Below are 141,318 nucleotides of genomic sequence, written 5' to 3' on the forward strand. Positions count from 1 at the left end.
AAGGCAGTTCGATTTTCAGTTTTTTGAGGAATCTCCATACTGTTTTCCACAGTGGCTGCACCAGTCTGCATTCCCACCAGCAGTGCAGGAGGGTTCCCTTTTCTCCACATCCTCGCCAGCACTTATTCTGTGTTGTTTTGTTGATAAGCGCCATTCTGACTGGTGTGAGGTGATATCTCATTGTGGTTTTAATTTGCATTTCTCTAATGATTAGTGATGTTGAGCATTTTTTCATATGCCTATTGGCCATCTGTATGTCCTCTTTGGAGAAGTGTCTATTCATCTCTTTTGCCCATTTTTGGATTGGGTTGTTTGTCTTCCTGGTGTTGAGTTTTACAAGTTCTTTATAAATTTTGGTTATTAACCCCTTATCAGACGTATTGTCAAATATGTTCTCCCATTGTGTAGTTTGTCTTTTTATTCTGTTCTTGTTGTCTTTAGCTGTGCAAAAGCTTTTTAGTTTGATATAGTCCCATTTGTTTATCCTGTCTTTTATTTCACTTCCCCGTGGAGATAAATCAGCAAATATATTGCTCCGAGAGATGTCGGAGAGCTTACTGCCTATGTTTTCTTCTAAGATGCTTATGGTTTCACGGCCTACATTCAAGTCTTTTATCCATTTTGAGTTTATTTTTGTGAGTGGTGTAAGCTTGTGATCTAGTTTCATTTTTTTGCAGGTAGCTGTCCAATTTTCCCAACACCATTTGTTAAAGAGGCTGTCTTTACTCCATTGTATTTCCTTACCTCCTTTGTCAAATATCAGTTGTCCATAGAACTGTGGGTTTATTTCTGGGTTCTCTGTTCTGTTCCATTGATCTATATGCCTGTTCTTATGCCAGTACCAGGCTGTTTTGAGTACAATGGCCTTGTAGTATAACTTGGTATCAGGAAGTGTGATACCTCCCACTTTATTCTTCTTTTTTAAGATTGCTGAGGCTATTCGTGTCCTCTTTTGGTTCCATATAAATTTTTGGAATATGTGTTCTATATCTTTGAAGTATGTCATTGGTATTTTAATTGGTATTGCATTGAATTTATAGATTGCTTTGGGTAATATAGACATTTTAATGATGTTTATTCTTCCTAACCATGAGCACGGTATATGCTTCCATTTGTTTGTATCTTCCTTGATTTCTTTTATCAATGTTTTGTAATTTTCCGAGTACAAGTCTTTAGTCTCCTTGGTTAAGTTTACTCCTAGGTACTTTATTTTTTTGGTTGTAATAGTGAAGGGGATTGTTTCCTTAATTTCTCTTTCTGACTGTTCATTGTTGGTGTATAAAAATGCTTCTGATTTCTGAGTATTGACTTTATATCCTGCCACTTTGCTGAACTTATTTATCAGGTCCAGTAGTTTTTTGACTGAGACTTTAGGGTTTTCTATATACAATATCATATCATCTGCAAATAATGATAGTTTTACTTCTTCTTTTCCAACTTGAACCAAGACTATTTTTTTATAACAAAGCTCTCCTTATTATATCACAGGATTCATGAGCCTTTCAAATATATTTTAATTTTTTGAGACTTGATGTCTTTCCCTAAAATGAGGTATTTAAGTTGTCACGCCTGCCCCTTTGTCTGGTCTTTTTGATATATTGGCATGGTCAGTTAGTGTGATGAGAAATGTAGTTCAATCTCTTATTACTTAAGTATAATCAGTAGGACTCCCTAGAAGCAGGAGTCTAGAAGATGAGGATTTAAGTCTGTGTAGCTCACTCTCCCCTTTAAAATGGTCACGGCAAACTTTAAACTTTATTTCAGGTAATTTTATATAGCTAAAATGGCCTATTGGTCCTTCCTGTTCTTAGTATATTTCTTTGTTTGAGGAGTGGGAGGATCAAGTCTCTTTGTGTATGCTTTCCTGATTGCACAGAGAAGTACACATTCACACCTATAAACGGACATGTCATTGTAGAAGGAACAGAATAACCATACGATTGTTAACACTGCCTTACCTATTAAAGCAATAGCAATAAATTAAATGTATCCCTTTTGTGTTACAACTAGCATTTGGTGACTTTTATATTTTTCTCCTTTTTAAATGTTGAACTGATAGCCTTTCATAGACTAAGCTAGTACCATTAAGTAATTTTGTTTTCTTCTTTGACGTCCAAATTGTCCCTGATCAAGGGATCAAGCTGATCAAGTTCATTCCTCCGTTCTTCGATCACTACCCTAGATATTCTTGAAAGCATTCTTGCTTTCTGGCAACAACACCATCCTCTACTTATTTCTTGTGCATAGATTCAACTGTCTTTTGTAGACTTCAGGTTCCTTTAAGTGGACTAGTTCATTCCCTTATTGTTTCAACATACATTGGGTGCTTACTATGTGCCGCACACTGTTTTGGTACCTGGGGATACAGTGGGGAATAAAGCAAACCAAATCTCTGCCAAATCTTACGCAGTTCATATTCTAGTCAGGGGAGACATACCAAAAGCATGTAAATGATGTAGTGTGTTACACGTTGACAGTGCTACAGAGAACAGCAAGGAATACAAATAAGCAAAATTACTATTGCAGTTTTAAATAGAATGCTTAATTGGATGTGGGGTGTGAGAGAAGGAGGAGTCCAGGTTTCTGGCTGAACAACTGGAAGGATGGAGTTGCTGTTATCTGCGATGGAGAAGATGGGGAAGGAGCGTATTTGGAGGCAAATATCAGGAGTTCAGTTTAGGATCTGTTGAGTGTGAGATGCTTGTTAAACAGTGAAGTTGAGTTTTTGATGTAGTTAAAACTCCCAAGGCTGGAGTTCAGGAGAGAGGTCTGAACTGAAAATATAAATTTGGGAGATATTGGTATATAAATAGGTTTGCACTCTTTCTTTCTAATTTATCATCCTATGTTGTTGTCTTCTCCTTTCTTACAGTATTTAGTTTCCCTAAAACTGACTCCTACATTTACAGAGAGCTTACCACAATAAAATCCACAATCCTTATCACAATATCAATATCCTGCATGACCTAGCCCCTTCCTACTTCTTGGACCTTATACCAATTTTCTTCCATCTTAACTTTCACTTAACTTTCTTTCTTTTTTTTTTTTTTTGTATTTTTCTGAAGCTGGAAACGGGGAGAGACAGTCAGACAGACTCCCGCATGCGCCCGATCGGGATCCACCCGGCACGCCCACCAGGGGCGATGCTCTGCCCACCAGGGGGCGATGCTCTGCCCCTCCGGGGCGTCGCTCTGCCGCGACCAGAGCCACTCTAGCGCCTGGGGCAGAGGCCAAGGAGCCATCCCCAGCACCTGGGCCATCTTTGCTCCAATGGAGCCTTGGCTGCGGGAGGGGAAGAGAGAGACAGAGAGGAAGGGGGGGGGGTGGAGAAGCAAATGGGCGCTTCTCCTATGTGCCCTGTCCGGGAATCGAACCCGGGTCCCCCATACGCCAGGCCGACACTCTACCGCTGAGCCAACCAGCCAGGGCCCACTTAACTTTCTAATACTCTGGCCTGACTGCTCCTCAGAAAGCTCTTTCCTATCTCTTGGCCTTTTTGTGGAAAAGACCTTCCTACTGTTTAACTCTTACTCGTTCATCATTCTTCAGAAAAGCCTCCCTTGACCCTTTATTTCAATAAAGGATTCTTTTGGGTGAGACTGATCCCAGTTGGCTTATATAAGGAATCTACTGGTTTATATAACTCAACATTCCAGGGCCAGAGTGGCTTCAGGCAATTCCAGCTTCCTAGTTGCTTATGCCTTTCTGAGTCCTCTCTTACCAGCCCTTTGGTAAGTCCTGTTGACTCGACCTTCAGAATATATCCCAAATCCAATGATTTCTCATCACCTCAGCTGCTGCTGCTGTGGTCTAAGTCTCTGTCTCTCACCTGTTCTACTGTAGTAGCTTCCTTACTGGACTTACTGCTTCTATACCAACTCTCCTTATCCCCTATCAATTCCCCAACAGCAGCCAGATGGATCCTCTAAAACCCTAGTCCAGAGGCCGGTAAACTCATTAGTCAACAGAGCCAAATATCAACAGTACAACAATTGAAGTTTCTTTTGAGAGCCAAATTTTTTTAAACTGAAACTATATAGGTAGTTACATTCCTTATCGAGGTAGCACCCACATGTGGTATTTTGTGGAAGAGCCACACTCAAGGGGCCAAAGAGCCACATGTGGCTTGTGAGCCGTGGTTTGCTGACCAGGGTCCTAGTCAGTTCACATCCCTGCTGTGACCACAACCTGGTTCTTGTCCCACTTACAGTAAAAGCCAGTGTTCTTACCTTGACCTTGACCTTGTAGGTTTTACATGATCTGTCTCCACTGCTTACCTCTCTGACCGCACCTTCTACAATCTACCTTTGCTTATTCTTCTCCAGCCACACTGGCCTCTCTGCTGTGCCTCAGACATGCCAGGTACATCCCCACTTCAATGCCTTTGCATTTGCTGCCCCTGGTGTCTGAAACACTGATCTTCCATATATCCAGATGATTCACTTCTTCATTTTAAGTCTTTACTCAAATGCTTCTGAGTGAAGTTATCACTAAACACTCTACTTAAAATTGCAGTCCCCACTCCTGTACTCCTTATCCTCTTATCATCTAAATTTTTTCACCATACTTAGAGCCCTCTGACATACTCCATATATTTTATTTCATCATTTGTTGCTCTCAGTGAGAATTTGAGCTTCACGAGGCTGCAGTTTTTGTTTGTCTTTCTGCTGTCTCCCCAGTACCTAAAACCACCTGGTATAGAGTAGGGATTCAGTAAACGTCTTTGAATTAGTGCAGTCCAGATGGTGGCCAGGCATCTCTGCACAGGAGCAGGTCAGATAGTGGGATGTCCTACCACCTGTCGTGTGGAAATCATCCAGGACATAGATAGTTCTTGAAGTGATGAGGAAGCCTTGCCCTCATTGTCATGGGGCCCACTTCACCTTTTCTTGTTTATTTTCTCCAGGCTCAGCGACAGCCTCACCAAGGACTCCATGAATATCAAGGCCCATATCCACATGTTGCTAGAGGTGAGAGCTGCTCACCGCACTCCCAGACTCTGTCTCCAAATGCATTTGGGGTGGTGACCTGTGGAAGGGAGAGAGCCAGAGACTGGAAGGCCCATCTGTCTCTCTAAATTGGAGCCAAGCTGGAGCCGGGTGGCTCTGAGGGAGGGAAGGGCAGAGCAAGCCTGGGGCAGGGCCTGGACCTAGTCTCTGTTCAGTCTCTTCTATCTTCTTTTTCAGGGGCTTAGAGAACTACAAGGCCTCCAGAATATCCCAGAGGAGTCTCACCATTGACTTCTTCCCCCCTCTCCAGACATTAAAAAGCTTGAATGCCTTTTTGAGTCATGTGGCCTTCTTTTCACCCTCAACCCCTATTGCTTGCTAATGTGCCATTTCTTTTTTTCTTTTTTTTTTTCTGAAGTTGGAAATGGGGAGGCAGTTAGACAGACTCCCACATGGGCCCGACCAGGATCTACCTGGCATGCCCACCAGGTGGGATGCTCTGCCCATTTTGGAGCGTCGCTCTGCCGCAATCAGAGCCGTTCTAGCGCCTGAGGCAGAGGCCACAGTGCCATCCTCAGCGCCCGGGCAAACTTTGCTCCATGGAGCCTTGACTGCGGGAGAGGAAGGAGAGGGGGAGGGGTGGAGAAGCAGATGGGTGCTTCTCCTGTGTGCCCTGGCCGGGAATCGAACCCGGGACTCCCGCACGCCAGACCGACGCTCTACCACTGAGCCAGCTAGCCAGGGCTTAATGTGTCATTTTTAAAGCACAAGGTTACAAGGAGGCCCAGAGATCCATTCTGTGTGTAACCTTTAAAGCGCCCCCTAAGTCCAGCCTGGCAGCATTAGCGACTCAACTTCCTGCTCTGCCTGCTCTTCTGTTGCCTTGGCAACTTGGGCTCCCACCTGACCCTTCCATTTTTTTTTCTTGGACACCTCTCTTAATTTTACCATAAAGAATGGGCCAATTCAGGGTGGAGGTTTGTTCCCATGGCAATCAGCCTTTTACTTCTGGCCCTAAGGTTTATCTCTCTCCCATACCTCAATCACTCCTCAGGTACCTTAAATTACACTCGTGTGGGGCTCAGCCCAAATTGGCCTTGCTACTGCGTCTAAATAGTTCCAGCTTCCACCAATGGGCACAGAACCAGATCCTGCCCTCCCTGGTCCGGTCCCTATTCTAGGCTTAGTCCAGCTTCCAATAAATGTAGAGCCAAATTCAACCCTTTATAACTCTGGCTGCAGCTTGACCCTGCCCTCCCGGGCATTTAATTTCCGCCACTCTGCTCTTGTCTGGCAGCTGTCCTACCCTTGCTCCGTTCTAAATTTGTCTTTTCTAGCCAATCACTATAGAGTTACACTACCCGCCTACGCAGAGGCCTGGCCCGACCCCTTTCCTGCCGGCTGTTAACGCCCATTTCTATATAAGCCCTGCTTCCGCTAAGCCACACCGCGGCCAGCTCCGCCCCGTTCGTGTTTTGGCAACTGCCTAGGAGTCCCTTGTTCCCCAATCAGCAGAAAGCAGAGCCAACCCACCCCAATCCTCCAAGGCTGTCTTCCGTTATGGGCCAATCAGTGCGAGGCAGGCACCTCCAGAACCTGGTCAATTGCCCAAGGTCTATCAATCTTCCTTTGGCCAATCAGCGCAAAGCTCCGGCGGGACCAAGAACGCCCCCTTGGAACCCGCCATCTGCGTTCCATCAGTTTCTCTTGGGCCAATTGCCGCATAGCTCTGTGGGACAAGGCCCGCCTTCCCAATTCTGGACGTCGCGGTCAATCTATGGCGCTTGGCCAGTTAGCGAGCCGCGGAACGCTCGGCTCCTCCTTCCTGGGCCCACGTGAGCGGTGGGGAAACGCAGGGGCGGCTTCTAGGTGTTGCCGCTGCCGCCACTGCCGCTGCCGCCAGCACCACCGTCACCGCCGCCGCCGCTGCCGCCGCCTCAGAACCCGGGCCTGGGGGGCGGTGGGGCCGCGCATGGAGCCCCCGCCCCCCGGAGCTGCCAACACCGCCGCTGCCCTACGCACAGGTGAGCCGCGGCCTGGAGGGTGGAGGGCTTGGGCCGTGACCCCACGTATCCTTCCCGCCCCCGCGCGAGGGATGTGGCTTGGCCCGTGGCCTGCTGGTGTGTGCCTCTCCACCACCACCACCACGGCTGGTGGACCTGCCTGTGGCGTTGTCCTCTCCCTTCGCCCCCTGTAATGGATATGACTGTGGCCTAACCCTCCTTGTTTAATAGTGGATCGGTCTGCGTGCTTATATTTCTCCCCACCTCACTTTACAGTGGACTCGTCCATGGTCTTGCCCCCACCCCCACTTACAGGGCATTGTCCAACTTTTTGACAGTAGGTTCGTTTATTTCTCCTCTCTTCAACTTGCAGGGGCCCCGTCTGTGGCCTTGTTTGTTCCACCCCTGCTGTTCCTTGGAGTGAATCAATCCGTGGCGTTGTACCCCCTCCATTCCTCTTTTAACAGTAAATTAATCTGTGAATTTGTATCCCTGCCTCCTCCAATTCTCCAGTACATCAGTCCATGGCTTGATCACACACATGGGCACACACACCATTTTACAGTGGATCAGCCCACAAGCTTGTATTCACATGCCTCTACTTATCACCCTATCCTCCCTCTTCTGTATACTGTCACTCCTCCAATCCTTGGGCTTCTCCCTTCTTTTTAATAGTGGGTCAGTTTGGTGCTTCGTGTCTTTCCATAGTCAGTAGCCCAGTCCATTTCCTTGACCCCTCTCCTTTTAATCAGTATCTGTGTGATTTTTCCCCCCTCCACTATTGTGCAGCAGTCGATGTGCTTTTCTTCATCCCTTGTCCAGTCAATAGGATAAGCCTTTACACGAACTCCACCCCTCCTTTCCTTTGCAGTGGATCTGTTCATTAGCCTTTCTGCTACCCATGTGCTTGCAATCATAAACCTTCCCCTCTCCTGAGTCCAGTGCTTTGTAATCCCTCCTCCAGAAGGGTCAGCCTGTATGCTTTTTTCTCCCTTGCTTTTCTTGTGGTGGGTCAGCTGTGGCCTTCCCTGACGTCCTCCCTCTTTCTTAATAGTGGATCAGTTTTTGTGCTTGTTGAACCCAGCTCTTTTTTACTCCAGAACACACCGTCTTATGCACACTGTTAACCATCAAGACGTTCTTTCTCACTATATAGTAAATGAATATATTAGTGATCATGCTAATAGGAGTTAACATTTATTGAACACCAACTAACATTTGAGTACCAGGCAAAGTGCTTTATATTAATGAGCTCATTTAATCCTCATCATAACCCTGCTAGATAGGTATTGAGGAAACTTTGGCATAGGGAGGTTAACTATCTTACTCAGTGGTGACCCAGTAAGTATCGGGGTGCCCCTCATAATACAGGATAATTTTTGAGGCTCCCCTCTCTCACCTCATCCCATCCTATAGGAGGCCCCACTCCTTAAAAACCAAATTAGTTCCATCTCCAAGCTTTTGTTTTTGCTCCTCCCTCTGTCTGCAGATCTGTCTCCACTGCACACCTTGTCTCAGCAACCGTCCACCCCCATCCCAGAATCTGTGTGACCATGGTGATTTAACCACTTTCTCTCTCAACCTGTTTCCTCATTTGTAAAATGCAGGGGAGGGGGTTAGAATGACAGTTCCCTCCAGTGTAAAGAAAGAATAGCTGTGAGGTAATGACTATACAGGTAACCCTCTGGCCTTACCTCCTTTACTCCTAACTCTGTCCCGGCCACACTGACCTCCTCACTTGTCCTCAAACACACTAGTGGACCAGCCTCAGAGCCATTTTTTCTGCGCATAACATTTCACCCCCAATCTCTGCATGGTTCCTTTTGGGGCTCTGTTCAAATGTCACCTCATCCCTGACCATCGGAATGTGCATGCCTAGCAGAACTAAAGCCCCTTCTCTGCTTTATTCCTCCCTCTGCCCTTTATTACTATCAATCACACTGTGTAGTTTACCAATTTATTGTGTTCTCTCCTCATCAGGAGTCCCATGAGTGCTTATGGGTTTTTTGTTTTGTTTTGTTTTTTACATTTTTTTCTTTTTATTCATTTTAGAGAGGAGAGAGAGAGAAGGGGGGAGCAGGAAGCATCAACTCCCATATGTGCCTTGACTAGATAAGTGCAGGGTTTTGAACCTGCGACCTCAGCATTCTAGGTCAAAGCTTTATCCACTGCACCACCACAGGTCAGGCGAGTGCTTACAGTTTTTGTTTGCTTAATCACTGCTGGGTCTCTAATGCCTAAAAACATACCTAGTATATACAGTAGGTACTTAATAGAAATTTATCGCATGAATGAATGGGAAAAATATAATTTCAGATAAGTCAGGGTGGGGGGACAGGTGGGGGTGAAGAGGGCATATAAGAGCTAATTAAGAGGTTAGTTTTTTGGGACTTCATTCAACAAACATTCACTGAGCACCTACTAAGTACCAGGCACTCTTCTAGGTGCTGGGGATGTAGGAGGGAACAGAACAGGCAGTCATTTCTGCCCTTGAGCATACATTTGTTAAAAGTGGAGGAGATAGACTATATAAATAAAACAAGTAAAATTATATAGTTAGGCAAGTGCTAAGGAAGAAAAATGAAGTAGGGAAGATTGAAATAGAATATTAGGGTGGTTGAAATCTTAGGCACAGGGCAGGCCTCACTTAGAAGGTGACTCTTGAATTAAGGCCTGAAGGAGGTCAGGGAGGGAGCCATAGTGTCTAGTGCAGCGGTTCTCAACCTGTGGGTCGCGACCCTAGCCGTGGTCGCGACCCACAGGTTGAGAACCGCTGGTCTAGTGGAAGAGTGCATTGGGCAGAAGGAACAGCTGATGCAAAGTCCCTGAGGTGGGATTGTGCCTGGCATGTTCAATGCACACAGAGGCCAGTATAGCTGGAACAGAGTGAAGGGAGGGCTAGGAGGCGAGATCTGAGAGGTAGTGGGAGACAGGTGATACAGGTTGGAGGGGAAGGGTTGGAAAGGGAGAAGGGTGACACACTAGCAAATAGCTAACATTTCTTCTGGGTCTACCATGTGCCACAGGTACTTTTCTAAGTCCTTTATGTATGCTGACATTTAATCCATACAAAAGCCTTTGAAAGCAGGTGTATTTTGAGGATAATTTACTTTGAGAATGAAATATCCCCATTTTACAGATGCAGATTCAAGAGAGGTTGAGTGACTTGCTCAAGGTCACATAGCTAGAACAGGGCAGAAGAGTAGGAGGCTGAAGACTCAGAAAGAAGAATAGCTTTGCAAGGGCAGACAAGTCATTCAGAGCATTGGATCACAAGAGGAAGAATAAATTCTGCCTTGAAGGTAATGGAACTTGATGATTGTGTGATCAAGGGTTCATCGGATGCAGGAAGGGGGGAGGGGCACTCCTGGCAGGGAGAACAGTACATATATATATTCTCAGAGATGGAAGCTAGATGAATTCACAGGGTGCCCATGATGCAGTATGCCAAATCTGTGCCCACCTCAGAGCCTTTGTACATGCTGTTGCCTCTGCCCGAAGCATGCTTCCCACAGATGTCAGCATCGCTTGCTACCTCGCCTCCTTCAAGTCTCTGCTCAAATGTCATTCCTCAGAAAAGCCTTCCCTGCTTACCCTGTGTAAAAGAGCATTCTTGTTACCCTCTAGCATCTTACCCCTCTGTTGTTCTTCGTGGAGAGCTGGTGTTATAAGGTGGCCAGGATTCACCTGACTGGGTTTGAACCCTGGCTCTGCCAGCTTCCAGCTGTGTGCCCTTGGGCAAGTTACTTAACTTCTCTGTGCTTCCATTTTCTCATCAAAATGGAAGGGTATAGTAAAGCCCACCTGATAGTGTTGGTTTGAGGATTAAATGAGTAAAATGGTGTGCATCTGTAAGGGCTATATGACTGGTTCCAATTTTTAAAATTAGTATTATTCACAGTGTGCAGATAGGTGACTGCAAGGCCTCTGAGACTGGCCATCTCCAAAACTGACCTTTTCATCTCCCCTCAAAACCTTTCTCCTACAGTGCTTCCATCTTAGTTGATCCCAGTTCCATCCTTCCTGGTGATCAGGCCACAAACAGAATCACCCGATTTCCTCTCTCATCCCCATCTTATAAGTCAGCAAATCCCGCTGCTACCACCACCGTCTCTCACTCGAACTATTGCAGTAGCCTCTGCAGCCACTTACCGGTTCTCTTCATAGAAGCCAGAGGGAACTTGTTAACATCCAAGTCACAGCCTGTCACCACCTTGTTCACAACCCTCTCATGGCTCCTGTCTCACTCAGAGTCAATCCTTACGGGGCCCGAATAAAGCTCTCGCAGTCTGGCCCCTGTTGCCCCTCTGTTGTCATCTACTACTGTCCCCTAGCTCCCTCCTGTCTGGCCATGCCAGGCTCCTTTCTCTTCCTGCAGCCTGCCAGGCGCACTCCAGCCTCAGGACCTTTCACCCTGGCTATTTCCTCTGCCTGGATCCTCCTCCCTGGGTCGTCACAAACCTACTTCTTCACCTCTTTTAGGTCTTCACTCAAATATCACCTCCTCCGTGACGACCCCTCCCCTGGCTGTCCTTTAAAAATAACTCCTTCCCTTTTTCACTTTTTCCCGTAGCTCTATCATCATCTGACTTATCATTGTTTACTTGTTTATCTTGTCTGTCTGCCTCACTAAAATGTCACTTGCACTGGAGCACCTGGCCCACAGTTGGTACTCAATAAATGCTTGCTAAATAAATGAGATGAAGAAAGGTAAAGACATTAGAATAAGACAGATCACTAGAACTCTTATTAGGGGTCAAGTGGGATACGTTGATAAACAAAATATAAAACCTGTGTGCTATTGAGGCTTGAAGCAAACTGTCATATTTCACCTAAATTGATAGGTTCTGTTGCCACAGACAGAGGAACTGCTAAAATTGCCTGTCTTTGCCACCAGGAGTCACACTGAACTCTTTGTGCCTCTGAAACAAGCAGGCCTTCGAAATAAACTCAGGGCTCCTGTGCCAGGACTCTTTTCATGGCTTTGTATAGTTACCTAAAATTGTGTCTGCTGAATGAACATTAAAACAGCTCAGACATTAAGAAGATCATATTGTATATTTAATTACAGATTAAGGAATCTAGCTATAAATAAATAATAGAGGGAGGTTCTTTGAAAACCGATTTGGAAGGTCTTATTCTTAACTCAGCAATCCCAGCCAGTGAACAGTTGATTGACGGAAGATCATTCTTTAAGGAATGGGAAGCTCCTGTTTATTTCCCATTTGTGCTCAAAAAAGAGTAGTTATGGGAGGACAGGGAAGGTCTTGTTCTCTGCAGGATATGCCAAGGGAGTAGTCAGTGTGAACGGCGATTTAGCCCAATGGTTTGAGAGCTTAGACAACTGGAATCTGACTGCCTAGGTCCAAATCCTGGCTCTCCACCTAGAGCCATGTGGCCTGTAGATGTCACTAAGACGTTCTGTGCTTCATTACAGTACCTACTCCCCAGAGTTGTGACGAGGGAGAAATGAGTCAATACCTATAAAAATAACAGTACAGGTCTGTATGCCCTTATCTAAAACCTTTGGGTTTCAGTATTTCTAATTTTTCAGATTTTAGAAAGGTAACAAGGTGCACATATAAGACGTTACATAACACCCTTAGTGGGCTCCATAATTGGCCACATTCAGATTTCTGCAGCAAAATGTATGAACAGTCACACTAAGTAAGGATCAATAAAGACCACAAAGGGCCCTGTTTTGTTTCAAATCAGGTTTTGCTTCCAAAAGGGTCACAAAGAAGCCTTCTGTTCTTAGAGCTTTTTGGAATACTGGATAAGGGATTATGTACAAATCAGAAACTAGTATTTGTTTGGAGCTTATGCTACTCCAGCATATTATATTTATTCTATACAATAACCCTATGAACTAGGTGGTATTGTTGTTATCCCTACTTTACAGATGGGGAAATAGAGGCACAAAGAGGTTAAAGAACATGCCCAGGGATCACACTGCCAACAAGTTGCAGAACCAGGCAGGATTCCAACCTGGCAGTCTGGTTGCAAGGCCCAGGCTATTCCAGTAGGCCATATTGCCTGATTATATTAATGCCTAGCATGTAGTAAGCACTCAATAAATGGTAATTACGGCGGTCATGAAGAAGAACATACAGGGACAGTAACAGGTCTGAGGAGTGTGGGTAGAGAGACAGAAGAAAGCAGGCATTCAGTTCTAGAAAGGCTTCATAAAGGCAAGGCCCCTGGGGCTGAGACTTGAATGATGAAGATTTCTAGGCAGAAGCAGCAAGGGAGCCCCGCATGATGTGATCTGCCTTTGCGAGAAGCTGGCAGAAGGAACCTCCTGGAAAACTTGATTTTTTTTTTTTGTATTTTTCTGAAGCTGGAAACGGGGAGAGACAGTCAGACAGACTCCCGCATGTGCCCGACCGGGATCCACCTGGCACGCCCACCAGGGGCAACGCTCTGCCCACCAGGGGGCGATGCTCTGCCCCTCCGGGGGGTCGCTCTGTTGTGACCAGAGCCACTCCAGCGCCTGGGGCAGAGGCCAAGGAGCCATTCCTAGCGCCCGGGCCATCTTTGCTCCAATGGAGCCTTGGCTGCGGGAGGGGAAGAGAGAGACAGAGAGGAAGGAGGGGAGGGGGGTGGAGAAGCAAATGGGCGCTTCTCCTATGTGCCCTGGGCGGGAATCGAGCCCAGGTCCCCCGCACGCCAGGCCGACGCTCTACCGCTGAGCCAATCGGCCAGGGCCGAAAACTTGATTTTTTAAAACGTTTATTTTATTGATTGATTTTATTTATTGATTTAGAGAGAGAGGAAAAGGAGTGAGAGATATGGAGACAGGAACATAGATCTATTCTTGTATGTGCCCTGATCAGGAATCAACCAGCAACCTCTGCGCTTCAGGAGGAAGCTCTAAGCAACCAAGCTATCTGGCCAGGGCCTTTTTTTTTTCTTTTTTTTTTTTGGTTGTTTTACTTGATGTTTAATGTGGTAGAAAATGCAAATAAAAATTTTCATATGAGGGGCATTATACTGCTTTAACAAATTATCATGAATTTAGCTGCTTAAAACATGAACTTACTATGTTACAGTTCTGTGAGTGAGAAGTCCTGCACGGGTCTCACCAGGCTAAATCCAAGTGTCTGGAGGGCTGCACTACTCTCTGGAGGCCCCATTTTCTGCTCTTTCAGGTTGTTGACAGAATTTAATTCCCTGAGGTTATAGGATCTAGGTCCCTATTTCCTAACTGGTTGTCATCTGAGGGCCATTTCCAGCTTTTAAGAGGCCACCACATTCCATGGTCAAAGCCACCAATGGCAGGTTAAGTCCCTGTCATGTTTGAATCTCTCCTGCCTCATCTTGCTGAGCTGGCTTTTTCTCTATTCTGCTTTTATTAAGAGTGTATGTGACTACTCCTGGTCGGATGGCTTGGTGCTTTAGAGCCTCGTCCTGAAGTGCAGAGGTTGCCAGTTCGATCCCCAGTCAGGGGGTACATAGTAACACATCTCTGTTCTCCCCTCTCTCTCTCACTCTCTCTCTCTCTCTCCCCCCCCCCTTTCTTCTTCTTACTCTAAATTCAGTCAATAAAAAAATTTTATAAAAGAGTTTATGTGATTAGATTGAGCTCATCCAAATAATCCAGAATAATCTCCCTATTTTAAGATCTGTAACCTTAAATTCATCTGCAAAGTTCCTTTTGATATGTAACATAATGCAGTGTGTCCGTAAAGTCATGGTGCACTTTTGACCGGTCACAGAAAAGCAACGAAAGATGATAGAAATGTGAAATCTGCACCAAATAAAAGGAAAACCCTCCCAGTTTCCGTAGGATGATGTGCAGCATGTGCGCATGCGCAGATGATGATGTAACACCGTGTATACAGCGGAGCAGCCCACGGCCATGCCAGTCGAGATGTGGACGGTACAAAAGAAAGTTCAGTGTATTCTGTGGCTCGCTAAATTCGAATCTGTGACCAAACTGCAACGTGAATATCGGCGCGTTTATAACGAAGCGCCACCACATAGGAATAACATTACTCAGTGGGATAAGCAGTTGAAGGAAACCGGCAGTTTGGTGGAGAAACCCCGTTCTGGTAGGCCATCGGTCAGTGACGAGTCTGTAGAGGCTATACGGGATAGCTGCCTAAGGAGCCCTAAAAAATCTGTGTGTGAGCCCGTGAATAGGTATGAAACTGGGAGAGTTTTCCTTTTATTTGGTGCAGATTTCACATTTCTATCGTCTTTTGTTGCTTTCCTGTGACCGGTCAAAAGTGCACCATGACTTTACGGACACACTGTATATTCATAGGTTCCAGAGATTAGGACATGGACATCTTTGGGGGGGGGTGTTACTCTGTCTACCACAGTCTTCCCTCTGGCCCCCAAAGATTCACATTTGTCCCACATGCAAAATTTCTTCATACTCTTCTAATGTTTCCAAAAGTCTCATCCCATTACAGGAGAGGTTGAACAGCTAAGAATTTAGTCTAAGGGTGTTTATGGAATGATGGTGGGCTTTGGAGACAAAGGTGGAAGCAAGATGGCAAGAAAAGAATTTTTCTTCTGCTGACCTCTGCCCCGTCCTGTGTCCACAGTTTCTTGGCTCTGAGCCACCTGCCCTCCAGGTACCCCTGGGATGGCGTGAGCATTCCCCCAGCGATGGACCCCTCTGTGACGCTGTGGCAGTTTCTGCTGCAGCTGCTGAGAGAACAAGGCAATGGCCACATCATCTCCTGGACCTCTCGGGATGGTGGTGAGTTCAAGCTGGTGGATGCCGAGGAGGTGGCCCGGCTATGGGGACTGCGCAAGAACAAGACCAACATGAACTATGACAAGCTCAGCCGGGCCTTGCGGTACTACTATGATAAGGTAAGGCCTCGGAGAGTAGGGCTGGGAACCCAGTAATTTATATCAGTTACTTTATTTTCTTACTTGCTATAGCTATAACTTTGAAACCAATATTAAACTTGACCATTTCTTACCCTATCCTCTGGTACTCTCAGACCAATGTTGGGTTCCCCCAACCATTTTATCTCAGTTATTTTCTTGTCTTACTGCTTTGGCTAAAACCTTCAAAGTCATGCTGTCCTACCACACCCCACACAACATTTCATGTTCTTACCCTATTCCTATAGCCAAAACTCTGAAAATACTATTAATAATAACTTTTTCTCATCCTGTGCTTTGGGACCTCTGGACCAGTCCTAGACTCCCCCTGTTATTTCATAATCTACTGTTACTCCAGAATAAGAATTCCAGAAGATTCTTGTTCTAGAAACAAAGCCTCTATGACAGTATCATGCTAACCATTATCATCCTCTGAGACTCTTTTAACATTTTCATCAATTACTTTCTTTAGGTAAAACCTCCCAAAGAACATATATAATGAAAGCTCTGTACCCCATTCTCTTGTGTTCCCATAGCAACACTGGTCCACCCCAGTATTTATATCAGTTATTTTATTTTATCATCTTATTCCTATAGCTAAAATTTTCCTCATCCTCTCAGACTTCTAGCCCAGCACTGGATTTGCCCTCTCCCCTAATATTTATGCCAGCTTTTTAATCTTATGTCTTTACCTGAAACTTCCAAAACAGTATTAATGAATATCCTTTCGATCTTTTTCTGAGTAACACAAACCCACCCTGTGACATACCTGACCAGAATTAAGATGTCCCGAGGGTACCTGGTGCCCCCTGGATGCCTCTTGTCCCCCAGAACAGCCCTGGACCCTATACTGCACACCCAGTCATTTATAGCTTTTATTCCATTTTCATATTTTATTCCTTTAGCTCAAACCTCGAAAACAATATTAATAATGAGGCTACCTCACTGTGTTCTGAGACCACCAGAACATCCCTGAGACCCTCTAGACCTATTCTGAAGTATCCCAAACGTGCTCTGTGACCCACCCAAGTCAACGTGGAGACTCGGCCTCGAATTTATATCAGGATTCTAATATTCTTGTCTAGTTGTTATCAGTTACTTCATTTTCTAATTGCCTTAGCTTAAACCTCCACAAAAGTTTTCAGAATGTAGCTCGTCACCTGTCGTCCCTAGTGACCTTGCCCTGTTCCACATCTGTCTCAATAGCTTTAAATAAGCCTCTGTATTAGTAATTCATCACTACATCTTCCACATTAGTCTCTTCCAACACTTATATCAGTTATTACATTTTCCTGTCTTTTTTTTTTTTCCAGAGACAGAGTCAGAGAGAGAGAGATAGACAGGGACAGACAGGAACGGAGAGATGAGAAGCATCAATCATTAGTTTTTCGTTGCGCGTTGCGACACCTTAATTGTTCATTGATTGCTTTCTCATATATGCCTTGACTGCAGGCCTTAAGCAGACCGAGTAACCTCTTGCTCGAGCCAGCAACCTTGGGCTCAAGCTGGTGAGCTTTTGCTTAAACCAGATGAGCCCGCGCTCAAGCTGGCAGCCTCGGGGTCTTGAACCTGGGTCTTCCGCATCCCAGTCCGACGCTCTATCCACTGCGCCACCACCCGGTCAGGCGTCATTTTCCTGTCTTACTACATTCACTAGACTCCAAAACAGTGTCCTGGCAGCCACCCTTAAGGCCTGACCCTGTTAACCTAAGATACCCCTGGTTCCTGGAGCCAGGAGGAAAGCCTGCTTCTATGCCCGCTCCTCTATGTGGGCCCCGTCTAGAGAGGAGCCACTAGGTGTGGGGGTGTGTCTGAGATGGGGGGAGGGGAATTGGACTGATGGAAATGAAAAGTGACAGAGGGAGATTTGGAGGGGGCATGGGTGGAGGAGATTTGGGGGGGGGGGAAGGGGAGAAGGGCAGCAGACTAAAAGGAGAATTATGGAGGGGAGAATAGAGAAGGGGGAGAAACTGGGGAAAAATAGAGAGAGGGGAATTGGGATGGAGAAGAAAGTGAGGGAGAAACTAAAGCAGGAGAAGGGAGGAGTCCAAAAATTGAGAGATGGATGGTATAAAATAGGCTGGGAGGGGGCCAAATGGGGAGGCAGACGGAGTGGATGGTGTATGTGTAAAAAGACAGGAGAGGAGGGGGCAACAGGGAAGAAAGACACTAGGAGACACACCCCTACACCCCCCCCCCCAATACACAGCCTGCTTCCACCCTGGCCCTTTTTGTCTAAGGCCCCCTATCCTGTCTCCTCCCTTCCCAGAACATCATCCGCAAAGTGAGTGGCCAGAAGTTCGTCTACAAGTTTGTGTCCTATCCCGAGGTCGCAGGGTGCTCCACTGAGGACTGTCCGCCCCAGCCCGAGGTGTCTATCACCTCCACTGTGGCCAATGTGGCCCCTGCTCCTGTACATGCTGTCCCCGGGGACACTGCCTCTGGGAAGCCAGGCACGCCCAAGGGTGCAGGAATGGCAGGCCCAGGTGGCTTGGCGCGAAGTAGCCGGAACGAGTACATGCGCTCAGGCCTCTATTCCACCTTCACCATCCAGTCCCTACAGCCACAGCTACAGCTGCCGCTGCACCCAAGGTCCATCTCAGTGCTTTCCAATGCTGCAGCAGCAGGAGCAGCAGTGCCCCCCTCAGGGAGCAGGAGCACCAGTCCAAGCCCCTTGGAGGCCTGCCTCGAGTCTGAGGAGGCTGGCCTGCCTCTGCAGGTAAGGGCTGAGATACGGAAATGCAGGAAGAGGAGGGATGTACAATTTCCAAATGAGGAGGGGTAAGAAAAGGGACATAAATGTTCTATTACAGGAGGTATGGTGGAAGGGGGGACACACATCCCCTTGGTGGAGGAAGGGTTGGGGAGGTGAGCTATGCTAGTACTGAAAAGAAAGGAGATTAAGTGCACTACGATTGTATTAGGTGCCCTGAACATGCGTTTTGCTTAATATACTGGTTCTTTCACTTCAGCATTCCCAGAATCAACTGGAGGGCTTTTAAACCCACAAGTAGCTGGGGCATACCCCCAGAGTATCTGATTATATGGGTCTGGGGATGGGCCCCAAAATTTGTATTTTTAACCAGGCAGATGCTGATGGTCCTTAAAGAAATTTTTTGAGATCTGCTTTCAGGACTTGGGGCAGTATCCCTGGGAGTACCACCTCGCCCTGCTCCTGCTGGAGGATCTGCCCCGATGCGCAGTTTTGCCCCCAGTACCAAGTAACTCTTTCCAAGGGAAGACATTGCTTCACTACCCCAGCAACCCATACCTACGCCCTCCTCTCCCAGGTCATCCTGACCCCGCCCGAGGCCCCGAACCTTAAATCAGAAGAGCTGAAGGTGGAGCCCGGGTTGGGCCGGCCACTGCCCCCAGAAGTGAAAGTGGAAGAGCCCAAGGAAGAATTCCACGCGGCAGCTAGTGGGGAGGCGGGGTTTGTGCCGGAAGCCCCTAGGGCGGGGCGGGAAGTCCCTCCGCCAGAGGGAATGTCTTCCCGTCTTCCTGCGGTTGTTATGGAGACTGCAGCGCCGCTGGGCGGCCATGGGGTTTCCACAGCTTCCACCCCAGAGATCGCCCAGCCTCAGAAGGGCCGGAAGCCCCGTGACCTGGAGCTGCCACTAAGCCCTAGCCTGCTAGGTGGGCCAGGACCTGAACGGACTCCAGGATCGGGAACTGGCTCCAGTCTGCAGGCACCCGGCCCAGCGCTAACACCATCCCTGCTACCTACGCACACATTGGTGAGTGCCTAGGGAAGGGTGGGGTTGGCTCCCAGGGCCAATGGGATTGATGCGGGGCGAGGTGCTTAAGAGGCATTAGGCTGACCCCGAGGGCCAATGTGGTTATCTAAGTGAGTGGAGGGTGCAGGCTTCAAGTGTGATTGGCTGTCTGGGGTTCGAGGGACAGGGCTTGATTAAAGAAGGGCAGGAGCAAGCCTCCAAGGCTGAGGGATGAGGTTAGAATGAAAGGCAGGTCTGGGGAGCTTTGTGGGCGGGGACTGAAGGACTGAAAGGCCTTGTGTGGGAACTGTTTCTGAGCTGGGGCATGGAGTGAAGAACCTGAGCGGGGCTTTTTGGTTTGGAATTTCCTTAGTGGGCCTCTTGTGAGCTGTAAAGGCAGAACTAAGAGTTGGAGGTTGAGCCTGAGCTATATTGGAATGATAGCTTCTAGGATTTGAAACCATATGGACAGGGTATTTGTAGGTGGTCCTGCCTGAGGCTGGGGTGGGCTCTCAGGAGTTAGGAGGGGTTGCCAATGTAAAGTTGGAATGATGTCACGGGCATGGCCTTAATAGTTATGGTCCAGGCCTGTGCACTTTTGTGGAGTGACCTCAGAAGTCTGAGTGGGATATCTGGTGGGGCTGGAACCAAGATCCTTCCTTTTCCCCACACCTGCTCTCTACTCACTTGAGCCCTGACCGCCTGTTCCCCACAGACCCCGGTGCTGCTGACCCCCAGCTCGCTGCCCCCCAGCATTCACTTCTGGAGCACCCTGAGTCCCATTGCACCCCGTAGCCCAGCCAAGCTCTCCTTCCAGGTGGGTTCTCCTTCCCCCATCTCGGACTGGGTGGGATGACCTAGCATGACCCTCATCCATGACTTTTCCCTGTTTCTGTCCCCAGTTTCCGTCCAGTGGCAGCGCCCAGGTGCACATCCCTTCCATCAGCGTGGATGGCCTCTCAACCCCCGTGGTGCTCTCCCCAGGGCCCCAGAAGCCATGACTACCACCACCACCACCGGCCCTTTCTGGGGTTACTTATGCCCTGAACTTCTCCCCAGCCAGCCGTCTCAAGGAGAAGCATAGTTCTGTTGACAGACTCGTGTTGTGGTCATGGTGAGGTGCGGATTCTTAAGAAGAAGGATCTCTCAATAACTTTTTCACAGAAAACATACTATTCCTCTCTTCTGGTCAGTCCCCCAGTGGCCGCCCTTACACGCCCCTGCCGCAGTGGTGGGGGCGGTTTATTTATTTATTTTTTGAAGGCCACTGGGAGGAGCCTGGCCCAGCCCTTTTGGAGGGAGTGGGAGGACATCTTCCCCAGCTCCACATTTTTCCCCCAAGATGAGACAATCGGGGTCTGGCTTGAGAAGAACCTTTCTTTATTTATTTCTCAGCCTGCCCTTCGGAAGCTGAGGGAGCCCTGTCTCCATTTTGGGGTGTGAGTAGAAGAGCTAGCTTGTTGTTTTTTTGTATTCCTGGCTATCCCCAAGGGTCCGGCAAGACGGGAAGAATTTGTGCCATTAAATGGTTCGGGAGTCTTGACCAAGTCAGACTCATACCCTTGGAGTAGAAATTCCCACTGCCTCCCAGCCTTTTTCTCAGACAGCCTGTCCTTTGTCAGCCACCTTTTTGGCTAGGGACAAATGCCCCTTTTGTTCTTCCACCCCTGAGAAGCCATTCCTGTGTCTGCCAAACTCCTGGGGTCCTGCCTCTTACCTCCCAATGGAGGGTTTTTTTGTGGGAGTGGTCCCCGTCTGGGGGGCCCTCCAGCCAGTACTCCAGGTCTCCCTGTTCCCCGTCCTCTGCCATTTTGATAGTATAATCTATTTTTAAACAGGGCTTTTCAATAAGGGAGAGGGGGCACCTCTTCCTATATCTGAGATGGGGTGGGTGGGAAGGAAGGGATTTTGGGGGGGGTCTTCCTGCCACCCCCAAGTGTTTATTTTTGATACCAAATGTGTATTTTCAGCTCCCTCCCTCCCAGCCTCCCAATTTCCTGCGGGCGGGTACAAAGGACCCTTTAAGTGTCCCTGGAGTTGGGAGGGAGGAATAGGGGGCATAAAGCCTGTCCTATCTGAATTCCAGGCTGGAGAGGGTGCGTTCAAAGGATTCCTGGGCTCACCAGCTGACAGCACCAGCCCAGGCCTAGGGACCTGGGGGTTGGTGATTTGGGGGACGGTGCTACACCTGTCTCCACTGTTCGTTTTTCTTCCCCCAAAATGGATCTTTTTTTTCTAAGAGTCCCAGAGAATGGGGGAATTACTCCTGTAAATATATATTTTTAAAGGTGATGTTTGAGGCTGCTAGCATTTTTTTTACCCCTGAAGCCATGGGGGCTGAGTGTGACAAGCATTACTGTGTATAAAAGGCCGTAAGGATGTGAGATTGATTGTGGGAGAGTATGATATTGTGTGTCAGAAACAGTAGTCAAGACTGCAGATGGTAACCAGGTGTGAAAAGAAATTATAGAAACTGTGTGTGTGTGTGTGTGTGTGTGTGTGAGTGTGTGAGTGTGTGAGAGAGAAATCGTGTGAGTGGAAGTTGTAACCAGAAACTTGACATGTGTCTTTGTGAGTAATTGAGTCTGTGTTTCAGGAAATCACGGTACAGATGAATGAGTGATTAAGGTGCTATACAGAAAACTGGTGGTGTGTGTAAGGTGAATGTTTATGAGCAGGTAGTGGGGACTACAGTTAGTCGGACAGGCTGATGGTGAATATGACAAACGGAGTGATCAAAACAAAATGTGAGAGCCTGTGGGCGTGAAAGAGTCACTGTATGTAAGCAGGTGACTGTTGGGAGGTTCATTGCATGTGAAACTGTTCGTGCAAGGCTGTGGTATTAGCTAAAGTCGTGGGAGAAGTTGGTTATATGAGAGAAAATGGCTGTGAAGCCAGATGGGTGCCTGAGACACGAAATATACAAGAATGCGTGATTATGTGTATGAATACTGTTCATGTGAGACTAGCAAAGACTGAGAAGCAAAAAAATAGCTGTGAGTAGGAAGGTATGAGAGGCTGTAACTGTGTGTGCATGCATGTGTATGCATACCTAAAACTAGTGGCAATTAATTGGAAGTTACTACAGTACTCTAGCCCACAGATTCAGGGACTGTGAAAGTGAGAGAAAACGATGATGAGACTCCCTGGCCAGGTAGCTCAGTTGGTTGGAGCATCGTCCTGATACACCAGGGTTGTGGGTTCAGTCTGCCATCAGGGCACATACAAGAATCAACCAGTTGGTGTATGGATGAGTGGAACAACAAGTAGATATTTCTCTCTCTCTCTCTCTCTCTCTTTCCCTCTCCCTCTCTCTCCCTCTCTCTCTCTCTCTCTCTCTCTCTCTCCCCTAAGTCAAATAAAGTTTTTTTAAAAAATGATGATGAGACTGTGTCTAAAATGGTGCAAGAGGCTGCATAACTGTAAAGGATGATAAGTAACAACAAAGCCAGAGCTATGTGAAAGAAAATTGAGCCCTTGGTGTAAGAGTACGGGTATAAGAAACTGTGTATAAGGCTTATGGAGAGCCTAGTATCAATTGTGAATTAGTGGCCACAGAGACGTCTGAAACTGACTGAAGGAAAGTGATCATGACACTGAATGGGTACCTGAGACACTGTCAGAAACTGATTGTGTGGGTGTGTGTAAAACTTTGCAAGGGACTTTATTACAGACTGTAAATCAGTCTGTAGTCTCCTCTGGTGGAGCTGCTTGAGCAAAAATGTGAGGTGACTAAGACGATGTCTGAGATAGTGTGATTATGTATGCATATGAAACTCTTAGCTATAATCAGAGACTGCGTGCGTGGAATGGGGCCTTGAGTGTGAAGAGGTAGGAGAGATGGTGGTTTTGTGTGTGTGCAAGAAATTTCATGAGAAGCTAGTGGTGGCTGTAAATCAGTGACTATTTGTGTATGACAGCCTAAGCAGTTGAAACACCTCATCAAAAGACGTGACTGTGCATGTGGAAAACTGACTGGTACAAGTAAATATTGGTCACATTGGCCAAATGAGACGCTATAACACGGTTGTGTGTGTGAATTGTTAGTAGGAAACAGTCGTAAGAGTGGGAATCAGTGACGGAAAATGACTCTGAGTGACTGAGAGAATGTTTGAGAAGCTGTGTGATCTTGTCTGTACGTGAGCCTGTTCATAAGAGACTACAGTGGAGGCCATAAATCCAGAGCTGTGTAACCATTTAAAAATAGTGAGAGAAAATGATTGAGACCCAATGAGGCTGCATGCCTAAGAGAAAGCCCTCTTCTGTTTGTCCTCATCCTCCGCGGCCCCTCTTCACCCCTGTGCTCCATTTCCCCGCAGTTCTGCAAAACTTGAAATGCTGGACTTCCCCAGGGCTTTTCCTAGCTTCCCTTCCCTCTTCTCAGGAGTGCTGGTCAAGTCCAAGAACTTGAGACAAGTTTATCCCCCCACCCCAGTGATGCTCACATTTTTATCTCTAACTCAGGCTCTTCCTCATAAGCACTTCACAGAATTTCTAAAGTTTTGTTTATTTCATTTATTTCTGCATTCAGCAAATGTTTATTAAGCCCTGCAGACACAGCAGTTAAAACATCAGACAAAAGTCTTGACCCTTGTGGAGCTGGTAACAGTGAGGGTGACAGACAAGACGTAGATGAATGCATCATACGAGGTGGCAGTCCAAATAATTACATGAGATAAGACTCTTTGTTTAAGTAAGAAATCTGCAGAGTCATTTTATTGTTCAAATGTGGGAGAAGATGAAAGCACCGACAATCCTCTTCCACAGGGAATCCTATGAGTATTTATACAGTTTGGGAATAAAGGAAATACCAGTTATAACATTATTACCAGGGCAACGGGTGATTAGATAAAGCAGCCAACCAGAAATACAGGTTTCTTGAATATCTTTTCACAGAATAACAGCCCTGGTGTCTGAAATCTTGGAACGTTAACAAGACTTCTTTGTTCAAAGCAAACTTTCTGAGACAGGCTTATATTATCAGGAAACAGAGTACATCTCAATGTCAACACACCTTATCACCCATAAAACAAGATAATATTCTTGAGAAAGTTCTGTTTTAACGTTAAACCTGACAAAATCAAATCCTTTTACTTTATTTTAATTTGGGTCAAGTCATTTCTCCCTCTAAATGCAGGGGTCATTGCCTTCCTGCCTTTCTTAGACACCTTCCTGTTATTTTTAAAAGATTCTTGTTTTCAAAATGGCTCTGGAGTTTCACTCATTAGGGATTATAAAAAGATATTAGTTCCATGGAACTCAGTTTTATCTGAATGGAAAAATGGGTTGAAGAGAAATCAATTATTAACAGTAAAATAAGGAGCACGTAGAATAGGTTTTCAAGATGAGAACTACAAGGGGAAAGAGTGGTCAGGGACTAGAGTAATGGTTCTTACACTGTGGTCCCCAGACCAGTAATGTAATTGTCACCTGGGAACCTCTTAAAAATGCACATTCTTGACCCAAGACCTACAGAATCAGAAACGGGATGACTCAGCCATCTGATTTGACCGGCCTTTCAGGTGATTTCTGATGCACACTAAGGTTTGAGAGCCACTGGGCTACAGAGTGACAGGTGTGCCATACAAAAAGGGTATCTGGGGGAAGCCTCTGTGAGGGAGGTGACACTTATTATTTGTGTCTTCTTTTAGAATGTAAGCCCCTTGCCTGACCTGTGGTGGCGCAGTGGATAAAGCGTTGACCTGGAAATGCTGAGGTCGCCGGTTCGAAACCCTGGGCTTGCCTGGTCAAGGCATATATGGGAGTTGATGCTTCCAGCTCCTCCCCCCTTCTCTCTCTCCTCTCTCTCTCTCTCTCTCTCTCTCTCTCTCTCTCTCTCTCTCTCCCCCCCTCTCCCTCTCCCTCTCCCTCTCTCCTCTCTCCTCTCTCCTCTCTCCTCTCTAAAATGAATAAATAAAATAGAATGTAAGCCCTGTGAGGAACCAGATTTGGGGCTGTCCTATTCTCGGTTCCATTCAATGCTGAGAACATCTAGTACACTAGGTGCTCAATAAAGGTTGGATAAATGTATTTAACAAACAGAGTATCTACTATATGCCAGGCACTGCTAAGGACTTTAAAAATCTTAGCTCCCATTCTTCACAACAAACCCTATGATGCAGGCTCAGGGAGTTGGATGTCACCTACCCAAGTTACTCTGATGGAACATGACCAGGTCAGTTTCCTCCCAACCACCCCCTCCACAGGCCCTGAAGGTGACCCCAGCTGGGCCTCTGGGACAGTGGATATCCCCAGTTCACTCCTTGAGAATCCTTTCCACATTCTTGTCACTTCTCTTTCTCACTTCCCTTGTGCTAACTTTCCTTCCCCATGCTGACCACAGGGAGCCTCCCTTTCAGGAAAGAGGAGGTTGGGTCAGGATGAGGAATGAAGAAATTACCCCGATGCCCACTCCACCATGCTGAGCATGCCATACTTGTTTCACCTTTGGTCATCCCCATGAGGTTGGTCCTGTCATGTAGAGTGTGATTTTACCGGTGAAGAAACAGGGTCAGAGAGGTTCAAGTGACTCGCCCAAGGTTCTACAGCTAGGAAGTCCATCTTGCTGCAAATTCCTATGCTCCATTTCCCTCCAGTAAGAATTTGTTCAGAGAGCATTGATTGAGTGCTGAAAGGTTACTGGGCGGGGCGTGGGGTGCTGGGATTACAGTGACAAAACATAACCAAGAGTGAGACAGGAAATAGGGATGTGGGGAGAGGAGGTGGCTCAGGGACAACGGTGACAAGGGAAAGGTGGGAGCTGAAAGGACCTGCCCTCCCCCCAGTTGCTGCCCTTTGCCCTCCCAGTTCCTCCTGTCCCTGGTTCCTCTTTCCTACTGAGTCCCAGAGCAGGTCAGCTCACATAAAACCAGGCGGAGCTGCAGGAGTGCAGCGCCCAAGATGCCCACCCCAGCACAGGCTGCTTGGTTGCTGCTGCTGCTGCTGCCGCCACTGCTTCTGCTACTCACCCTGCCAGCCACAGGTGAGTGCCTGAGCCCAGCTGGCCCTCATGGGTGCCCAGGCACACCACACCCCTGACCAGACCCCTTTGTCGTCCCCCCCCAACCCCGGTACAGGCTCAGACTCCGTACACTGCTTCACCGAGTATGAGGAATCCTCAGGCAAGTGCAAGGGCCTCCTAGGGGGAGGCGTTCGTGTGGAAGACTGCTGTCTCAACCCTGCCTATGCCTTCCAGGAGCCTGGCAGCAAGTTCTGTCAGGCATGCAGGTTAGGGGAAACCTGGGCTTGGGGGAAGGCAACCCAGAACTGGGCTCTCCTCTGGGATTTGCAAGGGTGGTACCAGGTCCTGATCCTGACCATAGCTCCGGGCTTCTCAGCCTCGGTTCCACTGACATTTGCGGCCAGAAAAATTATTATTGGTTGGGAGGGGGCCAACCTGTGCATTGCAAAGTGTTTTGTAGCATCCCTGGCCTCTAATTAGATGCCTGTAGCAACTTTCTGCACCAGTTGCAACAAACAAAATGTTTCCACACATTACTAAATGTTCCCTGGGGTACAAAATCACCCCTGGTTGAGAACCACTGCTATAGTTTACATATATTGAGTACTTTCTGCATACTGGAAGCTTTATGGATGGATTGCAGCTCAGATATTTCTGAAGGTTGCTGAAGTCCCCTAATTGTGATGACAGCTCATATTGAGCGCTTACTGTATAAGATGCATTGTGGAGGCAGGAAAGAGTGGGGAATTCTGAAGACAGCTCCAGGCCCCTAATTATGATGACACTTCACATTCATTGAGCACTTCCTGCATACCAAGTGCATTGTAAAGGTCAAGGGCAGCTGGAAGATTTCTGAGGGTAGCTCAAGTCTCCTAATCATGATGCCAGCTTACATGTATTGAGCATTTACTGTATCCCAGACATATTGCCTAATTGCTTACTGTATATCCCACATAACTGTGGGGAAGGAGAGCTTGGGGATTTTTTTGAGGGCAGCTCTGGGTCCCTAGTCACCTCGGCAATTCACATCTCTTTAACATTATGCTGTGCAGGTGTTTGAGGATAGAACTGGGATATTTCTCTTGGGTTCTCTGAGCTTACTGGGATGATGGCTCCTATTTAAGCACTTCCTGTTTGTACAGTGGTGGCCTAGTGGGTTTCTGACAGCAGTTCTGGGCCCCTAGTCCTTACATTTGCTTACTGCATACCTGGCACTGACCTTGGGGAACTTCAAAGGGTAGCTCCATATCCCTGATCGTGAAGGTAAATGGTATTTATTAAGTACTTACTGTGTGCCCGTCCCTTCCCGTTCAGTCCCCTAACATCCTTAAGAAGTAGGTACTCTCATTTCACACATATTTACCCCACATCCCCATCTATAGCGGCCCACACTCTTCAGTCCTCTACACTATCATTGCCAGCTTGCACCAGGATGGGACATATGTGCTTCTCTCTGCAGGCCCCCACGATGGTCACCATGGTCCCAGTGGTCCCCCTGCTCAGTGAGCTGCACTGAGGGCTCCCAGCTGCGGCACCGGCGCTGCATAGGCCAGGGCGGACAGTGCCCTGAGAAGGCGCAGCCTGGGGCCCTTGAGTGGCAGCTGCAGGCCTGTGAGGACCAGCCGTGCTGTCCTGGTGAGGAGGATTAGCAAGGCAGACATGCACTGCCTGTTACCCAGCGCTGGGAACAATTGGGACAGAGGTCCTGAGGGTGGGACTGTGCCTGATGTTTGTGAGACCCTAAGGAGAAGTCAAGTGTGGCTGGAGGAGAGTGGTAGGAGGTGAGGTGAGAGGGAGCCTGAACTCTGTGGGCCATTGTGAGGACGTTGGTTTTTATTTTGAGTGACATGGGGGCTCTGGGCAGAGGAGAAACATGCTCTGACTTGGGCGAACCAGAGGAATCAGTGTGCCGGTGACTGCAGTAGTCCAGATGAGCAGTGATGGTGGACCGAGTGTGACAGAGGATGCAGGGACAGGATTAGCTGATGTAGGGTACATGAAGAAGTGAGGACCCCTGAATGACACCCCACCTCCATCCCATCCCCCTCTCTTCTCTCCCACAGAGATGGGTGGCTGGTCCAACTGGGGGCCCTGGGCTGCTTGCTCTGTCACCTGCTCCAAAGGGATCCGGACCCGTCATCGAACATGTGATCAGCCCAGCCCCAAGTGTGGGGGCCACTGCCCAGGAAAGGCACAAGAGTCAGAGCCCTGTGACACGAAGCAGGTCTGCCCCAGTGAGTGAGGGCAACCACAGGGCACTGGAGCAGGCACCCAGGATGGGTCTGAGGGTTAGAGGAGGGAACTGCCAGGGTGGGAAGACTTCAGCATGCATGACCACACTTGGCCTCCCCTACCCCACCTCACCACAGCACACGGGGCCTGGGCTGCTTGGAGTCCCTGGGGGCCTTGCTCAGGCTCCTGCCATGGTGGACGCGTCGCACCTGTGGAAAGACGAAGCCGCACATGTTCTGCACCTGAGCCCTCCCTGCAGCCTCCTGGAAAGCCATGCCCAGGGCCAGCCTATGAGGAGCGGGTCTGCAGTGGCCTGCCGCCCTGTCCAGGTACATAGGCATAAGGCCTCTGACACATGACACACTGCTCTTGATTTGGGCACAGATGCTCTGTCATTTCGTGGCGTAGATCTTAGACCATTTGACCACTGAGCTCTTTGTTTAGGGACGGTCTGCCTCTAGGGCCTAGGGGCTGAAGGGGGGAGACTGAGGTGGCCTTTCCTCACTCCTGTTCCCCCCCTCAACAGTGACTGGAGGCTGGGGACCATGGGGTCCAGTGAGCCCCTGTCCCGTGACCTGTGGCCTAGGCCAGACCTTGGAACGACGGACATGTGATCAACCTGTGCCCCAGCACGGGGGCCCCTTTTGTGCCGGTGACGCCATCCGGACCCACATCTGCAACACAGCTGTGCCCTGCCCTGGTCAGCACCTTAAGATGCACTATTTCCATGCCTGAGCCTCCCACCCTTCTCTGCTGCCCAGTTCCTGCTGCTAAGGCCTTGTTCCTGCCTCAAATTCCTCCATTCCTGCCCCCAATGCCTTGGCTGTACCTCTGATCCCCCATTCCCACATATGATCACTCCCGCTCCCTCCCCCAGCACTCATTTCTTCCCTTCAACCCCCTTGCTGGCTCCCTTCTTTGGTGTGAGCCCCTGCTGCCTCTGTCTCTGCAGTGGATGGAGAGTGGGGGCCGTGGGAGGAGTGGAGCACCTGTGTTCGCCCGAAGATGAAACACATCAGCTGTGAGGAGATCCCTGGCCAGCAGACACGCTCAAGGAGCTGCAAGGGCCGCAAGTTTAATGGACATAGATGTGTTGGGGAACAACAGGATATCCGGCACTGCTATAACATCCAGCGCTGTAACTGTGAGTGCTCCTCAGACGATGCTATGAGAGTGGGCAGCCCATGAAGTGACAGGGGTTTCTGACTCTGTGCCATGGACCCCATGTCCCTGTAGCCTCTCTCTCACCCCCTAAGTCCAACAATTCTGACTCATAACTCTTTTCTCTCATTGCAGGGCAAGGCTCGTGGTCAGAGTGGGGTACCTGGGGGCTGTGCACGCCCCCGTGCGGACCCAACCCCATCCGTACCCGCCAGCGCCACTGCAAGGCCCATCTCCCCAAGTTCTCGTGAGTGAGGAGGCAGAGTGTGCCTAAGAAGGGGTGATGAGATTGCTATGTCAGCGTTCAGGGCGGGAGAGTTAGCTACCCCCTGCCAGGGCTTCTACCACTGGGCCTAAGGTGACTGCCTTACTGAGTGCCATTTCCCAGATGCAGGAAGTAGTGGAAACAAAAAAAGCAGCTGAGAAAGAAGATATTGAAGGAAGAGTTTATAGCCTCTGTGTCCTTAAGTCATACTCATTCAGTCACTCAGCCGTTCTCCCACTCACTCAGTCCTTCACGTGTCCATTTGCTTTGCTCTCTGTTACCCATGCTTTGATTGGCTTGTTCAGCCACTCAGTCTCTCATTCCTTTTCACTTATTCATTCCTCCAGTCACTCATGCCTCCACGAGTTACTTGCTGTCTCACTCAACGTCTCACTGCTCCCAGGCACTCTAAGTAAGGCCTTCTTGGCAATAGTTGCAGACACACACAACCTGGACCCCAAGAGATCCGGGTAGGCAGGGCCCTGACAGAAGGCATATGAGCAGTGGTTGGTAGGTGGAAAAGGGACTGTCACCTCAACCTGGGTCTGGGAAACTGATCAGGCCTCTAATAGGAAGGGGTCAAGACTGTGTGAGTCGAGTCCTGGACACAGGTGGTCAGCCACTCAAAGAGCTTCCTGGTAGCCAGGGTGGCCCAGGTGTGGGAGAGGGTTAAAACACTCACTTATCCCTTATTTCCATATAACGTACATCAAGCTACTAGATTAAGTGGCTTGCTCCCTTCTCATGGAAGGCCTACAATCTGGAAAGTCACGTCCAGCGGTGGGTTTTAGAGTGGGTCCTGAAGATGAGTTAGGGGTGTTGAGTGGAGGCAGGAAGGACTTGACAGAGTGAAAGAATGAATGGAGAAAGGGCTGATTGAGAAAGTCAGGATGTGAGTGAATGGAGGGCTTGCCTAGTGAGAGAAATAACCCAGGCAAAGACCATTCTGGACATGGGACTGAGCCGGGGTAGGGTAGAAGAGAGAGGTTGCCTTGGGCAGAGATTTGGGCACAACAGCAAGGCCTTGAATGTGGGGGCAATCATTTGTTTTTTCCAGTGGGAATTGGGAAGAGCAATGTAAAAGGGTTTGGGCTGTAAGAGAAGGTAGCTCATGTCAAGTAGTAACAACCACTGCCATTTACTGAGCACTTAAATGTGTATACCACTCTGAGTAGTTTACCTGAATTAACTCATTTATCCTCACTCAGCTCAGTGAGGTGGATATTATTATTATTATTATTTCCATTATTCTCTTTTTTTTTCTGAAGTTGGAAACAGGGAGGCGGTCAGACAGACTCCCGCATGTGCCCGACCAGGATCCACCCAGCATGCCCACCAGGGGGCGATGCTCTGCCCATCTGGGGCATTGCTCTGTTACAACCAGAGCCACTCTAGCGCCTGAGGCAGAGGCCATGGAGCCATCCTCAGCGCCCGGGCCAACTTTGCTCCAATGGAGCCTTGGCTGCAGGAGGGGAAGAGAGAGATAGAGAGGAAGGAGAAGGCGTGGGGTGGAGAAGCAGATGGGCGCTTCTCCTATGTGCCCTGGCCGGGAATCGAACCCGGAACTCCTGCACGCCAGGCCAACGCTCTACCACTGAGCCAACCGGCCAGGGCCCCATTCCCATTTTTCAGATGAGGGAAAGTAAGGCACAGGGAAGATAAATAAATTGTCCAATAAATCAGTTAAAAAATAGTGTTGAGCACATAGTATGCACTCAGTAAGAATTTGCTGAATGCATTCTTGCCTTCCCTGAGCTTCTCCTCTCCATTTCTCCCCTCCTGTCTCAGGCCTACTGTTACCATCGTTGAAGGTCAAGGTAAGAAGAACGTGAGCTTCTGGGGGAAACCATGGCCACTGTGCGAGATGCTACAGGGGCAGAAGGTGGTGGTGGAGGAGAAACGGCCATGTACACACGTGCCTGTCTGCAAAGACCCTGAAGATGAGACGTTTTAATACCTTTCTTCCACTCTGATGCCCTGACCTCCCAGACCTCAATAAACCAGCTTTTTCCCCACAAGTGGGGCAATAGCATCTTCTAGTCCAAAGGATACAGCACAGGCAAAGTTGCAGTGGCCTGTTGTGAAACACTGTATTTTCCACTGCCACAGTTTGCAGGAATGAAGGCGAGTATCCATCCCCACTGCCGGAGCCCCAGTGTCTGCCTCCCACCCCCACCCCTCAGTGCCTGGGTGCACCCAGCAGTCCCTCTGCAGAGCTATGTGTTATGGGTTTCCTGTTTTGGCTACTTGGCCTGCCAAGTACTTTCTGATTGGCTGACAGGCTTGTTAACCGTCTGGTTCCTAAAGCTCCCTGGGTTCCCACCCATGGGAGCCTCTGGCCTGGCAGATTTCACATCAGCCCTGGGTGAACAGCAGCAGACAACAGAGGCGTGTCGAGTGGGCACCCTGCTGCACCAGCACCTGCACCCATACCCACACACTCCCAACAGCTCAGCTCCAATGCTGCAATTAGCGGTGACAAATAGCTCCAGGGCGGGAGAGTGAGGGGCAAAGAAGTGCCTATGAAGTGCTCTAAGCTGGGGGAGGGGCAAAGAGAAACTAGAGTCAGCATCTGCCAGGAAGAGCCCAAACCCAGATACAGATTCTTTTTTTATTATTATTCATATTTTTTAGAGAGGAGAGGGAGAGAGAGAGAGAGAGAAGGGGGGAGGAGCAGGAAGCATCAACTCCCATATGTGCCTTGACCAGGCAAGCCCAGGGTTTTGAACCGGCGACCTCAGTGTTCCAGGTCGACGCTTTATCCACTGTGCCACCACAGGTCAGGCGATACAGATTCTTCTTAGCATATTTTCATTCAACACTTATTAGCGTAGGCATCTGGGGTGAAGAAGGGCTAGTAGAAGGAGAGGGCATCTGAACAAGGGAACAGACTCAGAGTAGGTGATCTTTTCCTTTGAACACTTACTCAACACATCAATGCCTGCTGTATACTAACAATAGTCCTGAACATTGTGGGAGATAGGGAAGAAGAGGAGTCAGAGTGGTACATGTCTCCACAGTGAAGAAAATCAACCCAGACATCCTTAGCATTTGCTCATTCATCTTCTACATGAATACTGGTGAGACAAAGCATAAGCATCATCATAATTATGATACTAGAGAGTACTTGCTGTGTGCCTGGTAGTGTTTTAAGCCTCCATAGTATGAGTTCATTTAGTCTGCAATGAACCTATGAGTATCAGTATTATTATCCACATTTACCAAGAAGAAAACAGACCCAAAAGGTAGTGGGCTGGACATTTCTGAAACTCCATGTCAGGAGTGGAGTTTAGGACTTAGTGCTGTGAGGGGGGTGGGGCACCTCTGTGTGGGAGGGTTCATATGGAAGATTTATGATACCCGGAATCTGTCAGGATATTCAGTTCTCTGGGTTGATTTCCTCTTGTGTGAAATGGTTCAGTTGATGGGTTGAAATGAAGACAAAGTTGATAAATATTTGGTCATCCTGGGAGGAATAATCCAAAATGAGGAATCTGGTTGCTAATACAGAATATAAGAAAGGTATGTGTTTTTACAAGAAAATGGAAGTTTGTGTACATGTAGTGTGAGACATAGCTTTGTGTATGTGTGATGTACAGAACTATGGTTGTGTGCAAATATTAAGGATGTACTGAGTGTATGTGCATGAGTGTGAAGTTACAATCATGTGTTCACCATAACAGTGTGAGTTATAGGGGGGTATGCATGCACACATGCGCATTACAGCAACATAGATATGTGTGTGAGTTATAAACAGGTACACACAACAAAGAAAAACATTCTTGGAGGCCCTTTTATTTTTTTTTTATTTTTTTTTATTTATTCATTTTAGAGAGGAGAGGGAGAGACAGAGAGAGATAGAGAGGAGACAGAGAGAGAGAAGTGGGGGAGGAGCTGGAAGCATCAACTCCCATATGTGCCTTGACCAGGCAAGCCCAGGGTTTCGAACCGGCGACCTCAGCATTTCCAGGTCGACGCTTTATCCACTGTGCCACCATAGATCAGTAATATTTTATTTATTGATTTTTAGAGAGAGGGGGGAGAGAGAAGGGGGGGAGCAGGAAGCATCAACTCCCATACGTGCCCCGACCAGGCAAGCCCAAGGCTTCGAACCGGCAACCTCAGTGTTCCAGGCAATTTTTTTAAATTTTCTTTTATTAATTTTTTAGAGAGGAGAGAGAGTGAGAGAGAGAGAGAAGGAGGAGGGAGGAGCAGGAAGCATCAACTCCCATGTGTGCCTTGACCAGGCAAGCCCAGGGTTTTGAACCGGTGACCTCAGCGTTCCAGATGGACGCTTTATCCACTGCGCCACCACAGGTCAGGCAAGGCCCTTCTTTTAAATTCCTGCTGGAGAAGATGGAGGCAGTGCAGAGGAGCCTTACCTCTGCCTCAAGGAGTTGAGACACTTCTGGGAGGAATCCTCATTCTGCTACAAAACAATCTGCAAAAATATTAATTCCTGGAAATTGAGCCACTTGGAGAAAAGAAATGATGCTGAGGTCCTCGGTACTAGGAACCTGGAAATGAGGCCCCTGGGAAGAGGCAGGCTGGGGACAAATTCCTGAGGAGCCAGAGGTCTGTAGACCTGCAGCTGCTCCTGTTCCCCAGAGAGGGTGCCATAGGTCTCTAGTACAATTTGTTTGCTTCAGTTAACTGAGCAAAAAACTGGGGAGCACATACTTAAAAATGCTGGGAAATACCCGATTCTTGAGAAGAGTTGGAAATGAAATGCCAGAGAGGGCATCCAGGAGAGCGAGGGCATGAATGGCCAAAGCAAAGGCCTGGGGGTGTGACTAAAGCTGGCTGGGATGGAAGTAGAGGAAGTAGAGGACAGTTTGGAAGTATTTGACCTGAGGACTGTGGGAGGCTGGGAGAAGAGAAGATGGAACCCAAGTCCTGAGGGAGGACATTTCCTTGGTCCAAGATGAACCTTGAGGCATTGGGAGGGGAGGACATTCTTGGCAGAAGTGACAGCACATACAAAAATGGAGGTTGTCTCTCCCCACCCCCCACCCCATAAGAGGTGAGTCAAGTGATCATTTTTAGTTTGAAGGCTGGCACTCTGACTCCAGACCCTACACCATTGTTTAAATGGGCCAATTTCTAACGTACGAAGAATGGACACATGATTAAATGGATGATTCACCTGAAAATCCTGCAGGATGAGACTCCAAATTTGCCTACTTAACATATCTTCTACGTCACTGCCATCATCAGTCACTATGGCCCACAAGGCCCTGCCCTGCCTGTTACTGCTGACCTCTCTGGCCCCATCTCCTGCCACATTCCCCTTGATCATTTTGTTCCAGGCACAGTGGTACCTCTTTCTGGCACATTCTAAAAAAAATAAATGTATGGATCACATAGTGAAAATGACTCCTTAGGAATGAGTTGGAATTCTCAAGTCCCTTCATCTGTAAAATGGAAATGATATTAACTACCTCATAAGATTGTTGGGAGGGTTGGATAAAATACATGTAAACAGCTCAGTTAAGCATTGGGTCCAATCAGCCAACACAGGATTATTTTAAAATAGATTAGTTCTTTCATCATCATGAGGATCTTAATAGGAGCTGACAATTGTTTTCACAGCCCACCTCTGTCCAGACTATAAAGGCTATTTGCTCATGTGGCAAACATTTGGCACTCACTGTGTGCATACCTTAAGATAAGTCTGCCTCTGTGGAAAGTTTTGTGGTGCAGAGGGAGACAGCCATGGGCACTAATGATACCAGGTGGTTATCATGGGTTTTGGCTGTGTCCAGGGCAAACGATTAAGGGTGTAAGGACCCAGTGTGTGTGTAAAGGGAAATATATGGACAACACCAGGGCTAGAGTTCAAGGAATGTGTGTGTGTAGCTGATCTAGTTTTGTCCATCATTGTCTGTATGTATTTTGTCTGGGTGTGCATACTTGTGTGAGTTTCCCTGGTTCTCTGTATGTTGGTGTGGTGCCTGTGTACATTTGTAAGTGTATATATATGCATGCACGTATGCCTGCCTGCCTATGTGTGTTACCCTGGGCTGTGTGTGTGAACCTAGATTGGTGTATGTTCTCTGTACATGCCCCCATGTGTTTCCTTATTTGTGTGTGTCTGTGTGTGTCTACATGAATTTCCACGTATGTATCATTCCATGGGGGCCGCTAGCCCCCTAGGGCAAGGGTGTGTACCCCTCCCAAATGTCCACCTCCACCTATATATAATGCCATCTACATCTTCTCCGCACCTCTCTGCCTAGCTGAACCTGTGTGTACGCCGGAAACTGATCTCCCTGCGGGAGGTACTGCTTGTGACCCCACCCCTCGCCGTGAGGGTGTTATTTCTCTACTTTCGTGTTTCCAGGTGTGCCTCCATTCCCAACCCCACATGCCTTCTGTGGTGAATAACATCACTGAAACCCGAGGAACTATGGAGGGTCCTGTGTATGAATCCGACTAGGTGTGAAGACCAGAATGAGGCGGGGTGGGGGGCTGGCCTGACCGCTCACTCCGACACTCCCGACAAACAGCCACCCTGCCCCCACACCCCAAATTGCGCATCCCCAATCAGAGGGGGGAAGGGAACAGGATGCGGCGTGGCGCGTGCGCACTGTTCCGTTCAGCACCGCGGACAGCGCCTTCGCCCCCGCCTGCTGGCGCACGCCACCGCCGCCCCAGCACTGAAGGCGCACTGACGTCACTCGCCATTCCTCCTCAAACTCCCCTTCCCGGTAGCCTTGGTCGCGTCCGCGCTGCCGCCGGCCCAGTCGGACTGTACCACACGAGGCGCGAGATAGGGAGGCACGGGCGCGACCATCCGCGCTGCGGCGGTGGCGACTCAGCGCTGCCTCAGTCTGCAGCGAGCAGGGGAAGAGTCGCGTCGTGCCTGAGAGCGCAGCTGTGCTCCTGGGCCCCGCGCGGTCCGCCCTCGCGGCTCCTGACCAGACTGCTCCTAGGACCCCCTGCCCCTCGCCGCAGCCATGAACTACCTGCGGCGCCGCCTGTCCGACAGCAACTTCATGGCCAATCTGCCAAATGGGTACATGACAGACCTGCAGCGCCCGCAGCCGCCCCCGCCGCCACCTGCTGCCCCCAGCCCTGGAGCCACGCCCGGTCCTGCGACCGCCACTACAGAGAGGGCCTCCTCGGCTGCCCCCATGGCCTCTCCGGCCGCCCCTAGTCCTGGGTCCTCTGGAGGCGGTGGCTTCTTCTCGTCGCTGTCCAACGCGGTCAAGCAGACCACTGCTGCTGCAGCCGCCACCTTCAGCGAGCAGGTGGGCGGCGGCTCTGGGGGCGCAGGCCGTGGGGGCGCCGCCGCCCGGGTGCTGCTGGTCATCGACGAGCCCCACACCGACTGGTAAGCCACTGCCGCAGAGATCTCCCCGTGGGCCTGGGTCCCCAGATGGTTCCATGATGAGCAATTATCGAGCACCACTTGTGTGTCCAGCACCTGACCCTCTCACCTAAACCCTTTTCCTTTAAATTATTATGCTTGGTGCTTCTTGTGGGCCCCGCCCTTACCAGCCCTCCCCCCACCCCCAAAGACTTCTCGACCCATACAGGGAGCAGTCATCGGGCACCTGCTGTGTTCCTCCTTCCCAAAAGCCTTGGCTTCCATGTATCCTGTGAACATTTGAGAGCTCATGTGCCTCCCAACCCTCTCACCACAGGCCTTGTCCTCTAATGGATCTTGTGAGCATTTATCAAATACCTGCAGTGTGCCTCAACAGGAGCCTTTCTCCAAGGCCTTTGGCTTCCATGAATTTTGTGAACATTCACTGAAAGCTTGACATGTGTCCTGTCCCCCTCAACCCTTGCCCTAAGGCCTTCTCTCTAATAGATCTTGTATTTATCCAGACTAAGTTAAGTGCTCTACCCCAGCCTTCTCCTTAAAGACCATTTAAACTATTCAGTGGACAGTGATTGAGTGCCTGCTGTGTAGCCCATCAAAGCTTCTCACCAAAGGTATTGCCTTTAATGGATCCTATAAACCTTTATGGAATGCCCTCTGTGTGCCCCAACCTCAGGCCCCCTTTCCAAGGACTTATTTCTTTAAATAATCTAGAAAGCTTGACGTATGCTCCATTCCCAATCCCCTTTCTTAAACATATCATTTTCGTCAAATGAGTTCCATGAGCATTTTTGAACCTTCTGTGTGTGACTCATCTTGAGACTCCCTCCCCAAAATCCTTCTCCTACAATAGATCTAGAAGGCATTTATTGAGTGCTTCTTTTATTCTCCATTCTCAAACTACTTCTTCAAAGACTTTTCCTTCAGTATAACCACCTAGCACCTATCAAATGCTTACTGTGTGAGCCTTCTCTAAAGAGTCTTTCTTCCTGTGTATTCAGCATGCATTTATTGGGTGCCTGCTGTTTACCACATCCCCAAACCCTTTCCCCAATGCCTTTCCTCCAGTGGCTTTATTCTGCATGTATTGAGCACCTTCTGCATGATGCAAAGTTAGACCCTCTCCCTAAAGGCCTTTGGCTCCAATTAATACAGTAATCAGGTATACAGCACTGTGTGCACTATTTCAATCTCCCTTTCCAAAGACCTTACTTTTTAATCACTTCTTGGAGCATTTGTGGAGCACCTGCTATATGCCTGAACTACCTGTGCCTTCTCCACAAAAGTCTTTCCTCCCCATAGATGGAAAATCAAGCTTGCATAGATCGAGTTTCTGCATCTTCACTCCCCTTCCCCAAAAGATTTTCCTCCAATTGATCTAGTGATTGTACACCCATCCTTAGCCCTCCCTCAAATACCTTTTCTCTGAATGAATTCAGTGTGTGTTTACTCCCTGTCTGCCAGGTGCTCAATTCTAATCACCTTCCCTCAAAAGCGCGTTCCCCCAGTGGTTCCTATGAGCATGTATGGAGTGACTTCTGTGTTCTCCTCTCTTCCCCAAAGACCTTTTCTTCCAGTGGATCCAGTGAGTGTGTATGCAGTGCCAGTTGTGTGTAGGGAGTACACTCCCATTCATTACCCCTAGGAGAACCTGCACTTATCATAAAACCTCTATTCAGGGTCCTTCCTTTGGTAAGTCCAGAGCCCAATTTATAAAGGTTACCCCTTCTCCACTCCTTTCAGTGTCCCTAAGATTCCCTCTCCTACTCTTAAGTCTGGACCCTAAAAGGTCTTCCTTCTATTTATGCCACTAAACATTTATTGATCACCTACTATATATATAAAAAAGTCATTCCAAGCCTGTAAGTTCTGCCCCTGTCTCAAGTGCTTCTTCCCCAGGGGTCTGCTTCATCCTAAATATATTGAGTACAAGTTCTTTACTGGTTAGATAACCACACACCCCAGGAACCCTTACCCAGCAGCCTTTCTATTTGGAGCCATTTATTCATCCTACAGATATCAACTGCATACTTTCTATGTTTCAGAGTGTGGGATGCATTTATTAAGCATTACTGTATACTAGAACAACCCCTCCTTCAGTTCTTCCTTCTAATTCTAACCACAGGCTGGATTTGCTCTATCTTTTCCTCCATTTACTGCCACAATTCTCCGATGAACACTTATTATATGCTACTAAGAACCCCTTATTCAATGCCTCTTCTCATCCCCTCCTTGTAGCCCCAATTCCCCCTTCAACAATCTTCATTCTGCCAATCCTGAAGCTCTTAACATGCACCTACTATATTCTGGCCAGGTTCCCCCCCACACACTTAGTAGCCATCTTCCCAAATGCCCCTTTCCCCAATTAATCTAAAAAGCATTTATTAATTTCTTACTGTATTCTGTTCAAACAATCACATTCCAATCCCTGCTGCAGGCTCTTCCAGTCTTTTCTCCAACAAGCCATAGAGCATTTTTGAACACATGCTAAACTTCCTTCACCAACACCCACTCACACAGATGTCATCTTCCTGGCTGAATTTGCTCCACTGACGTCAGCAAACCTTCGTGAGGCCCCTTCTGAACACTGGTAACCACCCTCCTTTAGACTTCTCTTCTTCACTCACCCTCCAGGCAGGTGCTTTGCTGCTTTGTCTTTCATTCCAGCAAGAACTTATTATTTACCTACTGAATGTTGACAAGACCCTTTCCCGTTCATAATCACTACTCCAGTGTTTATGACAACCTGCTGAATTCAATGAAAGGTCCTTCTCTTCCCCTTCTGCATCCCAGAACCACCCCACCTTAATCCTAGCAGCTGCTCCAGTCTTTTCTTCCAGTCAATCTAACAAATATCTATCTAGTATCTACTATAGGTGGAGTCGAATGGATAAAGGGAGAGAGCCTGCATACACCAGGCTCGGTGTGGGGATCAAGAGACTTCTGCATCACCTACTTGCTAACAATCAAAACTATGCAAGTTTTAGGGACCTCAGCCTTGAATAAAGGAGAAGTTGTACAAACTCTAATGGATTATACACCTAAGTACAGTCTGACACCTTTCCCACAAAACCTAAACACTCTCATTCTTTTTCTGGTCCCAAGTCCTCCTGATTTAAACTTGTAAACTGAGTTGAGACTCATCTACCCTTTTTGGAGAAAATTAAGTCCAGTGTTTTCTAAACTGTGGGCCACCTATTGGCTTGTGACCAGTGTTTCATTTGCTTCATGAAGTAGGGTAAACAAAAATAGAAAATGACAGAGTATATCATACATAGTAAGTGGAATTATTATTTAGCAAATAAGAAATATAATCAATAATATATGTCATATATTATATATGACATATGCTGTATAATGCATTTATTATATAATGGGTTTATAGTATATAATACCTATATGTGTGTGTTTTTCTTCATGAAGTGGAATAAGATAGAACAAGAAATTTTAAATTTTATTGCACATAGTATTGTTTACTGACACTTTCATTCTAATTATATATGTATATTTAAACATTCTACTATATATTCTAGATACATTTGCACATAATATGTAATATATCATATATTGTATGTTATATAAGACAGCTTATCTTATATTTGCTGTATAACATATTACATGTGTCTTATATAATATATATTATATATATATATGGGGTAGATTATTATGTAAATATGTATATATGGGTTATATAAACTATGTTTCTTATTGTGGCTTCCTTTCTGAGACTTCCCTGGAAGCAGACCTTGAGAATCTGGTATTTGCATGCAGATTGCTTGGGGAGAGCTCTGGGTAGCAACACCTGTTGTGGAGTAGGGGTAGGGGAAGTAGTGGTTAGCAGTGGGAAAGGTTGAGCTATGACACAGCCACGACAGAGGCCTCAGCCAATCCTCTGGGGAGTTGTGGAGCTGGGAGAACCCCCTAGAGCAGAGGTCCCCAAACTGTGGCCCCCTCAGGCCATTTATCCGGCCCCCACCGCACTTCCGGAAGGGGCACCTCTTTCATTGGTGGTCAGTGAGAGGAGCACATTGACCATCTCATTAGCCAAAAGCAGGCCCATAGTTCCCATTGAAATACTGGTCAGTTTGTTGATTTAAATTTACTTGTTCTTTATTTTAAATATTGTATTTGTTTCCGTTTTGTTTTTTTACTTTAAAATAAGATGTGCAATGTGCATAGGGATTTGTTCATAGTTTTTTTATAGTTCGGCGCTCCAACGGTCTGAGGGACAGTGAACTGGCCCCCTGTGTAAAAAGTTTGGGGACCCCTGCCCTAGAGTTATCCCAATGGAGTTAGAGTATCCATGCTTTTGAATCCCTGCATCAGTCAGTCTTTGACGGCAGGCTGCCCTCTGGGAGGAAGAACAATCTTGGGGAAGGCAAATTTGTGCTGCAGAGGGAAATTCCCAGGGTGGGACAGCTGTTCCCAGAACCTGGGGGGTAGATGTGAAAGCCTGAGGGGAGGGGAAAGGTGAGGATCTGGGTGGAGCACGCAGTCCACCTCTTGTACTGCTCAGGTTCATTTGCTTCTTAGAGTAAGTTCACCCCATCTGGGAACAGCATTTCCTGGACTGTAATTGGCTTTTGTTTTCTGAGGAAAACTTGAAAGAACATGATTAGTAGGATGAATTACAGCCTCCACTGCCACAGTTGACAATGTGGCATAAATAAATTATATGTGTTTGTCTTCTTCTTCTATACATTCTAGATTCCCCTCAGCTTCAGTTAACACCTCTCTTGGTCTCAGTGGCTTGCCTGGTGCATGACACATTCTCTCACCCTTGAGAGATCCCTGAACCCTTGGTGCCCATGCTCTCCTCAGGCTGTGGCTGCTGTACTTGTCCATTTGCCATCAAACTTGAGCAAGGAGTACCAACAGATGCCAAAGCAGATCACCCGGTGCCTCCGTGCCCCCACTGTGTAACAGCAGCCCTGCCTCCTCCTGATGATCAGGGTCGCGCACCCCTGCCCAGACAGTGACTCTTATTCATGTCTGTTGGCATGCAAACCCTGAAGTGTCCAGGTAGCACTCAAAGCTTAGAATGTAATGGGATTCTTGCTGTGTCCCCTGGTAGCAGTGTCCCCCCTTGGAGAACCAGGACCTCTAACCTTGCAGAGCCCTGAGGAAACAGGAAGCACACATTCCAAAAGTGGATCACTGGGATTGATGGTAAGCTGGGCCACGCCTACTTTCACCTCTGGGTTCCCAGACCCATGTATTTTCCTGATTAGAAACAGCACAAACAGTGATCATTGATTTAGGGTGTATACTGAGTTTTGGAGGATGGTGTCCCCTTCTTGCATAGTATAACCTATAAGCTATGATCTTAGCTGTGGTTACAAGAAGTTGTTCCAAAACTCTATCAGGTTAGCAACTTCTGGGTGCTGTGGTGTATATGATCATCTGTTCATTCCATGGTCATGAGCCCACTTTTGCACCTCCTTTGCTGTTTGATGCAATGTTACGTGGGATCCCATACCGATGGATCAAACACTGTGTATGTTGTTGGTCAGTGATGCTGGCCAATGTCCTGCAGTCAGGAAAGGCAAACCAATACATAGAATATTCCAGTCAAAATTAATCATTAGTCTTTCCATGGTGGAAGAGGCCACAAAGTAGCTCGTTGGTCTTCTTGAGGGATGGTGCAGTGTCAGGGACTCAACATTGGTCTCTGTTGCTGGCAGGTTGAACATTCTGTAAAAATTCTGTAAAACCCCACATATAGTCTCTGTCTTTCTCACTCTTGCCGCTTCATACGTGTGCCCATCTGCCAGCACTGAGGCGACTGATTCAAGAGGCTGGCTGACGTAATCTGGCTGACTCATTCTGTCCACTTGGTTGCTTAGTGCTACTTCCATGATGGATGCTGTCTGCTGGGTGTTAACAAACAACAAAGATCTCTGCTCCTCATTCCACTTCATCTCCACTCCCACATGTCTAGCCACATTTTTGTGACCCAGACCTCCTTGTTTTCATTTTCCAATAGCTTTTTTTTCAAAGCCTCTGACAAATTAGCTAAGCCATTAATCACTGCCCATCAGTGAATATATATTCTAATCTTAGGCCGCTTCTCTTTCCCCACAAAATAAGTGGCCAGGTGTCTAGCTCGAAGCTTTGCCCATTGGGAACTCTGCCACTCTTTTCAAGGCCACTCTGAATGGAGCTAGAGTGCAGCCACTGTTTATTTTTGGCTCCCACCCACATACCAAGGCAACCCATTTGTGAAGCAAGCTTAGACTTTTTCTTCCTTTATCTGCTGGGTTTAAGGTGTCCCCTTAGTGAGCTGAGGGAGGCACTAGCACAGCAGTGTGCATGACAAGCATCAGAGGCGGATTTAACGGCAGGCACAGCGGGCACTCGCCCTGGACCCCGGCTTCTGAAGGACCCCGCAAAACCGCAATTTTACATTTTTTTCTAATGACACCAAGTTTGGTTTCATATGTGCAATTTTAACATTAATCGTACATAATACTTTTTATTTATTTAAAAATATGGTTAACATGTATTTTTATTTTCTCTGTCTCTCTCTCTTTTTAAAGGGGTCCAATATTTTCTTCTGCACCCAGTGCCTCAACCGACCTTAGTCTGCCTGTGACAGGCATTTAGGTCACCTGCTCAGGCAGCTTGGTTGGTTCTGCTTGGGCTCAGTCATGGCTGCTGGGCCTGTCTGACTTTATTATTTGGCAGGCCTCGGTGCACAGTTACTTGGTACCCCATGGTCAAGAATTCTGTCTCTATCAGGACCCAGTACGACACCAGGATTTGTTTCTCAAAAGGCACGTACTTCTCTGCTGCAGATGGCATGGCCTTGCTTCAGAACCCCGGGGGCCTCCCATTCGAGCTTCTCTTAAACTCTATACTGCATCTTTTCTCACTATTGACACTTCTACTATCACAGGATCTGCTGGATCATGTTGCCTGAGTGGCAGGACTGCTTACCATCACAGCCTGACCTGCTGCAGAGCACTTTGAGTCAATGCAGTATGTCAGGGGCTGTCTGTGCTCCACCCCCAACAAATGGTTCCTTGTTGCCTGCTGGCTTCTGGGTGACTCAGCTCCTCAATGGCATTAGAGTCTCTTTGTAGTTTGACTTCTCTGTCCCACTGTTTTAGGTTAACTTCTATGGAAACAGGTTTGGAAGCAGAAATTTACAAGTAGGAAACTTATTAGAGAGTACCCTTGGGATCAACACCTATAAGGAGGGCAGGGTTGGGCAGAGGGAGAAGCTGTTCCACGATGTGGTTGCATCAGAGCCTTAACCTGATCGCAGAGGGAGCTCTGGGGCTGAGATGGTCCTTCATTCTTTTTTTTTTTTTTTTTTTTTTTTTTTTTTTTGTATTTTTCTGAAGCTGGAAACGGGGAGAGACAGTCAGACAGACTCCCGCATGTGCCCAACCGGGATCCACCTGGCACGCCCACCAGGGGCGATGCTCTGCCCACCAGGGGGCGATGCTCTGCCCCTCCTGGGCGTCGCTCTGCCGCGACCAGAGCCACTCTAGCGCCTGGGGCAGAGGCCAAGGAGCCATCCCCAGCGCCCGGGCCATCTTTGCTCCAATAGAGCCTTGGCTGCGGGAGGGGAAGAGAGAGACAGAGAGGAAGGAGGTTGGGGTGGAGAAGCAAATGGGCGCTTCTCCTATGTGCCCTGGCTGGGAATCAAACCCAGGTCCCCCGCACGCCAGGCCGACGCTCTACCGCTGAGCCAACTGGCCAGGGCCGAGATTGTCCTTCAGATTCAGTCTGTATGGAGGCAAAGAGGCTGACCTTTATACTCCCTCAGACCAGATATAAGCTATGAGCTGCCTGGAGTAGGTATAACCTTGGCTATACCTGTGACATAAGACAGTTTCCACTGGGACACAACCATGAGCTGTTAATAGCTGATGTTCAGGATGCATTAGCTCTGAAGAGAAGATCTGAGTAGAGTACCCACTACACTTATGGTCAAAAAGGTTTGAAAAACAGTGATATAGTCTGCACTATATCACTTTATTTATTTATTTTTTTCATTTTTCCAAAGCTGGAAACAGGGAGGCAGTCAGACAGACTCCCACATGCGCCCGACCGGGATCCACCCAGCATGCCCACCAGGGGGCGATGTTCTGCCCCTCTGGGGCGTCGCTCTGTTGCATCCAGAGCCATTCTAGCGCCTGAGGCAGAGGCCACAGAGCCATCCCCAGCGCCCGGGCCATCTTTGCTCCAATGGAGCCTCGGCTGTGGGAGGGGAAGAGAGAGACAGAGAGGAAGGAGAGGGGGAGGGGTGGAGAAGCAGATGGGCGCTTCTCCTGTGTGCCCTGGCAGGGAATCGAACCCGGGACTCCTGCACGCCAGGCCGACGCTCTACCGCTGAGCCAACCAGCCAGGGCCATCACTTTATTTTTAAAGTCTGCACTTATCATTTTATTTTAAGTCTGCACTTATATTTTTATTTATTGCTTTCTTATGTTTAGAGAGAGACAAAGAAACATCAATTTGTTGTTCCACTTGCTTATACATTCATTGGTTGATTCTTTTTTTTTTTAATTTTATTTATTAATTTTTAGAGAGGAGAGAGAGAGGGAGAGAGAGAAAGGGGGAGGAGCTGGAAGCATCAACCCCCACATGTGCCTTGACCAGGCAAGCCCGGGGTTTCGAACCGGCGACCTCAGCATTTCCAGGTCGATGCTTTATCCACTGCGCCACCACAGGTCAGGCACTTGGTTGATTCTTGTATGTGCCCTGACCCGGGATGGAACCTGCAACCTTGATGTATTGGGAAGACACTCTAACCAACCGAGCTACCTGGCCTGGGTCTCCTTTTATAAGTAAAAAAATACACTGATCTAAAAATTATTCTCTTCCAACACTTGTGAAGGGTCAGTGTCAGTAATAGAGTGTGTGGGGGGGGGGATGGGGGGGAGAGAAGGAAATAACTGTGTGTGAGTTCTTTGGGATATGTCAGTCAAGTCACAAGGACCTGTTTATGCTGTGCATATATGTCAGAGACCCTGATTGTGTGCATGTAGGTGAACCCAGGAGTGGCTTCTCCCTTCCTCCTCCTCCTATAAGAAAATTGAGGACAAGCTTCTGCCTGTGGAGAAGCTTGTCAGATAGGAAATCCTGGGTCTTGGGAAGAGGCCATAGGAAATCTACCCCAGCTGGAGATGGATGTAGGTGAGAAGAGTGACATAGCAGTTCATGATATGTCTACTGCTGCTTCTACCCCTCTTCCCTCCTATGATTTCCACTCATCCGCAGGTGCACTCTTTTCCACCCCCATCATTGCAGTCTCCAGCTTCTGTAGAGCCACTGCCAGCCTGCACCCCTCAATCTGCCCCTCCTTTTCTGATACCTGTGCCCACCCATGTCTGTTCTGTCCCTTCGCACACAATCAGACATGGTGAACGCCCTCCTCCTTGGGAAAGGGCCAGAGAACAAAGAGATGCTTCAGGCTGTACAAGCAGATACAGACACTGAGATCTACCCAGGCACGCTTCATACATTTGTATTCTCTAAGGTTTCTTTGCTGTTTACAAATCTTCATGCAATTTTAAAGTATGTTACAGTTTACAAATCACCCTCATTTTCCAAAGCTTTCCAAAAACATTTATAATAGCAGTGTGACAGGCAGACCTGCTCTCTGGGGGTTAAGGACTTATTTTAAAATTTGCAATGTCCTTTGGCATTACACACCTTAACGAGGATTACTTTATTGTTCACAAAGCACTGTTTGAGTTTTCAAAGTATTTCAACAATCATAAAATCACTTTATGGTTCTCTAGAGGCACTGCAGGGGCAAAGGGGCAAAAGACTGGCCTGGGTTTTGTCTTCCTGAGATGTGAGCATTGATGGATGTGCTCTTCTTTTTCTCTACAGGGCAAAATACTTCAAAGGGAAAAAGATCCACGGAGAAATTGACATTAAAGTAGAACAGGTTAGTGAAGACAGGTGGATCTGGGGATCAGCTGTCCAGGTTGCAAACTGCGTGGTTATTTATGTGTGATGCGAATGAATCACTGATTTTTTCCCCTTTCCAGGCTGAATTCTCTGACCTCAATCTTGTGGCTCATGCCAATGGTGGATTCTCTGTGGACATGGAAGTTCTTCGGAATGGAGTGAAGGTTGTGCGGTGAGTATAAAAAGAATACCTTGGTGTTTTGGGAGAGACGTAAGGACTCAGATATGAGGGAGGATCTCCACCTCCGTACCCATCCTTCTGTAAGCAAGAACTTAGGCACATTACAGTAGCCAAGCTATGGAAACAGCTTAAGTGTCCATTGATGGACAAATGGATAAAGAAGATCACACACACACACACACACACACACACACACACGAATATTATTCAGCCATGAGAGAAAAGAAAATCTTGCCATTTGTGACAACATAGATGGACCTTGAGGACATAATGCTAAGTGAGATAAATCAGAGGAAGACAAGTGCTGCATGATATCACTTATATGTAGAATCTTAAAAGGCGAAAAATTTATACAATCTAAAGAGAAACCATAGTATATATATATATATGTAGAATCTTAAAAAGCCAAACTCATAAAACAGAGAATAAAATTGAGATTGCCAGGGGGTGGGGACTGAGAGAATAGGAGAGATGTTTAACAGTATAAACTTGCAATTAGTAGATAAATAAGTCCTGGAGATCTAATGAAACAGTATAGTGAATATAGACAATGTTGTATCATAATCATCAAACATGCTAAGAGACTAGATCTCAATTATTCTGCCACAAAAATGAAATAATTATGTGACATAATAGATGTACTAACTAATGCTACAATGGCGATCACATTACAGTATATAAATGTATACAATCAACATGTCAGTTGTACACTTTATTTTATTTTTATTTTTGAATGTTTATTGTATTGATTTTAGAGAGCGAGAAAGGAAGGAGAATGAGAGAGAGAGACAGGAACATCAACCTGCACCACTATGTGCCCTGACCAGGGATTGAACTGGCAACCCCTGTACCTCAGGACAATGCTCCAACCAACTGAGCTATCCAGCCAGGAAATTTGTACACTTTAAATTAAACAGTTATCTGTCAAATATATTTCTTTTTTTTTTTTTGTCAAATATATTTCAATGAAAAAAAAACAGGCACAGAATATAGGAGATAGCTTTTCTGAAAAAAGAGGCAAGGGTCCCAGCAAACCACAAAACAAACTTTTTAGTTATTCATTCAACAAATATTTCTTGAGCATCTATTGTATACCAGGTGCTGCTCTCAGCATTTTACATTCAACAAACATTTATTGAGCACCTGTTGTATGACAGGCACTGTTCTACATGCCGAGGACCTGGCAGTGAACAAAACAGAACCCCCGAACGACAAAACGCCTCTGCCCTCATGATGCTTACATTCTACTGTGGGATACACACAATAAACAAATAAATTAGCCTGACCTGTGGTGGCGCAGTGGATAAAGCATCTGACCTGGAATGCTGTTACCAGTTTGAAGCCCTGGGCTTGCTTGGTCAAGGCACATACGGAAGCAATGCTATAAGTTGATGCTTCTCCCGCCTCTTTATCCCCTCTTTCTGTCTCTCTCCTCTCTCTAAAAATCAATAAATAAAAGCTTTTTTAAAAGATTAAAGAAAACAAATTGAAAATGTAAATATACTGGCCCTGGCCGGTTGGCTCAGTGGTAGAGCGTCGGCCTGGCGTGCAGAGGTCCCGGGTTCGATTCCCGGCCAGGGCACACAGGAGAAGCGTCCATCTGCTTCTCCACCCCTCCCCCTCTCCTTCCTCTCTGACTCTCTCTTCCCCTCCTGCAGCGAGGCTCCATTGGAGCAAAGATGGCCCGGGCTCTGGGGATGGCTCCTTGGCCTCTGTCCCAGGCGCTGGAGTGGCTCTGTCGCGACATAGCGATGCCCCGGAGGGGCAGAGCATCGCCCCCTGGTGGGCGTGCCAGGTGGATCCTGGTCGGGCGCATGCGGGAGTCTGTCTGACTGTCTATCCCGTTTCCAGCTTCAGAAAAATACAAAAAAAAAAAAAAAAAGAAGTGGCAGAAAATGTAAATATACTAAGAAAAATGTATAGCAGCAAAGGGATGTAGGTATTGTTGGCGGGTGGAGGGATCTACAATTTGAATGGAATTGACCATTTTAGTGTAAGAGACATTTGAGGAAAGACCTGAAGGAAGGGAAGGAGAGCTACATGCAGGAAGCTAGGGAGAAAATGTTTCAGGCAGAGGGAACAGCCAGGTAAAGGCTCTGAAGCCAGAATTTATTCTGGGCAACATCCTCTGGAGACAGATAGTAGTCTGAGAGTTTGTGACCAGGGAGCTATCGGAGCTGAGCAGGTATCCTGAAAGCTGGCGTTGGTGAGGAGAGGAGCAGGTCGGAAAGGCTTTAAGGGGGTCACCAGATGGGGAGAGGGTAGAAAGGATGCTTGTGGCAGAGGGAACAACTTGTGCATGTGTGCTGAGGTGAGAAACCCGTTAACAATTTCTAGGAGCTGTGGAGACATGGCAGCTTGCTCTTTGATCTAAGGATGTTGGGAAGCTTCTGGGGGAAGTCCTAAATACTCCCACCCTTTAACCCCAGGACTCTGAAACCGGACTTCGTGCTGATTCGTCAGCATGCCTTCAGCATGGCACGGAATGGAGACTACCGCAGTTTGGTCATTGGGCTGCAATATGCTGGAATCCCCAGCGTTAACTCTTTGCATTCTGTCTACAACTTCTGTGACAAGCCCTGGGTGGTAAGTGACAAAAAGGGTGCTATTGGCAGAGGGACTATCTCATGCATGCATGTGGGAGCTCAACATCACTATGATTTTTGAGAACTGAGGAAGTTTGGAACCCTAGTTTGGAGACTCCCTCTAGGTGAAAGACTTGCTGACCTGTCTCTCCTGACTCTCATAGTTTGCCCAGATGGTTCGACTTCACAAGAAACTGGGGACAGAAGAATTCCCTCTAATCGATCAGACCTTCTACCCCAACCACAAAGAGATGGTGAGTCTGGGGGAAGTACAGTGGGCAGGAGGGAAAAGCATCGTACCTACTGCAATAGTATTGCCAGTGGATGTGTTACCATCGGCACATTATCAAAGAGTACAGGTAGAATGTGCCTGTGGAGAATGAAGTTGCTTTGGGAAGGGTTTAATAATACCATAAATTTACTTATGTGGTTACAAGTGTGATTTAAATAATTGATCCTGTTACATATAGTATCTATACTCACCAGTGCTACAAATTGATTTCTAATGTAAATTAACAGAACTAATATAATGAATCAGATTATATTACATATAGAAATTAAGTCATTGTTACTGACATTATCAAATATTCCTCTTGATAAAAATGTTACTGACCAGGCGGTGGCGCAGTGGATAGAGCATCCGACTGGGATGCGGAAGACCCAGGTTTGAGACCCCGAGGTCGCCAGCTTGAGTGAGGGCTCATCTGGCTTGAGCAAAAAAATGTTACTAATGTTTCAAATTAGGATTCGCAATAAAAATTATCAGTAGCAATGTTATAAATTAAATTGCTTACAAATAACAATTAAATTATTGGTTACCATTATCATAAAATATAATCACCAATATTACAAATTATCACCAATACTGCAAATTATTGATACTGGTGTGAATTTTTTATTTTATTTTAGTGAGAGGTAGGGAGGCAGAGAAATAGACTCCCACATACGCCTCAACTGAGATCCACCCGGCAAGCCCCTGACCGGGCCACACTCTGCCCATCTATGGCCGCTGCTCCATTAGTCAACAACTGAGCTATTTTAACACCTGAGGTGAGGCCATGGAGCCATCTTCAGTGCTTGGGGCCAATTGCTCGAACCATTTGAGCCATGGTTGTGGGAGGAGATAAGAGAGAGAGAGAGAGAGAAGGGGGAGGGAAGGGGGTAGAGAAGCAGATGGTCGCTTCTCCTGTGTGCCCTGACTGGGAATTGAGCCCGGGACTTTCATTGGCCAGGGCCTGGGGTGAATTATGAGTACCAATGTTATGAATTAAATTATAGTTCCTAATAGAAATTGAATAATTATAACTATTTTCAAAGATTATAACTATCATTACAATTATCAATATTACAAATTATGCTCTAATATAAATGGTAAATCCTTATTTTGGATTATATTATACTTAATAATAAAAACTATATTATTGGCCCTGGCCAGTTGGCTCAGTGGTAGAGCATCAGCCTGGCGTGCAGGAGTCCCGGGTTCGATTCCCTGCCAGGGCACACAGGAGAAGCGCCCATCTGCTTCTCCACCCCTCCCCCTCTCCTTCCTCTCTGTCTCTCTCTTCCCCTCCTGCAGCTGAGGCTCCATTGGAGCAAAGTTGGCCCGGGTGCTGAGGATGGCTCCGTGGCCTCTGCCTCAGGCGCTAGAATGGCTCTGGTCTCAACAGAGCAATGCCGCAGATGGGCAGAGCATCGCCCCCTGGTGGGCATGCTGGGTGGATCCCGGTTGGGCGCATGCGGGAGTCAGACTGACTGCCTCCCCGTTTCCAACTTCAGAAAAATACAAAAAAATAAAAAACAAACAAACAAAAAAACCTGTATTATCATTACTAATAGCATCAAATATTATAACTACCATTATAATTTACTACCAGTGTTACAAATTATGGTGATCAATATAAGCGATTAATACCTATGTTGTGAATTAAGTTATAATTACTAAAATAAATTAAAATATTAGCCCTGGCCAGATAGCTTGGTTGGTTAGAGCATCATCCCAAAGTACAGAGGTTGCCAGTTCAATCTCCAGTCAGGGCGCATACAGAAACAGATCAATGTTCCTGTCTCTCTTTCTCCCTTTTTCTCTCACTAAAATCAATAAGTAAAAAGACTTACAATAAATAAACTACTAGTAAAACATTGTAAAATATTATTAAAAATTATTGTCGCCTGACCAGGCAGTGGTGCAGTGGATAGAGCGTCAGACTGAGATGCCGAGGACCCAGGTTCGAGACCCAGAGGTCGCCAGCTTGAGCACGGGCTCATCTGGTTTGAACTAAAAGCTCACCAGATTGGACCCAAGGTCGCTGGCTCGAGCAAGGGGTTACTCGGTCTGCTGAAGGCCCACGGTCACGGCACATATGAGAAAGCAATCAATGAACAACTAAGGTGTCACAATGCGCAACAAAAAACTGATGATTGGCCCTGGCCGGTTGGCTCAGTGGTAGAGCGTCGGCCTGGTGTGCAGGGGTCCTGAGTTCCATTCCCGGCCAGGGCACACAGGAGAAGCACCCATCTGCTTCTCCACCCCTCCCCCTCTCCTTCCTCTCTGTCTCTCTCTTCCCCTCCCACAGCGAGGCTCCATTGGAGCAGAGATGGCCTGGGCGCTGGGGATGGCTCCTTGGCCTCTGCCCCAGGCGCTAGAGTGGCTCTGGTCGCGACAGAGCGACGCCCCGGAGGGGCAGAGCATCGCCCCCTGGTGGGCAGAGCATCGCCCCTGGTGGGCGTGCCGGGTGGATCCCGGTTGGGCGTATGCGGGAGTCTGTCTGACTGTCTCTCCCCGTTTCCAGCTTTGGAAAAATACAAAAAAAAACACAAAACCCAAAAAAACTGATGATTGATGCTTCTCATCTCTCTGTTCCTGTCTGTCTGTCCCTGTCTATCCCTCTCTCTGACTTTCTCTCTCTGTCTCTGTAAGAAAAAAATTATTGTCAATGTTACAAATTAAGATTGCTAATATAAATTATGAGTAACTATGTTTTGAATTATCTTATAGTCACTAATAGAAAGCATTATTAATATGGGTAACATTCTAATTGTTACTATAAATAATTAATGATATTAAAGTTATGATTACTAATATAAATTATGAGAATCTTATGAATCAAATTTTAGTTACAAATAGAAATTGATGCCTGACCAGTGGTGGCACAGTGAATAAAGCGTCCACTCATAATGCTGAAGTCTCCTGTTGGAAGCCTCAAGGTCAAGGTCACTGGCTCTGAACAGGGGCTCCTCAGCACAGGGCTGCTGGCTCAAGCCAGGGATCATTCACATGATCCCAAAGTTCACCAGCTGGAGCCCAAAGGTCACTGGCATGAAAAGCCCAAGGTGGCTAGCTTGAGCAAGGGGACACTGACACAGGCCTGGTCAAGGCACATATGAAAAGCTCAATGTACAACTACAAGTTGATGCTTCTCAGTCTCTCTTCCCTCTCTTGGAAGCAATCAATGAACTAAAGTGAAAGCAACTAAGAGTTGATGGGTTTTGCCCTCTCTCAGTCTCTCTCTCCCTTCCTGTCTCAGTCTCTCTCTCTCAAAAAAAAAAAAAAAAAAAAAAAAAAAAAAAAAAAAAGAAGAAAGAAAGAAAGAAAAGAAAAAGAAACTGCCCTGGTTAGAGCATCATCCTGAAGCACGGAGTTTACCGGTTCAATTCCCGGTCAGGGGACATACAAGAATAGAAGAATGTTCCTATCTCTTTCTCTCTCTCTCCCTCTTCCTCTCTCACTAAAGTCAATAAATAAAAATGTAAAAGAAAGAAATATTAAAGAAGAAAAAGAAATTGAATCACCATTACTAATGCTGACAAACTAAAATAATTTTTTTTAATTTAACAATATTACAAATTATGCTTACTTACATAAATAATCATCACTAGTTTTATTAATTAAATTAAAATTAAATATCAATATTGACCCAACATCACCAACTTGGCTGAATAACATTGGCACTACTATTAAAAATTCTTATCAGCCTGACCTGTGGTGGCGCAGTGGATAAAGGATCGACCTGGAATGCTGAGGTAGCTGGTTCAAAACCCTGGGCTTGCCTGGTCAAGGCACATATGGGAGTTGATGCTTCCTGCTCCTCCTCCCTTCTCTCCTCTCTCTTCCCTAAAAATAAATAAATAAAATCTTAAAAAAAATTCTTATCAGTATTACAAATTATGATCACTGATATATAATTTCACAGTGTTATAAATTAAATTAACTTACAGATGAACATCAAATTATTAGTTCTAAGGAAACTCAATTTGTTTATCATTATAAAGATAATTCTACATTCTTTGAGAGACAGTATATCTGACTATAATTAAGAGCATGGACTCTGTAGCCAGAATTTCTGCATTGGAAACCTAGCTCCACAATGTACTAGCTTTTTAACATAGGAAACATCATTGAAATGCTTTGTGCCTCAGTTTACTCATTTATAAAGTGTGAGTAATAATAGTTTCTGTATCATAGAGTTGGTGTGAGAATTAAATTAATGAATGAAAGTGATTAGAACAGTGCATCTGTTATATATTAACTGTTATTTAAATGTTAAGAAAGTTCTCTTTTATTCCTAGCTTGTTGAACGTTTTTATCATAAAAGGGTGTTAGATTTTGTTACATGCTTTTTTGTGTTTATTGATATGATCATGTGGGTTTTGTCCTTTATTCTATGAATATGACGTTTACATTAATTGGTTTTCATACAAGTTGGGCCACACTTGCATTCTTGGACCAAATCCCACCTGACTTGATATATGGTCTTTTTACATGTTGTGGGATTCAGTATTTTGTTGAGAATTATGGTTTTTATAATTACAAGAGCCATTGGTCTATAGTTTTCATATGCTGTCTTTGTCTGGTTTAGGTATCAACCTCATAGAATGAGATGGACAGTGTTCCCTTCTCTTCTATTTTTGAGAAGAGTTTGTGACAGATTGGTTTTAATTCTCTTTAAATGTTTGTTAGAATTCACCAGTGTGGTCCTGGGCCTTTCTTTGCAGGAAGTATTTTTTAAATTACCATTAGTCATTCAATCTCCTCACTTACTTTAAGTTTATTAAGATTTTCTATTTCTTTTTGAGTCAATTTTAGTAGTTTGTGTCTTTCTAGGAATTTGTCCATTTCATCTAAGTTTTTTAATTTATTGGCATAAAATTGTTTTGAATACTGCCTTATAATCCTTTTCTGTAAGATCAGTGTTATGTCCCCTCTTTCATTTGTGATTTTAATAATGAGTTTTCTCTATTTTTTTTCATAGACTAAAGGTTTGGCAGTTTTGTTGGTCTTTCCAGAGAGCTAACTTTTAGTTTCATTGATTTTCTCTATTGTTTTTCTGTTTTCTTCTTTCATTTATTTCTACTCTAATCTTTATACTTCTTTTCTCCTGTTTTCTCTGTGCTTATTTTGTTCTCAAGATGGAAGATTAGATTATTGATTTGATATCTCTCATCTTTTTATTTATTTATTTTTATTTTTTTACAGAGACAGAGAGAGAGTCAGAGAGAGGGAGAGACAGGGACAGACAGGAACAGAGAGATGAGAAGCATCAATCATTAGTTTTTTTTCGTTGCACGTTGCAACACCTTAATTGTTCATTGATTGCTTTCTCATGTGTGCCTTGACCGCGGGCCTTCAGCAGACCTAGTAACCCCTTGCTCGAGCCAGCGACCTTGGGTCCAAGCTGGTGAGCTTTTGCTCAAACCAGATGAGCCCGTGCTCAAGCTGGCGACCTCCGGGTCTCGAACCTGGGTCCTCGGCACCCCAGTCCGACACTCTATCCACTGTACCACCACCTGGTCAGGCTCTCTCATCTTTTCAAATATTCACATTTACAACTATCAATTTCCCTCTTGTCACTACTTTAGCTACATACATTAAGTTTTGGTATGTTGGATTTTCTTTTCCATTCATCTCAAAGTATCTTCTAATTTCCCTAGTGATTTCTTCTTTGATCCATTGGTTATTTAGGAGCATGTTGTTTGCTTTCCACATATTTGTAAATTTCCCAATTTCCTTCTGTTATTGGTTTCTAATTTCATCCAGTTGTGGTCAGAGAACATTTGTATGATTTCAGTCCTGTTACATTTATTAAGATTTGTTTTGTGGCTTAACATATAGTCTGTCCTGGAGTTGTTCCATGTGCACTTGAGAAGAAGGTGTATTCTCCTGTTGTAGGGTGGAGTTCTACAGATGTTTGTTATGTCCTGTTGCTTTATAATGTAGTTCAAGTCTTCTCTTATTGATCTCTGTTTGGTTATTATATCTTTTATTTAAAGTGAGGTTTTAAAGTCTCTAACCAATATTGTTGAATTATTTCTCCTTTGAATACTGCCTATTTTTGTTTTATGTATTTTAGAGTTTTATTGTTATGAGCATATTGTTTCTCATTGCTGTATCTTTTTGATAGATTAACTCTTTTATCAGTATAAAATGGCCTTCTTTACTTTTAGTAACAATTTCATTTTCAAGTCTATTTTATCTGATGTTAGTATAACCATTCCAGCTTTCTTTTAGTTACTGTTTGCATGGTAAATATTTTTCCATCCATTTACTTTCAACTTATTTGTGTCTTTGAATTTAAAGTGTGTCTCTTGTAGACAGCATATAATTGGGTCATATTTTTTAAAATTTATTCTGCCTATCTCTTACTTTTAATTGGAATGTTTAATTAATTTACATTTAATGTAATTAGTGGTAAAGTAGAATTTATGTTTATAATTTTGCTATTTGTGTTCTATATTTCTTATGTCTTTTTTTCCTCCATTAATGTATACTTTTGTGTTAAGTAAATATTTCCATGTTTTTTCAAAAAATAATTTCCTTAGCCTAACCAGGTGGTGGCGCAGCAGATAGAGTATTAACCTGGAATGCTGAGGACCCAGGTTCAAAACCCTGAGGTTGCTGGCTTGAGTGCAGGTTCATCTGGCTTGAGCACAGGCTCACCAGCTTGAGCATGTGGTCACTGGCTTGTGTGTGGGATCATAGACATGACCTCATGGTTGCTGGTTTGAGCCCAAAGGTCACTGGCTTGAAGCCTAAGGTTGCTGGTTTGAGCCCACGGTTGCTGGCTTGATCAAGGGGTCACTGGCTCTGCTGGAGTCCTCACACACACACATACACTCAGTAAAGACATGTATGAGAAGCAATCAATGAACAACTAAAAATGCCTCAACTACGAATTGATGCTTTGCATCTCTCTCCCTTCCTGTCTGTCTGTCTTTGTCTGTCTCTGTCTTTCTCTCTCTCTGTCTGTCTCTTGCTAAAATAAGAAATATATATATTATTTCCTTAGTGGTTTCCCTGGGGATTACAATTAACATCTTAATTTATATCATTCTTATTTGAATTAATACTAATTTAATTTCAATGGTATTTTAAATATTTTAAAATTTCTTCTTCATAGCTTTATTCCCTCACCACTCCTTTGTGCTATTATTGTCATACAAATTACACCTTTACACATCATGCACTCATGAATATAGACTTATAATTATTGCTTGATGCATTTGGGTTTTAAATCAGAGAAATAAAGTATTATAAACAAAAGAAATATATTCATAGCATTTTTTTATATTTACCTATATAGTTACTTTTACAAGTGCTTTTTATTTCTTCATTGGAATTTGAGTTACTTAATGTCTAGTGTCATTTCAATTCAGCCTGAAGGACTTTCTTTTTTTTTTTTTTTTTTTGTATTTTTCTGAAGCTGGAAACGGGGCGAGACAGTCAGACAGACTCCCGCATGCGCCCGACCGGGATCCACCCGGCAAGCCCACCAGGGGCGACTCTCTGCCCACCAGGGGGCGTTGCTCTGCCGAGACCAGAGCCACTCTAGCGCCTGGGGCAGAGGCCAAGGAGCCATCCCCAGCGCCCGGGCTATCTTTGCTCCAATGGAGCCTTGGCTGAGGGAGGGGAAGAGAGAGACAGAGAGGAAGGGGGAGGGGGGGTGTGGAGAAGCAAATGGGCGCTTCTCCTATGTGCCCTGGCCGGGAATTGAACCCCGGTCCCCCGCACGCCAGGCCGACGCTCTACCAATGAGCCAACCGGCCAGGGCCCTGAAGGACTTTCTTAGTATTTCCTGTAGAACTGTGCTCGTGATCAATTATCTCAGTTTTTGTTTACTGTGAATGTCTTAATTTCTCCTTTTTTTGATATTAAAACAATTTTTTATTACATTTTACCTTTAATATTATTTTGTATTAGTTTCAGGTGTACAACTTAGTGGTTAGACAACCATATACCCTATAAAATGTCCCCCCTGATATTTTCAGCTCCCAACTGGCACCATGTATAGTTATTACAATGTTATTGACTATATTTCCAATGCTGTACTTTACATCCCCATATTATTTTGAAACTACCAATTTGTATTTTTCAATCCCATTCCTTCATTTTTGAAGTATCATTTTTAAGGATATAAAACTCTTACTTGACAATATTTTTCTTTCAGTGTTTTTAATATGTTCCATTGCTTTCTGTCATCTAAGTTTTCTGTGAGAAATCAGCTATTAATTTTACTGAGGATCCCTTGAATGTGATGACTCACTTCTCTCTCTTTGGCCTTTTTAAGTTTGTTTATGATGCATCTAGATGTAGATCTCTACAGGTTTATCCTACTTAAAGTTCAGTGAGCTTCTTGGATGTATAGATTAATACTTTTATAAAATTTGGGAGGTTTGCCTGACCTGTGGTGGTGCAGTGGATAAAGCATTGACCTAGAATGCAGAGGTTGCTGCTTCAAAACCCTGGGCTTGCCTGTTCAAGGTACATACAAGAAGCAACTACTGTACTATGAGTTGATGATGCTTCCTGTTCCGCCCCTTTTGTATCTTTCTCTCTCATCTCTAAATTCAATAAATAACATCTTTTTAAAAAAATTTGGGAGGTTTTCAGCACCTTGCTCTCTCTTCTCCCCTTTTGGGACTCTCATTATATGTGTTTTGACATATTTTATAGTGTTCCACAGTTCTCTGAGACTCCATTCATTTTGTTTATTTTTTCCTTTATGTTCCTCAGATTGGATTATCTCAGTTGCCCTAGCTTCAAATTCACTGATTCTTTCCTCTCAGCACAAATCTACTGTTGAGCCCCTTATTTTTTATTTCAGTTACTGTATTTTTCAATTTCAGTATTTTATTATTTAGAATTTCTGTCTCTTTATTGACAATCTCTATTTGTTAAAACACCATTCTTATTTACTCATTTACTTCTTTAAACATGGTTTTCTTTAGTTCTTTGAAAATATTTTAAATAGCTGATTTATAGTCTGTCTATTAATTTCAGCGTCTGGGCTTCCTCAGGGACAGTGTCTATTGAATGCTTTATTTTTCTGTGTTTGGGGTATTTTATTGTTTCTTTGACTGACTCATAATTTTTTGTTGAAAATTTAACATTTTAAATATTATGATGTGGTAACTCTGGAAATCAAATTCTTTGCCATTTTTAGGGTTTGTTTTTGTTCTTTGTTTTTTAGTGCTCTTCCTGAACTAATTTTGTAAAGTTTGTATTCTTTGTCATATATGACCACTGAAGTTTCTGGTCCATTAGGTTAGTGGTCAATTCATGATTGGACAGATACTTCTTTAAACACTTAGAACCAGTAAATCTCCAAGCTTTTGCTGGTGGACTCTGTGTGCATGTCGGTGTATGCCTTCAATGCTCAGGCAGAGTATTTACAACTTTGCATTAGCCCTTACTACTTGTGCAGAGCCTCGAGGTCAGCCAGAGATCTTAGACATGCACACAGCCTTATGCATATTTGTGGCTTCCTAGATTCCCAGGAATATGTCAGAACTTTTCAAAGTCTCCTACGGAGATCTCATTACCCAATTTTTCTGTTAGACTTTTTGGTCAGCTTATAGTTTGTCATAGGTAGAGTTTTCTTTCTTTTTTAATTATTTTTATTTATTTATTCATTTTTAGAGAGGAGAGAGAGAGACAGAGAGGGATAGAGAGGAGAGAGAGACAGAGAGAGGGAGAGAAGGGGGGAGGAGCTGGAAGCATCAACTCCCATATGTGCCTTAACCAGGTAAGCCCAGGGTTTCGAACCGGCAACCTCAGCATTTCCAGGTCGACGCTTTATCCACTGCACCACCACAGGTCAGGCCCATAGGTAGAGTTTTCTAAGAAAGTGCCAGACAGTTCAAATAAGGATAGTTTTCTGTGAATGAAATTTTGAAGGGACTCCAACCTTGTTCTGCCTCCTCCTGTGTTTGCTAGGCTGCCGATTTACATCAGAATAGCAAGGCTTAAAAAAAAAAAAGAATAGCAAGGCTTTTGTTTTCAAGGCTTTTGTAGAGGTAGGGGGAAAGGGATGGGAACAGGAAAAGTTAAAATGCCACAAAACTGCCTGTTCTTTCTGAGATTCAGCTATTTTTTTAAAAATGCTATAAACTTTTGGTCAATTTTTAAATGTCTGAAAAAATTTGATTTTGACATTTTTTTTTTCAGTATTCTGATTACTTTTTGGAGGAGAGGATTTTTATAGGTGCTTACTCTTGCATTTCCACTGACATCAAGGCATATTTTGTTTTTTCCCGCCTTGATGCTAGGATAATGTATTTCAAAGGCAAGATATGGCAGCTAGGTGTACTTATTGCTACTGGAATGTCCTTGCATCTAGGCTTCCTCATTGTACAGAGCAAGGAAATTCCATATATATAATATATATGTCATATGAAATTTTCTAATATTATATATATATATAGTGTATTCAGACCAATTACTCTAGTTTTAACTCAACACATTACAGTGTTTCCCCAATTTTATATTTTATTTCTAACCTTACCCCATTCTATATTTTATTTCTCTTCTCTACCAATGAGAACCTTAGCCTCCAACATAACCAATATATTTACTCATTTGTTCCATACTACAATACACAGAAAACATTTTTAGAATATAAACACCTATATGACTGTGAAAAATGAATTTAGTAAGTTGGAGTGTGACATGTGTTAGCCTTTTTATGTCTTTAGACAAGGATATACAAAGTACTCATTCAATAGTTTCTTGGTTGCCTAGCTGGGTAGTTCAGTTTGTTGAAGCATCGTCTTGATATGCCAAAGTTACAGGTTTGATCCCTGGTCAGAGCACATACAAGAATCAACCATTGAATGTATAAATAAGTGGAACAACAAATCAGTTTCTCTGCTCTCTGTCTCCTTTCTTGTCTCTCTAAAATTAATTAATCAATAAAAATTTTTAAAAAGTTATTTGTTTTAGTTCATGTTATTTCTCATTCAGCATGGTTATGTTAGTTTATGTTATTTATTCTAGTTCAAATGTAGACTGTTTCTCTTTGTATTAAATTTTAGTTTCCTCCCTAATTATGCTGATTTAATATTAAAATTTTAAATGTAAGACATTAGCATGATTCCAAAAGTCAAAATATAAAAAGGCATATGAAGATAAAATTTAAAATCTAGATGAAATGGGTAATTTTCCAGGGAAACACAGTTAACAAGAATTGACCCTATTAAAGCTTAACAGTCCAGTCTCCATAAAAGAAATAAAGTTATTAAAAAACTACTCCATAAAAAAGCCTCAGGCCCAGATGTTTTCACAGGGAAATTCTACCAAACTGTTAGTGAGCAGTAAATACCAATACCAAATAAATTATTTCAGAGAACATAAAATGAAGAGAAACTTTCACATTATTTTCTAAAGGAATTATAACATTGAGAACACAAAAAAATGCATTAACCATTTTAGTCATGAATATCAATATGAAAATCTAAATAAAATATTACCAAATGAATTCAAAACTACATTAAGAAAACAAGAACTTCCAGTGAAGATGTTGGTATAGGTAAATGCGGCACTCTAATCCTCCCCCCCACACACACACACAACCACCTCAAAATTACAACTAAACTACAGAACAACTATCATTCAGAACCATCTGAAATCTAGCTGAATGGCAGTTCTACAACGAGGGATTTAAAGAAGCCACATCAAGACTGGTCAGAGGCCCTGTCCAGGCGGTGGCGCTGTGGATAGAGCATCGGACTGGGATGCAGAGGACTCAGGTTCGAGACCCAGAGGTCGCCAGCTTAAGCGCAGACTCATCTGGTTTGAGCAAAGCTCACCAGTTTGGACCCAAGGTCACTGGCTCAAGCAAGGGGTTACTCAGTCTGCTGAAGGCCCACGGTCAAGGCACGTATGAGAAATCAATCAATGAACAACCAAGGTGTCGCAACGAAAAACTGATGATTGATGCTTCTCATCTCTCTCTGTCCCTGTCTGTCCCTCTGACTCTCTCTCCCTGTCCTTGTTAAAAAAAAAAAAAAAAAAGACTGGTAGGAGGGGCAGAGACACGGAACAGGCTGATCCCACACCCACAAGTGGAGGTTTAAAATTGAGAAGGATAGCTCGGCTGTAGAGGTTACTCCTGAGCAACGAAGGGTCCCAGCCCCACACCAGGCTTATCCGTGCCAGCGAGAGAAGTTCCCATAACTTCTGGTGATAAAAACCAGAGGAGATTGTAGCTGAAGGAGAGAGCAGGCTGCTAGAGTCCCAGGTGTTTCTCTTAAAGGACCCACACACAGAGACTTACTTGGACTTACTCCCTCTAAGCTCCATCACTGGGGCAGCAGCTTGAAAGGAACTAGGGACATCTGTGGAGCTGGAGACATCAAGACAAGAGCTGGAGGGCAGCTTTTTTCCAGACAAAAGTGCTAGCAGATGCCATTGTTCCTTTTTTAAGATATGCTTCCCCCCCCACAGAGCCAACAAGGGGGTGCCATATCTGAATTTCCATCAACCTAGCTCCCATTGTTTGCCCCACCCAGGTGATTCCCTGAGGTCCAGCTCCACCCAACTTGCAGGTCCATCTTCTGAGCCATTTTCAGTGGCTTGTCCATACAAACTGCCTGTGTTAGCTCAGGCTTCGGACTTTCCTAAAACCTCTCAAATAAACAGCATGTGGCTTCTGAATACCCCATATCTCTTGCTAAGTGGCCCCAGACCCAGCACTAGCAGCAGCTGGCCTGGTTCACAGCTTGGCACCTCCAAATCCAACACAAGTAGCAGCCATCTGCATATTGCTCTGTAGTTTGTGCCAGGTGGTCCCAGGCAGGGCAGAGGAAATGGCTGATCTTGCACCTCCCAGGAGGTCCCAGAGCAGACTTGATGGACCAGAATACAACCTTACCACCTCCACAAGCAACACACTCAAAGAGCAGATTCCGTGAGCACCAAAGCCCCACTGAATCAAGTCCTGCTCCTTAGGGTCAGCTCCTCCACAACAGCTCCTCCACTGTAGTTGCAGCCAGTTCTTAAAGCTGATCAGCTTAGGAGTCAGTCCTTCACAGTGACACCAACAACAATCAAGGCTCAACTACAACAAGACAATGCACACAACCCACATAGGGGTGCACGTGTAGGGCCCAGCACAGGTGACTGGGGAGGCTCTGACACTGGACCCTACAGGACACCTACTACACAAGGCCACTCTACCAAGTCTGGGAGATGTAGTAGCTCTACTTAATACATAGAGGCAAACAGAGGGAAGCAGCAGCAGAACAGAGAATGTGGAGATAAAGAAACATGTCCCAAGTGAAAGAACAGGAGAACGCTCAAGAAAAAGAACTAAACAAAATAGAAGCAAGCCATCTACCAGATGCAGAGTTCAAAACACTAGTCATAAGGATGCTCAAGGAACTTAGTGAAAACTTCAACAAAGAAATAGTAAGCATAAAAAAGGACATAGAAACCATTGGAAAAATTAGTCAGAAATGAAGGATACACTAACTGAAATGAAGAATAATTTACAGGAATCAACAGTAGAGTAGATCAAGCCAAGAATCAAATCAGCAATTTGGAATATAAGGAAGCAAAAACAAACAAAAAAAAAAAAAAAACACCCAATCAGAAGAGCAAAAAGAAAAAAGAATAAAAAAATTTGAAAATAGTGTAAGCAGCCTCTGGAACAACATTTACACCAATGGGTGATGGAGGGAGAAGGGAGAGAGCAAGAAATTGAAAGTCTATATGAAAAATAATGACAGGAAACTTCCTTAACCAGGTGAAGGAAATAGATATACAAGTCTAGGAAGCACAGAAAGTTCCAAACAAGATGAACCCAAGGAGGCCCACAACAAGTCACGTAATTAAAATGCAAAAGGTTAAAGACAAAGAGAGAATCTTTATTTATTTATTTTTTTATTTTTGACAAGAGAGAATCTTAAAAGCAACAAGAAAAAAGCAGTTAGTTACCTACAGAGAGCTCCCATAAGACTGTCAGCTGATTTCTCAACAGAGACTTTACAGGCCAGAAGAGAGTGGCAAGAAATATTCAAAGTGATGAGAAGCAAAGACCTACAACCAAGGTTACTCTACCCAGCAAAGCTATCATTTAGAATTGGACAGATAAAGAGCTTCCCAGACAAGAAAAAACTAAAGGAGTTCATCACCACTAAACCAGTATTATATGAAATGTTAAAGGGTCTTAAAGAAGAAGAAGAAAAAATAAAGATAAAAAGTATGAACAATAAAATAGCAACAAATACATGTCTATCAACCACTGAATCTAAAAAACCAAATAAACAAGCAGAACAGAAACAGACTCATAGATACAGAAAACATTTTGACGGTTGCCCGTTAGGGGGTCGGTTGGGGGATGGGTGAAAAAGGTGAAGGGATTAAGAAGTACAAATTGGTTGTTACAGAACAGTCATGGGGATGTAAAGTACAACATAGAGAAAATAGTAATGTTTTAATAACTCTGTATGGTGTCAGATGGGTACAACGCTTATTAGGATGATCACTTAGTAAGTCATATAATGTCTAATCACTGGGTTGTACACCTGAAACTAATATAATATTGTATGTCAACTGTTATTAAAAAATTTAAGGCCCTGGCCGGTTGGCTCAGTGGTAGAGTGTCGGCCTGGTGTGCAGAAGTTCCGGGTTCGATTCCCGGCCAGGGCACATAGGAGAAGCGCCCATTTGCTTCTCCACCCCCCCCTCCTTCCTCTCTGTCTCTCTCTTCCCCTCCCGCAGCCAAGGCTCCATTGGAGCAAAGATGGCCCGGGCGCTGGGGATGGCTCCTTGGCCTCTGCCCCAGGCGCTAGAGTGGCTCTGGTCTCGGCAGAGCGACGCCCGGAGGGGCAGAGCATCGCCCCCTGGTGGGCGTGCCGGGTGGATCCCGGTTGGGCTTATGCGGGAGTCTGTCTGACTGTCTCTCCCCGTTTCTAGCTTCGGAAAAATACAAAAAAAAAATTAAAAATGATTAAAATGAAAATATTATAGTGTAACCAAGTAAGTGAGTTTACTTCTGGGCATACAAGAATGGTTTGTTATAGGTAATGTATTAATATATATAATACAACATATTAGTAGATCTAAGGAGAAAGCCATTATTTCCATAAATGTGTATTTTTTTTAAGTAAGAGGAGGGGAGATAGTGAGACAGATCTCTGCATGAGCCCCGACCAGGATCCACCCAGCAACACCCATCTGGGATTCACGCTCAAATCAACCTACCTATTCTTAGCACCTGAGGCTGATGCACTAGGACCAATCAAGCCAGTGGCTGCGGGAAGGGAAGAGGGAGAAAAGGGGGAGAGAAGCAGATTGCTTCTCTTGTGTACCCTGACTGGGAATCAAACCTGGGACATCCATACATCCACTGAGCCAGTTGGCCAGGGCTAAATATTTTTAAATCCTTTGGCAAAATTCAACATATATTCTGATAAAAATCTGCCAAAAATAGAAATCAAGTGATACCCTCTTATCATGATAAAATTTGTATACCTCAGTCCTAAAGTTATTATCAACTTAATGGAACAACATGGAAGGCATTTCCACCAAGATCAGGAACAGGACAAAGTGCCCACTGTCTCCACTTCTTTTCAATATTGTACTTGTGGATATTGGACCAATGCAAATAGACTAAGAAAAATAATTATAGATGTAAGAATGGGTAAAAAGGAAATAAAAATAGCTCTATTTATAGATGATATGATAGTACACCTAGAAATCCCCCAAAGAATAACAAAGTTAATAAAACAACAAAAGAATTCAGTAACAACAGAATATAAAATCAACATACAGAAATCAGCAGTTTTCATATGCACGGATAACAAAATAGAATGATAATGGAGAATAAGTCCCCATTTGTGGTTACAAAACAAAAAAGATAAAATACTTTGGGATAAAGTCAACAGGGGATATGCAAACTTATATGAGAAGTTTAAAACACTCCTGGAAGATATAAAGGTAGACTTACACAAATGGAAAGTTGTTCCTTGTTTTTGGATAAGATGAAATAACATCACAAAGATGTCAGTTCCCTTCTCAGCTTATATGTTATAAATTTAATATGACCCTCCTATAAGCTTTTATCTACATCTGGACAAATTGAGAGTGAAATTCATATGGACATGCAAACATGCAGTGATAATTAAGAAAACACTGAGTCTGGGTGGATTAGTCGTATCAGCCTACAAGGAGTCCAATCCCTCTGCCAGCAAATGATGTATTGTACAGAGCCTTTCTAATTTAAACAGTATGATACTGACATATGAATAGACAGACTGACAGACTAAAGGAAGAAAAATTAAAAGTCCAGATATAGATTCATTTGCATATGGAAATGTAGTAGGTGATAAATGTAGCAAGCTTTGTTTTTGACATTTAAATTCTTCATTGGTCTAAAATTGATTTTCTTTTATTCTTTTTTTTTAGCACTCTTGCAAACATCTTTATTACTTAACACTTCTCTACATGCATTATAGAATGACTGTCACATTCATTCACTTACATAACAATATTCTCAAAATAGCAAGCATGTAGCACTGGTTTTTTTTTAAGCGAGAGAAAGAGAGAGAGAGAGGACAGACAAGATGGGAGAGAGGTGAGAAGCATCAATTCTCCATTGTGGCACCTTAGTTGTTCATCAATGATTGCTTTCTCATATGTGCCTTGACTGGGGGGTGGGGGTGGGGCTCCAGCCGAGGCAATGACCCCTTGCTCAAGCCAGCGACCTTGGCCTCAAGCCAGCTACCTTGGGCTTCAAGCCAGTGACCTTTGGGCTCAAGCCAGGCACCTTTGGGCTCAAGCCAATGACCATGGGGTCATGTCTATGATCCACACTCAAGCCAGCGACCTCACGCTTAAGCCAGTGACCTCAGGGTTTCAAACCTGAGTTCTCTGTGTCCCAGGCCAATGCTCTATATCCACTGTGCCACCACCTGGACAGGCACATGTAGCACTCTTAACAAATATTTTTATTACATGTATTTGTTGGAATTGACTTTCATATGCAGTGTGAGGTAGGTAAGGGTCCAATTTCATCTTTTTCCTTTTAGGCAATCCTTTTCCCCCAACTGATCTGCTATGCCACCTCTGTCATATACTAAAATCTCACATATGTGTGGAGCAGGTTCCAGACCCTATTCTAGTCCACTGGTCACTTTCTCTATACCTGTACCAATGCAGTACTATCTTAATAACTATATTTTCTCATTAATTCCCGATATTATTTAGGAATATCAGGTAGAGTAGTTGAACCTCCTGGTTGTTCTGCAGCTGTATAGAGGCTATTTTTGTCAGGACAGAAAGAACAGAATTTCAGAGGCCAGGAAGAAGACAGAGTTAATGGTGGGTAGTGGTGGTGGGTGGTGGCAGAAGCATTAGACCTCTTGTAGACCAACTTGCCACCCTATTTCCTCTTTGTTCCTCACCCCGCTGTGCAGCCCGTAGGGGCAAAAGGTAGGCCTGAATTTGCAGAAGTAGTTTTCCCCCATTTTGTACTTTGAAGCTCTGATGGGAAGGTTGCCTAGCCTCCATCATGTGGTGGGAGACACAGATCAGGGCTCCACTACCACATCTACTCCCGTCTGGCTCCACTACCACATCTACTCCCGTCCGAGTCGCAGACCGCCAGGAATCTTCAGTGCTGCTCAGCTCAGCATGTCTTAGTTGTTACCAGTCGAGGTAGGGTACATGGGAAGACCCTGTTAAGCACAATTTGACTTCTCTGTACACCAGCTTTCTTAGCTTGATGATCTGCTTATGTCAACTTGGATCGTGTAGACTTAGGGGTGGGGGTGCTATGGGAATAAGAACTTCACCTCCCTTGCTATCTGCATTCTAGGTGATTGATTTATGGCTCCACAAATATTTTTTTCTTTTTCTTTTTCTGAAATAACATTTATTTCGAAAGAGAAACCATATTAGAGCATCATTGATAACACAAAAGTTATTTTTTACACCTTTAGCAATTCTAATAACAATTGGATTCTATACGCACTCAGCAAATATTTAAAAAGGTTCACAATGTAATAGATGGAGTCCAATCCCAAAATCTCTCTGGATCCAGTCCTTTCTGTGAGTTCAGGATTCATGGTATCTGTGCAGTGAGGAAAGAGAGGGTGCTTTGGGGTGGGAATTAATGGGGTCAGGGATGCAAGGATTGTGTGAAAGAATAGGGCAGAAGTGAGTGAGGAAATGAAAGAAAGAGCAGGAGAGATATGTCATAGGTTGGGAGGTTTTCATTTAAGGGGCCAGTGTCACTAAGATGTAACAAATCCCAAAAAGCAGACATATTATAAGTATGTAACTCATTGAATTTTCACAAAGTGAGCACACTTTTGCCGCTTACACCCAGATCAAGAAACAGAACATGATCAGATAGATTTCCCATCACAAAAGTTGATGGTTTTTGTGATGGTCAAGGGGGCAGTTGGGGGAAGTTGGTGGGATTAGGGAAGTTTTGAAGTTTGAGGAAGGCAGTCACCAGCTCACTGTGGCTGAGTAGAAGTTTGGGTCCAAGGCAGGAGCCTGTTGTATCTGAAGATTCAATAACAGATATCGGTCACCAGTGAAGGTAGCTAAGTTTACAGCTTCGTGTTCTTGCCAGTGCTCAGTCAAGCAGATGTCCTTGCATGGACACTGCAAGGTTGGGTTCAAGTATGTGGCTTTGCGGGGGTGTCAGTGAAGCACCTGGAGGTGGTTGGGCAGGGAGCACTGCTCCACATGCTTCTCCTCATAGTTTCTGCCTCTGGAAGAGAAGGACAGCAGGGACTAAGAAAGAGCAGGGCCCTGGCCAGTTGGCTCAGCGGTAGAGCGTCGGCCTGGCGTGCAGGGGACCCGGGTTCGATTCCCGGCCAGGGCACATAGGAGAAGCACCCATTTGCTTCTCCACCCCCCCCCCTCCTTCCTCTCTGTCTCTCTCTTCCCCTCCTGCAGCCAAGGCTCCATTGGAGCAAAGATGGCCCGGGCGCTGGGGATGGCTCCTTGGCCTCTGCCCCAGGCGCTAGAGTGGCTCTGGTCGCAGCAGAGCGACGCCCCAGAGGGGCAGAGCATCGCCCCCTGGTGGGCGTGCCGGGTGGATCCCGGTCGGGCGCATGCGGGAGTCTGTCTGACTGTCTCTCCCCGTTTCCAGCTTCAGAAAAATACAAAAAAAAAAAAAAAAAAAAAAAAAAAGAAAGAAAGAGCAGGAGGGCCAGGGCACAGTGAAAGGGAATAGTGAAAGGTGAAACAGGGAAGAGTGGAGAGCAGGAAGGAAAGAAGACAGCAAGGATGGGGGAACAGGGGTAGGGAAAGGGATGTGGAACATGGAGAAGGAGCAGAGGGCAGGAAATAGGGAGCAGGGCAAGGAGCAGGGAACAAGGAAAGGAAGTAGGGGCTGGCAAACAGGAACAGGGAGCAGAAAGAACAGGGCAGAGTGGGTGCTGTGGCTGTAGGCATACCCGCGAGGTGCACTCAAGACCCAGTGGCATTCTTTCTTGTAGATATTCAGGAAGCCTCCCTGATATGCTCCTCCCTGAGCCACTTCTACAGTACACCACTCACTCCCTGAAGTGCAGGTTCCCATCTTTCAAAGAGCCTAGAGGAGAACAGATATCATGCCCTGATTGTCTCTAGTGTGACTAGAGTCCTTTGGCCAAGAGACACTGTGATCTCACCCCAAGTGGTCAGTCCAAGATTCAAGACACTATTGATCAGGGACTGAATGTGTGTGCTTGGCTGCTATTGGAAAACACAGTATGCTGGGATGGGCGACACTTCATGGGACAATTCCTCAAGGAAGGGACACTTTATTCCAGTGCTGGAACAGGCCTGAGGATGGGGACTTCATGCAAAGTGAGGACAGGCTGGCTGACCTGTGATAAGGAATTCCTAAAGGGGAACCTCTCCTCATGTGCAGACATAACTACATTGTTCTTTATATTCAGGTACTTCTGTGAACCAGAGGTACGGGACCCCTTTAGGAACTTGATTGTCTGTGAGGGGGGAAAGGGAGAGGGACACTAAAACAAAGGAGCATTTATAGGTTGAGGATGTGTGGTCTGAGTATCATATCACATCAGTAGCCTTTAGCTGGCAGAGACCCACCTCAGTCCCTCAGCCAGAACAGGGTCAGGAGTTTGTATTTTGGTGGAGAAACGGGGGGGGGGGAGAGGTGTGCAGGGTGCCCTCTAATTTGACCTCATAATGCCTCATGGTCTCAGTGAGGGGATTGAGCCCCAGGAATCAAGCCATGAGGATGTGGGGTGGGAGAAATGTCTCAGGCCAGGCAGGGGACCATTTGGAGTTCAGGAATTCAAGATGTTCTTTATCCCCAAGACTCTTGAAAAAAAAAAACACCCCAATTAGCAGTTTGCAGAGCACCTCCTCTCCAAGCTCTACCACTTCACTGGCTTTATCCCCCCTTGTGGAACCTGACTGCGAGTCCCTGTGTTAGAGGCCTCTCTGAGGTCTGCCCAAACTTGCCCATGTTACAGTTACAGCAAACAGTATGGGATGCGGCTGCTAGCACCTGAAGGCCCACCTACAGGTGGTCATGAACAGACCAGGAGAGAAACAGGCACCAGCAGGAAGGCAGGATTCATGGCAGAGGCTTAAGGGATGTGGTAGGGGGAGGGTTGAATCATGGCTTTTCCCCAGCCCAGCTCAACCCCAAGCAAAACAGGATTCAGAAAGCAGCCATCTAGGCCCTGGCCAGTTGGCTCAGCGGTAGAGCGTCGGCCTGGCGTGCGGGGGACCCGGGTTCGATTCCCAGCCAGGGCACACAGGAGAAGGGCCCATCTGCTTCTCCACCCCCCCTCCTTCCTCTCTGTCTCTCTCTTCCCCTCCCGCAGCCAAGGCTCCATTGGAGCAAAGATGACCCGGGCGCTGGGAATGGCTCCTTGGCCTCTGCCCCAGGCGCTAGAGTGGCTCTGGTCGCGGCACCCCGGAGGGGCAGAGCATCGCCCCCTGGTGGGCAGAGCATCGCCCCTGGTGGGCGTGCCGGGTGGATCCCGGTTGGGCTTATGCGGGAGTCTGTCTGACTGTCTCTCCCCGTTTCCAGCTTCAGAAAAATACAAAAAAAAAAAAAAAAAAAAAAAAAAAAAAAGAAAGCAGCCATCTAATACTACTGCTTTCTAGGGGTCTGGGGTCAGGAGGAGGCCCCCATGCTGTGGTGGGGGCAAAGGACACTGAATCTGGACCTCTGGTACCAATGGCCCCACCTCCATCCATCAGAGCTGTAGCTTTCCACAAACGTTCAGCAGGACGTCCAAGCTCAGTGGCGTGAGGTGCCGCCTGGGCATTCTTTCCCATACGAAACTTCTATTTTGCTCTTTCAAGAGATCAAACCTTCAGTCTTCTACTGGGGTAGGGATTGGTACTTGGGGAATGTTTCCGCGGTTCTAACAGCTTCTTATGCACACTTCCAACTAATCTTTTTTAAAGCTACACCTTCACCCCCACATGCAGAGAGAACTTATGCGCTAATCTTTTTCTTGGGGGGGGGGCAGTCTGTACAGTGAAATTGGATTTGGCCCTCAGATCTTACCAGTACTGGCATAGGAGGTGTCCAGGGTTGGATAGTGAGATATAGGTGTCAGTCACTATTCATAAAAGAAAGTGCTGGTCGGCCCTGGCCGGTTGGCTCAGCGGTAGAGCATCTGCCTGGTGTGCGGGGGACCCGGGTTCGATTCCCGGCCAGGGCACATAGGAGAAGCGCCCATTTGCTTCTCCACCCCCCCTCCCCTCCTTCCTCTCTGTCTCTCTTCCCCTCCCGCAGCCAAGGCTCCATTGGAGCAAAGATGGCCCGGGCGCTGGGGATGGCTCCTTGGCCTCTGCCCCAGGCGCTAGAGTGGCTCTGGTCACGGCAGAGCGACGCCCCGGAGGGGCAGAGCGTCGCCCTCTGGTGGGCAGAGCTCCACCCCTGGTGGGCGTGCCGGGTGGATCCTGGTCGGGCGCATGCGGGAGTCTGTCTGACTGTCTCTCCCCGTTTCCAGCTTCAGAAAAAAAAAAAAAAGAAAGTGCTGGTCTTATAGAAATCTACCTCTTCATCGGTTATTGGGGGTGGGGGAGAGATGTTTCAACATATGGGGTAATATATTGGGAGCTGTTCTAGCAGCGAAATTTTCAAATTAGAACTATCTAAGGAATGTGTTAATCAATAGGAGCTATATGGATGGGTGGGGGTTTTATAAATGGAAATAATTTCAAACAGGCTTATCAGTGAGATAGATAGCAATGATGTGTATTACTGAATGGGAAGGTTTGACAAGGGGGCTCATCAGTAGGATCACTTTGATGGGCATATCTGAATGAGGAGATATGCTATTGGGGCAAGATATGTGAATGGGGAGATTTGTCAATAGAGATTGTCAATGGGGATTATGTCAATGAAAGTCATTTATGAATAGAGAAATTTGTCAATTGGGTACTCATTTGGGGATATGCCAATGGATGGATAATTATGAAGAGAGATATTTGTCAATGGAGTCCATCAATGGGTGATAGATTGCTGCTGGTTACTTCTGAATGGGGGATTTGTCAATGGGAGTCATCAATGTGGATATGTCAATGGGATATTTATGAGTAAAGAGATGGTTCAACAGAGGTATTTGTTAGTGGGGTGTTTGTGAAAGAAAGGGTTTGTACTTTTCAAAGGAAAAGATTTACCAAGGCCCAGATTTGTCACCTGTAGTCTTGTCAACAGTAGAGGTTTATAAATGTGTTTTTTCATCCACAATGAAAACTACAGAGTGGGAATGTTATCATTGAGGGGAAGGGTTGTCCTCAGAAGTCTATGAAAATATTGGTATTTTTCAGTAGCAGGATTTGCACACTGGGAAGCAGTGTACAAGTATCATAATAATAAGGAAAACAACAAATGAGCATGATAAATATTTGTAACATCTCTGGGGGACATTATCAGGATCAAGAGTTAAACTAAGGTTCCAGGATGCATTAAATTATTACTACTGATATTATATGTTATTTCCAATATTGTAAATTATTATTCCTAATATTAAACACTATTTGCAATATTGCAAATAATCATTACTGATAAGAATGATTACTAAAGTTATACATTAAATTATATTTATCATACTGTTAGTAATAATTAATACTCATAAGTGCTATGTGGCTAGCACTGTTCCAGGCAACTTACATGTATGACCTCATTTAATGCTCACATTGTCCCTACGAGTTAGGCACTTTTTATAGATGTGGAAACTGAGGCACAAAGAGGTAATATGATTTCCCCAAGGAAATAGAGCTAATACATGGAAGGGGAAGGATTTGAATGCAAGTGATCTGGCTCCAGCATTCATGCTGTTAATCATTACACTACGCTACCGATCTAGAAATGAAATCATTGTTAGTAATAATACATCTGAAGTTATTGTTAGAAGAATTTCATGTGTTTTGAGCTGAATAAAACATACCCAGTGGATGAGTACACCCACAGATTATCCTCCATCTCTAGCAGGATTCTGGATAAGAACTGTGATGCCCATTTTCTAGAGAGAAGTACTAAGGTCCAGGTGAGGTAAAGGACAGCTCCCAGGCTACCCATTGAGCTGGACCCCATGCCACACACCTCACAGGACTGTCACCCTCACATTTCCTCTCAGCCATCAGAGTCTCTCACAATCAGAGATTCACAGACACACTGAATGCTGGGGCAAGGAGTAACTCACTTGACTCACTTCAGTGGATTTTCTAGAATTTGGATTTTCTAGAATTATAATGGGGAGATATAGTGACCTCAGGACTACAGATATTCTGCCAGGATCTGGGGGAGGTGGCCTTGTATGCTGCTGTGGACTCTGTGAAAAGGGCTGAAGTAAAAGTAAGGCTTGGTGGTCCACCCTGTTCATGAAGCATTGGTGTCTTGACCCAAGGCACCACCTGCAAGTGGGCAGGACAGAAAGAGAATTGGCTTCCACACTGGACTCTATCCTTCTACCACCACTTTCTATGTCATTTTCCTCCCAGTGGTTAAGATAGCTGAGGGCTCAGGGAACTGGTACTGGGGTCAGGGAACAACGTAAGAGTACAGGCAGCTGTTGGTACTAAAGCTTGGTGAACTGTCAAGAGCTGCCAAACTCTTGCTGGCAGCTGAGGCAATAGTGACACAACCACAAAGGCCAAACCAGGACCTAGGTCCTTCTTACAGTTGTACCTATCAGTGAAGGCTGCCATTTACCCCTTTTGGTAGCCAGGGTTCCAAAAATTATTGTTAGAAGAATTTCATGTGTTTTGAGCTGAATAAAACATACCCAGTGGTATGCCGATCTCCTCAAGGCATAATTAAGGTGTAGATGTTGATGAAGAAATTGTTACTGCAGTGGTTGTGCCTTGAGCAAGCAGATAAGCACTGGGTCTTCAAGATCCACCCATTCTGACCTGGGACATACCTTGGGCCCTGAGGGAAACTTCAGGAGTGCAAAAGGATAGGACCACAGAAGAGCCAGGAGGCCATGCTTGGAGATCCAGAATACCCTGGAGGATACCTTGGTTCTTTTTTTTTTTTAATTCTTTTTTTTTATTATTTTTTATTCAAAGAGAGAGAGAGAGAGAGAGAGAGAGAGAGAGAGAGTCAGAGAGAGAGATAGATAGGGACAGACAGACAGGAACGGAGAGAGATGAGAAGCATCAATCATCAGTTTTTCTTTTTCTTTTTCTTTTTTTTTTTTTTTGTATTTTTCTGAAGCTGGAAACGGGGAGAGACAGACAGAATCCCGCATGCGCCCCACCGGGATCCACCCGGCACGCCCACCATGCCCACCAGGGGCAACCGCTCTGCCCACCAGGGGGCGATGCTCTGCCCCTCCGGGGCGTCGCTCTGCCGCGACCAGAGCCACTCTAGCACCTGGGGCAGAGGCCAAGGAGCCATCCCCAGCGCCCGGGCCATCTTTGCTCCAATGGAGCCTTGGCTGCGGGAGGGGAAGAGAGAGACAGAGAGGAAGGAGGGGGGGTGGAGAAGCAGATGGGCCCTTCTCCTGTGTGCCCTGGCTGGGAATCGAACCCGGGTCCCCCGCACGCCAGGCCGACGCTCTACCGCTGAGCCAACCGGCCAGGGCCAATCATCAGTTTTTCATTGCAACACCGTAGTTTATTTATTGCTTTCTCATATGTGCCTTGACCGCGGGTCTTCAGCAGACCGAGTAACCCCTTGCTCGAGCCAGCGACCTTGGGTCCAAGCTGGTGAGCTTTTTTTGCTCAAGCCAGATGAGCCTGTGCTCAAGCTGGCGACTTTGGGGTCTCAAACCTAGGTCCTCGGCATCCCAGTCTGACACTCTATCCACTGCGCCACCGCCTGGTCAGGCGATACCTTGGTTCTTATTGGCAGGAGCAGTGGATAGTCCAATGGGAAGGAATTTGAGGGTCCTTTTCTTCACCAAAGAAGATATATAGGAGCCTTTTTTCAAGCAGACTCAGGTCAACAGGTAACTTGAGTGTTCCACTGAATGTTTGTACCAATCTGAATTTCTGGTTCCTGTGGGCCTCACTTGAGTCAAGACCTTTGGAGTGTAAGAGGCAAGACCAGGGACTGGGAAGGGACGGGAGGGGCCTGGGCCCAGCTGTGGTAGGAGGGAATTCTAAGAGAGGGAGTGTTGGGAGAATCCCTTACTCAGGGATTGAAGAAAGATGAACCAGGAAGGTGAGGCCCTGGTCTAGAGGCTTGTTTCAGTAAGGGGACAGCTGTGTAGGGGGTGGTGTGGGCTGATGTCCTCGGTTGGCTCTGATTTTGAACCCTTACCTGCACTTCACTGCTGTCAAAGTTGGTCAGAGGAGTGAGGGAAGGACAGGTGGGGGCGAAGGGGATTTCTAGATCATACCTTCTGCCCATCTTTCTATTCCCCAAACAAGCACTTTCAAGGAGTCTCCCACAGGCCATAGTTGGGGAGAGGGTAGCAAGGCTGCCCCTTCTTCCAGAGTCCCTGGCTGGGTTATGTGGGGTGGGGGTCTGGGACCCTTGGGGCCTTCCCTTTTTACTCCAGTCAGACTCATAGTACAAAACTTAAGGGTGGGGACAGTAACACCCCCAGGTTTGGATAGGTCAGGACATCCTCACTGGATGACATCAGGGCAATGCAGGAGGTGAGGAGGAGAGCTGTTAGCCAATTGATAGGTCATTTGTCAACGGGCTTGTCACTGGACGGATCTGTGAATAGGGAAATTTGCCAATGAGGTAGTAAGTTGTCAGCAGTAGATAATTTATGAACTAGAGAACCCTGTGAAAATAGGATTTACGTTATTCTAGTAAAATGTTTTAAAGTAATGAGTAGAGAGATTAGTCAATAAGCTGTGATTAATAGCACAGGTTAAATTATTGACATTGCAGAATCAATAATGCTAATGGCAATGTAGAGAATTATTACCAATATCTCATCTATAAATTTTTTTTCTTCTTTTCCAAGTGATAGGGGAGATAGTGAGACAGACTCCCGCATGTGCCCAGACAGGGATCCTCCTCGCCACCCCCATCTAGGGCCGATGCTCTTCTCATCTGGAGTCATGCTCACAACCGAGCTATTTTTTAGTGCCTGAGGCAGAGGCTCCACAGAGCCATCCTAGTGCCCAGGGCTGATGCACGTGAACCAACTGAACCATGGCTATGGGACAGGAAGAGAGAGAAGCAGTAGGGGGAAGGGGGTAGGAGCAGATGGGCACTTCTCTGTGTGCCCTGACTGGGAATAAAATCCAGGACCTCCACACACTGGGTCAACGCTCTTACCACTGAGCCAACTGGCCAGGACCACCAATACCTCATAAGTAAATACCTTTAAGTAAAATATAAAAAGCCAACGTTTTGCACCCCTTGTCCAGGGTGCTCCCATCAGCTCATCAGTGACATGGGTTTATTTCCAGACACTACACAGGGACACTGCCTGCTGAGTGGTAGGTCTTTATTTCATTGTTTTGAATAAAGACAGGAAATGGAAAGGGGGTGAATACTGTGCAGGTTTCAGCTTCTGGTGGGGGCAGGATTCAGGCGCTCCGGAGCCGCAAGGACTGCCAGTTGCACATCCCTGTCTTCTGTGGCAGGCAGGCAAGGTGGCGGCTCTGGAAGCCCTTATCAGAGCCTGTGAGCAGCTGGTCTGTCCACAGACAGTGAGTGTTACTCTGCAGTTTGCAGGGAATAGATGAGCATGGAAATACCTGGAGGAGAGGAGGGAGGTACATCTCTGAGGGCTTCTCCTACCCCTGCCTCCCCCTATGGAGCAAAATGTACCCCTCCTCAGCATTCAACATTGAGCTGCTAGAGAGACCTCATATCACTCCACCTGGATACAGACTCAAGAATATTCCCTCCCATTGGGGGAACAGTCATTAGACTCGGTGAAGTGACAGTCATCCAGCAAAAGGATCAGATCCTTGGCGATTAGGTACAGTTATGGGCATCAGTCAGGTGAGTCTCCTGAGAACTGTCCCCTAGTATAGGGAACAACTGGCAGTAACAGGCAACAGCTGGTGGGTGGAGAACTTAAGCATAAAAAGGAGACTGTGGGGCTCAGACACAGTTACTGGGTCACAGGACATTCAGGAACACCAAGGACCAGTTCTGGAATAGTCAAAAGGGCAATGTAACTTGCCCTCATGTATAAAACAGTCACAGCTGAAGAGCAATGATCAGATGTGCTGGGGAAGAGTCAGTGGGTTGGGGAACAGCACTTTGGGTTTTTGGAGAACATTTTAGGGAACCAAGGAGCAATCCCGTGATGGTCAGGAACAAATGTCAGGACTACAGTATAGTCACAAGGGAGAGTGAGAGGGACAGGAAGCAGCTGAAACAGTGAATCCCTAGGTATAAGGTGCTGGGCAAAGGAACAGCATTCAAAAGAATGTCCAGAACAGTCTCGGGGCTGGGGGAACAGCAAGAAAGATCAGGGACAGCCCTGGATCAAGGAGTTGGGGAGCAGCCATAGGGACAAGAAATAGCCAGAGGGAGCAAGAAACAAGACTGTTTAGGGAAGAGCCCACAGCGCCCTCTCCAGGTGGCAGGCAGAGCCCAGGCACTTACTGTGCATTCCTCACAGCCAGCAGTGTAGAGCTTGGTGAAGCCCCGGCGCTGAGCAGAGCTCAGACTGTTCCATGGAACAACGAAACTGCAGGTAGTTATGTGCAGGTGTCCATTCCACAGTTGTCCTGGGAAAGGGGGAATAACAGGCAGCTTCTGATTGGTTGGGCCAGGGGGTGGGACCAGATCAGAGCCTGACTGGCGTCCCTGGAGTACAGACCCAGCTGGGAGCCTTCCAATAAACTGAAACTGGGGAGGGACCCTTCCCTCAGAGCTTTGCTGCCTCGAGGTCGCCCAACTGCGTCTGAGGGTCTGAGGGAAGGGTGGCATGGCCCAAGACGAGGGGGTAGAGCCTCACCAGCGATGAGAAACTCCTCACTGCGGTTCTTGGACTGGTGGAGGTATCCACAGACGCTCTCCATGGCTGGGGTGTAGGCGAACCGGATATCAGGGGCATCCCCCAAGGCGCTGAACCCTTTGAACATCTGTTGATGAATGAAAAGAGTGTCTTTGGCTGACATGATTCTCCCACTCCACCTTCTTCATACAGCATCCTGAGATCACAGCTACATCCTCAGCAGCTGATGGCCAGAGGTGGTTTTTTGTTTGTTTGTTCTGGCAGGGAGACAGATGTTAGGGCTGCTGAGAAAGGGGCAGGGGGGATACCTTGGTCATCTTGATCTCGTAATGCCGGTATAAGGTGGTCTGGTTGACTTCTGCTATCCCCATGAACCTGGCTCTGATGACTGGAGGAGAGGAGGGGGGAAAACAAGTCAAATGGACTATGTGAGCCAATAAAAATAAAACCATCATAAAAACCCCAATCACAATAGTCATACTAGCAAAACATATACTTAACTAGGGGTTACTGGATGCCACACAACACACTAAGAGATTTACACATTTGTTCACTGATTCACCCAGATTGTGAGCACCTACTCTTGGCCAGGCACTGCTTTAAGCCTTTTTCATATATTCATCATGTGGTTCATTCATTCAGTGAATGTTTGCCAGGCACCCTTCTGAGTGTTAGGGACACAACAGTGAACAAAACACAGAAATTCCTTCCCCTGTGGAGCTCACATTCTAGCCAGGAGGAGACAGACTAAACAAAAGCAAAATAGCTAAGTCTATGGAATGTTAAAAGGTATTAAAGTGTGATGGGGGCCCTGGCCGGTTGGCTCAGCGGTAGAGCGTCGGCCTGGCATGCGGGGGACCCGGGTTCGATTCCAGGCCAGGGCACACAGGAGAAGCGCCCATTTGCTTCTCCACCCCCCCCTTCCTCTCTGTCTCTCTCTTCCCCTCCCGCAGCCGAGGCTCCATTGGAGCAAAGATGGCCCGGGCGCTGGGGATGGCTCCTTGGCCTCTGCCCCAGGCGCTAGAGTGGCTCTGGTCTGCGGCAGAGCTATGCCCCAGAGGGGCAGAGCATCGCCCCCTGGTGGGCAGAGCTTTGCCCCTGGTGGGTGTGCCGCCCCTGGTGGGTGTGCCGAGTGGATCCCGGTCGGCGCATGCAGGAGTCTGTCTGACTGTCTCTCCCTGTTTCCAGCTTCAGAAAAATACAAAAAAAAAAAAAAATGTGATGGGGAACTTCAGAACTGGGTAAGGGGAACCAGGAGTACTAGGGGACAGGGGCAACATTTTGGGAAGGTAACAGTTGAGGCAGTCGCTCGTATGGATACCAGCGGGGGAGGGAGCAGCCAGTGCAAAGGCCCTGAGGAAGAACTGGGCCTGGAGTAATCAAGGAAATGAGTGAGGATGCCAGTGTGGCAAAGTCAGAGTCGAGGCAAGGCTGAGTGGAATTCTTCTAGAGGTGAGCACCATCCTGAACCGCACTGGACTGAGAGAAAGCAAAGCAGTGTGTAAGCAGAGTGGGGTCCACTCACCGAGGTCAGAGTTGCAGAAGGCCATCTGCGGGTGGGGTGGAACACAGGTACAGGCCCTGCAGGGGGCTGTCAGACACAGCAACAACAGGATGCCGGAGGCCAGGGGTGCAAAGGGGGCCATGGTGGGTTCTACAAGGGTGGGGAAGGGGGGTCAGGTGGCGTCCAGTCCCGCTGATCCCAGGACCTGGGCAGGCTTCCCCCCCATTCCCCCCCAAGCATCCTGGATGAGGATTCGGCTGCCACAACTGGACAAGAGGGGTTGGGGGGGTTGGGGATTTTAAGGGGGTGGGTATTTGAGAGCCCAGAGGATTTTAGGGGGCTAGGGTGTTGGGAGGTTTCAGAGTTGTGGAGTTTGAGTGGTTTAGGGGACTGGATAAGTGAGGAGATTATGGTGCTGTGGTGTTTGGGGAAAAGGGGGCTGGGAGAATTTGAAGACGAGGGTTAGGGAAATCAATGTGGAGGAGTTGGGGATGAGGAATTTGGGGTTGGGCAAACTGTGGACGTCTGGGGGGTGGTTGGGCGTTCAGGCTTGCGCATAGTGAGAGATAGAGGAGGTGGGGAGTTAGGGAGGCTGCGGAATTCGGAGTTCGGAGGAGGCTGGGGGTTTAGGGAGTTGGAGGAGGTTGGGGGCTTGAAAGAGTGGGGATGCCGGAGGGACTTGGAAGCAGAGGAAGTCTTGAGGTTTAGGGAGTTGAGGATTTAGGAGTCTAGGGTATTGGGGGAGCTGGGAGAGTTTGGGGGGCTTCAGAGGTTTGTGGGTGGGGGATTTGGGAAGCAATGAGAATTTAGGCGAGTTGGCCACTTGGGTGGCATCTGTGATATTGAGGCTCAGGAGCTTGGGGGAGTTGGGATGGTATCAGGGGTTGGAAGGAGTTTGGAGCAGTTCCAGCCCCCACCCGGACCGTCTCCCCCTTGAGCAGCCCAGGGCTCTGGTGCCTGCCTTTCAGGCTTGAGCAGCCAGCTTTCGGCAGCAAGAAAATTCCAGCCCAGGTCCAGGCCCTGCGGCTGCCCGGGCCCCTGCCTACCTCTGGTGTAGCCTCTCTAGGCGCTGCGTCTGCGGCGATGGCGGCAGTGCCTGAGCAGCGGAGGATAAATGTCCACGCGAGGGGCGGGGGCGGCAGTCGTGCGGAAACCACAGGCCTCCAGGCTTCCTGGATGTATTACTCATCCGCCCACCGTCAGTGGCTGCCAAGGGGTGGGCCGAGGGCTGCCGAAAAGGAGCTTCACCCTCCTCCTCTCATCCCGCTGGGCCTCGCCCTAATCATCCCCCTCCCCCATCTCCAAGTCCGGTCCCAGTCCTTGCCGGAGGCCTCAGTGCAGGGCTGAGAGTCAGGATTCCCCCAGTGCAATTCCCCCAAATCTCCAAACTGTCTCCATAGTCTATCCAATCATCCACTGCTTGCAAACTCCCCATGGCTGAAGCCTGAATTAGTTCATTTCATCAATAAACATTTCTTTTTTAAACTTTCTCTTTATTTAATGTTTATTTTATTGATTTTAGGGAGAGAGGAAGGGGGGCAGAGAGACAGAAACATCAATTTGTTCTTGTATGTGCCTTGATCTGGGATCCTCTGCTCTTCCGGACGATGCTCTCACCAACAGAGCTATCCAGCCTGGGCATTTCTTGTGCACCTACTGTATGTATTATCAATCATACACAAAAATTCCTCTCGGCCCTGGCTGGTTGGCTCAGTGGTAGAGCGTCAGCCTGGCGTGCAGGAGTCCCGGGTTCGATTCCCCGCCAGGGCACACAGGAGAGGCGCCCATCTGCTTCTCCACCCCTCCCTCTCTCCTTCCTCTCTATCTCTCTTTTCCCCTCCCGCAGCCAAGGCTCCATTGGAGCAAAGTTTGCCCAGGCGCTGAGGATGGCTCTGTGGCCTCTGCCTCAGGCGCTAGAATGGCTCTGGTTGCAGCAGAGCGACGCCCCAGATGGGCAGAGCATCGCCCCCTGGTGGGCATACTGGGTGGATCCGGGTTGGGCGCATGCGGGAGTCTGTCTCACTGCCTCCCCGTTTCCAACTTCGGGAAAAAAAAACTCCTCTCTGGTAGATCCGACATTCTAGTGAAGAGTGGGGGAGGCAGAGAGGAGACCAAGTAGAAGTAGTGGAGGGAGATAAGGTAGGTGAATGGAGGACGAATACAATGGGGGGTAACTGAGGCATGGAGAGATTAAGTGACTTATTCAAGATCACAATAAGTGGTAGAACTAGGATTTGAACTCAGGGGACCTGGATCCAGAGCCTGGGTCTTAACCCTGCACAAAAAACAGGCAAATAACATTTATATAACATCAACTGTGTAGCAGGCACTCAGCATAATTTATCTCAAAGCTCACAATTTTCGCAACATGGGTGGATATAGAGGGTATTATGCTAAATGAAATAAGCTAGGGAAAGAGAAATACCAAATGATTTCACTTATATGTGGAATCTAAAACACCAACCGAAGTAGAACAAGCATATAGACACAGAGAACAAACTGGTGGTTGCCAGAAGGGAGGATGGGGTGGGTGAAATAGCTGAAGGGGATTAAGAAGTACAGACTTCCAGTTATAAAACAAATAAGCCATGGGGATGCAATGAATAGCACAGAAAATATAGAAAATAATATTGTAATAACTTGATATAGTGGCAGATGCTAACTAGAATTATCATGGTGATCATTTCATAGCGTATGAAAATATTAAACCACTGAGTCGTACAAACCACTGAAACTAACATAATGTTCTATGTTAACTATAATTCAGGTCTTTTTTAAAACCTCATAATAAGGTTCTGAGATGGGTACCCGTATTATTCCCATTTTACAGATGATGAAATATGAGGCATAGAGGAATTGAAGAACTTTCCCAGGATCACAGGGCATGGCTAGGATTTGAACTTAAGCCAAGTGGCCCCAGGATCTAACCCAGGCTTAGCAAGTGAGGAAGGTGCTGGTGAATTACTGAGTACTGGGGTGAGGGGAGTTGAATAGTGGTGAAAGAGGCCAGTGAGTCAGAAGAAAGCTGATACCTTCCCATCCTGCCCTACCCCTTCCCCACCAACTCCTCCCCACCATGCTCCTGTGTGTGGGGGTGTTAAGCAATCCCTGCCTGCCAGCTTCCAGATGCTACCAGCATCTTCCCTAGGATCCTGGGAAAGGGCTCTGAGGGCTGATTAACACCTTTTGTTGTTCAGGGAGTTCAGACCAATAATAGTAACGGTATTGATGACAGCGGTCACTTATTGAGCACTTACTGAGTACCGTGCCCTGAAGTCTTTGTGTAAATTCTTTTATTCAATCTTCATTACCCTTTTGCTAATTAAGCTGGATTAACTCAGGGAGGTTAGCCCAATCAACAGCACCATCAGCACAAAAAAAAAAAACAAAAAACAAAAAAACAACAACATAAAAAAAAACAAACTACCACCAACACTTATGGAGTGCTTACTGGGTATCAAGCACTGTTCTGAAATCTTTGTAAGCACTTTCAGTCAATCCAGATTACTTCTTGCTAATGTTGGCTAACCAAGGGGGGCGTTAAACCAATCGTAGTAATAGCAACCAAGCACTCCTGAAGAATGCAGACTTCCTGTGTACCAGATATTGTGCTAAGCATTTTTCCCGACAATGAATCTGTTCCTCAAAATATCCCTGTGAGTTAGAGACTGTTCATATTCTCATTATGCAGATGAGGAAACTGAGACACACTAAGAATCGAGTGACGTGCCCAGGAATGGCAGTGAAGAAATGACTGTTGGGGAGAAAAGGGGAAAGACATAAACCAGGAATCTGAAGAAGCTGATTGTGCAAGTGAGGGAGTGAGAGTGAATGAGACAGGGGGTTGAGTAAGTCAGCAGCGGGGCCAAAGGGAGAAGTGATGAAAGGGAAAGTCGTGCTGCAGCCCCTCACTGACCCTGGTTCTGACGCCAGCTCTCTGACTCTGAAACCTGAGTCAGCGCAGAGTTTTGCCAACTGTCTACATGTGAGGGGTTGTGTCCATCCAGGTTAATGTGCAGGGGTTTTTTTATTCATTTTTTAGAGATGAGAGAGACAGAGACAGATAGAGAGAGAGGAGAGACAGAGAGAGAGAAGGGGGGAGGAGCTGGAAGCATCAACTCCCATATGTGCCTTGACCAGACAAGCCCAGGGTTTCGAACCGGCGACCTCAGCATTTCCAGGTCGACGCTTTATCCACTGTGCCACCACAGGTCAGGCCAATGTGCCGGTTTTTAAACTGGTAGGATTTCATGGAGGGGTGTCCCGGTATGTGACCATCTATGGGGCTGGGTGTGTGTGGAGGGCCATGGGGCCCAACTGGGTGTGCAGAAGGGACACTTGGCAATCTCCACAGCACACCAAGTGCTTGGGCCTGATTGTGCCCTTTGTACAGATTAGGAAACTGAAGCCCATAGAGGGTTAAGTGACCCGCCTGGGGACCCACATGGTTTTAGCAAGAGGAGAGGCCAAGATTCAAAGCTAGGGCTCTCCAGATGATCCAAGAATGTAGCGCTCCACTCATGCACACGTGTGGGCACACACACAGGTCCACAGCGTTGTGTTCAGGCCGAGGTCCAGAGGAAATAAGGAGGGTTTATAAAAAGAGGAGCCTAGTCTGACCAGGCAGTGGTGCAGTGGATAGAGTGCTGGGCTGGGACATGGAGGACCCAGGTTTGAAACCTCGAGGTCGCCAGCTTGAGCATGGGTTCATCTGGTTTGAGCAAGGCTCACCAACTTGCGCCCACGGTCGCTGGCTTGAGCAAGGGGTCACTCTGTCTGCTGTAGCCCCCCCCTCCAAGGCACGTATGAGAAAGCAATCAATGAACAACTAAGGTGCTGCAACGAAGAATTGATGCTTCTCATCTCTCTCCCTTCCTGCCTGTCTGCCTCTATCTGTCCCTCTCTGTCTCTGTCACACACACAAAAAAAAATTAATTATAAAAAGAGGAGCCTAGAAAATGAGGACAGGGGGTGTGCTGTGTACAGCTCTCTGCTGTGTCTCTGCCCTTGAGAGTTGCCTGTATGCCTTTAAGTGGTATGTGTGCAGCTGAGTGTTTACTGTAGCCCTGTGTGTTTTGTGTTGCTTCTGGGAGTTGCATGTCTGCCTCTGTAAAGCAGGTCTAGGTTGCACGTGTAATTGTGGATGTTCCTCCCCTCTGTGAGTTGTGTGTCTGAGTGTTACATCATCATCCGCTGCCTCTGGGTGCTTCCCTGCAATGCTACCTAGATGATCCCCATAAACCCATCCCAACTCAGTGCCTCTCAGGGCCCCATAATGACGCCAATCTTTTGGGAAATGAGGAAGGTGGGAGTGCAGAGGGAGGGTGACGCCTGACGGTCAATGGGTCACTCTGAGCCTGCGGGCTTCCTGTGCCTGTCGGGAACTGGGAACCACTGCCACCCCCAGCCACCCCTCCGGGAATGGCATTTCTCTACCCTGTGGGGCAGCTGTCTGCACAGCAGACAGAGAGCATGGCCCTGTGTGCATCTGTACTATGGTGGGGCTGGGGTTGCCCGGTCCAGTTCCCTCGATCCTGCCCAGGATCCAGGAGACTTGACATATCCCTGCACCTGCATGTGTGAGCATGTGAGCATGTGTGTGCATGCACACACCCAGGAGTGTCATCTGTATGCTTAGGAGGGTTGCGGGGTCTCCGGTTGTGTGTATGCCTCTCTGTGTATGTGGCAAGACATGTTGTGTCCCTAGATAGACGTTTGTGTGCCTGGGAGTGTAGTGTGGGTTTCTGTGTTATAGGTCTCAGTGGTTCTATTAATACCTACAAGTGTGTCTACCTTTCTTGGTATGTACTGTGGGTCCTTCTGTTTGTTGTGTGTGGCTAGGAGTGTTGAGTGTGTGTGAGTGTTGACTACGTGCCCCGTTCTGTTGTGTGTGCCTCTTAGAGTTGTGTATGCCTCTGCATTTCATGGTTGTGCCCTGAGGGCTGTCTTTGTATTACATGGGTAATCTTTCATATTGTATAGATTTGGGTGATGGGAGAGGGTTGTGTGCGTCTACGCGCCCAAAAGTGTTGTGTGCTGCTGGGCCAGGAGGCTAGCCGGAAGCCCTGGCCCCCGCCCCACGCAGTGAGCACTGGGCAGGTTGAATGACTGTGGGCATCTCCACAGTTGGAGAGTGAGGTGTGCTCCAGAGGTTGTGCTGGTTGCAGGTCTCTCCGTCTCATGGGTCTCAACGTGCATGGGCATCTGTGGGTTGGGTTGTGTAGATCTGAGTTTTGAGGGTTTGTGTGTGCGTCTCTAGGTTGTGTATGTGTGTGGACAAGGCTTACATACAAGGCCTGGCTGAGGGGTCCAGTTGTTACATGCTCACCACCACACCCCCATGCACACACATGCACACACTCACTTCTCTATCATTCAGTCACTGTATAAACAAACTTTCCCTTTTCCGGAAAAGGCCCCCACCCTGATCCCATGCCTCTGCCTGGGAAAGCAGAGGCGGGAAGTCTGGGGGTGGTGGAGGGAGGGACAGGCAGACAGGGCTCTGGGTTTGATCTTGAGATCAGAGGTGCTGTGTGACTCCCAGCTGCTGTCTGCCTGTCTCTGACTTGCCTCTTCTGGGAAATGGCTTCTAATGTGGCTCCTAGTGGATAGGCTCCCCTCAACACCACCCCCACCCCTGGCAATCAGCCCTCCTGCCCTGACCATGCTCTGCCTTTCCACCTACCAGCTCAGCAGCACAACGTACCCTGTGGTTGTGAAGATGGGGCATGCGCACTCTGGGATGGGCAAGGTGAGTCCCTGGGTTGGGGTGTGTCCCTGTGTTTGTAAATGGTGCACGCTCCTGGCATTGTGCATATGTATGTAAATGTATATTTTGTATTCAATGCACACCAGTAATTCTGTACGATTGTGTGTCCTGGGGTGTTTTTATCTGTTTCTATCTTTTCCCTCACATTCTTAGATTTTGTTGGCCTAATTTTCTATCATGCACTTGGCTAGCTTTATGTGTCCTGTTATTTTGTTAGCGTATACAGCATTGTATCTGTGTAGATGCATGCCTCTGTGTTGAACACACACTACATAATACTTTATATTCAAGGGTCTTGGGGTCCTGTATGCTTTTCCAACATCTGATTTTGTCTGTGTATGTAGAAAGCAGACTTGCAATTTGTATGTTGTTGTGTATCCATGCTTCTGTTGTATATTGTCTACAACTAATTTTATTACTGTATGCATATACTGTATATACACACAATTTTCCCACAGCTTATTGAGATATAGTTCACTTACCATACCACTTACCATGCATGCATGAGTACCTTGGTATGTCTGCTGAATTTCTGTGTACTTAGCTCACCTGTGTCATTTGTGTGCACACCTCCACCCTGAGGCACCGCCACTGCTGCCCCTTCCTGCCAAGGCCCTGACCCCCACCCCCCCCCACAGGTCAAGGTGGACAACCAGCATGACTTCCAGGACATCGCAAGTGTCGTGGCACTGACCAAGACATATGCCACTGCCGAGCCCTTCATTGACGCCAAGTACGACGTGCGCGTCCAGAAGATCGGGCAGAACTACAAGGCCTACATGTGAGTGGCTAAAATGAGGCCTGGGTAGGGGTCCCCAGCTCTGCCTTGTGCAGTCCGGGCCCCCCGAGCCTCTCTTCTCTCTCTCTCCCAGGAGGACATCAGTATCAGGAAACTGGAAGACCAACACTGGTTCTGCAATGCTAGAGCAGATTGCTATGTCTGACAGGTGGGTGGCCTGAACTCCGGGGGGAGGGGGAGGGAGGGTGGGAGTGTGGCTGCTCAGGCAGCACTGACAGGCTTTCTTTCCCCACGTTGCCAGGTACAAGCTGTGGGTGGATACATGCTCAGAGATTTTTGGGGGACTGGACATCTGTGCAGTGGAAGCACTGCATGGCAAGGACGGAAGGGATCACATCATTGAGGTGGGAGCAGCACCCGGGGATTGACGGGGGGAACCGAGGGCGGCGCACGGCAGCCACACTGTACACTGGGACGCACACCATGGCCCAGAAAGTCCTCGGCAAATGGCAAAATGTTTAGTATACTGTAAAGTGCCTTGGACTGGGACACGCTGGCAAATGCCAAATACTTAGTAAACTCTCAACTGCTTTGTGAACTTGATCATCCTTCCTCAGTAAATAGCAAAAACACTTGTTAAACTATAAAGTGCTCTGTGAACCGAGACCTCTTGGTGAATGGCAAAGCACTTAATAACCTTGAAAATGTTTTGTAAACTGACAGGCCCTTGGCAAACAAACAAGTACTTTGTAGACTCTAAAGACCTTTGTAAAGAGTACTTGTTGATACTAAAGCATTCTGTAAACTACCTTACAAATTAGGATGTGCTTGGTGAACAGCAAAGTGCTTTATAAAACTATAAAGGAAGAGCTCTGTAAACTGGAAGTCCTTGTTATTGAAACAAAACACTTTCAAAATTCTAAAGCTCTTGGTAAACAGTGGTGCCTCTGGTAAATAGTAAACCAATTTGTAAATGGTAAAATCCGCCTTGAAAATTTGGAGTGTTTGGTAAACAATAGCACTTCGTACACGATAAAGCATTTTCTAAAAAGACTGGTGCCATTTGCAAAGCACTGTCTAAAGTCTAAACACACTGTATATGCCATAGTCCTTTGTGAAGGGCAAGGAGCTTTGTAAACATGAAGTACCATGTCAACCACAAAGTTCTTTGTAAAGGACAGAGCACCGGCAAACCAGAAAGCCAGGATCCTCCAGTATTCTGTCAAGGGCCAGACAGTGCACACTTTAGGCTTTGTGGGCCAGAGTATCCTTGAAGCTACTCATCTCTGTAAAAGCAGCCATAAACAACATGTTTAAATGTGTGGCTGGGTTCCAATAAAACTTTGTTTGTTGACATAATTTTCACATGCTATGAAATCTTTTGATTTTTTCCAACCATTAAAAAAATGTAAAACCCACCTTTAGTTCGTAGACCGTAGAAAAACAGGTGCTGGGCTGGATGTGGCCCATGGTGCCTAATTTGCTAGCACCTCATGAGCTGTTTAGTACCGTGGAGTAGACAAGCTTTGTTCACACTGCACACCAGTGACTAACAAACTGAAGCTCATTTCCTTGGCAACCACCATGCCTTCTGCCAACTTAAAAGCACTTTGTCACTGTCACCCTCACATGCACTTCCTGCCTCTCTCCTCACTGGGTCTCCATTCTAGGTGGTGGGCTCCTCCATGCCGCTCATTGGTGACCACCAGGATGAAGACAAACAGCTCATCGTAGAACTCGTGGTTAACAAGATGGCTCAGGCCCTACCCCAGCAGCGGGACGTGTCCCCTGGCAGGGGCCCCCACAGCCAGGTCAGCTAGTGGTGGTCAGGCCAGCCCTTGGTCCTGGTGTGTCACCGAGTTAATCATCAGCTGGGGCATCACAATTACGCATGTGGTGGCGATTTCCCATTGTTTTAAAAAAATTAATAAATAGCTGCTACCCTGAATTCCCTGAGTGCCTCCCAACACCTCCTCTGGGGGTCCCCACCCAACAACCTGACATCTCCTCAGCTTAGCCACAAACATGGCAACACCCAGCACACAGGGAACCCATGTTATTCTGATTGGCTGATGCTCCACTGACCGGTAGCTATTTTTAACTTCTGCTCCACTCCTCTACCGCAGACTCCGTCCCCAGGCGCCCTGCCCTTGGGCCGCCAGATCTCCCAGCAGCCCTCCGGGCCCCCGGCTCAACAACGACCCCCACCACAGGGTAAGTGAGGAGCCAGTCTCCTGGGTGCCTACCGTCCTGCAGCCCCCGACCCCCTACCCCTCACTTGCCAGCTCTCACATGTGAACTCTTTCTCTGTCCCTCAGGTGGCCCTCCGCAGCCGGGCCCAGGCCCCCAACGCCAGGGACCCCCATTGCAGCAGCGCCCACCCCCACAGGGCCAGCAGCACCTTTCAGGCCTTGGACCCCCAGCTGGAAGCCCCCTGCCCCAGCGCCTACCAAGTCCCACGTCAGTGTCACAGCAGCCTGTGTCCCAGGCCCCACAGCTGACCCAGGGTCAAGGCCGCCAATCCCGGCCAGTGGCAGGAGGGCCCGGGGCACCTCCAGCAGCCCGCCCACCTGCCTCCCCATCTCCCCAGCGCCAGTCGGGCCCCCCACAGGCTACCCGTCAGACATCGGTCTCTGGTCAGGCTCCACCAAAGGCCTCAGGGGCTCCACCGGGTGGTCAGCAGCGCCAAGGCCCACCCCAGAAACCACCTGGCCCTGCTGGCCCCACCCGCCAGGCCAGCCAGGCGGGTCCCATGCCCCGCACTGGGCCACCCACCACGCAGCAACCACGGCCCAGCGGCCCCAGCGGCCCAGGCCCCGCTGGACGGCCCGCCAAGCCACAGCTGGCCCAGAAACCTAGCCAGGATGTGCCGTCACCTGCCACCGCCAATGCCGGGGGACCTCCGCACCCCCAGCTCAAGTAAGGGGACTCCACAGCAGCCCAAGCCTTGCTGCTCACAGAACATGTTCCTACACCAGGAAGGCAGCCCCAGCTCCCAAGCTCCTTGGACCCAGATGCTAGCCAGGGGTCCTGAGAGCTCTCTCCAGTCTGGGCCAGACCTCTCCCCCAAACTGTCACCCCTCTCAGTCCACAGAGGTTCTTGCCCTCCATCCCAGAGATTCAGTGCTAGAATCCCAGAGAAACTCCACTTTTAGTTCAGTCTTCCCAGCAGTCTCTGGGAAAGTCCCCTCCTCCAGCCCAGATACCTGGCTGACCCTCCTTTAGTAACTCTCCGCCCACCAAGTCCTCCTCCCGACCAACCCACCCACCGACCATCTCTGCTGCCAAACGCATCCTCGGGACTCCTCCGGGCCAATGTCCCAAACTACCCACTACCCAATTCAGTCCTGTATCACCTCACACTCTTTCTAGTCATCCTCCTACTTTTCCTACAGTCTAGCCCAGCGATTTTCGACCTTTTTCAGCTCATGGCACACAGAAACCTAGTTGCTAAACTTTTGTGGCATACCAAAAAATATATTTTTTGCTGATCTAACAAAAAAAGTAGGAGTAATTTTGATTCATTCACACTGGATGGCTAATGTTGGCTGCTGTGATTGCTTTATTTGACAATCTAAGGGAAAAGAAGTCAGTGTCCCTGACTAAATTCAGGAACTGCATTTCTTACAAAAAAATTATTTGATTTCAGAAAGGGAGAAACACTGATCTGTTGTTCCACTTACTTAAGCATACATTAGTTGAATCTTGTATGTGCCCGACCAAAGATCGAACCCATAACCTGGGGTTACTGGGACAATGCTCTGACCAACTAAGCTAGCCAGCCAGGGCAGTACTGCATGTTTTAAAAATTCTGGTGGCACTCCAGTTGAAAATCACTGATCTAGGCTCCTTTCTGGTCTATCCCCAAGTCCTTCTGGTCCGTCTCCCTCCCAAATCATCACACCATTCTCTCTGCCTGTTCTGGCCCATTCCAGATCTGCCCTCACCTTCGCTCACGAGTCCTTGCTGTCACATGCAACTGCTCCCTCTTAGATTTGTCCCTCCCAGCCTGTCCTTGGTCTAAGTACCCCCCCCCCTCCCCGCAGCACACACATTCTTCCTGGACTCCTTACCGTTAGACTGGAAACCTCCCTGCCCATCTTCACCTTTCTATCAAACTCCTCCCGGTCTAGCCCAGATTTGAAGATTCAGCCCAGGACTGTTCCCATTAATCCCAGACTTCTTCACCTTGGATTCAAGTGCTCCCAGCCTGGACCAGGGCTCCCTGACTCCTGCCTGAGCACCCATCAGGGTCCAGGCCCATGCTGATGGGTGGGAGGGTCACAGGCACCGCCCCAGGACCAGGGGGGCAGGGCTGGGGCCGGGCCTGGGGTAACATTGTGTTTCTCTCCCCCTCCTCCCTTCCTCTTCCCCCCTTCCTCCCACACCTCCACCTTGTCTCTCTCTAGCAAATCCCAGTCTCTGACCAATGCCTTCAACCTTCCAGAGCCAGCCCCGCCCAGGCCCAGCCTTAGCCAGGACGAGGTGAAAGCTGAGACCATCCGCAGCCTGAGGAAGTCTTTCGCCAGCCTCTTCTCTGACTGACACCCTACCCTGAGAACCCCTAAAATTCCTGGGCAACCCCTCTCTGGGCCCTGGATCCATTTCTCATTTTGGAATCTCCAACTCCCTTGAGAAGCCCTTTCCTGGTCCAACAAGAGCCCTCTTCTCACTCAGAATGCCCAAATCCCTAGGGAACCCTCACGCCTGGTCCGAAACCTATTTCTCATGTTTGGAGTTCCCAAGTCCTCCCGGAAGGACACTTCTGGTCACCTCAAGACCTACTTATCAGTTTTAGAACCTGCCAACTCCTGAAGACCTCCATTCCGGGTCCTCAGAGTGCGTTTTCTTTCCCAGAAGCTCCCAAACACCAGGCAACCCATTCTGGCATTCTGGCCCTAACACCAGAGACCCCTCCTGGAGCCCTGAAATTCCTGGAAAACCCTACTCCTGGTCCCAGATCTCTCAAGCACACTGCTCTCCATCAAAATTTTCCAAACCCTTAAGAAACCCCTACCTTTGGGCCCCTTTTCATGGATCTCCCGTTTCTGGAGACCCACCTCTTGAAATGCCACCACCTACCTGCCCCCACAGGATTTCCCTCCACCTGCCCCCACAACTCCATTCAACACACTGGGAGCTCCTCCCACTGCTAGACCCCTCAGTTCCCAGGGAGCCCTGCCCCACTTTCCTGCCTCTGACAGCTGTCTTTAAATATGCAAACTCCACCTACCCTCCCAGAATCCTTTGCACATGGGAGGCCAGTGGTCCCCCACTTCCCCACCTTTGCCCTGATGTCTGTGTCTGTGACTGACGTGGCCTCCTCTCGTGCGGTGCTTGGCATATGTGGTCCTCGTTCATCGTGCCGCCTGTGGTGATGCGTGCAGTGGCGCTGTTTGTGTGGTCCGCACCTCCCCCCAACCTCCACTCCTTGCCTGGACTCACCCCTACCCCTCAGAGGCTCTGAATCCCACAAGAGTCGGGAAGCAAAATAAACAAGCAGAGGCCCAGCAGAATTCTGTGCTTCTTGATGAAGAAAGAGGGGAGTCTTTGAATGGTGGGAGAGACAAGAAGGGACCCCCAAATCCATACGGGGTGCTGGGGACCCCGGAATCCAGTGGAAGGCACATCAGGCACAAATTCCAGAGAGGTTCTGAGTGGAATCTGTGCTATAAATCCCAGCCATTGGAGATATAGGAGCTCCCAAATTTAGAAGTATCCCCAAAGGCAAGAGGAAATCAAACTACCGAGGAGGCGGTGGTCTCAGTCTTAAGGGTCCCCCAATTCAAGAGACTGGGAAGCACATGAGGACCCCTCATCTCCCAGGGCAGGAATGGGGTATCCTGAGGCAGTATCAGGGCAGAGATGGAACATCAACTGGCTGGTAGGCAGGGCTCCTTGGTGTAGAAAGCTGAGACTGGTTCCCTGGTGGCTGGGGACAGGGCCTAAGGCACAAGGCGGGCTGCGCTGAGGAGGCAGGCGGGCAACTCATCAGCCTGGGTGCGGTGCAAGGAGGGTTCGGAGGCACTCCGCTCAATCTTGGGGAGTGACCGCTGCAGCAGCTCAATCGTGGCCAGAATCTGGTGGCAGGGTCACATGAGGAGTGTCCAGAGCCACATGGGCACCCCACCACCACCAAACCCCAGCCTTACAGGGAAGCACACACACACACAGTGTGAGCCTTGAACACGCAGGGTTCACATTCCCACCTTGGAGTCTTCCTCCTCCTCAGAGTCCCTTCCCCAGGACACCCAGCCCTCCGACCCGGCCCACCTGGGGGAAGAGGGGCCGCTCCTCCCGTTGGAACTTGAGGCAGTCGGACAGCAGGCGCCGCATGGCCTTCGGACAGTTGCTGGAGATTTTGCTGAGGTCCGGGGACAGATAGCCACGGCCCACCATAAAGATAATCTGGGGGTGGGGAAGACGGGAATGGCTTATCTGGGGACCTAGGCCGGGAGCCCAGGGAATTTTGGTCTCAAAGAACTTGGGAGGTTCCTTTTGAGGAACTGGGGTATTCTGGGTATTGGGGCTCTGGGGATTGTGCTATCTTGTGAATCCAAGGATTCTGGGTCTCTGAGGTCTTAGAAGGATTCTCTGCTTGCAGAGCACAGGGATTTAAGCTTGAGGAAATCAAGGATTGTAGGTATCTGGGGCCCAGAGGATTATAAGTCCATAGGTTTCTAGGGGGCGTAGGGGTCTGGAAAATAGAGTCTGGGGGAAACTCGAACTTCTGTGGAGCGAGGGAGCTAAAGGGTTCTAGCCTTCAGGAGCTTTTATTGTTGTGGGGGTCTGGGGCCTGAGGGCTGAGTTCACGTGGCCTGTACGACTACTGGTATATGGAGTCTAGGATTATCAGTTTCTGAGGGCCTGGGAGATTCCAGGCCTTGAACCTAGAGGACTGTGGGAGTCTAAGGCCTAGAGTATTGTGGGTGCCAGGGGGCCGAAGCCTGCCAAACACCCAAGGCCTGAATATCGTATCTGTGAGTATTCCAGAAGCACAAAGGGATTCTATTTCTGAAGAAATTAGATTCTGGGCTTTGGGGACTTGCAGGATTTTGAGTTCCCAGGTCAGAGGACTGGCAGTTGTTGAAGGGTCCAGAGGGCTTCTGGGTATTTGGGGACCTCAGGGGGTGGGATTGTGGGCATAGGGGATCCAGGAGATTCTGAACTTTGAGGATTCAAGAGGATTGTGGCTGAGGGAGAAGAAGGGGATTCTGGGTATAGGAGACCAAGAGGATTCTGGGAGTTCTAAGCCCAGAAAACGTGGGTTTTCTGGAGGAAGTGTGGCATTCCTGAACTGTGCAAAAGAGAAGATCTGGGGTTTACAGGATGAGGGACCCCTTAGCTTGGGAGACTGCAGATAAGGCATGGCTCTCACCTGGTCACGGCTGCCAATGTGACTATAAGGCAAGGAGCCAGTCATGAGCTCGTAGAGCACGACGCCATAGGCATAGACATCTGACTGGAAGCTGTAGGGATTCGGGTCCTGCATACGGATCACTTCAGCCGCCTTCGATAGGCCAGACCAGGCAGGGGAACCGTGGAGGTCAGCAAATGGCTGGCCCACAGTCCCAGATACCACTAGCCACACTGGGTACAACTCAGAGCCACCCACACAGGGTGAAACATGAGAAGTCTAGACGAACAGGCACCCCATGTCCCAGCCCTGCTGCCCATGTCCCTATTTGCCCCTGGTCCAGACCCTGGCCTAGTCCGGCCCAACTCACCATCCACAGCACAGAGCCTGAGGGCTGCTCCAAGGGCTGAGCCCCACTCCACCGCGTCTTCACTGTGGCCAGGCCGAAGTCACCGATCTTCACTGTGAGCCCCTCATGTAGGAAGATGTCCACGGGGGTCAAGGGCCACTACAAGGACTCCCAATAGGCACGCCTCTCACCCTGACTGGGAGGCTGTCATTAACACCTCCACATCAGCCATGCCTCTAACCCTACCCAGTAGTCCTCCAATGTCACAAAACCCCACCACAGCCTTGACTTGGGTGGGGAGTTCCAATTAATGCCCCCTACACTTGGGCCCCTTGTGACTGCTGACCAGGAAGCCCCTCTAAGGGTACCCATACTCTGTAATACCTGCCACAACTGCCACACCTTAGACTCTGACCAGAGTCCCCAAGAACACCTGAACAAACTGTAACTCTGATTCCTAACCAAGAGACCCCATTCAAGGTTCCTCACCAGCCACAGCTCTGCCACCTGGCAACGGCCATGTGACACATGCCCCCTATTCATCCCTAGAAACACCCCCAAGAGACATCCCTCTAAATCCTCTTCCCACCACAGCCCTTAGACAGGGACAGGTAGATACTGTTAGACTTGAGATCCCGGTGGATGATGTTCTTGGCATGGAGGTAGCTGTGGGAGTGGAAGCACGTGGCAAATTGGCTGGGGCTACCTCATCTCCCTCCCGCAGATCCCCCAACCCCCTTCCTAGTCCCCAGGCCAGGAGGCTCACTCCATGCCCTGGGCAGTCTGCCGGGCCACGTCAATAAGCTGGACCATGTCGAAGCGTGTGTCGGCCACATGTAGGTGGTGATAGAGGCTGGAGCCCTCGCACCACTGTGTGATGATGGCGAACCCTGGCCGGGTCATGAAGCCCATGAACAGCAAGATGTTGACGTGGCGTGTCTTCCTGCAGGCAGGGAGGGAGGTATTAGGGCAGGGAGGGAAAAATGTCATTCACTTTCTGAGCATCAGGAATGGTGCTGTTCACTGTCGCCTCCTGTCATCATTCCCACCCTACCTTTCGGGAAGCTCAGGGCCAGACTATAGCCAGATTCAATGAATGTGTGAGATATCTTTGCTGGGCTGATTCGGAGCTGGGGCTTATGCTCTGATTTTCTTCATCCCAGTTTTCCAACAAAAACAAGAGGGGTGGATTACCACCCCCACCCCTCTACCACCCAGTAGTGTCTTAAACACCAGCACCTGCCATACCTCTAACTCTGACCATTACCTGAACCTGTGATCATTTTAGAGATGAGAAAATGGAATGCCAATTTATCAATATTACACTGTATCAGCATAATATTGATAAATGGCAGGTAGAAAATATCAGTGGTGTGATTATATTGTTTCCACAGGAGGCTTAGAGGTAAAGAACTTGGGGCTTGACTCAAGTTAGATCTTCGGTTCCAATCCACGCTTCCCCAGGTGCTCACTCTGCAACCTCAGGAGGACACCTAGCCTGCGTCTCATTTCCCTCAAGCGTGAAAAGTACATTAGCTACCTTGGTGATGTTGGGAAGAGGAAGTAAATAACCCATCAGGCACGTAAACAGCACTGAACACAAGCAAGCCCTGTTAGTGCTCCTGGGTACCTGGCTCTACCTCACGGCAACCCTGTCACTGAGGACCAGATCAGCCCTAACTTAGACAAAAACCTTCATTCCTTATAGAAGTACTGACTTCAGTTATGGGAACACAAATGTAAACACAGTTGACCCTTGAACTACATGGGTTTGAACTGCACAGATCCACTTACACATGGAATTTTTTTCAATAAGTAACTATCTTTTTTTTTTTTCTTGTGGGAGAGACAGAGTCAGAGAGAGGGACAGACAGGAACAGAGAGAGACGAGAAGCATCAATTCTTCGTTGCAGTTCCTTAGTTGTTCATTGATTGATTTCTCATATTCACCTTGACTGTGGGTGCTACGGCAGACTAAGTAACACCTTGCTCGAGCCAGTGACCTTGGGCTCAAGCTGGTGAGCCTTATCCAAACCAGATGAGCTTGTGCTCAAGCTGGCAACCTCAGGGTCTCGAACCTGGGTCTTCCATGTCCCAGTCCAATGCTCTATCCACTGCACCACTGCCTGGTCAAGCATAACTGTACCATTTTTAATCTGAGGTTGGGAGCCCACAGATTCAGGGGTGCAACTGTATGCACTGAGATAGGCTGTTTAATATATGGGACTTGAACATCTGCAGATTTTGGTATCTGCAGGGAGGTCCTGGAACCAATCCCCCATGGATATTGAGGAACAACTAAGTTTTGGGAGAGCCAAAAGTTATACATGAATTTTCAACCACGCAGGGAGGTTGCCACCCCTTACTTCTACATTGTTCAGGGGTCAACTGCAACATCACTGATGCTCTGCAATTCTGCCATGTCGGAGCAGATAACACAGCACCTAAGCATTCTTCAGAGCAGTCATATTGTGGTTAAAATGTTAATATAATGCAAATTAAGAGCATGCTCAAATCACTGCTATCTCATTGAGAACAATTTTTCTTACTGTGGCATCCATTATGAGGATAAACATTAAAACGGCACAAGTTATGATAACATCAACTTTGTAACATAACTGTGCCCACCTGTCAGAGAGGAAAGCCCATGTGTAGGCCTAGGAGTGGTGGTAGTTAGTGTGGCAGAAAGGGAACACCAGGGTTTCTCAGCGCAAATGAATTAATATAGGGTTAATGATAAGTTAAGTAGAACAACTACAATCATAAATTAAACAATAATTAAATTATGGTTATGATTACAGTTAATACAGTTGACCCTTGAGCAACACATGGTACAGTTGAAAATCCACATATAATTTTCAGCTCTTTCAACACTTAATTCAGCCTGGCCAGGTGGTGGTGCAGTGGACAGAGCATCAGACTGGGACACGGAGGACCCAGGTTAAAAACTCTGAGGTCGCTGGCTTGAGCACAGGCTCACCAGCTTGAAAGCGAGGTCGCTAGCTTGAAGCCCAAGGTCGCTGGCTTGAGCAAGGGGTCACTCGCTCTGCTGTACCCCCCTGGTCAAGGCACATATGAGAAAGCAATCACTGAACAACTAAGGTGCCACAATGAAGACTTGATGCTTCTCATCTCTCTCCCTTCCTGTCTGTCTGTCCCTATCTGTCCCTCTCTCTGACTCTCTCTCTGTCTGTCAAAAAGAAGAAAAAATTAAAACACATTTTGTATGGGCCATGGCTGCTTTGCTCTGTGGTAGAGCATTGGACCCGTGTGAAGATGTCCCGGGTTTGATTCCCAGTCAGGGCACATAACAGAAGCACCCATCTTCTTCTCCACCCTCTCCCTCTTCTCTCTCTTTCTCTCTCTGTTTCCCTCCTGCAGCCATGGCTCAATTGGAGTGAGTTGGCCCCCGATGCGGAGGATGACTCCATGGCCTTCGCCTCAGGCGCTAAGAACTTGGTAGCTGAGCAGCAGACTAACGCCCCAGATGGGCAGAGCATCATCCCCTAGCGGGCTTGCTGCGTGGATCCTAGTCGGGGCCCATGCAGGAGTCTGTCTATGCCTCCTCTCACTGAATAAAAAACAAACAAAAACCTCCCCACATTCTGTATGTTATATGTATTGTATACTATATTCTTACAATAAAGTAAGCTAGACAAAAGAAAACATTATAAGAAAATCTGAGAAAGAGAAAATATTTACAGTATTATTAAAATACATCCACATATAAGTGGAACCATGTTGTTCAAGAATCAACTGCAGTACTGCTCTTAAAATAATGCCATTATTATAAATTAATTAGTGACAAGAATGCTACACAATAAACGTAACTCTAATGACACAGTAGTGTCACGCAGTGAAGAAGGGAAGATGCAAGCTTCCTGGCAACGCAGCTAACTAGCATTATGCTATTAATGAAAGTGCACTCAGTGATGTTAACTGTGTCCCGCAGCCATACCCATTTCACAGCAGGCAACCAAGACCCAGATTTTGGAGCCAGAGCTACTAATTAATGTCAATATTAACCCAAACACAAACCATAACGTCATCAGAGGTATTCTAAACATACCTGTTTCCCAGAGGGGAAAGGGACACTTGATACAACTTAATATTTATGCTGTTAATGACACGACCACAGGTGATGCGCAGAAGCGCCCAAGCACGGCCTTTCCCCGGACGCACCAAGGCCGGGCCCACTGCCCTCTCCCGGCATCCACACACACGTGCAATCTCACCTGAGCACCTGCATCTCGTTCTTGAAGGCCTGGGCCTGCTCAGCTGTGGGTTGGGCCACCTTGAGCACCTTCACAGCCACATCGCCATGCCACCGCCCGCGAAACACGGTGCCAAACGAGCCCGTCCCGATCCTCTTCAGCAGCTGCACCTCACTGGGTGGCACCTCCCAGTAATAGCCCGAGTCCCGGTACCCCAGATTCTTCTGTGGGCCACACGGGTGGCATCTCAGGGGCCTGCCCACATCCCTTATCACTCAGCCTGTGGTGCCCCCCACAGGTTCCCCTGGAGCTTACCACTTTCTTCTTGTCATCAGCCAAGGACTTCCTCTCCCGCTGTTCTGAAGGGGACTTGGAATGTGGGGACTTCCTCCCCGAGGACACACTGGCCAGGCTGGGGCTCCCCCGGGGGGCTCCATCACCACCACCTCTACTACCAGCAGCTGTGGTCGTGAAGAGGATGTGAGTGGAGGCAAGTGAGGCGGAGGGGGGCTTGGGGCACAGGCAGTGGGGGCTCACCATCAGTGCTGAAACTCTGGGCAGTGAGCTGGAAGAAGAGGGACAGGAGTCAGACGACGTGGAAGCCAACAGGAATGGTTCTCCCTTCTGCCTGCTGGTCTCCCGTGACTTCCCTCCTCAACACCAACCTGAATGAGGCTGGAGTCCATGGGGGCTGTGGTGCTGACCATGTGGACGTTGGGGGTAGACGTGGACCGGATGCGCTGGAGGGGGGCGTTGGCTGGGGCAGGAAAGGGGAAGTGCTCAGGGTCTCGATGCTGAGTGCAGGAGCTGCCAGAGGAAAGGCTGTGAAATAACTGTTGAATGAATGGGAGACCCAGCAAGCTGCCCCTGCCCCCTCCCTTTCGTAAAACCTGTGCTTAGCTCGTACTGAGTAAACATCCACTATTAGTACTATTATTCATTTGTTCAAGAAACATTTATTGAGTGCTTGCCATGTGCCAGACATCATACTAGGTGGTGAAAATAAAACTGTGGGCAAAACAAATGAAAGTTTTTGCCCTCATGGGGATGATGTTCCAGTAGAGAGAGAAAATTAAAAACAACAAAGGATACTTAATCTATCTGATGGTGATAGGTGCAATAAAGAAAAATATAAAGCATCTGGAAACAGAAAGTGTCACTAGTGACATCAGGAAGAGCTTCTCTAAGGAGGTGACATTTGAGAAAAGACCTAAGGAGAAACAGTGAGCCAAACAGACAGTGCGAGAAAAAGTAACATACAACACTTTATAACTATATGCACTATTAAAATATATCATGTGTTACATAACATATGATCTATATTAAAATGGTAATGCTTCAAAATATACATATCACAATGTTATATATGTTATATGTCCATGTTACATGTTATATATACTACAAAAATATTTAATGTTCCCTTCCACTATCCTAAAATAAAATTCATACAGAATTTATCCACATACACCAATAATTAAAAATAACATAATGGGCCCTGGCCGGTTGGCTCAGCGGTAGAGTGTCGGCCTGGCATACGGGGGACCCGGGTTCGATTCCCGGCCAGGGCACATAGGAGAAGTGCCCATTTGCTTCTCCACCCCTCCCCCTTCCTCTCTGTCTCTCTCTTCCCCTCCCGCAGCCAAGGCTCCATTGGAGCAGAGATGGCCCGGGCGCTGGGGATGGCTCCTTGGCCTCTGCCCCAGGCGCTAGAGTGGCTCTGGTCTCGGCAGAGCGACGCCACGGAGGGGCAGAGCATCACCCCTGGTGGGCGTGCCGGGTGGATCCCGGTCGGGTGCATGCGGGAGTCTGTCTGACTGTCTCTCCCCGTTTCCAGCTTCAGAAAAATACAACAACAAAAAAACCCATAATGCCATAACTTTATCATTTTATATATTACATAATACATATATATATATATATATATATATATATATATATATATATGATGTTAATAGAGACAGACTTGTAGCTAGAGAGCCGGTTAACAGCTGTAGGGGAGAGGCACTGGGTGAGGGGACTTGCAGGAATGAGAAAAAAGGATGAAAAAGAAAAAAGAACTCATGGACACGGACAACAGTGTGGTGACTGCAGGGACTGGGGGAACAGGGAGGCGGAAGAGAGTGTCGCTGGGGTAAATGGGGACGGAGCAGGACTTGATTTGGGGGGGTGAGCACACAATATGGTGTCCAGAAATGTGTTGTAGAATTGGGCACCTGAAACCTGTATAATTTTGTTAACCAGTATCACTCCCAATAAATTCAATTAAAAAATATATGATGTTCTATATCATATAAAAACATTATAAATCTAACACGATACATTAACATATACATGTAAATATAGACATTACAAAATATATAATAGACATATAAAATGCATCTTTTAGAAACTTTTGATATATTAGGGCAATAATGTATTTTAATATAGAAATACTATAGTATTATAATACTTAACATAAAGGAGAAATAGAAGGGAATTTATAATAAAACAATTTGTATTTCAAAATGGGAAGGCTTGACCATGATTATATTGAAAGAATTAATAAAGTAATGAGAAGTTAGGTGCTTTTATGTGTATACATATATACACACATACATATTTAAAATTAATAAGAACTTATACTCTGTACCAGATATTTTTCTAAGCACAGGATATGTCTTAATTCATTTAATCCTCAACAGAACCCCATGTGGTAAAAGGTATCATTATCCTCTCTTTACAGATGAGAAAATCTTTACAGAAAGATTAGGTGACTTGCTCAAGGTCCCACAGCTCCACACCCTTACTCCCACTTGCAGGTGCTCCACAAATGTTTGTCAAGTACACGAAGAACGGCTGTGGTCAGAAGCTTGTGCACTCTTGCTCACTCGCTCTCGCCCTCCCTCCCTCTGGAGCATGCCCACAGCTTTCCTTCTTCTTCCCTCAAGGTACATAGCTTTGCTCTCTCTGCTAAGCTGCGAGGGCTCTTCTTTTGCCTTTGTAACTTGTTTCCTGAACCCACACAGCCCAGCTGGCTCACTCCTTCTACCTCTGTGACTTTCTAAATAAACTTTCGCTTGTATTTGGGGAAAGAAGTTTGCGGTATACAGGGGTCTCCAAATCTTTTTCTCCAGACATTAGCTGTTCAACTTAGGCATCCCTACCTGGGACCCTGAGGGGTTAGTGGCTCATTCAGAGGAAAGTTTGAGGGAGCCTCGTGCTGTCTGGAGCCTCCGGACAAATCCTGGATACTGTGGTAGAACCTTAAGGGCATTAAGGGTAGGAGGAAAAGGGTCAGCGGTCTGTAAGAGTCTCGTGGGTGGGCACCTGTCCTCCCCATTCCCCCACCCACCCCAGGCCAGGCTCACTGTCGGCAGTTGGTATTCATGTCAACACAGACTGTGGGGACCTTAGAGGAACAATGCTGGTGGAACTTGTAGCCACAGGTTTGGCAGCGGAAGCCATGGAACAGAAACTTAAGGCAGAAGTCACAGAACGCCAGGCTGAAGAACGTCTTACGTACCTGCTACCACAAAGCAGGGAAGGTTACGGCCTGGTTAAGGACCTGCCCCCCACACGCAGGGCCTGCCCCCACTATCTACCCTGTACTCACAAAATTGTGCATGGTCAGTGGAACATCTTCAAGGACCTCCACAATGAGCTCCTCGCCATCCAAGGGGGCAATGGCTGTGTCCCAGGCAGTGACTGTCTTTCGCCTGCAGGAGGCATGGAAGGGACTGAGTGGGAGGGTGGACAGACTGAGGCCCTGGGAAGTCAGGGAACCCCTGAAAGTCCCTCCAAGTCTGCCATCCATGGAGTCATCTGGCATGTTTCATTCTCATCATGGCAACCTAACCCTAGGTACTAGTTACTATTGTTGCCCCACTTTACAGATGGGGAAGCTGAGGCTCAGGGGGATAAAGTGACTTACTTGCCCAAGGCCACAAGGGAGTGTGTGTGACAGAACAGTGTGAAGAGTCCATGCTCTCAACTGCAAGACGAGGAACAGATGAGATGGTGAATAAACAACTAAATCTCAGAAGTGCTAAGCAAGCCCCTGAAGAAAATGGCTGATGAGGCATTGAAACAACAAATAGAAAGCAATGTATGAATTGAACAAAAACTTAAGGAACGCCAGAACAAAAGAAGAAATGGAAGGTCAGCAAGGCCCAACTCAAGCCGACAAAGAATGGGAAAACAGAGGTAGGAGAGAGCTGACAAATTGATGAAATAGTTGAAGAATGAAATAGCGGGCTGTCCCTCCCAGGAGCATGCCCACACCTTCTTCCCTCTCAGTGTGTATCTCCTACACCAGGGGTCCCCAAACTACAGCCCGCAGGCCGCATGCGGCCCCCTGAGGCCATTTATCCGGCCCCCACCGCACTTCTGGAAGGGGCACCTCTTTCATTGGTGGTCAGTGAGAGGAGCATAGTTCCCATTGAAATACTGGTCAGTTTGTTGATTTAAATTTACTCGTTCTTTATTTTAAATATTGTATTTGTTCCTGTTTTGTTTTTTTACTTTAAAATAAGATATGTGCAATGTGCACAGGGATTTGTTCATATTTTTTTTATAGTCTGGCCCTCCAACAGTCTGAGGGACAGTGAACTGGCCCCCTGTGTAAAAAGTTTGGGGACCCCCTGTCCTACACTCTAAGGGTCCCCGCCAGACCTGCAGCCAGGGGAGCAGTGGGCCGCGGCAGCTCTTCCCGAGCTAGCCCCTGAGCCTGTCTCCAGGGCCCCTGTTCTGACTTTGCAGAGCCAAAGCAGCCTGCCTGGGCTCTATCCTGTTGCTTCTTCTATCCTAAGCCCTTCCTTGTTTCACTGTCCCCAGTTTTCATAAATTTACTCTCAAAAAGAAAAAAAAATTAAAAAAAAGAAATGAATAAAATGATTGAGTGGGATGAAGACTTGAGGTCCAAGGAGAGAATGTGTTGCTGATCTTACAGGCCAATGAACTAAAGAAGTAACGAAACAAAAGCTGGTTGGACTTACGGATTCACTGAACTAAGACTAATGGAGACTCCACAATGGAGTGAAGTAGAAGTCAGATGACTCCGAGGAGAGGAGAGCATACTGGGAACCCAGAGGGTGAGGGAGGTGCCAGGCTTACCCTTTGATGAGCCGGTAGACCACGCAGCAATCCTGATTGAGACCCCGCACCTTGAGAGCCTTGTCGAGAGAGTCATAGACACTCATGCCATCCCGGACAGTTACCTGTACAGATGTGGGGGTTAAGAGTTCAACAGGGAACCCGGCCAAGTCTCCCACCCCTCAGCAAAGCTTCCTCCCAGCCCTAGGTACCCTTCTGATCCAAGATTTACAACTGGGCCCATCTGCACCCCTGCCAGCTTTGCTATCAGACTCACCACTGTGCGTTGCTTGTTGGGCAGGTACACTTTGACAGTGCCCACTGCCCGGGATGGCTCGGCCCCATTGGCAGGGGGGGCCCGTGGCGGCTCCATGGGGCCTAGGACTTTGTCAAGACGGGCTGAGGTGGAGCTGGGCTGCTGCCATTGGGTTCCTAGAAAACAGAAGAGGAATTTTAAGTCCAATAATGATCATCTGGAATCACAGTGGCAGGGGACAAAAAAAAAAATTCAATCTCCAGGCTCCACATCACCCCCAGTACGTTAATTTCCACACAGCAGTAAGTAAAGGAACCTTGAAATAGATCCAGTTCCTCCTCTGCTCAGCTCTGCCAAGATCTCTGCATGGGGCTTGGTGGGGGTGGGATAACACAATGAGAAACCCCACACACTATCCTGGAGGGCACAGGAGTCCACAAGTCTCTGCTGGGGGCTAATGGGGCAGTCTGCACTGGGGCGTGCCAGGTACATAAGGGATAAGAACGGTCTGTCCTGCCTTTTTAATGAAGAGGGAAGGTTACCAGAGACGGCGCTGAAGGAAGTCACAGACAGGGTGAAGGACAGAGTGAACGGGAACAAATGGGAGATCATCAGATATTGCCCTTAGTTTGGAGGAAATGGGAATTGCATCAAGAGACTTCTTAAGGGCACTCTGGGCATCCCTAAGCCCTGGACAAAAATGATGGTAGGCTCACAGGTACTTGTTGGTCAAATAAGTTTGTAAATATGATATATAGGTTTGCTCACTTATAGTTTGCATTGGGTGTGGGAGACAGGCTGTAAGCTGGCAAAGTCCTTGTAGCCCAAGGAAAGGCTTTAAGACTAAGCCTTTCGAACCCTTCTAATACTAAGATATTCTCAAAACTAAGCTTTTCCCCACACTCTTATGAGGAATCCCATTTATGCCTCAGATAAGTGGCTTTGTATCAGAGACTTCCTTATATTGGCTTAAAGGCTTTAATTTTCTACACTATAAAATAAAGCAGACCGGGGGCGTGCTCTCTCTCTCTCTCTCTCTCTCCCTCCCCCTCTCCGTCTCCCTCTCTGGGTTCCTGCCATCAGCATTGCAGAGGCCTCCCTGATTCCTTGCCCTCCATGGGAAAAGCAGCAGGTTTTCTGCTTTTCCCTTGGTTTTTCTTGTGGCTTGCCTGTCTTGGTGAGACACCAATAAACAGAATGGCCCACCATCCTCGGACTCAGCCGAATTCAATGAGAACCTGCTTGTGAATGGCCACGATGATGGCCCCTGGCCATACAGTACTGTTAGGGAGTCACCAAACTGTGATGGGTAGTTCAGAGGCTCAGCAGATACTATGTTGAAGGGAAATGTAACGAAGGTCACTAGACTGTAATAGGGAGAAGAGTGGGTAATGGCGGTCACCAGACATTCTCAGGTGGAAAAGTGCATCCCAAGCATTACTGAAGTGAGATGAATGGAGGTAAAGCAGGGAGGCTCCAAAATTATTCGTCAATTAACGAAGGGGTAACATACATATATCTAGTGGCAATGGAAGGAAGTTAGGGAGAGCTAGAGGAGTAACGAGGGAATTCTCAAAACACTGAGTTACTGATCCAGAATAAAAAGGCGAGTAGTGAGCCCCGTCTCCACGCACTTCTTGTTGTTGGTAAGAAAGGTTTATCAGATACCTTAAGGAGGTTTAGAGGGGATCCCGGTACAACACACAACAGCCTATGAACCATTCGACCGGGCCCCACCGACCGAGAGCATTCAGGCTCTGCGCAGGCGTGATACCACACGCGGCGGGCGAAACCATCCCCCAAAGCCTTGCACCCATGTTCCTGTCTACCCGCCACTACTACCCGCCGCTGTCGACGATGGTCTCGCCCCGGGTCAAACCACTCCTCCGGTTCCGGGCGGGGTCGCTGGGGCCCAGGCGCACCCAACCTGTAGTTAAGCTTTCGGTCCCGGCTCCCGGACCAAGCGCGGCGGCCGCTCCAGAAACCTAACCCAGCCAGGCCCGCCCTCACCTGTCAGGCTGCAACGGCCGCCGCCGCCTCCATCTTGAGCCTGTCTTCTTGTTTCCTCATAAAGTCCGCCTCCACCGCCCCTTGGGCTTTCACTATTGGTACCACAGGACTCAGCCCTCTATTCTTATTGGGTTAAGGTCATGCCTGTCAAGGCAGGACCAGCGGAATGTGGATCATGTTCCGGATTAGGAGGGGCTGCCTGAAACGTCAGGGTCTGAGGCAAATTCGCACGTCCTGGTTTGCGCAGGCGCACTCAGGAGGAGATTTGCATGTCATGGGCTCTAACTGTAATCGTGTTATGCCAGAATAAAGCAGACCTACTTTTCGATTACTTGGGGCTGACTTTAGGGGTACCTGAATCTGGGTGGAGAATACTTAAGTGCCCTTTTTGCTCCAATGACCCGGAGCCCTAAGTAATCATTTGGGATTTTCCTGGGTCTCAGTTTTACCATCTTTGAAACGTTTCCAATTCTGAGAGTAATAGCCTTTGATAAGAGCCATTCTCTAGTGTGGCCAGGCTGGGGGTCTGACCTTAGGAGAGGCAGCCAGCTGTTCTGACAGGCTTCCGTTAGGATAAAGATTTTGAAAGTCTAGTCATAGATGGCTAAGTGAAGAGGCGAGGGAAGTGTGGACATGGAATTGGGCACAAGCGCAGGGAAATGTGTGGAGGAATTGAAGGGTAAATACAATTTTTTAAGACAACTTTAACCTGGTGTCAAAAGTGAAAAAGACTTTCCATCCTCCCTTTTCTTAGAGCATTTCCTTAAAAAACAACAAACAAAAAAACCCCTTGAAATTGTACATTTTTTTTCTGTCCCTTTGGGATGTATGTAAATCTTTTCTAAAGCTAAATAGACCTCCTGACATTTTTATGACCCAAGGATACTGTTCCTAAGGGCCTTAGAGTCATCTCTTTGAAATGTAAACATCAATGGGGATAGTGCCCCTATCTAACTCTCAGTAGCAATTTTATCTAGGCAGCTGGCTCCAAGTTCTTAGCTGCTTGTCAAAGATAAGTGTTTCGTTTTTCCTTTGGTTAAAGGCAGATGGCTACCCCAATTACCAGGTGAATTTGAGATGAACTATATGTAGCAAGTGGTGCTGTAAAGTTCTTATACTTGAGGACAAGTTATTGTCTTTCTTGAGAACATCCATGTAATGGGTTGTATCTCCCTGGCTGTTTAAAAGAATGAGATTTTTCTGTCTTCCCAATGTCTTTAGCGAATTGCTTGTGAGGTGCACCGCAGTTTAGTTTAACTCTTTACAATAATAAAACTATCTCATTCTTTTCTACCTCTGTTGAGAGGATTCACCGAGTCCTCACAAGATTTTAATTCTTTACCCAACAGCATGAATGGCCTGTTGTATTTGAAGTGACTACAGTTTCCTGTTTGGAGCCTCAGCGTCCCTCTGTGAAGTGCGAAGGGTCAAAGAAAAGTCACTAGGTGAGGGGGCCTCAACATGCTTCACCTTGTATTTATAAAGTGCTTTCTCAAGGAGAGAGACAGAAGTTCTCCTTACTGGGCTGTCATATAACCTCCATTTCCCATCGCTCCTTTTCTATTCAGATCTTTGTAAGGACCAAGAGAAGATCAGAAAATAAGCAGGGCACTAATGGAACAGGGAACTTAATTAAGGGTTACAGGCAGGTCCTGCTCCCGTTCTGTTAGGAATAACATGCCCAAGGTCGTTCAAGAAGCAGAGACAGATAGGGACTCTGGGAGGCTGAGAGAAAAGAAAAAAAAAAAAAGAAAAAGAGACAAACGTTTGCATTCTACTGGTTAAAAGACCCTTATCAGAAGTTTAGGTTTAGAATTCGCCAATGAGCTAGACCCCAGCCCCTGTTGCTATGCTATGTGCAGCCCCCTTAGCAAATAGGTTACCGCCACATCTGCTTCTGTATTAGGCTTGCTTGCTTAGCTTATAAAAAGATTTAGCTGTGAGCGCTAGGTGCGATTCCCATCTGCAGCTCCTTGTGAGCACAGTGTCTCTGGACACCTTGGGAATTTGCCCTTGCGCAGGTAAAACTGGCCAATAAAGTTACATCTATACTCCTGAAAGTCTCCGACGTTTGTTCTTGTACCTGGTGGATGTTACAATCTTCACCATTCAACAGCTAAAATTAAAAAGGCTGACAGTAAATAGTACATATTGATAAGAATGTGGGGCAACTGGACTTTCATGGATTGTTACTGTGAGTGTAGAATGGTACAACAATGGGATCATGGACCGCTACTGTTAACCTAAAATTAAAAGGCCAAAATGAGAGGCAAGAAGCATTTATTTGAGATCCAAAGAATAGCTGTTTAGAACGCACTGATTTAGGCAGAAACTCAAATAATGTTCAGATTAAGAAGCAAGGCAGGGGGTATTTATGAGAACGGAAAAGGGAACAATTACATCTGTAGAAAGAAGGCATTTTTACAAGTGCAAATAAGCTAACATAGTGATGCTAAGTCTGAAGAGTGTTTTTAATTTTCAGTACATTAGTCATAATATCTGCTTTCATGTTATCTTTGCAAACAGTTGTTTGGGATACAATGCAGCTTTAGGTCTAGTTCAAAGGTTATTTTGCCCAGTTCACACATTACACAGGAGTAGGACATGCAAGGCAGTTTCTCCAGGATGGTAGCTCTGACTCCATTTTAATTTTCTTTTTTTTTTTTTTTTTTTTTTTAGATTTTATTTATTAATTTTCAGAGAGATAGATAGATAGATAGAGAGAGAGAGAGAGAGAAGAGAGAGATAGAGAGAGAAAGGAGAGGGGGAGAAGCAGGAAGCATCAACTACCGTATGTGCCTTGACCAGGCAAGCCCAAGGTTTTGAACCGGCAACCTCAGCATTCCAGGTCGATGCTTTATCCACTGCGCCACCACAGGCCAGGCCTAATTGTTTTTCATTGATTGATTTTAGAGAGACAGAGAGAGGAAAGGGGAGAGGGAGAGAAGCATTTATTTGTTTTCCACTTAGCTGTGAATTCGTTGGTTGCTTCCTGTATGTGCCCTGACTGAGGATCGAACCCACAACCTTGGCATTTCAGAAGACGCTCTAATTGGCCAGGGCCTCTGACTCCATTGTAAAGTGGCTTCTTTCTTTCTTTCTTTCTTTCTTTCTTTCTTTCTCTCTCTCTCTCTCTCTCTCTCTTTCTTTCTTTTTCCTTCCTTCCTTCCTCCCTCCCTCCCTCCCTCCCTTCTTCCCTTCCCTTCCTTTCCTTTCCTTTCCCTTCCCTTCCCTTCCTTCCTTTCCTTTCTCTCTCTCTCTCTCTCTCTCTCTCTCTCTCTCTCTCTCTCCCTCCCTCCCTCCCTCACCTGCTTCCTTTCTTCTCTCCTCTCCTCTCCTTTCCTTACCTCTTTCTTCTTTCTTTTTTTCCACTACTGAGCAACAAAAGGGCCAAACTACTTCATGTGTCTGTGAATCTTATAGACGTAAGGTCAAATGAAAGGTACCAGACACAAAAGAGAAATACAGTATTATTCTATTTGTATGAAATTCTAAGCCAGGCAAAACTAATCTATAGTGAAGGAAAATCACAATAGTTGTCTTGCGGGAGAATGACTGAGAAGGGCTCAAAGGAACTTTTAAAGGTGACTGGACAGTTAGTTCAGTATGCATTTGTCAAAATTCATCTAACTCCATAGTGAGAATGGGTACATTTTATTGTATATAAAATATCACTCAATTTAAAAGTGCACGGCAAAAAATGACTTCCAACATAATTCTAAACATTATGATTTCTTACAAATTCTTATTGGTTAGAGAAATTTTTTAAATTCTATTTTTGAAATTGAATCCCTGGACCCCACCCCATCTCCCACTGTGGGAGCCATGGCATCATATGAGGTCAGGCACAACTCTAGTTGGAGCTCAGTGAGGGGCTTCAAGATGCTCACCAAAAGGAAGAATGATTTCTGGGTCAGCATAGTACATTCTAAAATGTCAATTAATTTGAATATTATTTCATTTGTTTAAAAACTTTAATTTCTAGACAGCATTTGAAGACAGATTTCTGGCTATGCTGCATAACATTTTCAAAAATATGAGCAAAATCCGACCTGCTGTTTGGAGAGTTAGAGGATGGGAGGGTAGGCAGGGATCACACTCACCAGGCATCCCCAAACTACAGCCCCCTGAGGCCATTTATCCGCCCCCGCCGCACTTCTGGAAGGGGCACCTCTTTCATTGGTGGTCAGTGAGAGGAGCACTGTATGTGGCGGCCCTCCAACGGTCTGAGGAACAGTGAACTGGCCCCCTGTGTAAAAAGTTTGGGGACCCCAAGGGCAATGCTTTTTCTCTCAAGAACTCACTCCAAACCCAATGCTAACTGGCACAACTTCAGCCAGGGACTTCTTCACAGATACCTCACAAGCCATGAAGGTCGTTCAAGTGACTTGGGTTATGATCATCATCAACCATCAGGCGCCCCACATATTGAAACAAAAATTAAAACCTGAACTAGCTGATTATGGTTTTCTGAAATCCCCCTAGAAAATATCCATCTAGAAATTTAAAAAGATTTTAAAGTGGTTGATAGCTTTTATTACTGTTGATTTTAAATTCTTAGAAACATGTCTGGAAAACATACACAATCTGTTCTCCCACTGCGTTTGGAATTCTACCGGTTTACAGCTGAGGAAATTGTGCCCCAACCTAAGGGACAGAGGAGTGAGAGATCCAGCAATTGAAGTTTGGTAAAAAGTATTCGAACAGGGGGCGGGGCAGGGCACGGGCACCTCCTTAAGGAATCTGGATCCACCCCAGCAGTCCTACGTGCCCAAGGGTCTCCTATAAAAACTACCACTCCTATTTCTCCAGCGCCACCGCCCTCACCCGCTACTGCCGCTGCCTGTAGAACGCCACTTCTGAGAACACATCACACAGCTACCCATTTTGAGAGACATTACCCCGCATAGCTCGAGATAAAGCTGCGGGCCTACTGGCCAGGGTCATAGGCCTCCACTACGGGCTATGTTAGACCACCAGCTGCGGTCTACAAAGAGCCACTCTACATTCCGGCCCCCAACAGGCAGCGATGTCAGCCAATAGCAATGCAGTGGAGGGCGGGCTTTGGGATACCACGGGAGAAGAGAGAGGATTTCAGACTAGCAGACCAATACCTACGCATAGAAGGTGGGCTTTGGGCCAACCCAGCCAATGGGAGGCGGTGTGGACCTGAGTCTTGCTACGAACTAGCAGCTTAAAATTACTTTCAGCAGCTAAAGAAAAAAAGTTACCTTCAGCAAAATAAAATTGAAAGTAAATTGTAATTGAAAAAAAATAAAGATACTTTTAAATGAGTGGCAATGCAACTATAATTTTTCCATCTACAGCAGAAAATGGAAGTTTCCACTTCTGAATATTCCTTGAAGAGATATACAACCCTGGGATCAGAGTGTGGGAAATTTGCAAGTAAACCTAAACATTATTTTAATAGTCTATATTAAAAGGTTTCATCTAACAAAATGCATTGGACATAATTTGAATTTGTTATCCCTGTAATCTAAATTGGTGAAAAACACACCATTAAATCAACAGATAAGGTTCTTTTTTAAAAATTAATTTTAAAAAATTCATTATATACTGCATATGGTACTGCCATGTTCTCATAAAGTTAAATGTGCACGTTTGAATGTTTTCTTTTAATTTTTTATTTATTGATTGATTTTAGAGAGAGGAAGGAAGAGAGAGAGAGTGGTGGGATTCAACTGGTTCACACCAGTTCGGGAGAACTGGCACCTAATTTTTTGTTGAGTTCAGCGAACCGGTTATTAAAATGGCACTTGTAATCAGGGTTCTGTCTAAGGTGGACGCCTAGGCAGCCACCCAATGTGGGAATCACACATTTACATTCCTTGGTCTTTTTTAATGTTCATCTGCACAACAGTGTATTCTAAGTGCCCATAGTAATATTCTTTCCATAGGTGGAAAAAAATTGCAAGTGAGGATGCCAATCAAGAAACAATATGGCCCTAGCTGGTTGGCTCAGTGGTAGAGTGTTGGCCTGGCGTGCAGGAGACCCGGGTTTGATTCCCGGCCAGGGCACACAGGAGAAGCGCCCATCTGCTTCTCCACCCCTCCCCCTCTCCTTCCTCTCTGTCTCTCTTCCCCTCCCGCAGCCAAGGCTCCATTGGAGCGGGGTTGGCCTAGGCGCTGAGGATGGCTCTGTGGCCTCTGCCTGAAGCGCTAGCTAGAATGGCTCTGGTTGCAGCGGAGCTATGCCCCAGATGGACAGAGCATCGCCCCCTGGTGGGCGTGCCGGGTGGATCCCGGTTGGGCGCATGTGGGAGTCTAACTGCCTCCCCATTTCCAACTTCAGAAAAATAAAAAATGAAAAAATGAAACAATATGGAAATATTTTAAATAACAGCTTTATTGTTTTTTGTCAGGTATTATTTAATGTTTTTTCATTAATATTTTAAAAATCTTATAGCATGATTTAGTTTTGTGTACCTCTTTTATTGTTCTTAAGTATTAAATGCATGAAATAATAAACTGCCTTTCAGTATATATATTTTTTATACTTAACACGGTCATTAGGGCAGAGAACTGGTTGTTAAATTATTTGAATCCCACCACTGGAGAGAGACAAACATCAACTGGTTGTCCCACTTATTTACTCATTCATTGGTTGCTTCATATATGTGCTCTGACCTGGGGAACCTGCAACCTTGGTGTATCAGGACCATGCTCTGACTAACTGAGCTACCCATTTTCAATTTGCAAACCCATGTATTAGAATGAGAGAAAAAAATTATTCTCAGTTATTTCTCAATAAAGCTGGGGGGAAAACAGAAAAAATAATAATTAAACCAAATAACAGTCTTGTGATTCTCTGATGAAGAAATCCTTTGGCGAGTATGATTATTTCTTAGAAATAAAAAACAAAACTCAAGTATGAAAATGTTTAATAGGCAAGCAAAGGGATAAATATAAACCTACAAACTGATTAGTAGAGCCCCCTTTGAGATGTCATGGATGCTGACAAACATCTCCTCCTGGTAGCTTACTTGTTAGGGATCATAATTTAATATGGTCCTTAATAATTTTTAAAAAGGTTTTATTTATTGATTTTAGAGAGAGGGGAGAGAAAAAAAGGCAGTAGGAGAGGAGCGGGAAGCATCAACTTACAGTTACTTGTCATATATACCTTGACTGGGCAAGCCTGGGGTTTTGAACTAGAAACCTCAGCATTCCAGGTCGATGTCCTATCCACTGCACCACCACAGGTCAAACTAAATTTAAAATTTTTTTGTTTGTTTGATTTTTTTTTTTTTACTTTTGGATTTTTTTTAAATTTATTCATTTTAGAAAGGAGAGAAAGAGGGAGAGGAGAGAGAGACAGAGAGAGAGAAGGGGGGAGGAGCAAGAAGCATCAACTCCCATATGTGCCTTGACCAGGCAAGCCCAGGGTTTCGAACTGGCGACCTCAGCATTTCCAGGTCAACGCTTTATCCACTGCGCCACCACAGGTCAGGCCATGCTTTTGGATTTGACAACACCAGAATGCATTAAAACATGGAGCTTCTAAACATAAGCTTCCTTTTTTTTTTTTTTTTTTTTTTTTTTTCTGAAGCTGGAAATGGGGATAGACAGTCAGACAGATTCCCGCATGCGCCCGACCGGGATCCACCTGGCATGCCCACCAGGGGGCGACGCTCTGCCCACCAGGGGGCGACGCTCTGCCCCCCCCCCCCTCCGGGGCGTCGCTCTGTCGTGACCAGAGCCACTCTAGCGCCTGGGGCAGAGGCCAAGGAGCCATCCCCAGCGCCCGGGCCATCTTTGCTCCAATGGAGCCTCGGCTAGGGGAGGGGAAGAGGGAGACAGAGAGGAAGGAGAGGGGGAGGGGTGGAGAAGCAGATGGGCACTTCTCTTTTGTGCCCTGGCCAGGAATCAAACCCGGGACTTCTGCACGCCAGGTCGACGCTCTACCACTGAGCCAACTGGCCAGGGCCTGTTAGATTTTGTTTTGTTTTTATCGAGAGGAAGGAGGGGACAGACAGGAAGGGAGAGAGATAAAAAGCATCAACTCATAGTTGTGGCACCTTTGTTGTTCATTGATTGCTTTCTTATACATGCTTTGACCCAGGGGGCTCCAGCCAAGCCAGTGACCCCTTGCTCAAGCCAGCGATCTTGGGCTTCAAGCCAGCAACTTTTGGGCTCAAGCCAGTGACCATGGGGTCATGTCTATGATCCCATGCTAAAGCCACTGACCTCGCGGTTTCAAACCTGGGTCCTCAGTGTCCCAGGTCAATGCTCTGTCCATGGCACCACCGCCTGGTCAGGCTAATTTTTAAGTTTTTAATTAATTAAATAAATAAACAGAAAGCAAGTTTCCTAAAAGAAATGACTCTGAAATGTCTACTTTTGGTTTTCATCAGAAATACATTTGAACCCTGGCCAGGTTCAGTTGGTTAGAGTGTCAGCCTGGTTGTGAGTTCATCTGTGGTCAGGGCACATACAACAATCATCTCGCAGGGGTCCCCAAACTTTTTACACAGGGGGCCAGTTCACTGTCCCTCAGACCACTGGAGGGCTGCCACATACAGTGCTCCTCTCACTGACCACCAATGAAAGAGGTGTCCCTTCCGGAAGTGCAGCGGGGGCCAGATAAATGGCCTCAGAGGGCCGCATGTGGCCTGCGGGGCTGTAGTTTGGGGATGCCTAAAATGAATGCATAAGTGGAACAACAAATCAAAGTCTCTCTCCCTGCTTCCTCTCTAAAATCAATCAATCAATCAATTTTTAAAAATGTATTTAGGCTGGCCAGGTGGTTTAGTGGATAAAGCGTTGTCTCAGTGCACTGAGATAACGGGTCCCATCAGGGCACATTTGAGAAATAATTAATGAGCATACAACTAAATGGAACAACTAAATGGAACAGCGAGTTGATGCTTCTCTCTCTCTTCCTTCCCCTTTCTCCCCTTTCCTCTCTCTCTGTTAAATCAATGGGGGAAATTGCATTTGGTACAAATTTTCTCAAGGTTAATCCATTGATTCCAAGCACATATACACTGACCCACAGTTGTGTCATAGGTAAAAAAAAAAAAGTTTAATATCTGTTGGTTTATATCACTCGTACTTGATAAATCCCTATTCAATTTATTAGACCACTGTAAATGAGATTTCAGACAAATACACTTCATTTTAAGTGAGATTTCAGACAAATGCTTTTCAAATAAGTTTTAATTATTTCTGGATAAATGACCCACATGTGTTTTCTGCTATATCATTCTTGATACCATATACATAGTAGATACAGCCCTTTGTATCTATAAAAGAAGTCCTTAATGTTTTTGTTCCACCCATGTGTTATGTATCACTGATATGTGGTATGAGAAAAACAATTCTGAAATGACACAGAAGGCCTTAGAAATTGACCACTTTTCTAGTTAGATTGTGTGAGTATCCCTATATCCTGCTATATAACTATGTGACCTTGGACAAGTCTTTTTCCTTTTCTGTGTTTTGTTTTTCTTTTTTTTCCTTGAACTCATTTTATTTATTTTTTTTCCTTCCTTTTTTTTCAAATTTTATTAATTTTAACTTATTGTGTTTACATGGATTCAAGTGTCCCACTGAATATAACTCCCTCATCTCCCACCCCTGTGTCTCTTTTTATACCCCCTTTTGCCCCCCTCCCCCTAACTCCCTCGCCTGTTCACTCTAGGATTTGCTGTCTTGTTATCTGTATCTCTGTGTTATGTATAAATAATTACACTAATCCCTTTACCTTCTCTGATCCCATCTCCTCATCCCCCCTTCCCTCTGACAGCTGTCCCTCTGCTCCCTGTGACTCTGCCTCTGCCTCTATTCTGTTCCTCAGTTCACTTTGTTCATTAGATTCCACATATAAGTGAGATCATATGACATTTTTCATTCTCTGCCTGGCTTATTTCACTCAGCATAATAATCTGCAGGTCCATCCATGCTGTCATAAAAGGTAAGATTCCCTTCTTTTTCATGGCCACGTAGTATTCCATTGTGCATACGTACCACTGCTTTTTTAAAAATTCATTTTAGAGAAGAGAGAGAGAAGAGAGGGAGGAGCAGGAAGCATCAACTCCCATATGTGCCTTGACTGGGCAACCCCAGGGTTTTGAACTGGTGACCTCAGCATTATAGGTCAATGCTTGATCCACTGTGCCACCACAGGTCAGGCTTTACCACAGTTTTTTTTTTTAACATGAAATTTATTATGTTTACATAGATTCTAGTGTCCCCTCAAATACCTCCTCCCCTCCTCGTGTTCCCCAGTACATCCCCCTCCCTGTAATTCCCTACCCCCTTCCCTCCAGGATTTGCATTTTTTTTTAAGATAGAGAGTCAGAGAGAGGGATAGATAGGGACAGACAGACAGGAATAGAAAGAGATGAGAAGCATCAATCATCAGTTTTTCGTTGCAACACCTTAGTTGTTCATTGATTGCTTTCTCATATGTGCCTTGACTGCGGGCCTTCAGCAGACAGAGTAACCCCTTGCTCGAGCTGGCGACCTTGGGCTCAAGCTGGCGAGCTTTTGCTCAAACCAGATGAGCCCGCGCTCAAGCTGGTGACCTCGGGGTCTCAAACCTGGGTCCTCCGCATCCCAGTCTGATGCTCTATCCACTGCGCCACTGCCTGGTCAGACAGGATTTGCTTTTCTACTCTCATCCCATCCTATCATCTTATCATCCCCTTTCCTCTGTCTGCTTTGCCTCTGGATCCTCTGATCCCGCCTCTGTCTCTATTCCGTTCCTCAGTTCATATTGTTCGTTGGATTCCTCAAATGAGTGAGGCCATATAATATTTGTCTTTCTCTGCCTGGCTTATTTCACTTAACATAATAGTTTCCAGGCCCATCCATGTTGTTGCAAAAAGTAATATTTCCTTCTTTTTCATGGCTGCATAGTGTTCCATTGTGTATATGTACAACATCTTTTTAATCTACTCATCCACTGACGAACACTTGGGCTGTTTCCAGATCTTCGCTATTGTAAACAATGCTGCAGTAAACATAGGGATGCATTTTTTCTTTTAAATCAGTAATTTGGTATTCTTAGAATATATTCTTAAAAGTGGGATAGCTAGGTCAAAAGGCATTTCCATTATTAATTTTTTGAGGAAACCCCATACAGTTCACCACAGTGGCTGCACAAGTCTGCATTCCCACCAGCAGTGCAAGAAGGTTCCCTTTTCTCTACTCACTCGCCAGCACTTATTGTGTTTTGTTTTGTTAATAAGCACCCCATTCTAACAGGTGTAAGGTGATATCTCATTGTGGTTTCAATTTGCATTTCTCTGATGATTAGTGACGTTGAACATTTTTTTAAATGCCTATTAGCCATTTGTATGTCTCTTTGGAGAAATGTCTATTCAGTTCTTTTACCCATTTTTTAATTGGATTGTTTACCTCCTTGGTGTTAAGTTTTAGAAGTTCTTTATAAACTTTGGTTGTTAACCCCTTATCAGACGTACGGCAAATATGGTCTCCCATTGTGGGAGTTGTCTTTTTATTTTGTTCATGGTGTCTTTTGCTGTGCAGAAGCTTTTCAGTTTGATATAGTCCCATTTGTTCATTCTGTCCTTTATCTCACTTACCCATGGAGATAAATCAGCAAAAATATTGCTACAAGAGATATCAGAGAGTTTACTGCCTATGTTTTCTTCCAAGATGTTTATGGTTTCACGACTTACATTTAAGTCTTTTATTTATTTTGAGTTTATTTTTGTAAATGGTGTAAGTTGATGGTCTAGTTTCATTTTTTTGCATGTACCTGTCCAATTTTCCCAACACCATTTATTAAGGAGACTGTCTTTACTACTCCACTGTATGCTCTTAACTCCTCTGTCAAATATTAATTGATCATAAAGGCGTGGGTTTATTTCTGGGTTCTCTGTTCTCTGTTCTGTATGTCTCTACCTATGCCAGTACCATGCTGTTTTGATTACAATGGCCTTATAGTATACCTTGATAGCAGAAAGTATGATTCCTCCCACTTCATTCTTCATTTTCAAGATTACTGAGGCTATTTGTGGTTTGTTTGGTTTTATTTTGGTTCCATATAAATTTTTTAAATATTCTATATCTTTGAAGTATGCCATTGGTATTTTGATAGGAATTGAATTGCATTTTAAGATTGCTTTTGGTAATATAGACATTTAAATAATGTTTATTCTCCCTATCCATGAACATGGTAGATGCTTTCACTTGTTTGTATCTTCCTTGATTTCTTTTATCAAAGTTTTATAATTTTCTGAGTACAAGACTTTTACCTCCTTGGTTAAATTTTCTCCCAGGTACTTTATTTTTTGTGTGTGTTGCTATAGTGAAGGGGATTGTTTCCTTAATTTTATTTCAGATATCAATAGTTTATTGTTGATGTATAAAAATGCCACTGATTTCTGAATATTAATTTTATATCCTGTCATCTTGCTAAATTCATTTATCAGGTCTGGTAGTTTTTTGGCAGAGACTTTAGGGTTTTCTATGTACAGTATCATGTCATCAGCAAATAATGATAGTTTTACTTCTTCTTTTCCAATTTGGACGTCTTTTATTTCTTCTTCTTGTCTGATTGCTGTGGCTAGGACTCCCAGAAGTATGTTGAATAAGAGTGGTGAAAGGGGGCACCACTTCCTTGTTCCTGGTCTTAAGGGGGTTGCTTTTAATTTTTGCCCATTGAGTATGATGTTGGCTGTTGGTTTCTCATAAATGGCTTTATTATGTTGAGGTATGTTCTTTGTATTCCCACTTTGCTGAGAGTTTTGATCATAAATAGGTGCTGGATTTTATCAAATACTTTTTCTGCATCTATTGATATAATCATATGACTTTTATCCTTCTTTTCATTTATGTGATAAATCACATTGATTGATATTTAAATATTATGCCAGACTTACCTCCCCAGAATAAATCTCACTTGATTATGATGTATGATTTTTTCCATGTATTGCTGGATCCAGTTTTGTTAATATTTTGCTAATATTTTGTTGAGGATTTTAGCATCTAAGTTCATCAGGATATTGGTCTATGGTTTTCTTTCTTTGTAGTGTCTTTACCTGGTTTTGGAATGAGGACAATGCTTGCCTCATAAAAGGAGCTTGGAAGTGTTCCCTCTTCTTGAATTTTTAGAAAGAGCTTGAGGAGGATAGGTGTTAGTTCTTCTTTGAATATTTGGTAAAATTTGCCAGTGAAGCTATCCGGTCTAGGACTTTCGTTCACTGGGAGTTTTTTGATAATTCTTTGAATTTCAATTTTTGTAATTGGTCTATTTAGGTTTTCTGATTCTTACAGATTCAGTTTTGGAAGATTGTATGTTTTTAGGAATTTATCCATTTCACCCAGGTTGTCCTATTTTTTGGCATATAGATCTTCATAGTATTTTCTTACAATTCTTTGTATTTCTGCAGTGTCAGTTGTTACTTCTCCACTTTCATTTCTAACTGTATTTATTTGAGTTCTCTCTTCTTTTCTTGATTAGTCTGGTTAAAAGTTCATCAATCTTGTTTACCTTTTCAGAGAATCAACTCTGGTTTCATTGATCTTTTGTATTGTTTTTTTAACCTCTGTGTCATATATTTCTGCTCTGATCTTTATTATTTCCTTCCTTCTATTGAATACTTCTTCTGTGCTTTATTTGTTGTTCTTTTTCTTGTTCTTTTAGATTCAAGGTTAAGTTGTTTATTTGAGCTTTTCCTTGCTTCTTAAGGTATGCCTGTAATGCTATGAACTTCCCTCTCAGGACTGCTTTTGTTGTGTCCCATAATTTTTGAGTTGTTGTATGTTCATTTTCATTTGTTTCAAGGAAATTGTTGATTTCATCCTTCATCTCATCAATCCATCGTTATTTAATAACATCTATTTAGCCTCCAAGTGTTTGAATGTTTTTCAGTTTTTTTTAATTGTAATTGATTTCTAGTTTCATGCCATTGCGATCAGAGAAGATGCTTGATATGATTTTAATCTTCTTAAATTTGCTGAAACTTGTTTTGTGTCCTAATATGTGGTTTATCCTGGAGTATATACCATGAGCACTTGAAAATAATGTATATTCTGCTGCTTTGGGGTGAAAGGTTCTGAAGATGTCAATTAAATCCAGTTGATCTAGTGTGTCCTTTAAGGCTGCTCTTTCTTTTTTAATTTTCTGTCTGAAGGATCTATCCATTGATGTTAGTGGGGTATTAAAATCCTCTACTATTATAATATTGCTGTTGATCTCACCCTTTCTGTCCATCAAAATCTGCTCTCTCTATATATTAGGTGCTCCTATATTAGGCTCATAGATATTTATAATGGTTAATCTTCCTTTTGGATTGCTCCCTTTATCATTATGTAATGACCTTCTTTTTCCCTTACTATAACCTTTGTTTTAAAGGCTATTTAGTCAGATATAAGTATTACTACCCTGGCTTTTATTTCCTTTCCATTTCTGTGAAATACTTTTTTCCATCCCTTCACTTTCAGTTTATGTATATCTTTTTTTCTGAGGTGGATCTCTTGTAGACAGCATATGTATGAGTCCTGTTTTCTTATCAATGCAGCTAGCTACCCTATGTCTTTTGATTGGAACATTTAATCCATTTACACTTAAGGTTATTATTGACATGTACTTATTTATTGCCATTTTATTCCTTAAATCTACATTCCTTTTTTTCTCAAAATTTTTTCCTTTGCTTTTTTACTGCAGGCCCCTTAACATTTCTTGCAGTACTGGTTTGGTTGTAATGAATTCCTTGAGACAATTTTTGTCTGGGAAACTTTTTATTTCTCCTTCAATTTTAAATGATAGATTTGCTGGATAAAGTAGTCTTGGTTCTTGTTTTGCATCACTTTGAATATTTTTTGTCAATCCCTTCAGACCTCAAGTATTCCTGTTGAGAAGTCAGATGTCATCCTTATTGGGGCTCCTCTGTAGGTAATTAACTGCTTTTCTCTTGCAGCTTTTAGTATTCTTTCTTTGTCTCTTAATTTTGGCATTTTAATTATGATGTGTCTTGGTGTAGGCCTCCTTGGGTTCCTCTTTAATGGGACTCTCTGTGCTTCTTGAACTTGTGTGACTTTTCCTTTATCAATTTGGGGAAATCTTCAGCTATCATTTCTTTAAACAGGTTCTCTAGCCCTTGTTCATTCTCTTTTCCTTCAGGAACCCCTATGATGCAGATGTTTTTTCTCTTCATGTTGTCACAGAGGTCTCTTAGAGTTTCTTCAGTCTTTTTGAGCCTCTTTTCACTTTGCTGCTCTACTTCTGTGCTTATGTTTATCTTGTCTTCTAAATCACTGATTTAATCCTGTGCTTCCCCCAGCCTGCTGTTGATTCCTTCTAGTGCAGTTTTCATTTCTGAAATTGCATTTGTCATTTCTGACTAGTTCTTTTTTATGATTTCAATGTCCTTTTTGATGCTTGCTATCTCCTTATTTAGGTGCTTATTATGTCCATTAATTATTGCTCTAAAATCCTTGAACATCCTAAAAATCATTATTTTAAACTGTAGTTTGGTTACTGTCATTTCATTTAGTTCTTTTTCTGGGGATTTCTCTTTTTGATTCATTTGGGTTGCATTTCTTTGTCTACCTATTTTGTCAGTGTATACACTCCTCCTTTGGGCATGCTGCTTCTGTAGCTAGCTGAGTCTAGGGTTGGTACTGTCTGCCACCAGCTACCAGTTGTGTTGGTTCTAGATCTTCTTGTTTTGGCATCAGCTGTTGTTTGTAGCCAACTGTGGGCTACTTGTCTGCAGCTACTGGTCTTTTTGCTGTTTGTGTCTGTGTTTCTTTGCCTGGGTAATGTGGGAGGGGCTAACCTTTGTATAAGGATCAGCTTCCTCCTGCTTAGAGCTGCTTAGAGCTGACAGCAACTCCATAAAAGCCCCAAGCTCCATAAGATTTGCTTTGACTTTTCAGCTGCTCCACCTCCCCTTGCAGCTGCTTGGTCTTCCCAGAGTCTTCTGTAGAAAGACTGTAGTGTGTGCCCAGACTGACCTCACCCAACCAACCCCTCAAAAGGCTGCAGCTTGTTGGGTTAGGGCTGCTGAGGTTGGGTATACAACATTATTGAGACCCTTTACTTCAGGGGTCTCTTGGGCTCAGTACACAGATTGTGGCTCCTACTTCAGAGCCTAATCTCTAAGCCACTGCTGGATACTCAAATATTTTTTCTCCCCAACAAAGTGAGCAGCAGTTTCAAGTCAAGTGGGGCCAACAGTCCCCTCTGAAGAAGTTCTTACAGCTGATGAGACCCTGGTCTCAAGGAGGGAGGGAGACTGAGAAAGTCTACTCCTGGGGCTGACTGTGCCCCCCTAAAAGTGGCTAAGCCTCTCTACAAGATCCAACAGTAGGCTCCCAGGGACCCACACTTTGAATGTCCTTGCTTCAATCCTCTCTCCCTTCCCCCTTTGGAGCCTAGCCCAGCAGGGTAGGATATCTAGCACCCAGGCCGGCTGATAGTGAAGCTCCACCCTATCCAATGTAACATGAGCTGCTGTGCTGGTGCTGATCACAAAGAGCAGAACTCACCTTAGCTGGGACAGGTGTGAGGAACCTTTCCTTAGGATACCACTCTAGCAAGGGTTGCTAGGTTCTGAGCCAATTCACCCTGCAGCTGGCCACTGGATGTGCCAGCCTTGGTCCTCTCTGCCAGAAAGCCAGCTCAGACCAGTGGGAGACACTGCCCATGACTGGCCCTCAGCAACCTTCTTGGAGCTACAAGCAATCCAGAGTTTGTGGCTGCCTCTGCTGGGCCCAGGTACACATGGAAATACCAGCTGCATACCTAGGCTGGTTTTTACCCACTCTGTGCCTGGTGGAAAGTCTACTTAAAAGTCCAAGGTTCTCTGAGTCAGTCCCTCTGCAGCCTCTGTCTGCTGGCTGCTTGTTAGGCTTGGAAGCTGAATAAGCCTCTGCTAGAGTCTAGTGCATGCAGTAATTCAGGGATTAGGAAGGGTAGTGGGTGTGGCTCCAGCCCTTGGCCCCAGGAGTCAGTCTGTCCAGACTTTTTTCACAGACCTCAGTAGGGTATGGCCCCAGGAGTCCAGTGGGTCTGGCCTCTGAGACCTAGAGGTGTGGTCTGCCCACCCTCTGGACAGTTTCAACTGCCTCCCATGAAATGGAAGCACCAGTTTTAGACTCAAGGGCGTGGGAGGGGGGGGGGTAGCACTGTCCTTGTGTCTTAGTTTTCTTATCCCGTGGTGGTATCCACACAGGTTAAGGCAAACCAAGACCCTTTGCTGCTTGGCAAGTGTCCAATGTAGTCCACCTGCCATTGGGTTAGGGGTGTCCCACCCCAATGTATCTTCCCACTGTTATGAGGGGGGTGGTTCTCTTTCAGCACACACTGGGCATTGCTGACATGTGATCATTACTTCTGTATTACAGTGAGAGGCCCCAGGCCTCAACATATGGTTCTTTCACCTTTGTGGCATCATTTCCAATGTAGCTGTTCAGCAGTGTCTGTCACTGGAGTGTCTTCTAGCCAGTGGAGTCCTGCCAAGGCATCTGCTTTGTCATTGCCCAGACTCTGCAAAGGTTGATGACTTCTAATGTGGAATACAGTCACAATCTTCATGGCACGTATTCCATAGGTCTCCCCACATGGCCTGCTCTTAAAGGGGTTTCTGATGTATTATCCGTCCTGCACATTCCCAGGCAGGGAGTCAAAGTGTCAGTCCTCGGTATAATGCCCAACTCTCTGTACAGATGGTTAGTGGTCTGGGGTCCCACGTAATGACAATCCATACTCCTCAAAGTTCAGCCCATTAACTGCTTTGTCATTCCCCATCCTCTAGCCAGATGTTCTGTCACAGGTTGATATGCAATGGCAGACCACCAGGGTGGGGTATCTTGGCAGGAGCCATCTGTGTACCATGCTTCTTCAGGAAAAGTTACTTCCCCTCATGGACAGGTGATGAAAGCAGCATCTCTGGCTCAGTCTTTGGTTGTCCAGCATCCTGATATGTCACTAGCTCTAGAATGGCCTGCACTTATTTACTTGGGCTAGTCGTAAGGTGACTTCTCTGTTGAATATATGCACTTCACTTGATTAGGATAGATGTCTGTGCTACCATATTCTTGGGCTGTTGCATGAACCAAGTGCACCCAGCTGGCAATAAGGTAGGTGGTGAAGACTTTGACTAAGGCCAGTCCTGTTATGGTTTTTGTCACTAAAAGGGCTTGGTACACTGCATTAATTTGTTGTTCAATGAGACTATATAGGCCCTCAGCCCCATGCCATAGTTGAGACCAGAGCCCTAGTGGTGTCCTCACCCTGTCTTCACGTTGCCATAACTCCCAACTATACCCCTCAGGTGTTACATGAACATCGAGTTCACACGGTTGGCTCTGGTTGATTATGCCCAGAGCCTGAACAGTGGCTATGGCTCACTTAGTGACCTTACAAGCTGCCTTGTGGTGCTCCATCCAATCCCAGGCTGCCCCTTTCTGCAGTGGAGCATAAAGGGGTCACACCAGTTAAGCCAAATGGGGAATGAAGACCCTTCAATAGTTTAACAAACCTAAAAACTCCCACAGTTGCTTGGCCTACTGTGGTCACAGATACACCTGTACTTTTTCTGTGACTGTGGCCAGCATCACCTTTGTCTTACTCAACCAGATAACCCCCAAGAATGTGTCAGAAAAGCCAGGGCCTTATACTTTGTACTCGTTGACCTTTCATCCTTGCTGTCAGAGGTGGGTAAGCTAAGAGGGAGCTGCTTTCTCTAGGAAAGGAAGAGAGTCAGAGGTTAGCATGACATCATCAATACAGTGATACTATAGCACTTCTGCCGGCCTGGACCAAAAGCCTGTGGCAGATAGTGGGGATGTGCGGCTACACCATAGGTAGCATAATGAGAGTCCATTGTCACCCCTCCAAAGTAAAAACAAATTGGTCTTGACTATCTTTAGTAATAGCTACAGAAAAGAAGCATTAGCTAGGATGAAAATATAGTGATATGTCCCAAGCTGCTAACTCAAAGCATCTAGCAAGTCTGTCATATTGGGAACCACTGCAATGTGCGCACTACTTTGTTTAACTCTCTGTAGTCCACAGTCATGTGCCAGATGCCATCCAGCTTGCGAACAGACCACATGGGCACGTTGTAGGGACATGAGCTTGATGAATTATGTTTACTTTGGCCAATTCCTATATGGTTGCTATTATCTCAACATGCTCCCCTGACAGGCAGTACTGGTAAACATTCACCAACTGTTGAGGGGATGGTAGCTGTACAGGGGTGTACTGAGCATGTCCCCTTAGAACAGCCTTTACTACTCTTGCTTTAAGCAAAATTTCCTGATGGTAACCCACCAGTACATCAATTCCAAGCATATACTCAGAAATAAAAGATACATACTCTCAGAAAGGATGGTAGGGGGGAGCTCTCCCACCCCAAGGGAGAAAGTAATGGCTCACACGCATATGGCAGATCCTCCTTAGCTGTCAATGATTGGAAAAGGCTCCCTGAAGTGTTCAGGATTGCCATACATGAGTGTACACTCAGCCCTAGTCTCCATGAGAGCCAATACCCAGTAGACATTTTGTGAGGACCAATAGGTGGTTAACTCCACATATGGCCTCTGGTCCTCAGAAGTCCCCTACACTCTGGTCTCTTGGCCTACATCCTAGGGAAGCAGGAGGTCACCCTCTCCCTAAGCATCATCCTCAAGGTGTGCAGGGGGGCAAGTGGACCAGGAAGTCCTTGATGTCTGGCAGTGGGGGGGGGGGCAATGGAGTAGCAATTGTAGATGGAGTTCACTCCAAAGAATGCACACTTGTCTTTGGCAAGGGCTGCTATTTTTGCTCTTCTGTTAATTGTTGCCAAAGAGCAAGGAGGACTCACTTGGGCTGCCCATCAATCTTGGCAGTGTCTGCTTCCACTTTCACAAGGTCTATCCATAGCTGCTTGTGGGAAACCCTGATGGGCCCACTCTTACCAGTGGCAGTGTCTCCCTTGTCCTTGTCCTTTTACTCCTTTCCTCCTTTTACCTGTCTCATCCCCTTTTCTGCCTCATGATCTCTACTTCTCCCAAATTGGTGACTGTCTGGGCTACAACTTGTATAGGCTGCCCCTATATGGGTAGTGAGAATGGAAATGAGAGTGCCAAAATACGTGGGAGGGGCCATCTGCACCACTTGGTCCCTCATGCCAGCCGTAAAGATCTCCATATCTAGTTCCTGTGTATTATGGTTGTAAATAGCATGCCAAATGCCTAACTTACAGATAAATTGCTGCAATTTTGCAAGGGTTGACCACTTACTCGAAGACGAAGGCAGAGCCCCTTCATTAGGCCTTGCTGTGTGGCACCCTACCATCAACCAAATCCACAGGGACGTAGTCTGCACAGCCTGGAAACTGGTGCCATGTATCTGCTGGCATAGGGAGGGATGAGCTGTGTGATAGGACATTTGGGATAGTGCTTCCCTTGTTAAAGAAATACCATCAGCACCTACGTCCCACAGGCATAAAAGCCAGGCAGCTATGCTCTCAGTACCTTTTTTGCATTTTTTTTTTGGGGGGGGGAGGAGAAGAAACGTTAACTTGTAGTTGCAGCACTTTAGTTGTTCAATGATTGCTTTTCTTTTCTTTTTTTGTGACAGAGACAGAGAGAAGACAGATAGGGACAGACAGGAAGGGAGAAAGAGATGAGAAGCATTAATTCTTTGTTGTGGCACCTTAGTTGTTCATTGATTGCTTACCCATATAAGCCCTGACCAGGCCAGGGCAAGGGGCTACAGCAGAGCGAGTGACCCCTTGCTCAAGCCAGCGACTCAACACTCAAGCTGGTGAGCCTGTGCTCAAGCTGGATGAGCCTTCACTCAAGCCGGCAACCTTGGAGTTTCGAACCTGGATTCTCTGTGTCGCAGTCCAATGCTCTATCCACTGCACCACCGCCTGGTCAGGCTCAATAATCACTTTTCATATGTGCCTTGACTGGGAGGCTCAAGCCAAGCCAGTGACCCCTTGCTCAAGTTAGCGACCTTTGATCTCAAGATAGTGACCATGAAATTATGTCAATAATCCCACACTCAAGCTGATGCCCCCATACTCAGGCTGGTGAGCCTGTGCTCAAGCTGGGTGACCTTGGGGTTTTGCCCCTGGAAGCTCAGTGTCCTAGGTCAATGCTTTATCTATTGTACCGCCATCGGTCAGGCTTTCAGTACCTTTCTGGTGGAATTGAGCCACCAGTTTAGCCAGTTCCACCTAAGTATACAGCTGAGTTGTGTTGTGGATGACCTGCTGGGTGGGAAGGAGGTTGCACTCTTGGTTGCTGACACTTAATCTTTTGTGCTACCACCTGGCAGGGTGTCAAGGAATCCTATGCCACTTCAACATTATTAACCATTATTTTACTGTCACCATTGGAGTCAGAGTCGCTCTCCAGTAGTTGGGATCCATTTCCATGTGTACCACTCCCTTTGAGAGACCACTGCTCTGACCCAGGCCAGAGCCAAGAGGCAGCACCGACTACAAGCAAGGTGGCAGGATAATTCTGTTAACTGCTCACTGGTCCATTCTAGATGTTTTCCCAAAGCCTCCTTATTATCAACTTGCATAATGTCCCTTTCTAGCTTAAGTTTCTCTTCCAAATGCTATACTGTTGATTCCGTGGCTGTTTCTGCATGATGCTGTGCAAGGCACCGAGGAGGAGCCATGCAAGCAAGCACTACCTTGGCTGTCCTTAAGTCTTCCTTACTACACAACTCCAAATGGTCCCCCACCACCTTCAGGGTGACTAAGACAACAAAACTTTCAGGGCTATCCCCCCAGTCCCTTGGCAGACCCTAAGAGTCCACCAATGTAGCCAGCCTGGGATTCCCCTGGCATTCTCCCACTCAACATGTCGCTTGGGATCAACTCAACTCGGGTGTTCCTTGGGATTGTGTAATCCTGCTGGCTATGCCAGTTTTAACACAGGTGTCCAGACCTTGAAAATGGATCTGGTGTTGTTGCAAGATCCTGAAGAAACCATAAGGAGGACCAGATGTAGTGGACATAGCCTTTATAACTTATATACAGGGGCAGCATTGATGGCAGCTGCTTGATGAAAGCTCCACACCCTGCTGGGTGAAGTTGTGGTTTAAATAGTTAAGCCTTGGGTTGTCACTCAAGCAAAACTTTTTGTCTATGTACAAGCAAGCAGGTGAGCAGGGGGTAGAAGGAAGAGTACATACCGTTCTGTATTGTTCCTCCTTGATACATATCTGGTGACTCAGTTCCATTGTTCTTAGTAAAACCTTAGTTACAGTTTTATTACCCTTTATCTCATGGTCCATGGTCAGGATCTGTGACTATGGTGCCATGTGGCTAGTAAGGGGGAAGGGTCATGTTCAGCATTGGGTCCAATTTGTTCTTCTCTTTCTAGTTGCTTATTGAGGAGGCTGAGATTATTGATTTGAGATCTTTCTTTCCTGATACAGATATTTCCCTTAAATACTGCTTTAGCAGCATCCCACAAATTCTTTGTTAAAATTTAATTTTAATGTAGTTTGATATTTTTAAATTTTCCTCTTGATTTCTTTTTTGATCTTTGGGTTATTTAGAAGTACATTGTTTAGTTTCCAAATATTGGAGGATTTTCCAAATGTCATAATGTTATTGGTTTCTGCCTACTGGATCTGTCTATTTCTTAGAGAAGGGTGTTGAAATCTCCAGCTATGATAGTCAATTAATGTTATTGGTTTCTAAATTCAATTTAATTTTGGTCAGAGAACATATTTTGTGTGACTTTAATTCTTATAAATTTATTGAAACTTGTTTTATGGCCCAGATATGATCTATATTGATAAATGTTCTATGTGTACTTGAGGAGAACATATTCTGCTGTTGTGGTACAGGCTGTTTTATAAATGTCAATCAGATCAGGTTGGTTAATATGTTATTATAAACTGAATTGTGTTCCCCTAAAACTCATATGCTGAAGCCTTAACCCCCAATGTGACTATATTTAGAGATAGGGGCTTTAAAGAGGTAATTAAAGTTCAGTGAAGTCATAAGGTTGGGGCCCTAATCCAATAAGACAGGTATCCTTATTTTTATTGATTTTAGCAAGAGAGTCAGAGAGAGAGAGAGAGAGAGAGGAACATCAAAATGTTCCTGTAGGTGACCTGACTGGGGATCAAACAGGTAACCTCTATGCTTCAGGATGATGCTCTATCCAACTGAGCTTTCTGGCTGGGGCCAGACTGGTGTCCTTATAAGAAGAGGAAGAGACACCAGGGATGCACACAAACCAAGAAAAGAACCTGTGATGACACAATGAGAAGGCAGCTGTCTTCAGGTCAGGGAAAGAGGCCTCAGGATAAATCAAAACTGCCAATACCCTGATCTTGGACTTCCAGCCTCCAGAACTATGAGAAAATAAGTGAATGTGTAAATAAATGGAACAAAAAAATTGATGTTCCTCTCTCTCTCTTACGTCCTTTCTCTTTAAAATCAATAAACAAAGTTTTAAAAATGGATGCTTCTCTCTCTCTTAAATCAATCAATCAAAAATTTTTGAAAAATCAAAATGTCTTATCAGTGTTTCCTTGGGAAATTACTAAAACTAACAAGTTTTTTAGTATTCACAAACATGAACTCATCTCAAAACATTTACAATTTTATAGATGATTGAAATTTTCATTCTAAATAGCATTCTCTCTCATAGGAACCCTTTTCTAATAAAGAAGGAAAAGGAGATGTCTTATATAGCATTAATGTAGAGTGAGCTGTTTAAAATGGGGATCAAGGCCTGACCTGTGGTGGCACAGTGGATAAAGCGTCGACCTGGAAATGCTGAGGTCGCCGGTTCGAAACCCTGGGCTTGCCTGGTCAAGGCACATATGGGAGTTGATGCTTCCAGCTCCTCCTCCCTTCTCTCTCTCTCTCTCTCTCTCCCCCCCCTCTCTCCTCTCTAAAAATGAATAAAATTAAATAAAATTAAACAAAAATGGGGATCAATCCAGAACGTTGGCATAGATGAGGTTGGAGCAAGAGAGGAGAATCAGACCTCCCTTCTTTTTTATTTGGAGGAAGGAAAGAGGGAGCTCTCTGGCATCCTATCCATTCATGAGGGCTCCACCCTCATGACCTAATTACCTCCCAAAGGCTTCACATTCCAAATACCATCACCTTGGGCATTAAGTTTTCAACATATGAATTTTGGATTGATGAAAATATTCAATCTATATAAGGTACCTTACAATAGAATACAATTATTAAATGTTGAAAAAATAATAGAGTCTAAAAATCACCATTTTTTCAACCATTCTTGATTTAGTGACTAAGTGGAAGGGAAGGAAGGAGTTTGAGTCTACCAAATATCCTGCTCATCTTCAGAGTAGCCCCCTACAAAATACTTGTTAATTAGAAAGAGGAAAACTAACTTTACAATAGAGAAACCTGGCAGTCATCACCTTGACCACATGATCAAAGCTAATGTTGGAACAAATCTCTGCCCGATAAGAATACCTAAAAAGAATATGATGATTAAATGCAATGGCTGATTCTAGATTGTATCTTGAATGGGGAATATGCTTTAACTGGTACTATTAGAAAAATTGGCAAAATTTGAATAAGGACCGTAGATTAGATAATACATATTTATATCAATGTTAAATTTCCTGAAATTAATAACTGAATTGTGATTTTGTGAGAGATGTCCTTGTTAGCAGGAGATACACTCTGATGTAGTTGATAAATTTTTAATGTCAGTACTTACTTATATTATACTAAAAGTAAACATAAGATTTCAAGGCAAGTTATTATTACTTAGAGGAATGACTACAGCAGTTTTTCTTTGCTCCACTTCTTCCCTTGTCTGGGGCAATGCAGCAAAGAGCCAGATGCACAGGCCTGCTTGTACAGGGTTGGACTACAAGAGAGAAATGCCAAAATTAGGATTCTGGGAGTCTATATTGGAATAGGGCAGCTGCCCACTCTCTTCCCTTCTGAGAGAAAGCCCATTGCATGTGGTCCTAGTCCTTCAAAATCCTCTGGAATGTAAATAACTGGCTCTGGGTTTCATCTCACTTTGAAATGTTAACACATACCATTGAGGTGGTAAAATTCTCCCTATGATCTCTTATTATCTAATCACCCTTTAAAGTGTCCAAACCTGTGAAGAATCTTTATAGGATTTTATTTAAGCCAAACTGATGAAAGTTGCCTGGAAGCAAGATTACAGATGCTTCAGAGTCACAGTTTTTCAGTTTCTTGTATACATTTGAAATTAAGGTATTACATGAGGGTAAAAAAAACAAGGTGGGGGTTGAATTACAGGATAAATAACAAGGTTATGTGCTTGTTTTTTAGGGTGGTTATGCCTATTTCAAAGGTATATTAACCTAGATGCACAAAAAACAATGGACAAGGTTGTTTAAGGTAAAGATAAACTTTTAACTAAGAAAGTTATATGCCTGGAACATGACTACCCACCATGACCTGCCCACATATTACAATATATATCTACAGTGTATCCATAAAGTCATGGTGCACTTTTGACCGGTCACAAGAAAGCAACAAAAGATGATAGAAATGTGAAATCTGCACCAAATAAAAGGAAAACTCGCCCAATTTCATACCTATTCAGTGCAATTCAAGGTGGGCTTACGCACAGATTTTTTAGGGCTCCTTAGGTAGCTATCCCGTATAGCCTCTACAGACTCGTCACTGGCTGATGGCCTACCAGAACTGGGTTTCTCTACCAAACTGCCAGTTTTCTTCAACTGCTTTTCCCACACAGTAATGTTATTCCTACGTGGTGGCACTTCGTTATAAACGTGCCGATATTCATGTTGCACTTTGGTCACGGATTTGGATTTAGTGAGCCACAGAACACACTGAACTTTCCTCTGTACCATCCACATCTCGACTGGCATGGCCGTGGGCTGCTCCACTGTATACACGGTGTTACATCATCATCTGCGCATGCGCACATCTGCCACATCATCCTACAGAAACTGGGAGGGTTTTCCTTTTATTTGGTGCAGATTTCACATTTCTATCGTCTTTTGTTGCTTTCCTGTGACTGGTCAAAAGTGCACCATGACTTTACGAACACACTGTATTTTACACACACACACACACACACACACACAGAAAGAGAGAGAGAGAGAGAGAGAGAGAGAGAGAGAGAGAGAGAGAGAGGTGTATGATGAAAGAGAGAGAATAATAAAGTAAATGGCAAAATGTTAAGTGAGGCCTGACCTGTGGTGGCGCAGTGGATAAAGCGTCGACCTGGAAATGCTGAGGTAGCCAGTTCGAAACCCTGGGCTTGCCTGGTCAAGGCACATATGGGAGTTGATGCTTCCAGCTCCTCCTCCCCTTCTCTCTCTCTGTCTCTCCTCTCTCTCTCTCTCTCTCTCTCTCTCTCTCTGTCTCTCCCTCACCTCTCTAAAATGAATTAAAAAGAATGTTAAGTGAGGAATCTAGATGAAGAATAGTTCTTTGTACTATTCTTGCAAGTTTACAAAATAGTTTTAATTGATTTTAGAAAGAGAGAGGCCCTGGCTGGGTAGCTTAGTGTATAAAGTGTCAGCATGATGTGCCAGAAGTAGCGAGTTTGACTCCCCCATCAGTGCACTTATGAGAAGCAATCAATAGGTGCACAACTAGATGGAACTAAGTGGAATGAGTTGATGGCTTCTTTCTCTCGCTCTCCTTTCCCCTCTCTCCCTCTCTCTCAAATCAATGGGTAATTAAAAAGAAAATAGAAAGAAAGCCTGGTCTGTGGTGGCTCAGTGAATAAAGTGTCGACCTGGAATGCTGAGATCATCGGTTAGAATCCCTGGACTGGCATGGTCAAGGAATATACAAGCAATGAACAACTGAAGTGAAGCAATTATGAGTTGATACTTCTTGCACACACACCCCTTCTCTCTCTGTAAAATCAATAAATAAATTCTTTTTTTAAAAAAAATAAAAACAAAAAATGGAACATTCAAAACAAAAGAAATACCTGTAAAATCTGGGAAATAAAAGAATGTAGCGGCTCTGGCCGGTTGGCTCAGTGGTAGAGCGTCGGCCTGGCGTGCAGAAGTCCCGGGTTCGATTCCCGGCCAGGGCACACAGGAGAAGCGCCCATTTGCTTCTCCACCCCTCCCCCTCTCCTTCCTCTCTGTCTCTCTCTTCCCCTCCCACAGCCAGGGCTCCATTGGAGCAAAGATGGCCCGGGCGCTGGGGATGGCTCCTTGGCCTCTGCCCCAGGCGCTAGAGTGGCTCTGGTCACGACAGAGCGACGCCCGGAGGGGCAGAGCATCACCCCCTGGTGGGCAGAGCGTCGCCCCTGGTGGGCGGGCCGGGTGGATCCCGGTCGGGCGCATGCGGGAGTCTGTCTGACTGTCTCTCCCCGTTTCCAGCTTCAGAAAAATACAAAAAAAAAAAAAAATACAAAAAAAAAAAAAAAAAAAGAATGTAGCAAAATCAGCCATAATCTCTTGTGATGCATTCTTTTTTAATGTATTTTTTCCTGAGCCTTTATATTATATTTCTGTATATCTTTCAAACACATTTTTAAATGATAATAGGAATCTTAGAGGAATAAAAGCTGCAGTATAAAATACTTGCATGGTAGTTACATAATAGGGATATTTTCCCAAGCTGCTAGTTATTCTTAGAAACCATTTATTCTGCCTCCTTGATTAAAAGGAGGTGCAGACGCCATCTGTTGTTAGTTGGACAGCTGTAACTGGAACCTGATAACCCTGTGGGTGGAGTGTGGGAGGTTAGGAGCCCTCCTCCCTGATTTCCTAACTAGTCACGGCAGTGTCTTCTATGTATGCGTGATTATGGCTTAGAACATGGGGCCCTCTGCCGGGCTATGGGCAAAATTCCATCTAAGGAATTTTCTGGAAAGAAACAAACTATGGAGACTATAGGAGGGAAAATCTGAAGACCAGAGAAAACAATTAAGTATTTATTTTTATACAATTTAAAAATTGGTTGGAAGATACAATATTTAGGTCATGAAATTAGAAAGCTCATTTTTCCTCTCCCCTTATTAGCAGCACCTGAGATGTATTGATGTGTTAAGCTTAATTTTTAAAGTTAATTACTAAAATTATGCATTTTTATCATCACTCTGGGAAGCAAAGCTATGTAATTATCAATATTCATACCTTTATTGTCTTCAGACTCTTATTTCCACTTTTCTTTTCTTTCTTCTTCTTTTTTTAAGTGAGAGGAGGGGAGATAGCGGGACAGACTTCCGCATGTGCTCTGACCAGGATCCACCCAGCAACCCTATCTGGAGCTAATGCTCAAATCAATCAAGCTATTTTTAGCACCTGAGGCTGATGTGCTTGGACTAACTGATCCATCCTCAGCACCAGGGGCCAAAGTTCAAAGCAACTGAGCTATGGGCTGTGGGAGGGGAAGAAGGAGAATAGGAAGAGAGGGAGGGGAAGAGGGAGAAAAGGGAGAGAGGGAGGGAAAAGGAGGGAAAGAGAAGCAAATGGTCACTTTTCCTGTGTACCTTGACTGGGAATCGAACCTGAGACATCCATATGCCAGGCTGATGCTCTATCCACTGAGCAAACCGGCCAGGGCCTCTTCAGGATCTTAATTACTATTATTTTTTAATATTAAACTTTAAGCCCTGGCCCAGTAGCTCTGTTGGTTAGAGCATCATCCCAATGCATGAAGTTTGAAGATTCAATCCCCAGTCAGACACATGTAAGACTCAATCAGTGAATGCACAAATAAGTGGAACAACAAATTGATGTCTCTCTCTCTCTTCAATAAAAATTAAAAAAAATAATCTCTAGGCATTATAACTGTTGGTGTAAACTTACTCTCTGCTACTTCCAGTTAGTTAAGATATGAACAAAAGAGAAGACTACAAAAGATTTACATGTAATGAATTGCTTATACAGTATGTCCATTAAAGTAAAGGTACTAACTTGGAAAGATGCCATTATTTTATTGCCAAGTGAATACAAATGAATTGCAGGGCAATAAGTGTTCACTGATCTAATTTTTGTTTTAAAAAAATTATGTTGCTATAAGAATAGCAAAATGTTCAGAGCACACACAGACAATTATATTTTAGGAGGCCTAATACATCAATGTTTTTTCTCTTTAATGACATTTGATTTGACAGTTATAAAAATATTTACCTTTGTTTTAATTTAATAGTTTCAGGGATTTTTTTTTGTTAATTGAATTTATTGGGATGACATTGGTTTGCAAAACCATATAGGTTTCAAGTGTACAACTCAATAAAACACCAAATGCACACCACATCATGTGCCCTCTGTCTCCAAGGCATTTTCTTCAGTTTGTTTGTTATTGTTGTTTAACATTTAAAGCTTCTATGCAGATGGAATTTCTTTTGGTGTAAGGAGTAAGCTCCCCCCCCCCAATAACTACTAGATGTCCTAGAAATATTTGACAATTATGTGGCTTTGTCAGGAAAATGATGAAAATGTTTTTTGTCTTGTTTTGTTTTGAGAGAGAGAGAGGCAGAAACATCGAGCTGCTCCTGCATGTGCCCTGACCGGAAAATCAAGCCGGAAACCTTCACACTTAGGGATGACACTCCAAACACTCGAGCTATCTGTTCAGAGCTTAATATTTTAAATTTATTTATTGATTTTTAGAAAGATGGTAAGAGGAGGAGAGAGAGACGGAAGGGGAAGGGAAGCATTCATTTGTTGTTCCACTCAGTTGTGCACTCTTTTTTTTTTTTTTTTTTTTTTGTATTTTTTCCGAAGCTGGAAACAGGGAAGACAGTCAGACAGACTCCCACATGCACCCGACCGGGATCCACCCGGCACGCCCACCAGGGGCGACGCTCTGCCCACCAGGGGGCGATGCTCTGCCCCTCCGGGGCGTCGCTCTGCTGAGACCAGAGCCACTCTAGCGCCTGGGGCAGAGGCCAAGGAGCCATCCCCAGTGCCCGGGCCATCTTTGCTCCAATGGAGCCTCGGCTGCGGGAGGGGAAGAGAGAGACAGAGGAAGGAGAGGGGGAGGGGTGGAGAAGCAGATGGGTGCTTCTCCTGTGTGCCCTGGCCGGGAATCGAACCCGGGACTTCTGCACGCCAGGCCAACGCTCTACCACTGAGCCAACAGGCCAGGGCCCAGTTGTGCACTCTTTGGTTGCTTCCCAGGTATGCCCTGACTGGGGATTGAACCCACAACCCTGTTGTTTCTGGACAACGCTCTTAACCAACTGAGCTAACTGGCCAGGACAGTGAGAACTTTTAATGGAAGAAAAATTTCAGAACCTTTTAAATATCCGCAGTTTTATACGTAGTGAGATGTAGAGGAAGAAAATGCCATAGAACAGGCAATTAAACTAATCACAACCAAAAATATAATTGTATCAAGACATTACTTGAATAGGGAAAAGCCACAGAACTTGGAAATTCTGATAAATGCTATTTTGGCATAAAAATCTTTCAGTTGATAAGGCAGAAAAGGGCTTTCATTACCTTCATCTTATGTTTGTAAGAGATAAGTAGTTTAAAATAACAGTATACATAAAATTTGCTCTCAGGATTTGAGCCAACAGAACATGAAGCAGTTAAATGAAATGATATGTGTTTCCTTTACCCACTTGTTGGGTGAAAATGTTGGGTAAAAAAACATTACTAAGTATACATGATTCACAAAAATGAACTCAAAACAAATTAAAGGTTTAAATTTAATACCTAGAAGAAAACTTAGGAGGAAAGCTCCTTAAGATTAATCTTGGCAATGATTTCCTGGGTATTGTAACTGAAAAAAATGACCTGCAGGTCATTTCCTGTAGCCATGAAAACCAATTACTGTGCATGACACAGGTGCTGGTTTGAAGGAAAGGGGTTTATGCAGATACCAGCCACTTGAGGAGTTGGGCAGACTCCTGCCCTCAAAATCTCATCTGGGCAGCTCAGATGCCTTGGCCAGATTATATAATTGGGGGAATTCAGGAGGTGGAGAACTAGGGGGAAGGCAGACATGCATTTTGTTTCTTTTGAAGGAGAAAAGTTCCTGTCTTCATGGTTCACTGGACTCCTGTTGTCCTTTCAGCCTCATGGGCAGTATGGTGGGACAGACAGACAGGAGGGGGCCTGAAGATTCATTTTTCTTGTTTTGATATTAACTCTTGATGTGTGTCAGCCAGATGTCTGTGATTCATCACCAGCATTATTGTTCTTTATTCCTGGAGAACAGGTTGTCGTCCTCTTGGCCTCAAATGCGAATCAGAACTGGAAGATTCAGCATGGTAGGAGCAGTAGAAGGAGGAGGAGGCTGAGGTGCACGTAGTTCCCACTTATGCTTGGATGTTAACCTTGATGTTCATCAGCCAGAAGGAACAAGTCTTTTAACTGTAACAACTTGGACAGAGGGAAAGTACAGGATTGATTATATACTATTGACTTGTTATAGAATACATAACTGTGATTACCAGACTAGTGATATATTTTTAAATGTTTATTTTACTGATTTTAGAGAAAAGAAGGGAGAGAATGAGAGAGAGAGAGAGAGAGAGAGAGAGAGAGAGAGGAACATCATTCTGTTCCTATATGTATCCTGACTGGGGATTGAACTGGCAACCTCTGGGCTTCAGAATGATGCCCTAACTAACCGAGCTGTTCAGTCAGGGCACAGACTAGGGATATTGAATCATGGTTATATGAGCAACAAACTGGATTTAACATTTTATTTTATTAGTGTTTATTTTATTGATTTTAGAGAGAGAGGAAGGGAGTGAGAGAGGAATATTGATCTTTTCCTATATGTGCTCTGACTGGGAATTGAACCAGCAACCTTTGTGCTTTGAGATGATGCTCTAACCAACTGAGCTACCTGGCCAAGGCTAGATTTAACATTTTATAGAAATTCTCTTATAAGCTTACTTTGTTAGTACATTCTTATTTAGCTCTATTTTATGGCTAGTCAGACTAATATCAGTAAATCAGTAGTATAGCATATTTATCCCTGGTTATAGCATGACACTAAAAGAACAAGCAAAAATAAATAATTGGGACTACATTAAATTTGAAAACTTCTGCACAGCCAAGAAAACCATCAACCAAATGGAAAGACAATCTATGACATTGGAGAAAATATTTGCAAGTCACATATCTGACAAGGGGTTGATATTCAAAATATAACAAAGAACTCATACAACTCAATAGCAAATAAAACAAACAATTCAATTAAAAAATGAGCAGAGGGATAAATAGAGTGTTCCAAAGAAGACATACAAATGGCCAACAGGTGTATGAAAAGGTATCTCAGTATCACTAATTACTAGGGAAAAGCAAACCCAAATCACAATGAAATATTACCTCACACCAGTTAGAATGGCTATAATAACAAGAGAGCCTGACCAGACAGTGGTGTAGTGGATAGAGCGTTGGCCTGGAATGCTGAGGACCCAGGTTTGAAACCCTGACATAGTCAGCTTGAGCAAGGAGTTGCTGGCTTGTGCAAGGAGTCACTGGCTCAGCTGGAGACCCCCAGTCAAGGAACATATGAAAAAGCAATCAATGAACAACTGAAGTGCTGCACTACAATTGATACTCCTCATCTCTCTCTCTTTCTGTCTGCCTGCCTGTCTCTCTCGCTAAAAGAAAGAAACAAACAAACAAACAAGAGTAAGACAAGAGTTAAGTATTGGCGAGGGTATGGAGAAAAGGGAGACTTAGTGTACTGTTGGTAAGAACGCAGATCGGTACAACCACTATGACAGCACAGAGGGTCTTCAAAACTTAAAAATAGAACTACCATATGATCCAGCAATTCCACTTCTGGTTATTTATCCAAAGAAACTGAAATCAGGATCTGGTGGTGATATTTGCACTGCCTTGCTCATTGCCACATTATTCGCACAGCCAAGATAAAGAAAGAACTAAGTGTCCTTCACTGAATGAATGGATAAGGAAGAAATGACATTATTCGGCCATGAGAAAGAAATTCTGCTATTTGCAACAATTTGGATGGACCTTGAGGACACTGTGCTAAGTGAGATAAGACAGAAAAAGACAAATACTGTATGATCTCATTTATATGTGGAATCTGAGAAAAAAAAAACTCAGAGAAACAAAGATTGGAGTGGTTGTTATCAGGGACTGAGGAGTAGGGGAAATGGAGATATATTGGTTCAAGGGTACAATTTTCCAGTTATAAGATTAACCAGTTTAAGGCTCTAACACACAGCATGGTGAATATAGCTAATAACACTGTATCATATACTTAAATGTTGCCTAGAAAGTAGACCGGAAATGTTCTCACCACAAAAAAAGAAATAACTATGTGATGAGATGGAAGTGTTAGTTAATGTTATGGTGGTAAACATTTTGCAATATATAAATGTATCAAATCAACACTTTGCACAATTGATTGTTATATAAATGGAATCATGTAGTATATGACATTTGGGTTTAGCTTTTTGTACTCAGCACAATTTCCTGGAGACTCATTCAAGGTGTATGTAGCAACATTTTTTTCCTTTTCATTGTTGAGTAGTATTATTCCCTAGTATGGATGTAACACAATTGGTTTACCCACTCACCCACTCATCTGGGGTTTTATTCCCCCAGTTGTTCACTATTATTACTAAAGCTGCTATAAACATTCATATCTATGTTTTTGTGTGAACATGTTTCTATTTCTCTGGTATAAATGCCCCAACAGTACAGTGGTTGAGTCATATGGTAATTACATGTTTAGTTTATAAGAAACTGTCAAACTGTTTCTCAATACTTGTACCATTTTACATTCCCACCTGCACTGTGTGAGTGACCCAGTTTCTCAGCATACTTGCTAGCATTGGTATTTCTCTCTTTCTCCCTCTCTCTCTCTCTCTCTCTCTCTCTCCATATATATATATATATATATATATATATATATATATATATATATATATATATATATATAAGCCATTCTGATAGGTGTGTAGTGATAGCTCATTGTAGTTTTAATTTTTATTTTCCTAATGGTTAATGATGTTAAATATCTCCTGTGCTTATTTGCCATTGTATATTCTGTTCAGTAAAATGTTGCTGTTTTAACATCCTTGAAAGATAATTTCAACATATATTTTATCTCAGTGCCAATTGTCTTTTCTTTTCTTTTTTGGTATTTTTCTGAAGCTGGAAACGGGGAGAGACAGTCAGACAGACTCCCGCATGCGCCCAACCGGGATCCACCCGGCACGCCCACCAGGGGCGACGCTCTGCCCACCAGGGGGCGATGCTCTGCCCCTCCGGGGCGTCGCTCTGCCGCGACCAGAGCCACTCTAGCGCCTGGGGCAGAGGCCAAGGAGCCATCCCCAGTGCCCAGGCCATCTTTGCTCCAATGGAGCCTTGGCTGCGGGAAGGGAAGAGAGAGACAGAGAG

General features: G+C 45.9%; 6 protein-coding genes across 9 annotated transcripts in view; 4 read left to right on the forward strand and 2 right to left on the reverse strand.

The window, feature by feature from the left end:
- Positions 1-5,280, forward strand: part of UXT (ubiquitously expressed prefoldin like chaperone) — a 9,721-nt gene extending 4,441 nt beyond the window's left edge. For both annotated transcript variants that reach the window (XM_066356404.1, XM_066356403.1), the window contains exons 6-7: positions 4,907-4,970; positions 5,187-5,280. In XM_066356404.1, coding sequence (XP_066212501.1) covers positions 4,907-4,970; positions 5,187-5,240 — 118 coding nt within the window. In that variant the 3' untranslated portion in view covers positions 5,241-5,280. The remainder of the gene's footprint in view (positions 1-4,906; positions 4,971-5,186) is intronic.
- Positions 5,281-6,773: 1,493 nt separating this feature from the next.
- ELK1 (ETS transcription factor ELK1) lies at positions 6,774-21,807 on the forward strand. Its single transcript, XM_066356584.1, has 6 exons — positions 6,774-6,973; positions 15,508-15,781; positions 18,069-18,518; positions 19,090-19,536; positions 20,231-20,332; positions 20,418-21,807. The coding sequence occupies exons 2-6, from the start codon at positions 15,572-15,574 to the stop codon at positions 20,514-20,516; spliced, it is 1,308 nt and encodes a 435-aa protein (XP_066212681.1). The 5' UTR covers positions 6,774-6,973; positions 15,508-15,571; the 3' UTR covers positions 20,517-21,807.
- Positions 21,808-26,208: 4,401 nt separating this feature from the next.
- CFP (complement factor properdin) lies at positions 26,209-32,152 on the forward strand. The gene is made up of 9 exons (XM_066357139.1): positions 26,209-26,497; positions 26,592-26,742; positions 27,936-28,111; positions 28,540-28,710; positions 28,846-29,037; positions 29,235-29,408; positions 29,661-29,852; positions 30,005-30,116; positions 31,923-32,152. The coding sequence occupies exons 1-9, from the start codon at positions 26,416-26,418 to the stop codon at positions 32,086-32,088; spliced, it is 1,416 nt and encodes a 471-aa protein (XP_066213236.1). The 5' UTR covers positions 26,209-26,415; the 3' UTR covers positions 32,089-32,152.
- Positions 32,153-36,984: 4,832 nt separating this feature from the next.
- Positions 36,985-92,758, forward strand: SYN1 (synapsin I). 2 transcript variants are annotated; one of them, XM_066356910.1, is made up of 13 exons: positions 36,985-37,470; positions 47,317-47,374; positions 47,478-47,569; positions 50,008-50,164; positions 50,328-50,417; positions 86,964-87,026; positions 87,683-87,825; positions 87,917-87,991; positions 88,085-88,187; positions 89,454-89,594; positions 89,910-89,997; positions 90,102-90,702; positions 92,193-92,758. In XM_066356910.1, exons 1-13 carry the CDS (start codon positions 37,094-37,096, stop codon positions 92,326-92,328), a joined length of 2,124 nt encoding a protein of 707 aa, XP_066213007.1. In that variant the 5' UTR covers positions 36,985-37,093; the 3' UTR covers positions 92,329-92,758. The 2 variants fall into 2 exon arrangements, with proteins under 2 accessions (XP_066213007.1, XP_066213008.1); XM_066356911.1 differs by having other exon boundaries at positions 92,231-92,758.
- Positions 77,285-81,477, reverse strand: TIMP1 (TIMP metallopeptidase inhibitor 1). The gene is made up of 6 exons (XM_066356916.1): positions 81,322-81,477; positions 80,297-80,425; positions 79,080-79,159; positions 78,772-78,898; positions 78,417-78,541; positions 77,285-77,554 (listed from the first exon to the last, which is right to left on the reverse strand). The coding sequence occupies exons 2-6, from the start codon at positions 80,415-80,417 to the stop codon at positions 77,384-77,386; spliced, it is 624 nt and encodes a 207-aa protein (XP_066213013.1). The 5' UTR covers positions 80,418-80,425; positions 81,322-81,477; the 3' UTR covers positions 77,285-77,383.
- Positions 92,759-93,289: 531 nt separating the features above from the next.
- On the reverse strand, positions 93,290-107,148 carry ARAF (A-Raf proto-oncogene, serine/threonine kinase). Of its 2 annotated transcripts, none has more exons than XM_066356915.1 (16): positions 107,040-107,148; positions 105,051-105,205; positions 104,795-104,898; positions 103,296-103,398; positions 103,051-103,205; positions 102,847-102,945; positions 100,369-100,510; positions 100,241-100,268; positions 100,019-100,164; positions 99,725-99,927; positions 96,256-96,432; positions 96,109-96,155; positions 95,511-95,629; positions 95,162-95,293; positions 94,057-94,191; positions 93,290-93,863 (listed from the first exon to the last, which is right to left on the reverse strand). In XM_066356915.1, exons 2-16 carry the CDS (start codon positions 105,144-105,146, stop codon positions 93,729-93,731), a joined length of 1,821 nt encoding a protein of 606 aa, XP_066213012.1. In that variant the 5' UTR covers positions 105,147-105,205; positions 107,040-107,148; the 3' UTR covers positions 93,290-93,728. The 2 variants fall into 2 exon arrangements, with proteins under 2 accessions (XP_066213012.1, XP_066213011.1); XM_066356914.1 differs by having other exon boundaries at positions 100,369-100,525.
- Between the last annotated feature and the right edge of the window lie 34,170 nt (positions 107,149-141,318).

The sequence above is a fragment of the Saccopteryx leptura genome, chromosome X, assembly GCF_036850995.1.
Source record: "Saccopteryx leptura isolate mSacLep1 chromosome X, mSacLep1_pri_phased_curated, whole genome shotgun sequence".
NCBI lineage: Eukaryota > Metazoa > Chordata > Mammalia > Chiroptera > Emballonuridae > Saccopteryx > Saccopteryx leptura.

Bases quoted from the DNA above. Each gene is read 5' to 3' on its own strand.
- ELK1 (XM_066356584.1), top strand. From the start codon at position 15,572: ATGGACCCCTCTGTGACGCTGTGGCAGTTTCTGCTGCAGCTGCTGAGA. The intron at 15,782-18,068 runs GTAAGGCCTCGG...CTCCCTTCCCAG, and splicing joins TGCGGTACTACTATGATAAG to AACATCATCCGCAAAGTGAG. The intron at 20,333-20,417 runs GTGGGTTCTCCT...TTCTGTCCCCAG, and splicing joins CAGCCAAGCTCTCCTTCCAG to TTTCCGTCCAGTGGCAGCGC.
- CFP (XM_066357139.1), top strand. From the start codon at position 26,416: ATGCCCACCCCAGCACAGGCTGCTTGGTTGCTGCTGCTGCTGCTGCCG. The intron at 26,743-27,935 runs GTTAGGGGAAAC...TTCTCTCTGCAG, and splicing joins AAGTTCTGTCAGGCATGCAG to GCCCCCACGATGGTCACCAT. The intron at 29,409-29,660 runs GTCAGCACCTTA...CTGTCTCTGCAG, and splicing joins CACAGCTGTGCCCTGCCCTG to TGGATGGAGAGTGGGGGCCG.
- SYN1 (XM_066356910.1), top strand. From the start codon at position 37,094: ATGAACTACCTGCGGCGCCGCCTGTCCGACAGCAACTTCATGGCCAAT. The intron at 37,471-47,316 runs GTAAGCCACTGC...TTTTCTCTACAG, and splicing joins GACGAGCCCCACACCGACTG to GGCAAAATACTTCAAAGGGA. The intron at 50,418-86,963 runs GTGAGTCTGGGG...TCCACCTACCAG, and splicing joins ACCCCAACCACAAAGAGATG to CTCAGCAGCACAACGTACCC.
- TIMP1 (XM_066356916.1), bottom strand. From the start codon at position 80,417: ATGGCCCCCTTTGCACCCCTGGCCTCCGGCATCCTGTTGTTGCTGTGT. The intron at 79,160-80,296 runs GTGAGTGGACCC...CCTCTCCTCCAG, and splicing joins CTTCTGCAACTCTGACCTCG to TCATCAGAGCCAGGTTCATG. The intron at 77,555-78,416 runs GTAAGTGCCTGG...CCTCTCCTCCAG, and splicing joins CTGGCTGTGAGGAATGCACA to GTATTTCCATGCTCATCTAT.
- ARAF (XM_066356914.1), bottom strand. From the start codon at position 105,146: ATGGAGCCGCCACGGGCCCCCCCTGCCAATGGGGCCGAGCCATCCCGG. The intron at 103,206-103,295 runs GTGAGTACAGGG...TTGTGGTAGCAG, and splicing joins CACTGACCATGCACAATTTT to GTACGTAAGACGTTCTTCAG. The intron at 99,928-100,018 runs GTAAGCTCCAGG...TGTGGCCCACAG, and splicing joins CTGATGACAAGAAGAAAGTG to AAGAATCTGGGGTACCGGGA.